The 126067-nt window shown below is 47.0% G+C and overlaps 1 protein-coding gene across 8 annotated transcripts; it reads right to left on the bottom strand.

Moving 5' to 3' along the window:
- Positions 1 to 8041: 8041 nt before the first annotated feature.
- On the bottom strand, positions 8042 to 93183 carry LOC135917723 (phagosome assembly factor 1). 8 transcript variants are annotated; one of them, XR_010569380.2, is made up of 15 exons: positions 91460 to 92215; positions 86827 to 86909; positions 78958 to 79041; positions 77865 to 77908; positions 75701 to 75780; positions 73877 to 73950; positions 70774 to 70886; positions 66301 to 66498; positions 58334 to 58446; positions 56434 to 56510; positions 42987 to 43127; positions 41241 to 41444; positions 28949 to 29080; positions 15723 to 17569; positions 8042 to 10761 (listed from the first exon to the last, which is right to left on the bottom strand). XR_010569380.2 is itself a non-coding variant. In XM_065451290.1 (14 exons), exons 1-14 carry the CDS (start codon positions 92912 to 92914, stop codon positions 17486 to 17488), a joined length of 1491 nt encoding a protein of 496 aa, XP_065307362.1. In that variant the 5' UTR covers positions 92915 to 93183; the 3' UTR covers positions 15348 to 17485. The 8 variants fall into 8 exon arrangements, 5 of the variants coding, with proteins under 5 accessions (XP_065307362.1, XP_065307364.1, XP_065307361.1 ...); XR_010569382.2 differs by having other exon boundaries at positions 17162 to 17569; XR_010569381.2 differs by lacking the exon at positions 8042 to 10761 and having other exon boundaries at positions 15348 to 15891; positions 17162 to 17569.
- Between the last annotated feature and the right edge of the window lie 32884 nt (positions 93184 to 126067).

Here is a 126067-nt window from a genome sequence, read left to right as displayed (position 1 = left end):
CTCATTGTCTGAACCTAAAACTTTCATTTAATCGTATCCGTTTGTTTCATCGTGTTCGACTCCCATTGTTGAGTGCCGTTTTCCTTTCGAACCAAACAAAGACTGAGCACGTTGCGCGCACATCTTGGTGCGTTTTGTCGCTGCTCATTACGGTAGCACACACACAGTGAAGAAATATACGTGCACACGCTTAGTACTCCGGCCTTTCGAAAGAACAAATGAACCATGCTGTCAAAAGAAGTTTGTGGAACTCCATTATCGCCAATGAAGGATCAGAGTTTGGCGACGCACAACCTTTAGTAAAAAATATCAGCTCAGTTCTCGCAGTACCGATGAAATCGGTGCACTGCCCCTGACAGTACCACGCTTCCCGAAAATGCGGCCAGCGGGCGCCGCCGTAGCAGACGACGCAGATCACGACACCGCCCCTCAAGCGTGTGCGCCTGCTCGAGCTGCTGCCGCCGCACGACTCCATTGCTTGCCGCATCGCGATGCAATACGTTCGGAGTTTTCCCCTTAGTGTGAAACAAACTGCACACGCTATATTTGCCTTTAAGAATTAAGGTCGGTACGCTTGACGATTATTTTTATGGCTGCAATGCGGCGAAAGGGCAGCGTCTGCTTAACCATGTAAGTGACGCTGAGCAGGTAATTGGAAACGACATCGTATGTGCCGCCGGAAAAATCGTCAGCACATACGATGCTGCACATGCATACGGCACCTACGAGCTAAAGTCATTTTTGCAGTTTCTCACATTATGTTTGCTACAAATCCGTCTTGTATCTGATGGCGACAACGGACTTCTATCGACACTGTGCGGAAATAAACAAGATATATCGCTGCATAGCACAAGTACGACATGCACACACAACTTTAACTAGTACATCTCCTACAATATGGAATAGAGGCAGCAATGTAGACAGCTTGGCCATTTTTTTAACAGTACTCAAGAGACGGAAGTTGACAGTATTATTAATCATTCCTGCTTCAGCAATGCCGGCGCGACCAAGACGCGGGTGTGTATCGTCCAGTAACCCGATCGTTCGGTTCAGTGGTGAAGCGGGAATGAACTCCGGTCATGTTCAATGCATCATGCACATAATCAATTTCTCGGCACGCGTGAACTTCGGCCACTGCTAGCGCATACAACAGACGTGGTTTCCATTCTTGGGCAGCGCACACACAAACGAAACACGAGAAAGAAGACAGGACAAGCGCTCGTTGAACTTAACGTTTTTATATGAATAAAAGGATTATGTACCGAGTAATTATTAAATTCACGTGGGTTACATATAGAAACCGTCATACACTCGGGAGTGATCAATGAACGAGCTCGCTTCGTTTGCCAGTTGTTTACTTCGCTCGGCGCACCGCAGTAATCCATGTCTGTCGTCTGCTTCTTTCGTACCATTTTCTTGTGAATCGGCAGAATTTCACTGGTGGCATCAACCGTATCATGTTTACATTGCTGTCGTGACAGTTAACAACACAATAATAATTTCCGGTTATTCGAAAGGCGCCGTCGCAAACAAGAGACGTTTCGCGCGCAGCGCGTACTGAGCGCGGGCGCGACCGCGAAGGGAAGCGGCGACGGAAACCTACACCCGTTGGAGATGAAATCGCTCCGCCAGGGGAGAAACGAGCGCTGGCGTCTAGGATGAAACTTAGCGTGCGGTCGTCTATACGCCCGCGGTAGGGATAAGTCAAAGCAGCCGATTCTTTCCCATCTTCCAGCATGAATCGTCGGCTGGCAGGTGCACGGTGCCGTGGGCAGTAACATGCACATATTTGGGGTAACGCTCTATCAGCACGTGTATTGAGGTACGCCTGTGCCGGTGTGCATGAACCTCGAACGCGCTCAGCTTTTTCGTGCTGTCGCGATTACTGCAAGGAACAAGCAACAGTTCAGCAACATGTGTTTTAATATGCACAAAAGCAAGTTGCTACTGAACACGAACTATGTATTCATAACGTACGTCTACGTGCAGGAATCACTGACGCAGCAGGAATCACTGACCTGCAAGGCGTTCATTGTACAGATTCTGAAACGCATCGGTTTCGGCGTGCTATGGCACGTTAGCATGATTCCTCCATAAGAGCAATATTTCCCGCAGATATTTTTTCGTCCGTTGCCCTTGTCGTCGCACGGTACATTGCGTATAGCTTTGCGTGCGCGTTCATTTCACAACCTTTGGTGCCTCCTGTCCCACCTGGCCATAGCAACATCCGGGAGAGCACGGTGCAGATAACGCAGTGCAACAAAACACGGAGACCAACGCAAACATGCCCGCACGGCGCCTTTGCCACGGTACGAAACCCACGGAGCAACACGTATGAGCGCACAGAACCAAAACAAAGCCGCCATTGTGGCCCGAATGGCGTGGCCGCTACGGCAAAGAAATAAAAAATGAACAAAAAAGAGCAGAACCTACTACGTCATTTCGTCCACACTTTTCTCCTAGCGCGCGGAGGGGGTAGGAACTCTCCACAGTTTCCTTCCTCCATGGGGTTTACCCATCAGCCGTGTCGGCTTATTCTGGTTGCCAATAGATGGCGCTACAAGTGCACAAGCTTTAAAACCTCTTGATAATTTGAAAGTAGCGACACTCTCCTCCTCGATTCTCCTCGGCCGCTGGCTGCGCACGGCGCGCTTTTCCTCCTGGGCTCCCGCGGACGGGCAGCAGTATTATATGGAGGCGCGTTATTTTGGGCCAGTTGCGCGCCCCACTGGAGTTGAAAATGTTGAGAAATGCTAGTAACAGCACCGATAATGCTGGAGGAAACGTGTATGAGGAGGTTGGTTTTTTCTTAGAGCCGTATGAACGGGGTATACCGATGTAAAGGGACCTTTGGGGCGAGTTCTATACTCCAGAGAATTTTTCTGCCACATGATCGGATGCTTTACTTCGTGCGTCGGATCTAGTATTGCTAGTAGTACTTTGTAGTACTACTAGTAGTATCTAGTACTTTGTAGGCAACAGACAGCAAGCTGATCGGTCTATAATTTTTGAAGTCTTTGGCGTCCCCTTTCGTATGGATTAGGATTATGTTAGCGTTTTTCCAAGATTCCGGTACGCTCGAAGTTATGAGGCATTGCGTATACAGGGTGGCCAGTTTCTCTAGAACAATCTGCCCACCATCCTTCAAGGAGGGTTAAGGTGGATTAAAGTTGATGAAAGTGAATTAAGGTGCATAAAGGAGGACAAGGTTGGATTAAGTTCGATGAAGGTGCGTTGAGATGCATTAAGGAAGATTATAGTGGATTAAGAAGGATTAAGGTGCTATAAGTAGGATTATGGTGGGCTAAAGTGAATGAAGGAGGATTAGGGTGGTCTAAGGTAGATGGATGTGGATTAAGGTGAATTAAGGACGATTGTAATGGATTAGGGTGGATTAAAGTGAATAAGGAAGCAGTAGGGTTGATTAAGGAGGGTTAGAGTAGAATAAGGTCGATGAAGGTTGATTAGGGTGCATTGAGAAGGACTCTCATGGATTATGGTGGATTAATGTCAATTAGGAGGATTAAGGTAAACTAATCGGTCTTAATACTCAATGAACCCTAATTCACCTTAGTCGACCCTAATCCACCTTATTCAAGCTTAATACTTAAATACTTATTAATACAACCTAATCAACCTACATCGCCCCTAACGCACCTTAGCCTACCATATATGGTCTTAATCCTCCTTTCACAACACTAATCCATCCTAATCCGCCGTTATCATCCACCTTAATCCTTATTCATGCGCCTTCATCATCATCATCATCAGCCTAGTTACGCCCACTGCAGGGCAAAGGCCTCTCCCATACCTCTCCAACTACCCCGGTCATGTACTAATTGTGGCCATGCTGTCCCTGCAAACGTCTTAATGTCATCCGCCCACCTAACTTTCTGCCGCCCCCTGCTACGCTTCCCTTCCCTTGGAATCCAGTCCGTAACTCCTTAGTGACCATCGGTTATCTTCCCTCCTCATTACATGTCCGGCCCATGCCCATTTCTTTTTCTTGATTTCAACTAAGATGTCGTTTACCCGCGTTTGTTGCCTCACCCAATCTGCTCTTTTCTTATCCCTTAACGTTACACCCATCATTCTTCTTTCCATAGCTCGTTGCGTCGTCCTCAATTTCAGCAGAACCGTTTTCGTAAGCCTCCAGGTTTCTGCCCCATATGTGAGTACTGGTAACACACAGCTGTTATACACTTTCCTTTTGAGGGATAGTGGCAACCTGCTGTTCATGATTTGAGAATGTATGCCAAACGCACCCCAACCCATTCTTATTCTTCTGGTTATTTCACTCTCATGATCCGGATCCGTGGTCACTACCTGCCCTAAGTAGATGTATTCCCTTACCACTTCCAGTGCTTCGCTACCTATCGTAAACTGCTGTTCTCTTCCGAGACGGTTGAACAATACTTAAGTTTTCTGCAGATTAATTTTCAGACCCACCCTTCTGCTTTGCCTATCCAGGTCAGTGAGCATGCATTGCAATTGGTCTCCTGAGTTACTAAGTAAGGCAATATCATCAGCGAATCGCAAGTTGCTAAGGTTTTCTCCATCAACTTTTATCCCCAATTCTTCCCACTCCAGGCCTCTGAATACCTCCTGTAAACATACTGTGAATAGCATTGGAGATATCGTATCTCCCTGTCTGACGCCTTTCTTTATAGGGATATTGTTGCTTTCTTTGTGGAGGACTACGGTGGCTGTGGAGCCGCTATAGATATCTTCCAGTATTTTTACATATGGCTCATCTACACCCTGATTCCGTAATGCCTCCATGACTGCTGAGGTTTCGACTGAATCAAACGCTTTCTCGTAATCAATAAGGGTTGGTTATATTCTGCACATTTCTCTATCACTTGATTGATAGTGTGAGTATGGTCTATTGTTGAGTAGCCTTTACGGAATCCTGCCTGGTCCTTTGGTTGACAGAAGTCTAAGGTGTTCTTGATTCTATTTGCGATTACCTTAGTAAATACTTTGTAGGCAACGGACAGTAAGCTGATCGGGTCTATAATTTTTCAAGTCTTTGGCGTCCCCTTTCTTATGCATCAGGATTATGTTAGCGTTCTTCCAAGATTCCGGTACGCTAGAGGTTATGAGGCATTGCGTATACAGGGTGGCCAGTTTCTCTAGAACAATCTGACCACCATCCTTCAACAAATCTGCTGTTACCTGATCCTCCCCAGCTGTCTTCCCCCTTTGCATAGCTCCTAAGGCTTTCTTTACTTCTTCCGGCGTTACCTGTGGGATTTCGAATTCCTCTAGGCTATTCTCTCTTCCACTATCGTCGTGGGTGCCACTGGTACTGTATAAATCTCTATAGAACTCCTCAGCCACTTGAACTATCTCATCCATATTAGTAACGATATTGCCGGCTTTGTCTCTTAACGCACACATCTGATTCTTGCCAATTCCTAGTTTCTTCTTCACTGTTTTTAGGCTTCCTCCGTTCCTGAGAGCCTGTTCAATTCTATCCATATTATAGTTCCTGATGTCCGCTGTCTTACGCTTGTTGATTAACTTAGAAAGTTCTGCCAGTTCTATTCTAGCTGTAGGGTTAGAGGCTTTCATACATTGGCGTTTCTTGATCAGATCTTTCGTCTCCTGCGATAGCTTACTGGTTTCCTGTCTAACGGCGTTACCACCGACTTCTATTGCGCACTCCTTAATGATGCACATGAGATTGTCGTTCATTGCTTCAACACTAAGGTCCTCTTCCTGAATTAAAGCCGAATACCTGTTCTGTAGATTGATCCGGAATTCCTCTAGTTTCCCTCTTACCGCTAACTCATTGTTTCGCTTCTTGCGTTCCAGTTTCTTCCGTTCCCTCCTCAAGTATAGGCTAATTCGAGTTCTTACCATCCTATGGTCACTGCAGCGTACCTTGCCGAGCACGTCTACATCTTGTATGATGCCAGGGTTCGCGCAGAGTATGAAGTCGATTTCATTTCTAGTCTCACCATTCGGGCTCCTCCACGCCCACTTTCGACTAACCCGCTTGCGGAAAAAGGTATTCATTATCCGCATATTATTCTGTTCTGCAAACTCTACTAATAATTCTCCTCTGCTATTCCTAGAGCCCATGCCATATTCCCCCACTGACTTGTCTCCAGCCTGCTTCTTGCCTACCCTGGCATTGAAGTCGCCCATCAGTATAGTGTATTTTGTTTTGACTTTACCCATCGCCGATTCCACGTCTTCATTAAAGCTTTCGACTTCCTGGTCATCATGACTGGATGTAGGGGCGTACACCTGTACAATCTTCATTTTGTACCTCTTATTAAGTTTCACAACAAGACCTGCCACCCTCTCGTTAATGCTATAGAATTCCTGTATGTTACCAGCTATTTCCATATTAATCAGGAATCCGACTCCTAGTTCTCGTCTCTCCGCTAAGCCCCGGTAACACAGTACATGCCCGCTTTTTAGCACTGTATATGCTTCTTTTGTCCTCCTAACCTCACTCACCTTAATCCATGCATCCTAATCGGTCTAATTCTCCTTTAGCAACCCTTATTCACCTTAAAAATCATGTCCTTAAAATCATGTAATGTTAAAATCATTAATCGACCTTAATATTACTTTATCCACCTTAATCCTCCCTAATCCTAGTTCATGCATGCTAATCGGTCTTAATACGCTTTCATCAACCCTTCACCTAAACCCACCATAATCCGCCTTAATCCTCCTCGACCCACCTTAATCTTTATTCATGCATCTTAATCCTTCTTAAGGCACTCTAATCCACGTTAAACTCCTTTAATACACTATAATCATCATTAATCCTCCCTAATCCACATTATGTCAATCACTAATGATTCATTAATTAACTTGGGTAATCATTCACTTATACAGGGGTGGACATGATTTGGGTCACCTCTGGCCTTCCTTGGGTCACGTGATACTTCCAGTTTACAACGCGACCTTGAAACATAGAGATCTAAAGGCTTTCGCCTTAAAACTAAAAAAAAAAACTCAATGTTGACTAGCTAACGCTCATCACCTGCAATACCACGGGTATACTTGCCACTAATTTTTTCAGGGCGCAAAGCACAATCTATAATGCTGCACTTCCGACTGAATAACAACGGTTAGCGACGTGCGAGGGGAATATTAAGCATACTGAGGACAACCGCAACAAAAACGCTGGTGAACAGGCCGGAAGAACGAAAAAAAAATACAGCATTACGGGATGCTTTGCTACGAGCTATAAGAAAGACACCGCAGCTCGCAAAACGTTCTTTGTCGGAACAAAGTTATTTCGGTCAATGTCATGCAGCCACTGCTTCCTGCGCAAGCCGCCACGCTTTCCTTGTGGCATCTTGAAAACGGCATAACCATCTTCTTGCTGCAGTTATATGCGCAACAGCCCGGCGTAGCGCTAGCCCATGGAGCAGGACACACGGCGTACAATGTTCGCTACGCCGAGCTAAAGCGCCGAGCCAGCCGTGTTCAGGAGGAAAATGGCGCGAACGAAAAAGAAAAGCACAAGCAAAACTCAATATCCGCGCGTTTCCAAGGGCAACGGCAAGGAGACCAATCGTAGCGCAGAAAAACGGGGGAAAAACTGGTTGCCGCGGGGGGAACGCGCAAGGGGCGAGGAGGTCGCGCGGCGGCGGCAAAGTTCAAAGAGTGTCGCTACTTCCAATTTATCAAGGGACTTTAACATGCTTCCCGTTGCTGCCTGCTGCTGGCACTCTAAGCAGCACGCGTAAAGCACAGGCCACGCGCTTGCATGTTCTCCTTCATAAAGGACTACCCTGCACCAAGACTATGTATGATACTCCTGTTTGCATGTGGCTGATACTAGACACTGTGCCATAGCAGCAAGTATGGTATGTACGTATGGAACCTGTCGCACAGGGCTACTTGGTTTAAATTCCAGTAAGCTGTACAGGAGACTCGTAGGTAAACCGGATGTAACCTTTGATTAGCAAGGGCCTTATTTGATTTCACATAAGATATGGTATTTCTGATCAGCTTTAAAAATAAGAACGTGTGCTTGCTGCATGAGAGACGCAGTAAATGAGCCCAATTATCCAATTGGTGTTTATTACAGACAATTTTCTTTTCTTCTTTTTTTTTCTTTTTACTCTCCAGTGCAACTGGTCACAGGCTATGCAGCAGAGTACATGATACGTACAAATACACAGCGCACGACCAGGAAACATCAGAAACACTGGCACACTTCCGGGAAATGTCGCCACTTAGTCTCTGACACGCACATGTGAATTTGTTCCTCACGTTCAGATGATGCACAGACTGAGCATGTAACTCGAGACATTAACAGCTCAGTAGCCTCAACACAGGGACATTAAAAGACGCTAAAAATATCATCTTTAATGTCTAAACAAAGGAAAAGTATCGACATGTTTCTAGCCAGGCACCACCAAAGTCACAAATAAAGTTACAGAAAAGTACACATACATCCCCAAATGGTACAATTCACTTGGTGCTCAGAGAGAGCTACCCTACTGACGCAAAGTTAGGTACTGCACCAAGCAGCTGTAGACAATGAGGGGCTCACTCTGTGCACTCAACACGCATAAGAAAGAAGCCACACATCGATGTGCCTGGCACAAGAAGAAAAATTACAGGCCAGTCACGCTAACACACTTGCACATACGTCATAGGGCTCCACACGAACAAGCAGAGAATAAAAGGTGGTGTGGTGAAGGGCTCAGAAAAGGCATGTCGCGTTCACGACACCAGCTGCGAACGTAACTAACGTAATCTGTGTTCTATCACGGCAATGCGCCTTCTCATTCACACAGGGCACATGGCAGCTTTGTCGACACATACATCCATGCAATGTTCTAAAACGATACATCAAACCAAAGAATAAAAATACAAAAAGCTGTCACTAGACAGCAGCCGGCCATATTAAAGCTCGACCAAACAAAAAGCACTTGCACAAATACATGCCTCACAACTGTTAAAACGCTCAGACACCAGAAAGTTGTGTTTTTGGTTAAAAAACAAGCACTCTTAAATACTACACACAGGTGTACATAGACCTCGCACACTAAACAAGTTATCATCATGCTTTTTTCTTCTTTTTTTCTTTTCTCATGCGACAAGAAGTAAAGCAAAGCTTCATTTTGCTGAGTGCAGTATCGGATGTCCTTTATCACAAAACGCAATGTTGGCACATGTCATTTTAAGCGTAGCATGCCATTTTCAATATGACCTAAGCACCATGAAGATACAATAGCATCTTATGTAAATCACCCCATACCGCTAGAATGGTATCAAAGAGAGCTTCAACAGTAAGCTGCACAGCAGACTTTGGAAGCAATGAAGAGCTGTGGGAAACCTAAAAATGCGACATCCGCAATGACACATTTCGAGGAGCTGTATGGCATTAAATGTGAAAGGTTACACGAGAGTGACAGTGCAAGAATCCAGCTGGTTCCACATGTCCGGGCAGACAATCTGGTCAAGCCATAAAAACACATTCGTCACTCCTTTCTGACAACACACCCTATCAGCACAACAATAAAAGAAAACCACGTTGCACAAAAGTGACAATTCTCCCCTCCCCCCCCCCCCACCCACACACACACACATATGCATGTCGAACGATACAAAAGTGCAAGTAAACGCCTTTTCAGCACTATCGGTAAACACTGGTGCACAGGTGAGAGTGATACAATTACAATAAAAAGCATGTGAACTACACTGCGCTCAATTTTTAAACAACAATAATAACAATGTGCTTTTCTTCAAGCCAAATCAATACCTGTGAGATCTGCACACTCGGATGGCAGAGGTGCTGAAAACTAGTGTACACACGTATACAAGACAAATACAAGGAAGCTTGCATTACCACATTTACTCAATTGTAGTGCTCACCTGCATCCCTGAAAAATGGGAAACAAAAAAACTTAAGCGTACGTGCACATGTAGTAGTTTGCGAGAATGAGGCTCCCCTACCCTAGCTGTGCCATAGTCAGACCTATCTCCTGGAGTAGTTGCTGTTGCAGCATGCAAAAGAGTGGCGTTCGCAAACACGATGATGTGTGTGGGAGCTGCGCCATGTGCGTGTAGCATTTTTACAGTGAACGGATGTCTTTCGCAACCTTGATGACAAACCTGCCCACTCTCTGCGGTGTAGCGTGGTACGAGCTGTAGGTGAAGCCCTTAGCCTACAGCCCTCATCACGGCGAACAGGGCAATTGCATATCAGCAACGTTCTGAAAGAAAGCACTGCTGGCACCTATTTGCTGTCTGCGATGAGCAACTGCAGAAAGTTGCAGCATGGCATGCCGAATTCTTTTTTCTTGTCGATATCCCGGCTAGGAGTTTCAGCCAGAGGGAAGACACGCAGGCCTGCTTGAATATAATCAGGCACTTCTCGTCGACACTTATTTGACTGACACCTAAGACAGTAAACAGGTATTATTGCAAAGAGGATCGCCAACAATGACTGCTGTGCCAGAAACCATGTAGCAAAGAACGTGTACATGGTACCTGAAGCACCTGAAGGATTTAGACATGCTTTGGTAAACTAGTGGGCTAAATGAATGTGCTAATAGTGTGTATGCTTGCTGTAGCAGGTTTCAACGAAGAAGTTGATGCAGTCGAATTGCTCTAGAGGTAATCGCTGAGCATTTGGAGGCACCGTCATAGTTGGCAGCACAGGTACCATGAGAGCGCAGATGGGGTGGACTTGGGGTGCCGTGGGCAGTAGGCTTGGGGGGAAGTTGGTCGCCAGTCAGGGCATCTTTTTTGTTCTTTTTTTTCACGACATAACTGCAAATAACGGCCATTGGCAAATTTCGGCAAGTGCTCGCAGACAAGTATTTACTGCGAAACTTCGATTAACTGACAGGTATTATTCATGCGCAAGTACATGGTGCCTTTGCACATAGCTCAGGCAGCTGGAAAGAATGGGAAATAAAATATTGCGCGTAACTATTAAAGAAGTTACATTTTCCTTTCTCCTAGCCATGTAAATTGGAGGCATGCATTACAAGGTACATTATGATTGAGTAAATGTGGTATTACATAAAGATGGGCAACACATGCTTTCAGCATTACCACTTCATTAACGATCACAAAAATATTCCTGTGCAGGGAATGAAGGACATCTTGAAGGGACAGCGCAATAAGATGAAGACAGAAGGCAAGAACACACAGGACAGCGCTGAACTCACAACTAACTTTATTCGAAGGCATACGCAAACTTGTGTACTACAACCCACAGCTACGTGCTTTCCTATCGATGGCATCATTATCAGTGCGCAGGCAAAACCGCAAAATCCTGTAATCTAATGCTACACTATGAGGCAGCTTAAAAAATTCAAATTCACTGTCATACAAATTTAATGATGGCATGCTTACACATCATTAAATTTGTATGACAGTGAATTTGAATTTTAAGCCGCCTCGTAGCATAGCATTGGATTACAGGATTTTGCGTTTTTGCCTGCGCACTGATAATGACGCCATCGATGGGAGAGCACGTGGCTGTGGGTTGTAGTACACAAGTTTGCGTATGCCTTCGAATAAAGTTAGTTGTGAGTTCAGCGCTGTCCTGTGTGTTCCTGCCTTCTGTCTTCGTCATCTTGCGCTGCCCCTTCAAGATGATCAACCAGTACCAACTTGCCCAAATGTCAGTCCTTCTATAGGGGATGAAGAAGTTGGCAAAGATTCCACACCAGCCTGCCTGCAGCTCTGCAATTTCGCACCCACGTTACCACTGCCTTCACAAGTGAAAGGTTGGGTGGGCAAGGAGATGTCCAGCAATGTGAAACCCACAACAAATGGCAACGTCAGCCCCACTGTACCCGGGACTTGCTCAGCACGAGTTGGTGCGCTCACTGGCTCGACACGTTGAACCCAGCACCGTAAAACGGAAAATGGATACCAGGAACATAAGACTGATGACAGGAGCAGTCGTGCAACAACTCCACGTCTTTGCATCCACTGTTCTTGATATGCTGATAAAACAAGATTTGCTCGTTAAGCTTTAATGCTGCACCTCGGCTTCACCATGGTCTTAAGTCACCTCCCTACAGGCACGAGAAATAGAAAGATGCCTTCGATCAACGAAGAACTAGAGGTGCAAACAAATTACCCTGCAGTGCGCGCTTTCTCTCGACACTTCTCGCAGAGATGCGACGGGTGCATGAAAAATGTGTGATACATGGGGTAGGTAAAAAGAAACCATGCTGAAATTGTGGTCCGTACACACAAAACGCTTTTTAACGCAGGAGCACTTCCTCGGTGGCCAGTGTTCGATCATCCTCGACGTGATAGCGATTGGCAGGATAGCAAGACAACTGTCGCGGCGACCAATCGTGGGTTTCGGTTGGGCAATACGTTTTTCGTAAATGCAGCAACAGACGAGGACAGAAGTTCTGGCACAAACGAGACGCAGACGAAATGCTGCAATTCCAATGAATTTGAGAGTACAGTGAAAGTACGCAACAACTGTTCCGTGATTTTCTAGTCATCCAATTTCTGTACTCTTTCCATCTGTGACAACCAACAAGCTAGCCCAACTTTTGCAACATTAATTGACTCATCGGTGTCAAGTGCATCGACAGAAAGGAAACCAACGCCTTGACGTGAATTAATATCTGTCGCTGCGCATGGGCAATGAAGTGACTGAATGAAAATACAGCTCATTGCTTCCATATTAATCTCTCAGTGGGGTGCTCAAAACCACTCAGCCTATGAAACAAGCCTAGGGACAAATGGTGTGCTCTAAGCTGGCATCTTCTGTGATGCTTTGAGCTATTCATGCCATTTTTTTTCATCTAGCGTGCAACTGCACTCATAAAACGTACCAACACAAACCAGCCTTTCAAACGTTTCAGTATGATCACAACGCAGACAAGGCGACATGAATGCTGAAGACAAAACACCTCCTCCTTGCCACCAACCTTTGCGCATCTGTATCACAGGCTGTACAATTGATGCCACTGCATTTTTTTACCGCCATGTTTTAACAGAATGATTCACTTCTACATCAGCCTCAAGAGAAATGAGAGGGAGAGATAGTAGGTCAATTCAGATCCGTAGGTTTGATAGGCCAGAAATGATGAATGATGAAAGGTGATGCCCCCCTTGCAGTTACTAAGACAGCTCTCCTAACGCCATCGACGTCGACAGGGTCTACTTGGGAGTGGCCGGTTCTATCAACTAAGAAAGATTATGTGCACTGTGCTCAAAAATTAGCAAAGATTCAACTTGGCAACCCTGGAAACATCTCCTGCACACAAATGGCCCAAATCCAGTAGCCCGTGTGCTACTATATCAACATCTGTGATGTCACTAATGAGCCCTTCAGTGTGGACATGGAATTAAGAAAGTTTGGCCGTACACTTTGTCTACTAGTAATCAAAATCTCTCCACCACAGAAATGCAAATGCTTTAGAAAGAATATGGTCTATTATCCCCCCCCCCCCAATTTGTGTCCCTTTTTAATGACTCCTTGAGCCCCAGCAAAGCAACGTAATCACTCTTGCAAATTAAGTCAACATAATGCTCTCATAGTAAAGTAATAATAGTACACACTTCTGCCAGGCATTTTCCATCTCTGCAAGATAAGATAAAAAATTAGATTTTAAGACAATCCCATAATATAAGCACGACAAGTCTAGAAAACACAGGTCACAGCCCACATTTGGTTATGAATCTGTTTAGGAAGAAATGCGAGGTAAGCCAGGTCAGAACACAACGACGTACATCGGAACATTGTCCTGCTACTTAAACTGGTGTGCGACCCAATGGTATGACTCAGTGCGCCCGTATGAAGCTGTGGTCCAAATGAAGCAGTACAAGTTTAACGATTCTCTTCATGGAAGATTTCTCCAATCAATTCAAAGCTGACTCAATGTGAAAGACAGACTGAAATATTAAGGTTTGCTTCAAGGAGGGCAAAGGAGGTTCTGCATTTGAAAAAGTCCCACACATGCGACTCCCCTTTCTTTAGGTGGTATTCATAAAACAAACGTTTTCCAAACTTGCATACAGGCGTTTGCTTTGCCTCTCAGTACGGCTATTGCTACGACTAGTTCAGAGTGCAAGTTCGTCATAACTGCGCCACTTCTGCGCAGACGTTTGGCCTAGTTGGTTACTGAACACAAACACAAAGGGCTACGTGGCACACAAGACAGACAGTATGACAAGAGCAAGACGGTTAGGCCCAAAATATCAGCAGGTGAAGGATCCTAGCTCTCTGTGTCCGTGCCCCGAAACCAGGTTCATGTGACCCAGCCACAACGAGGCAGCCTTGCGGCAACCCCTGGTCAAGCAGTGCACCAAGCAACTTTATTTTTTTCATCGCAGCTCAAACACAATACCAACATAATTCCTCAGCAAGCCCCCACCCCTATGACTACCTCTTGATATTGTGACCACAATCGGTTAACCCTAAACTTTCGTTCAACGTGCCCCTTGAACAACCCCTAACAATGTGCCAGTTCTACGCAATGCTTTCAATGCGCTCTCGTCCTTTCTCTCAAAGCAGCATGGCCATACTTGGCATGGGTATGCTAGTGCCGACGACCTGCCTTAGCTTTATCAGGCCCTAGCAACTTCCGCGCTTTAGTCAGAGATATCACTGACAGATGTGTGTGGTTTCTACGAGCTGAACATGGTTTAGATAATGCACCATTCAGCGTTGACGTCAATACTGCGCGATAGCTCTCCCTGCCACCTAGCTTACACGTTATGTCGACAATACTGCCAACACATGCAAACGAACACATCAATGTGTAACAGATTCACCAAAGCATCAATCAGCTTTGGTCTTTCCCAACTGCTTGGAACAGAAAACGTTCAAATTGCATGTTTCTTTTTACAATAAAGCTGTTAAGGGGGGTTCCACAACCGCTTCTGTTAGGGGGCCGCTGCGGCGGGCAACGATGCGTGACAGCGTGGTGAGCATGGAATGTCAGTCGGTGAACAGCTATCAATGTAGCCTCGGTCGAAGCCCCGAAATTGCCCCATTACTATAATGTCACTGAGAATGCACACCAAATGCCAGCTTCAGTGATGGGCTATCACTAAAGGCAGTGCAGTGCAGCCCTACCATGCTGTTGGTACATGCAGCTGGATGCCAGTGTGGGTACACAGCATACAGGAACATGCACCTGATGTAGTGGAAAGCATAGGAGTGCCAAGTTCAAATGTAGTAAAGTGTTTGCAAAGTCTTGGGTGGATTTCAGGCGGTGGCAAATGAGACTCCTAGGACTTTCATGAGGCAGCAGAACTCCCTTATACAGCTTCACTGTCTTCAATGTACGAGTTGCTCAGATATGCATACATTTGTGATGTACGCCAAGGTTTTGTTTACTGGCCATGCAATTAAAGTTTTTTTGTGTGTGTATCACACGACCCCAGCTGCGATACGGTGACATAGAGAGCTAGGATACACCCTTATCTAGGATACTGCCTGTCCTGTACCAAGCAGCACAAGATGTTCGCATACTAATCATGCCTGCAAAGCTAATTTCTTCCTTACATATCTTGACTGGGACCTGTTTGGCTTGCACAGAGACTGCTTGCTATGCCCCGCCATTTCCATTGCAACCTCTCACAGCATGCTTGCCCACCTTCTTCCTTACGAGGCCCGAGAATAGATTGTCTACAGACAATGCTGCATGCTAGGGAAAAAAACGCATGCGCCTAGCACTCCCTAGTGCTTTCAAACAACGGCTCGGATGCACTCACAAATGCACAGAGGTTCTCATAATGCTTACCAGGGAGCCTTTGTTACAAAGTTCCACAGGCCAGAGCCCACGATACAGTGTCCCAAGCCCTCTCAATCAAACCAACACTGTTCTGTATAGGGAAACCAGTGCTATCCAGGGGGCACTGCAATTGTTTCTGCATCCTGTCTCGTGCTGACGCAGCCGGTTGTTTAGCCCACTGTGGAAATGCAAGAATTTTAGAAAGATGAGAAGTAACGTGGGCCTATCTTCTCGAGGCATCGCATAGTGCGACAGATTCTATGCAAGGTATTTGTGAACTAGTATGGTTTTCCATTACTAATTATGAAGTCTTTTTCATAGTCTTTCAAGCTGTAATTCCGGGACGACCTGTGTTGGTTCATCGTCGTTTTCTTTCTGGAGGTTGGACTGAAATCTATTTCCTCGCATTTCCTTTTTTCTTTTAATTTAGATCATTTTAATTGCCCTATTTTTGGTACAGGCACTGGTCAACCACTTTGCACGCACACCCAAAGCACTTCATTCCTTAGGCAAGGCACATTACCTTGCACGTAAAATAATATGACAACAAAGGTTAGGTATTATCATTACCAAACTCGGCTGAGCTCAGTACACATAGTGTTTGTCTCAGTTGCAAAGTCACGTCTGAACACTAGAGTGCCATGCTTCCAGCATTCAGGACTCGCTATGAGCAGCAACACACACATGGGCACAGCTCGCGACTCTCGCAGAATTTCAAAACAATCGCCGCAACATGGGCACTTTTTCACATAGCGTCAGCACTGCAGACATAAAACCTTACAGTTTGCCTTTTCCTCTCACTAAGCTTGTCTTTAGGTCCTGCTGTGAACATTCAAGAGCTTCACTGACGGCGTCACATGCAAGTATGCACTTCCTGAAACCCTGAACTTTTTCTTTTTCTTCTTTTTAAAACTTCTCACACCTTCAGCACCTGTTCTTCACAGAGAAACATTATGCAACAAAGAAGCATCGCACAGCTGTCCTTGAACCTTGAGGCAAAAGACTTGGCAAAAAAAACAAAAAAATGCTTCACAAAAGTGGAGAGAGAGAGAGAGAAAGAGAAAGCCAATTCCAGCATATCTCACTGGTCATTTCCAATTGGCTCGCTGCACAGCAAATCGTTACATTTCTTGCAAGACTGTCGGAAAGGGGATTGAACCAAATGTTCCGCCTACCGCAATCTGTTGGCTGTGCATGGCAACTTCCGCTGCAATTCAATGAGGAGCGCAAAATTTGCCACTGGCAGATTTGGGCTCGTAAAATTTGGCAAAAATGCCAACGAAATCCGCAAGTGTATTTGAGAATTCGAGCAGCTCCTCCAAGACGACGAGCAGCATTCATTCATCACCTTGTGATATCTACAGCTGCCAAACTGCAACGCTCCCAACGTGCGGATAAAGAAAGAAAGGCAATTAAAATATTAAAAAGAAAATAGCAATACTACACACCACACATCTGTGCACCATCATGGTTCTTGCTCTCTTTCACTTTTCATGAAACGCTGGCCTGGGTTTCCGCGAGCTTTCATCTACCCTTAACCGAATGGCACTGTCATCCACACAAACATGCCACACACACGACCCTGCGGGAGCTCAGAGTCCCGGAGGTGAGCGACGGGGTGGGGGTTCACGCAACGACGACAACGGCGGTGGCGGCTGCTGCTGCTGTGGCAAGAGGCGGAAGAAGGGAGGCGGGCTGGGCGGCGGAGAAGGAGCGGCATTGTGGTGACTAGTGGAGATGTGCGCCAAGGACGATGTGCGAGGGAGGTGGTGTCATGAGGCCGTGCCCTTGGCCCTGTGTAGTCGGCCGTTGCGCTGGTAGAGCGTCACGGATGCTATGTGCTTGTTCCGCATCACCTGCAAACATACAAAAAAAAGGGGCGGTTGCTCCAGTAAACAGGAATCCCACGGTGCCGGACTGTCATGTAACGAAGGGCTAGTCACGCTTAACTGTTATGGCTTAGACAACTGTTCGTTTCACAGTGCTATGACAGTGCTTCGAACAATGGTATCAATGGGCTTTGTTACCTCTTCTGGACCCTAATTAATTCTCACCGTAAAGCTTAGTTGCCGTCTTTACTGAAGCTTTCAAGTGCTACCCCAATTTCCTGATAGAAGCAGTCATATACACTGCAAAAGCAGCCTTAGAAAACTGGGCAAAAGAGAAAAGTCATTTCAAGCAGGAAGCTTTCTTCTCTAACCTTGCCAACCACACCAGCAAGTCACAATTTCTTTAAGCATCAAGGTAGTTTTTAATGCTATAGATAATATTTATTGCAAAAAGGCTCTGTGAGGCTAGGCCTCATGCCAGCACTTTGGCCAAGAAAAGCATTCTCAAGCTGTTTCCCACATTCTAAATGCCAATTGTGCTCATCATTGCTCTTACTCAATTTTGCAGCCATACTATTAAGTGCCTTATCTCAGCCGATGTTGGGACCTTTCAAAGCACATCATTACCCTTGTTGTTTTCCTCCCCTTCCCTTATCATCATGCAACAATTTTGGCAAACCAGCAGAAACCACACACTTGATAGTCAAACACGCACAGTGTGGAAATGGAGCCAAACGAACATTGAAATTTAGCAGTGGCTGCCTGCCTAAGTACTGCACGCATACAGACCTGTCAGCCTACACAAGATTTGTTACAGGGTTGCTTGAAGCCTTTCACACAAACACTAATGTTGCTTCCTGGAAACGTGCATGAAATAGAGGATAAGTCGAAACTACTTATAACGATTCCAGATACAGCGATCCATCCGTTATAATGACCATATTTCACGGCATTTACATTTTCCTACCATGCCTATGAAACTGCTTCCATATGTAACGAACATTTTCAAAAGTGCCGTACTGTTACAACTAACCCTTCAAATCCACTATGTGTAAATGAAGGCCGCACGCAAAGTTTGGAAGCGTGATCTAACTGGACACGTGGCTTCAGTTACATTGTTGCTGGTAATGGTCCACGATGCCGTTGCACCTTTCGAACTTCGCACTTTTCTGGCTGAAGCAAGATGAACTCTCGGCGTGCGTGTGGCCGATGCCGCACCCGCAACGGCAAGGTTTTTGCAAAATGCTGACACGACGCATTACTTTCCGCTCCCAGGCAACTACAACGCTTTGCTCTTGTATGCAGAATCCACTCATGTCCCGCTGACAGTAAGATATACCACATGCTCTCAAAGAAAAAAAATGGCAGTGATGATGGTTATGGGGGCAGTCGTAGTTTCGAAATGACAGGCGATCAGAACCGGCCAGGCACAGTTTCTGAGGGACTACCATGCCACATTTTGTCCTTTAGATTACATTTTTAACGCAAACTTGCAGTTAGATTTGGAAGAGTGCCAAGAGCAAAGATGAATGCACTAAAAATCCTATTTTCATACCAAAATGGTGTCCGATCGTAAGTGCCAATGCCAGCTAGAGTGCTGTTAATTTTTTTACGTATTGAAAGGCGAGTCTGCATATACAGTCGCTGACCGATAAATCGGAGACCGATAATCTGGACATGCTCGGTAAGTCGGACATCTTCACGGCCGCGTCATGGCCCCACAGCCTTAATGTGTAATGACGACTGATATTTCAGACAGCCACCAGCTCTACATTCAACTATCTGGACTCCGTCCGTGGCTGTGGCGTGCGCCAACTCTGCCACCATTATCTGCTCTGGCAACCTCGACAAGACATAAAGTATGGCCTCAGAGATGCGAGACATAAAGTATAGCCTCAGAGATTACACGCGATATGGTAATCTCTGAGGCCTTGCCGTGGTAGCAGCACTACGCCTCAGAGATTTAACTGCAAATGCCAGTCTTGGAGGCTTTGCCTGAATCATAGGTCCCATCAACATCGCGAATATCGCATCCTATTCCAGCGTACTACGGCAACCCTGCGCATGGCCTGCTCTCGCCATTCTATTTGTCAAGTTCGCCTTTCGGACAGCATCCCACCATTCTGTGCGTCTTTGTTCAGTTTGCATTCCTGACAGTGCTCTGCTGGTTCCAAGAAATCTTTCTAGTGAACTTATTGGCAAGCCATGTCAAATGGCACCAACAGTCCAAATGAGCCTGACTCCGCAAATGAAGAGCCTGAACTGCTGCCTAACCCAACGAGCTCAAATGCGGACATCACTGATGACTTGCTTGGCTGTGGCGTGCCAATTTCTGCCGCCGTTACAACTGAAGACTTTGCAGACGTAGACAGCGCGGTGTTGTCGTGTGCTGAACTGACTACTGGCGAAATAATTGAGCAAGTTCTCCCACCGTCAAACAGTGACTCTGATGATGATGTGCAGTGCGCTCTGCAGCGTTTATATGCGAATCTGATGCGAGCCTTTCCAGTCCTTACATTGGCATACAGCGACAGCACAAAAGTGGCAGAAATACAGGCGTACTTGATTGCACATAAGTAGAAGTGCATGCAGCAACGAATTGACCACTTATTCCTTGCACAGAGGCCTTAAGACGTAAATAAAATTGTATTTTCTTGATACATTCGTTTCTTTCGGACATTCGTTAGTTCGGATTTATTTACATTCCCCCTGGTATCCAAATTATCGGTCGTCGACTGTAACAAGCTACTGATACAGCAGCCACTTTTCGCACAACTCTTCAGTTTATTATAAGAAGGTTTGGCTGTATTCAAAATTTACAGCCTTCCAGCCACAGTGGCCCCATCTGCATTGCGGTTAACCCTTTTAGCGTAGAATTCTTTCTGTAATAACAATGCCTCTGTGGTCAATCTTTATTGCCATTTTCAGTGTATAGTAGAAAATAATCGAATACCCATGAATGCACAAGTTTACTGCGAACAATATTCTGTATCAAGAACTCTTTGCTTGCACTAACTGTATGAGTAAGAGATCAGATGCAGTAAGAGACGCAGTAAGGGATTAAGAAAAATGCCTAGTTAATTTGTCTATCAATTTGTTGTCCTAAACATAAGTTTAATCAGAATAAGAAACGCGCCAAAGGAAAGTCGGAAGAAACGTTTCAGCAGTCGCCACGAGAAGAGGCCCTGTGTGCGGCAGTACTGAAATCACGCTGCTCGCACCCTAGTGTATGGGAATATGCAAACTGCAACCGAAGGCAAGGAAACGGAAAACTTATTACTACTATCTCTGAACTCTTGCCATGCATGGCTGTTTCTAAGCTACTAACACAGCGCGGCAAGTACAGTAAAACCTCGTTCATTTGGTCCCCATTAATTTGGAAATTCGGTCAATTCGGACGTTCCGTCTGGTCCCGTCAAACATGTACATAACCCTATGGCACAAATCTCCCGTTAATTCGGACATATTTGGTCGTACTCAGGTTCATTCAGACAGTTCGCGGAGCTCAGAGGCACATGAGGCATATAGGATCGGGTGGCACTAGGGGGTGTTCAAATCGGACCGCCAGCGATGGCGTCTCCGATTAGCGTGCGCCAATCTCAAAGGCCATGCTTGCATGTGCTGGAAGTGCCGAAAGGCCAGAAATACGTAAAGGCCGCCGTGTTTATTTTATTGCTACATAACAGACAAACCTACATCTCAAAAAACATGGCGACAATGACGTACTTCTGGCTTCGTAGTCGCTTTTGGCACTTGGCATTACCTCTGCATCGCTATGGTTATCGGCACGGTAGTTATCGGTCAATGCTAGCAACCCTAATTTATACATACATGTTTTTTTCTTTGTACACACGTATTGCTGTCCATCATTTCCGACGTTGTCATTTGCTTGTGCAGTTGTGTGGTTGTGCAGTTGTGCAGTTTTTTTTCGTTGTCATTTTATCATGTTTATCGGTTTGCGTCAGGCGCGTGTGCGAGGACGGTGGAACTTTTTTCTGTGTGTGTGTGTTAAATTTTGTTTGCGCTTTTCTTTTTTCCGTTTATACTTTGTTTTTTCTTGACATTGTGCGTGTACTCGTCGCTTCGTTGCCGCGCAAAGCCACGCCACCATGTGCTCTCATGCCCCACCGAAGCGGGCGAAGTATGAGGCCAAGGATGTGGCAGTGAAAGTAGAAATATTGAAAGCCTTGAAGGCAGGGGTGCCTCGGCAGGTCCTAATGAATAAATTCAAAGTGAAGAGAAAGAAGCAGGCTCAGCTCGTACATGAAAAATGACGCGTAGATTCTTCAAGCACACGACAGTGACAAGTTCGCTGACAACAGGAAGACACTGCGAATGGCAGCACACCCGAAACATGAAGAAGCGTTGTTAAGATGGATTGCCGATTTGCGCGATACACAGCTGCCTTTGAGTGGCCCCCTTATCTGTGCGCAGGCCGAAAAGTATGCGCTGAAGCTCAGCATCGAAGACTTCAAGGCATCACAAGGCTGGATCGACCGATTTAAGAAAAGGCATGGCCTGGTCTTTCGAAGCGTGTGCGGTGAGAAAGGGGCTTTGAATGAAGGCGTTGTCGAAGATTGGAGGGTCAGATTAACCACACGCCTAGCAGATTATGATACCTGCGACATTTTTAATGCAGACGGGACGGCCCTCTTCTACAAAGCCCTGCTGGATAAAACCATCACATTTAAGGGGGACCATTGCGTTGGCGGTAAACGAAGCAAGGACAGAATAATAGTTTTGCTGGCGGCCAACATGACTGGCACGGAGCAGCTACCACTGTTGATAATCAACAAAGCAGAAAAGCCGAGATGCTTGAAAAGCATAAAAAAACTTCCTGTAGACTATCGCTCAAATCGAAAGGCGTGGGTGACCTCAACGATATTTGAGGCATGGCTGCATGAACTGGATCACCACTTTTGTGCAAAATCGCGCAAAGCGCTGTAGTGCACTCAATAACTGATGTGCGCACAATAAGGTGTCAGTGCTGACACACATAGAGCTGCTTTTTTGGCCACCTAACACAGCGGCTTCCCTGTAACTTCTGGATCAGGGGATTATTTGGTATGTGAAAGGCCGATACAGAAGACAAGTGCTTGAGCACACGTTGCTCAGTATGGAGGCAAAGAAAAAATATGATGTAACTCTGCTTAGTGCAGTGCACATGGTGGCTAATTTCTTGCGCGTAATGAGCAACAATAACCAGTTATTTCATGAATTAGAGGTATGTTGATGTTTTAGGCATTTTTTTAGTTACCGTAAAAACCGGACTATAGGTCGGACCGGAATATAGGTCGATCCCCCAACTAACGAATTCTAAAAATGAAAAAAAAAAAAATTTTTTCAGTGGCAAAAGTACCAAAAGACATGACACCCTTACCTATAAACAAATGCGACTCAGCGGGTTGCACAATGGTGACAGTATTTATTTAAATGCTGCTCGCATGTGCACCTGGCCAAGTTTTTAGCGGTATCGCGCGACCATCGACCCGCGTGCTTGTCAACACCGTATTAACGGTGCTGAACAGTGAAACAAACGAGATACGCGCATGTGTACACATGCCCTTACTTTCGCTATTTCGCCGCTCCGTGCTGTGATGATAAAAGGTGCCGACAAACACGCGGGTCGACGATCGCGCGATACTGTTAAAAATTCGTCGGGTGTACAGTACACAGAAGAGCACGAAGTCTGCAAGCGCTACTCCGAATCAGAGCAACACGTTTGAACAGAGTCGGATGACATTGCTTCTCGATGTCCAGTCCATAAGCGCGTGCGATCTCTACCGCTTTCAAACAAATGCATTCGACAACAGGCAGCGATCTTACACGCAGCTCTCGGACGGACTCCGCAACCTTGCCTTCCATTTCTGCAGTCCGCTGCGATCCGGCCACGAAATTACGTTTTCTTTTAGTTGCTGCAAGTTGTAATACGTTGCTTTTGCCTCCGCCACTACCGAATGCTATTTTCGGATACTCCAAGCTCGCGCTGTGCCGCCAGGTTGCCGTGGGCTTCCGCGTACTGTTAGATATGGCGCCGTTTCCTGAGGCTACTTCGAGTTCCCCAGACCACATCGAATCGCAGCACAGCTAATTGAGGAATGCAGAAGCAGGAAAGCACATTCCAGAGGAGCGCCCGAGCAAACAAGTTAACAAGTTGAAGGCCACAAGACACGTGCAAACAAGTTTGCGGCCCCCAGGTCGTGTGCCGCCGAGGAACTATTCAATGCTTGACTTTTCCAGAAAGCGAGGGGATAGCACGGCATTGTTGGAAGTAAAGTGGGTGCCAAACCAAGACGGCGGTAATGCGGCGTGACAGCCGGACGTGCCGGGAAGGCCCAAGCGTACCTCTTCATCGCCTTTGAAGAAGACATTTGCTACCGCTGCGCGGCCATAGCACCGGGAGCAGGTGGGGCCTCGGACAATGGAGCATGAGCACCCTCCTCTTCTCCACCTTAGAAGAAGCGTATTGCCAGTCTGCGAGGCAAGACCGCAGAGAGCCGCCGGGTGTGACAACGCGATACGGGCGCCAACCATTGGCTGAAAATGGCATCATCTGAGCGGACTCTCCCATTGGCCAAACATGACGTGACTTCCAGTCCTCGAAGGGTTTAAAAGAAGCATTCCAGAGAGACCAGAGCATTCCCTGATTCCCTGATTCACCTCTCTCGAACTTCTTGCCGCGGGCCGCAGCGTCCGAGTTGCTGCCGGCCCGTAATGACTGTACAACTGTTACTTGACTCTCACCTCTCTGTATATAATGTAAAATAAATACTCCCAAGTTTGGTTTTCATCCCGAAGTCCGTCCTCAACCCCTACAGTACTCAATCGCCTTCTTCTTGAAGGTGACGGTGAATTGACGTCGGCTTCCGCTCATTTTGAAACAAAATGAAAATGCAGCCTTTAATTAATATAACTTTGCGACAGTGGAAACGCAAAATGCCGGTGCCACAATGTCGCCACGCCATAGAACAAAGAACCAACGCGAACAAGAACCATCAGCAGCGCAGCTGCTGATGATGGCGATGGCGAAGGGGGCTGTTTACTTCATCCGCCCATTGTTGCAAGACTTCCGTAGTTTTTCCGCCAATGTCCGGTATATAAGTCGAGGGTTGACTTTTCGCAATGGCTTTTTGAAAAAAAGTTCGACCTATATTCCGGTTTTTACGGTATTACTGTCGAAACCTCGTTAATTCGACATTCGGCTAATTAGGACATTTTCTCCGGTCCTGTGAAATCCGAATTAACAGGGTTTTACTGTACAAGAAAACTGCATCTCCTCCACACACACCTTGGGGGTAGCGGATGACGTGCACGCACCCCCATGAGCACAAATGCAATCTCAACCTCTCAAAACAACCAGTGGTGTCAAATACACACGAAATATCAAACATAAGATCGGTGCTGCACAAGTATGTAAAGATGTATGCAGAACTGATCAGCGACGTTGTTTGTGTACTATGGCAAAAACCCTCAAAGACTAGAGCGGAGTTGCGAGGCCAGTTGCATATTACTCCATGTTATTTCTATTTGCCAGGATCGGAGAGAATCTATGTTTTTTTGTCTGCACTATAGAACCAGGTGAACGTTCGATTTTGGAGCAGGTAACCGAAGGTATGTTAGAATCGACTAAATGCTGCCAAATGAAGCAGCTAACTGTTTGAACAGTTTTTTCTGCTGTTCTTATAATATTACCTGAGGTATAATTCAACTGATTCCATTGGCCCCATCAAAGTCTAAATAATGGAAGCCGACTGTTGCATAACTTCAGAACACACTGTGGCCCTAATTTTGGATAGAACAGACTTCACAAATAGTGCAGTTGACTCATAACGATATCAAAAAGAACGAGGAATCTGACTGTTACAATCGATCATGGCTATACGTAGACTGCAGTAAAATAACAACTGCCGAACATACCTTTGTGGCTCCAAACCCAAATTTGCCACTTGTGCTAAAGAATAGACGTAGAAAGTGCGCTGTGAAAACTAAAATGTCTATTTATACTTCTCAAAAGTGTATCAAGCGTTAGACATGCTGAATTAGTCAGAAATCTGCACTTGCTTTCGCGGCAGTTTTAGGTTTACAACCACGGCGTGCACTGCGTCCAGCTGCTGCGCGGGCACTCGCAGCAATCCTTTAGCGGGCATGAAATCAGTGAGCGGCTGGACTGACGACAGTGCACTTTGCGTGAACATCAGGGTAAGGGTCACAGACAGGCCACTGTCAATGTCGTCATAACTGCTGCTGCTGCTGCTATTCTCTCTATGCCACAATGCTGCCATCCATCACCACAACGATTGCCTTTTAGGAGATCTCTTTACAGAATGAGACAACACTATCTCAACCAGAAACGCTTCCATTGGAGCACCATCTGTTTCATCGTTAGCATCAATGCACTCCCAGAGCCCGTTAATGAAAGCGGCTTCCACTGTGTTGGTTTCACTATCATGGGGGGTTTCGCCCTGGTGCACAAAGCCTGTCTATCTGAAACAGTTGTTTACGGTGCAAAAGCGTCCCTGACCCTTTTTGCATCGATCGGCCTTGCCACATGTTCCAGGCTTCGTGATTGCAGCGATCCTGGTTTCACAATCACCGACATCGTCAATATTGTTGACTGCACGAGCTCCTACTTCTTAGAGCCTTGCGAGCAACAAAGCTTTGCGCCTTGTTGGTACTATCTCTTACAAACTAGGCAGACCACTGCTTCAGAGCGGTGGGAATTTCTGTGCTTGCCGAGAGAGATTGGGAATAAGTGGAAAAGACTACAGTAACACCTCGCTTCTAACTTATTGCTTCTCTTTTTCTCTCTTCTCTGGATGCTTATGGAGCACGATCGTGGGCGAAGCGAGGTGCGGACAGGAAGCAGCTCGTGCCATCATGTGGGACGTTCTGCCAACTCACAATGCTTTCTGTGGCTTTTGCAATTGGCATGTGGGCAGGACACGCTGTGCGGTAACGGCAGCAGATACAAACTCGCATAGAGTCACGGACACAGCATCGGACTTGCACAACTTTGCCAATGCATCATTGAGGTGACTCTGAAAAAAGCCGTTTATAAAAACAAAAAAATAAAAATACGACAGTGGGTGCTGTCAATGTAGTCGGCACTATTTTGAGCTGGGTCGGCGTTGCCTGTTACTGCCTTAGCGTTGCGAAAATATTGTTGATCCTCTTTTGCATGGTGTTCTGCTTGCACGCAATTATGTTTACTTCAATTTCAGCTGGGGTCATATCATTGCTGCACACTGATGACAACATCATAAGTGCTCGCGTCAACTTGGAGCTCGTCGGCTATGTAGATGCTGGCTCTTCATTCTCGGTGTTAGAGCCGCCCAATCCACTGTCCCTCGACAGATGATTTCATCATCGGTTAACTCCACACAGCGTTTGAGATCTTTGTCGGCGAATCCTTCAAACATGATCCCGGTTGTAATCGAAACACCAGTGACTCGCAGGTCGTCGAAAACAAAGTCCATGGAAGGAGACTGATCACACACGCCGTCTTTCTCTCTGGGGGAGTTGGCCATCTCGGTGCCAAGTGTGAGGCCAGCTTGGCGAAAGCAGTTGCAAAGCGCCTCTTGTGTAACTGTCTTCCACGAGTCTGCAAGCATGCCAACAGCAGACCTAGGGTCAACAGTGTAACTTTTACCACTGTCTGAGCACAGCACCATGTGGTTGAGCAGGCGCGACTCGTACAGAAGCTTCAGGTTGTGGACCACGGTTTGGTCCATTGGCTGCAGGACTGATGTGGCATTTGGCGGCAGAAATTCCACCTGTATAGCCTTTAGGTCTTTGATGTGGCCATGTGCAGCACAGTTGTCTACAAATAGCAGAGGTTTTCGATGCTGCTGTTAGAACCTTCAGTCCAAATTGGGAATGTACACTTCAAATAACTGCTGTGTTATCCAGGCCTTCTTGTGGGCATCGTACTGAACAGGTAGAGCTGCTTCCTTAAAACACCTTGGATTCTTCGATTTCCCTATGACGAGCATCGGAAGTTTTTCGCTGCCAGATATGTTACTGCTGACGAGATATGTTACTGCTGTTACTGCTGACGGCCACTCTTTGCTGTGTTTGCCGCCATGGCAGGGGTCACCAGCAAATGCATTTTCCCTGGGAACATTTTGCAGAACAATCAAGTTCTATCGTGGCTGAAAATGTTCTCAGGCACAAACTTCTGCAACAAAGGCTGCAGATTTCCATTCCAATACTGGGCGACAACTGAACTGCCAATAGCACCGCTGTTCCCGCACATCTTGAACTTCAGGTCATTGCAATTCTTGAAATTTCTGAGTCACCCGTCGCAGAACTTGAAATCCTCGACGTTCATTTGAAGCGCAAAAGCCTCCACCTTTTGCTTGAGGACATAACCCGACACAGGGATTCGCTTTATGGTCACGGTATTTAGCCACATAGGGAGCGCTCCCTCAAACTTTAGGTAAACAGCCTGACTTGCATACTGTTCTTGAGCCCCGGTTGACTTTCTCGCTGCTTCCAAGATCTTCAACTTGTTTTTTATGAAATCTGAAACCGTTCGCTTTGAAATTCCGAACTCCTTGCCACCGTCGTCTTGTGACCGGCCACTTTCAACTTGCTTGATGATGGCGGCTTTCTTTTCCACCATCAACCTACAGTAGGGGTTGTGCGCTTCAAAGCCACGGGCGAAGATGACGAAAGCGTAGTCAGAGCCATCACTGTCAGCAGCTAATATGCTCGATGCAAAGCACAGCCCGAAACAGCACGAAGCTTCAAAGTGAACGTCAAAAAGAGCGCACAGCAGCACAACACGATCACACGACCTATCACAAAGCTAATAAAAAAAAATGTGTGGATAAGTACAAAAAGCTATGGCCATCGCTACGGATGGCTACTGCTGCCAACGGACTGGCGTGTGACAGCACTGGTTTGAGGTTTGAATACAATAGGTGGCTGCAGTGCTGTGGCTGGTTATGGCTAACAGATTGGTGTGCGCGAGTGGGAATTTGAGGCTTCGAGATAATCAAAATGGCAGCGATGAATGCCACTTTGGACCTGTGGTTAGGGGTACAAAGTCCGGAAGGAAAAGGGTTTAACAGGCCGAAATTTCAGGCTTTTTATACACTGGCTTTAAGGGGCACTGTCCAATAGGACGTCCGAAAAATCGAACGACTGCATGGTTTTTTTTTTTTGCGCAGTCGATACTCTTAAGTTGACTCATTGTTATAACTGATATATCATTACAAGTGGACTGCACTATATAACAGACACTAATAAGTGCCTGTTGTAATGAGCATCGACTTTGCTGAGCACAGCGACACATAAACAAGGCCCAACCTCATTACCTCAATAACACACAATCAAATGCTGAAGCATGGACATCTACCATACAAGTGGTCATAAAGTATGCTGAAGGCGGACTCCTCTCACCTCGAAGATGATGTCCTGGTATCCATAGCAGTAGGTAGATCCGAATGGATTGGTGGTGTTTGTCGAGGAGGTTCTGTTCAGGACAACTGGGCGCTCGGATGCTTTGACCAGGCGCTCTTGGAGCTCGTCCCACTGCAAGGACAGAGGATGCAGGTGAGTGCAGCTCACAAGTTTGGGCTAAAAGGCAACAGGCCTTAAACCTGCTGGAAATGTCCATTTGTCGCATGCGTATTTGCAGCGAGTATAATGTAGGTACTGAGTATGACAAGACGGCCTGTGAATTCGCAGCAGCAGTCATCATAATGATGCCATGTGAAGTGCAGGAGTGTGCTGAATTGGGCTGGTTGGTGCACGATGAAATGAAGACAGGGCAAAGGACATCATCTCAGCTTTGGTCCTGTCCTACATGCTGTTTTTATTCCCTTCGCAATGCGAAATGAACAGGGCTGGCATACTGTGTATGCTGAGGAACATATACAGTCAAACCTCATTATAATGAACCCATATCTAACACAAAAATACAGTTAAACCTTGATATGACAAACTTCAATATAACGAAATTCTTGATCTAACAAAGTATTGAACTTTTTATAACCTCTTGTCTATAGAACACCGTGTAATTAGAACCTCAATATGACGAAGTGTGTTTGTAAGCGATTTCAATACAGTCGACAATCATTACAACGGACCCTGATAATCTGACAAAAATGTCTGTTTTATCCGAAGTCCGTAATATCCAAGACTCCTCACTTCCAAAATTTTCGTCGCAATGTCTAACAACTTTATTGCAAAGTGTGAGTGACGAACTTCCAAAGTAAAAAACGAACAAAAAAAGTTGCAGTTTCACCTGAAAGGTAAAACATCGATTGATAGCAAATTATACAAAATAAGCATGGCAGCACAATCGACCTTCGTGCTGTCTCTCGCTTCAACGCGAACTAAACGTCGAAGGCACAGCACATACAAAGCTACCAGCACTGGGCGCATGTTGTCCACATTGCAGATCACTTTCAAGATACGGCACCCGCACCGCCGTGCCGGTAACAGCGGCCACTGGAGTAGAACCCCCCCTTTTTCCTCTCGCCTCCCCCCATGCCTCGCACGTGAAAGATGGCGCACTTCTGCCTCACTTTCGTCCCTCCCTCGGACGTAAGATAGTGAGCTTCAATCTTCGGCTGACCCTTGCAAGTCAGTTGCCAGCCCGTGTCAGGCGCCCGCACCGCCGTGCCAGTAACAGCAGCCACTGGAGTAGAATCCCCCCTTTTTTCCCTCGCCTCCCCCCGTGCCTCGCACGTGAAAGATGGCGCACTTCTGCCTCACTTTCGTCCCTCCCTCGGATGTAAGATAGCGAGCTTCAATCTTCGGCTGACCCTTGCAAGTCAGTTTCCAGCCCGCGTCAAAGTGGCAAAAGTCCGTTTTATATGCCCGATTTTGACAAAAATTGCCGCTAATTTCGTCCTCTGTAGCCGATAGTCCGTTGTAGCGTGGTCCATTAAAAGCAGACTTCGTTGCATTATTAAAATAGTAGAACAAACTACTGCTGAAATATGGTCCATTATATCCAAAAGTCCATTGTAACAAGCATAAACTGTATAACGAAATTTCACTTCAGCAGCAAAGGAATGCCAAGAGAATAGACAGCTTTAGTTTACTGTACGCTATATGCTATAATATAGCGTACGCTAAGCAGCGCACGTTTTCTACGATTTTAGTTGGCCAGCGATATCTTCGGATCTCAGAGGCCATATGCCGTCGTTGCGGCGCTATTTCACGCCTGTAGCGATAGGTGGCGCTGACATCGCGAACATTTCTTTCGTTAGGCTTCGACTACTTCGAAATGAGAAACAATCTCGAAAACACCACGATGTTATCCATAATACTCTGTCGTCGAAGTGGCCTCAGACTAAGCGAAAGCCGTTTACACAGTCATTTCCTACGAACGAAGTGCATTTTACAAAAGCAACGCCAAATTCAATTCGAAGCGGGCAGCCGGGACCGCCGCCATGTTTCCCGCAAGCTCCGCAAGCTCCGCAAACCTTGCAAAAACACTAACGCCAACTCATTTGCGTTGTGTTCGCCCTCTATACCCGCTATTTCGTTTAGCGTTCAGCGCATGCACAGTGACGACCCGCTATTTTTTAGCGTACGCAATGGTATAGCGTACGCTATACTAAAACTGTCTAATGAATGGAAACTTCCGTGGATGCAGATGGTCAAATGACTGGATTAAAAGCAGTCGCTTGCAAACGCACCTCAAATGGCACACGCGCAACAAGAGCAACCACCGAAGTTAAGCCGCATCATGTTCCGTATAAAGTCCAAGTGTGATAAAATCCTATCGCGCCACACACTTTGCGCTTTATGTTGAGTGAAAGTGTGCAAGTGTGAGAAAGAAAGATGGTGGTTTTATGCATGAGTGTTGCCTCCCCGCGCGAGCAAAGGGAAGGCGGGGCACGAGAGCAAGCTCAGAGTAACACGGTCAGGCGTGCGTGAGGGACAGGGTAAGTTGGTGCCCGTCCCAATTTCTGCGGCGCGTCTCAGCCATGGCTGCGCATGGCTTAAGGGGGGACGCGGGTCTTGAAATCGCGAAAAATGGTCAAAAATGGCAATTTTCAAAAATTGCGTTTTTGAAGTCTTTAATGTCCCAACTATGCCTCTACAAAATATTATGGCGCAATTCCTACTCGAAGTATAAAATAAACGGTAATTTATAAACGTCGGTGAGCCGAAATTGAATGCCAAGCGCGAAGATTTGCCTCATTTTCAAGCTGCCGTAGCTCCGCGCGACGCGAACCGATCGGCGCCATCTTGGTCTCGTTTGAAAGCTGGTTTCCCGCTCTCCATTCTGGCGCCCCTCGGCACGCTGTAGACCCTCGTGCAGCGGAGGGATTGGCACCCGTTCTCAAGCGGGAAATCGTCGCGAGACAGCCGCTGATTGGGTGAACCGGGCGCCTCCTCGAGGCGCAGCCCTCTGATTGGCCGTGACGTATGCTTCGCCTTCCGCGGCCGCGTTGTTCGACTCCTTCACGTCGTCTGCTTTCGCCTGCACGCACGTCATTTTTCGAGCTCCTCTTTGTTTCCTAGTATTTTTCGTTCTGCCTTTTTCTTTATCGTTCTTCTAGATATTTTGGCTATTGGGTCGCTTCTTTTAACCACGAATTTCTTGCTTTTGCGTGCCTGGTGGCTTTGTTCCGCGTGTCACGATGGCGCGAGACGCGCGCTTGAAAGCAAGCACGCGAAAAGCAGTCGGCAAAAAGAGACGCGCATGGAATAAGAACAGCGCTACATCGTCGAGAACTACAGCTTCGGTGATGCCGCAAGCTGCTGTGCCCTTGGTGGATGCGGCAGGACTGAGCTCGGCAACAACAGCTTCGCCGGTGGACGCGGCTGAACAAACCCCGTCGACGCTAGCTTCGCCTGTGGACGCGGCTGGACAGTGCCGATCAGTGTCAACTTCGTTACCGCAAGTCTGTGCAGTGCCGGTGGATGCGCCTGGACTAAGCCCGTCGAAAATGCCAACTTTTGAGACGCTGCAAGTCGCTTCGGATTCCGTGTCGTCGGAAGCGGCCGAGCCGGCTGACCTAAGCCTAACGTTGACTTCGGCGTTTCCGCACGCCGCTTCGGTGCCGGCGGACGCGGCTGAACCGAGCTCGCGTGCTCAACGCTTCGACACGGTGTTTTTCACGGAGGCGGAGTGCGCGGGGCGCGAAAATTACGCAGACAACATTAAAACTTCATTGGCGAAGCAGTCCGCGACTTCCCGCAAGTTCGAGCTAATGAACGTCGGCACAGCAAGTGAAGATGACGATCGCGGCACAGAGTACATCATCGTTGATCTCTCAGTGCTAAAGAAGATGTTTGTGTCCACAAGCTGCAGCAAGTGTGGGATGACCACTCTCCAACTCGCAAAGTGCAGTGAGAGAGAATACGGCCTAGCAGTGAAGTTGGAGCTCACATGCTCAAATTGCGATTTCGCCGAGCGGCACTTCTCGTCGCCACGAGTGCCCGGGAAATCCAACATCACGCCCTTTGAAGTCAATTTGCGGGCAATGAAGGGAATTCAAAGTATAGGCAAGGGAGCGACTGCCCTAGCAGATTTTTGTGCCACCATGAACCTCTCTCACCGAGGACTTCACCACAAGACTTTCAGGGGGCATATGGACACCATGGTGAAAGCTTGCCAGGCAGTAGCTACTGCTACAGAAGCAGCAAGCGTCAAAGTGGTGAAGGACATGTACAAGAACTTCCTGAATCCACCAGGAAATGTAGATGTCATATTTGATGGCACATGGAAAACACGTGGTCACAATTCAAATATTGCAGTAGGCTGCATCATAGAGCTATACACTGGCCTAGTACTGGACCATGTTGTGCTCTCGAGGTACTGTCGTGGGTGCCAAGGGGCACCTGATCCCAGTGATGATGGGTACGGTGACTGGGCTGTGAACCACAAGTGCATGAAAAACATCGACTGCAATGCCGGCCGGATGGAGACTGAAGCAGCTATCATTTTGTTCAACAGGTCTCTGGAAAAAAATGGGTTGCGGTACACAACTATACTTTCTGATGGTGATAGCCGCACCTTTCATGCATTGACCTCAGGAGAAGTGTATGGATATATATCCATTGAAAAGAAAGACTGCTTGAACCATGTCCACAAGCGGATGGGGACGGCTCTTCGCAACTTGGTGGAGAAGAAGAAGGCACAAGGAGAATCTCTTGGCGGAAAGGGCAACCTCACCCAAGATAAGATAAAGAAAATTACAAACTACTATGGGTATGCCTTGCGGAGCCACAGCCACGACGTTGCAGGCATGAAAAAGGCAGTGCATGCCACGCTGTTGCACATGACCTCGACAGATGAAGCCCCAGACCACAGTTGCTGTCCTCAAGGGGTTGATTCGTGGTGTGCCTTCAATCGTGCTTTGGCGAACCAAGTGGAGCCGTCACCACACAAAAACCCTCTGCCAGGCCACGTTCGCACTGCTCTTGAGCCAATCTTTGCAAGGCTGGGCGACGAGGCCCTCTTGGAGCGCTGCAAAGATGGCATGACAAAGAACGCCATTGAGTGCCTACACTCTGTCATTTGGAGCCAAAGCTCCAAGAACACGCATGACTCTTTGCTGGCTGTTGAAAGAGCTGTTGCAGAAGCAGTTTCTCGCTTCAACCAAGGAATGGCAGCAACCAGCAGAGCTGTTGCAGCACAGCTTGGTTACAGTCCTGGGAGCTGCCTCATTCGTAGGAGCCTTGAGAAAGATAAGCAGAGGCTGTGCAGGTCTGATAAAAGTCACACCAACGCTGAAAAGGTGAAGAAGAGGATGGCCAAGAAACACAAGCCTGACAGAACCCAGGACTACTGCCCAGGACTTTTGTGAATGTGTGGCAGATTCATAGAAAATAGCAGGTGACTTTTTGAGCTTTTTTTTTTGTCAAAGGCCAACGCAATACAGAAGTTTTCACAATCTTTACATGAACAGATTTCTGTGAGTTTGGTGTTATTGTGTTCAGTAATGACTGGGCTGCATGCTAAAGCATTAAATTTTTCCATGTGATAGGTAAACAAAAGTGGCAGAGTAAGCAAAACTTTGAATGCAATTTTCTCAGCTTTGCTTTTTCGATCAAATGCCTTTGCCTTACGGAACTTTTCATAATGTTTGCATCAACTGATTTTATTGAATTAGGTATCATTTTTTTCAGTGAAACCTCAGCTGCATCCTAAAGCTTTCCATTTTTCATTAAACCAAATAGACTAGCAATTAGGTCAGGTGTAAGCTAATTACTCCTGCATTGTTTTTTTCTTCCTACTTTGATATTCATTCATGACCTATATGATGACTTTTAAAAAATTTCTTTAGCTTTAGGATGTGCAGTAGGTCCTTGGAAATGACAGCTATTCTTTAAAACTAGTTTTTTTAATTAAGAAATTACCATAATGGCCCGTAACAAAAGACCTATGTGGGATAAGTTATTTTGCGATATCTTCATTTCTAAATGAGATATATCAAATCTGAATATATATTTGGAATCAGCATTGAAAGATATATCTGCATGCGAATTTTCAGGAAGATACGTTAAGAAATAAAAAAAAAGTTTTCAAGACCCTCATCCCCCCTTAAGGGGGGATGAGGGTCTTGAAAACTTTTTTTTATTTCTCAAGATATCTTCCTGAAATTTAGCATGCAGATATATCTTTGAATGCTGATCCCAAATATATATTCAGATTTTATATATATCATCTAGAAATGAAGATATTGCAAAATAATTTATCCCACATAGGTATTTTCTTACGGGCCATTATGATAATTTTTTAATTTAAAAACTAGTTTTAAAGAATAGCTGTCATTTCCAAGGGCCCACTGCACATCCTAAAGCTAAAGAAATTTTTAAAAAGTCATCACATAGGTCATGAATGAATAACAAAGTAGGAAGAAAAAAACAATGCAGGAGTAATTAGCTTACATCTGACCAAATTGCTCGTATATTGGGTTTAATGAAAAATGGAAAGCTTTAGGATGTAGCTGAGGTTTTACTGAAAAAAATGATACCTAATTCAATAAAATCAGTTGATGCAAACATTATGAAAAGTTCTGTAAGGCAAAGGAATTTGATCAAAAAAGCAAAGCTGAGAAAATTGCATTCAAAGTTTTGCTTACTCTGCCACTTTTGTTTACCTATCACATGGAAAAATTTAATGCTTTAGCATGCAGCCCAGTCATTACTGAACACAATAACACGAAACTCGCAGAAATCTGTTCATGTAAAGATTGTGAAAACCTCTGTATTGCATTGGCACTTGACAAAAAAGAAGCTCAGAAAGTCACTTGCTATTTTCTATGACTCCGCCAAACATTCACAAAAGTCCTGGGCAGTAGTCCTGGGTTCTGTCAGGCTTGTGCTTCTTGGTCATCCTCTTCATCACCTTTTCAGCATTGGTGTGACTCTTATCAGGCCTGCACAGCCTCTGTTTATCTTTTTCAAGGCTCCTACGAATGAGGCAGCTCCCAGGACTGTAACCAAGCTGTGCTGCAACAGCTCTGCTGGTTGCTGCCATTCCTTGGTTGAAGCGAGAAACTGCTTCTGCAACAGCTCTTTCAACAGCCAGCAAAGAAACATGCGTGTTCAACAGTTTCTTTAGCACAGAGAGATCAACGATGATGTACTCTGTGCCGCGATCGTCGTCTTCACTTGCTGTGCCGACGTTCATTAGCTCGAAGTTGCGGGAAGTCGCGGACTTCTTCGCCAATGAAGTTTTAATGTTGTCTGCGTATTTTTCGCGCCCCGCGCACTCCGCCTCCGTGAGAAACAGTGTCGAAGCTTTGAGCACGCGAGCTCGGTCCAGCCGCGTCCGTCGGCACCAAAGCGGCGTGCGGAAACGCCGAAGTCGACGTTAGGCTTAGGTCAGCCGGCTCGGCCGCTTCCGACGACATGGAATCCGAAGCGACTTGCAGCGTCTCAAAAGTTGGCATTTTCGATGGGCTTAGTCCAGGCGCATCCACCGGCACTGCAGAGACTTGCGGTAACACCGAAGTTGACACCGATCGGCACTGTCCTGCCGCGTCCACCGGCGAAGCTAGCGTCGACGGGGTTTGTTCAGCCGCGTCCACCGGCGAAGCTGCTGTTGGTGAGCTCAGTCCAGCCGCATCCACCAAGGGCACAGCAGCTTGCGGCATCACCGAAGCTGTAGTTCCCGACGATGTAGCGCTCTTATTCCATGCGCGTCTATTTTTGCTGACTGCTTTTCGCGTGCTTCCTTTCAAGCGCGCGTCTCGCGCCATCGTGACACGCGGAACAAAGACACCAGGCACGCAAAAGCAAGAAATTCGTGGTTCAAAAAGCGACTCAATAGCCAAAATATCTACAAGAACGATAAAGAAAAAGACAGAACGAAAAATACTAGGAAACAGAGAGCAGCGCGAAAATGACGTGCGGCGAAAGCAGACGACGTGAAGGAGTCGAACAACGCGGCCGCGGGGCCGCGGCAGGCGAAGCATGCGTCACGGCCAATCAGAGGGCTGCGTCTCGAGGAGGCGCCCGTTTCACCCAATCAGCGGCTGTCTCGCGACGATTTCCCGCTTGAGAACGGGTGCCGATCGCTGCGCTGCACGGGGGTCTACAGCGTGCCGAGGGGCGCCAGAATGGAGAGCGGGAAACCAGCTTTCAAACGAGACCAAGATGGCGCCGATCGGTTCGCGTCGTGCGGAGCTACGGCTGCTTGAAACTGAGGCAAACCTTCGCGCTTGGCGTTCAATTTCGGCTCACCGACGTTTCTGAATTGCCGTTTTTGTTATACTTCGAGTAGGAATTGAGCCATAATATTTTGTAGAGGCATAGTTGGGACATTAAAGACTTCAAAAACGCAATTTTTGAAAATTGCCATTTTTGACCATTTTTCGCGATTTCAAGACCCGCGTCCCCCCTTAAGTGCAGCTGAGCGCATACACAGCCACGCACTCTGCTTTAGAGGTGATCTGCCACGTGTGCAAAGAGTAGGCTTATCAAGATGGCGCGGCACCATGTAACTCTCTTCCCATGCATTTGGCATTTGCGTAACCTCAAGTTTCGGTGACCCATTAGGCGAGAGGCAGACGAAGCATTTGCTCCCTGCTGCAGGCACTTTTCACGATAGCGTCGTCCCAGTGCGGGCGACGCTATCAGGGTGGAGTGCAAGCGAAAGCATGGCTGGCTTCGCCTAATTGGTACCGCCCATGTGAATATGTTGTGAACGTGGCATGAAACAGTACCATTCATCACCGACTCCCAAATTCATCAACATGAATTGTTTTCTCACTCAAACTTGCTTTTTTCGATTACCCGATAATCTGGAAAACTGCGGGCCCTTTCCGTGTAAGAAAAATCGATTGGTGACTGTACTTATTTGCATAAAAGGTCGAATTCCGATACAACAAAATTTAGATATAACGAAGGAAATTTCTGATTTGACCTACTTTGACCTACAGTGGAACCCCGTTCATACGTTTTTCAACCCGGACTAGGGAAAAAAAAAACGTAACAGCCGGGAAAACGCAACAGTGAGGAAAGCTCTGAAACTGAATGAAAAAATACAGCTTCAACTATAGACAATTTATTTCCACAGAGTGCGCTTAGGACTTAAAAAAAGCCTATAATGGCGGCTTGCTGTTTCTTTCGCTCGCTAGAAATCGCCACACGTTTCTCAATAGCCTGGAAGGCCGCATTGCTGTCAGCGTCGCTGTGAGGTGCGACATACCTGTGGAAGAGGTCCAGAGCCGCGACGGCTTCTCCAAAGCTACGATTTGGCAACTCCTCGGAATCATGCGGCTCGTGCTCCTCGTCGTCACCGCGCCACGGCAATGGCAATGAACGAAGGAATATCCATGGGAAATTTTGCCATTTTTGGCGTAATCATGCTAACGTGCTAACAATTGTTCAGTATTGCTGCGGAGCGCGCATGTCCGAGCAGCCCAGTTGCGCGCAGCGTGGCGTGGGAGAAATGTAAACAGGAGAGGAGAGCTGGCCCGATAGGCACACCAACGCCACCAGCAACACCAACTTCCGGTTTAACTTTAGCTTCACAAAGAGTGACGTCAGGGCCTCTCCTGAGTTTCCTTCCTCCGTGAGTCGACACATCCAACAATGATGCGGTGACCGTAATCACAGTGATGACAGTGAGAGCATTTTTCACGAATGGTCACTTAGTGGCGGCCTCTCGAACTGGCGTGCGGCTTCCTGCAGCCAGTTCCATAGCCAAGCCCAGCCAAAACTCGTCAAAAGCCAAAATGGCGGTTGGAACGCGTTGCCTATTTTAGCCCAGGCGGGTGCGGGGTGCTAAGTTGCGACATATCATGTAGGAACGTTTTCACAGCTACTTCGTAACAGCGGGGTTCCTTATACATTGTATCCTATGGAAGCTATGCCGGGACCGGATGAAAATGACGTAGCAACCGGGAAAACGCAGCAGTGAGGAACGTAACAACGGGGTTCTACTGTACCTTCGTTACATCCAATACTTGTGATAAGCATATAACTGCTTTATGCTTATCTCAGGGAGAACCATTTATATTTAGTTTATATATCTTCTAATATGTTATAACCATGTTCATTGTTCAGACATTTGTACTCACTGCTGTTATTTTGTTGTGTTTGTATGGTTCTTTTGTTTGTATAGTGAAATGAGATACTCCAGATGCTCTGCCGTAAGAACGGAACGGCGCTTCCCTCCGCCGACAGCCTACCCGTACCCCGTGACTCTCCTCAAATTTACGACTTTGGTTGGGCTTGCCGTGGGGGGACGTCTTGGTGAGGGAGGCGGGGCTGTGGGAAGCTGGGAGAGCAGACGGAGGCAGAACGACTCGGAGGAGCTGGCGTGCAAGCACCTTGTCATGGCCGCTCTGACAAGATCTTAAGATGCTAAAGGAAGTGCTTTTATTTGTATAACTGTAACTTGAAGAATAAACGCCAGTACAGTCACCGACTGATTTTCCGGACTCCAAAAATTCGGACATGCTCAATTATTCGGTCTGCTTCGTGGCACTGCCATTCTCCCCATAGACCATAATGTATAACAACTGCCGAAAGTTCGAACACCTTGCAACCTCTCATCTGATTTTTCAGACACTCATTGAGCCAACTCGATCGAGAGCATCATGCACCGACTCTGACTGGTGCATAGTTCGACTTGCTGAACGCCATTTTTGTTTTGAACGGAGCCTCCTTGCTGCCCCACGAAGTGGCGCTACTGTAAATCTCCACTCATCATCATCGTTTCTGCCTGGTTTGATAGAGTGGCTCTACAGCAGTTTCGGTTTCAGCTTAGTAGCCATGTCAAGACAATCCAGCAGCTGATTTGTTTCTTCGTGCACGACGCTGCGAGTAGGCCATGTTTTTTGTTTGAGCGACTGGTGTCGGCGTGGTGGTGTTTGCTTCGCATTCTGTGTCGAGGTTCCGGTGATCCAACGCGGCATACAGAAATATCGCATCAAGTGTCTAATGGTGCCGACAGTGCCCGCGCAGACTGCGCTGGAGAATGCCGGCGATGCCGGCAAGCGGTTGCCGGGAGGCCTAAGATTTGTCACCTTCCGATGTGCTCCCTACTGACGCGGAAAATGTTCTGAAAACCTGCGCAGTGGTTGCTTTGCAATTCCGGACACTGTCTCATTTGACACTTTCACAGGTGCTGACACTGCTGTACTGACATGCGCAGAACTCGACGACGGCGAGATCATTCGTCAGGTTTCTGCTGCACCGCCGGACGATGACTCCCGAGTCGGAAGATGAGGCACCATGTGGTACGCTGCCGTCGCATGCGGAGCGTGTACAAGCAGTGACTGTGCTTTCAGCCGCCTATAGTGACCGTACGACCCTCCCCGATATTCAGGCTTATCTGATTGCACGTAAACGGAACAGCGTGCAATGGCGCATTCACGATTTCTTCAAGCCTACTGCCGAGCCCGAATAAGTGCGTGCAAATAAAGGAGTTCATTTTTTTTCCCTTAATCTGCCTTTTCGGACACCTGTTTATTCGGACATTTCCGCAGTCCCCGTGAGGTCCAAATAAACGGTCAGCGACTGTATTTGCATCAAACGGCAATGCCTTCCTGAATGATCATCAACAACAACAATTAAGTATTATAACAACAAACTATAAATAGAGGTTAGAGCATTGTTTTGTGTTCAACAGCTAAAACTGGCCTTACTTTCGTTTTTACCAGTACTAGGAACATCTTTTAAAAAACGAATTAAATTATTCTTAACTAAGGTCACCCAGGATGGCATCCTTCGTCCCGTGTGCCCTTCCTGCTATAGCTAAAGTTATGCAGTACCAAGTAGCCCACCAGCCACTTCTTTTAAGCGATTTTTTTTACTCTAGAAATCATTAAAGATGACCGGTATTGGCCGGTCTTTAGTGATGACCAGTCAAGGTGTGATGGTACTGTGTGAACAACAGCGCAACATTTCACAGCACTCTTTCAAGTTTTGCATATTTCAGCAGTTCACCCATACCACACTGTCCTCGCTATATCAGTCGGTGAAGCTGCACAATTACAATTCAAAGTTAAATTACCCGCTCCTTATATGCACATACTATGTGGCGTGGGTGTAATGTAAGTCACTGGTGGTGCAAAATGCACACGCCACAAGTGATACCACACCGCAACAAACACATCTTTCCAAAAGTATACACACACGAAAAACAAAGTCCGAGTACTCAAGAAAGGGAATGAGCACACAAGATTGACGACAACTACTGATGCGTGACAAAATGATGGCCTGAAGAGGAGATGACGAGTTCACAACGTTCAGGCTCCTCCCTTACCTTGGTGAAGGCAGTGACCGCGTGTCCCTCGTCCTCGTCGGCCACATCAACCAGGGTGGCCCGGCGCTGCTCGGGTGTAGGAGGGAGGCGCAACTTCAGCCGAAATGGGCACCGGTAGTATTGCTGAAAGTTGTAGTGGCCTGGGTAGTTGCTCTGCAAGACTATCTTTTTCACCACGTGCCGCTGGGCATCAAACAGCACGTCCTGCGCACAGAGGGAGACAGCGAGATGTAAAAGGTCTCAGCCACTGGACAGCTGCAGCAGTTGTATGCCTGCTTGATCCGAATCTCAAAGGACTGGGACAATGTTACCGAGTCCTTGGTGAGTGAATAGTATAATCCAATGATTCCTTTCACTCTTGTCCTTTGTTACCATCGACTTGTTATCACCAGTCGATCGTAATGATAATGTAGGCAGTAGGCCGAGCATCACTCGGGTGAGTGATACAGCAGAAAAAGAAATGGTCCTGTTTCGTATGACTTCCCAGCCCCAACACTCGTGATTGAGAGCACCGCAACTGGCTCACCACGGCTACGCATCCTTTTTGCCAGTTGAAACATTACAGGCAAACACGATCTTTCAGCCCCAACGTTCACTACATCGGCAAGCTGCAATCCTATGATACATTTTCTGGTCACTAGATCCCGTGTAAACAAGAAAAGGTGCGAGGCACATGCAACCGAGAACAGCAGCCTCTCCTCGCAGCAGCTTCCCCGCAGTACTTGCCGCCCGTGTAACGTGAAAACGCCGGCACTATCATCTTGGCATGCGTCAAATTTTTCTTGAACAACGAAGCTTTGATTCTGAGAAACTCATGGGGGTTTCCTTTGTAAAAGAAACCTTGTGGAAGTCTGCAGAATTCATTTGCCGCAGATGTCAACTACAGTTGGGTCTACCAAATTTTTCAGTGACTTCGGATCATACGTTATCCCAGCTGATACATTATTCCTGACCCTTCTTTTTTTTTTTCAAAATGTACAAACCAGGTTCAACTGTAGCATTTGAATAGAATCACCACATTACCTCGGCACCTACAAGTCCTGAACCAATCTGACAATGACAAAGACAACGGCGTTCAGGTTACGTACAAGTGGGATCTAGGAATGATGAAGGCTGAGCTTGCCCATTGAGAATGCATCAGTTATCGTAATTAAAGAGATAGAGGTGCACCTCTTGCAGTTCCCACTTTCAGTGCATTGGGACAGTGTGTCCCATTAGTTTGGAATTTGCTGGGAAAATTCTTCAACAGGTATGCCTAATTAAACGACACAAAATGTCAAGAAGCATTAAGAAATAGCTCTGCACAAGATAGGATACCATTGGACATCGCTTGTCCTGCGTGGTTATTGATGCCCACCAAGTAGTTTAACTGCACTAACAACATGCCAAAATATATGCTTTATGAAATAAGCAGTTTTCTTTTAAGCTTTAATTTTAAGTATTAATAAATTTGTTCATTTGTAAGCACAATGGGAAAGGCTGCATTCCAATAGCATTCTTATGAGCAGCTTGAAACTTTCATGCCTTTTCCAGTGTACTTCTATATCTCTAGCAGTTAATACCTAGGCAGTTTGCTTGCTCGAATCTGAGCACTTCAACAAAACAAGAGAACACTGTGCCACATTGCGTGTAGTCGAGCATACCAAAAGTGGAAGAAATGAATGTTACTAAGAACAGCTTCTGCACAGAATTTGAAAACAAAAAGAAACACGCATAGACACACACACACACACTTGGCCCACCCACCATGCCGAGGGTGAAGTAGTTGTAGAAGTAGTCAGAGGCCCTGGCGGCCAGCAGCCTGTGGGAGTCCTGGGCATGGATCTTCATCTTGTCCTCCTCCTTGTAGAACACCTTGTTTGGGGAGCCCAGGGCCCACACCACGTCCTGGGAGGGAAAAGGGTATGCCCACTGCTTGTTTGCCTCCTTATTTTTACTGCAATGGCAATTATAAAGACACTCCAAGCAGATTTCCACGGCCGTCGTCGCCGTGAGGTTCCGCATGAAGTGCGATAAGGTTGGGGGCAGGGGGAGGAGGACGAGGGTGGAGGGAGGGCTGAGCTATCTCTCTCTCTCTCTCTTTTAGTCCAACCACGGCTGCGCATGGCGTGCCTGAGCATGGCCAATTGCACCCCATCTACGGGGTAATCTGCAATGGGCACAAAGCCTGTGTCGAGCCGAGATAGCTGATGGCTTCATGTGTGCTTTTCTAGTGCGCCTAGTTAGTTTTGAAGCGAGAGGCAGTACGAAGTGAAATTCGTTCGCTGCTGCTGCCGCTCTTCATCATCACGTCAGCATTGTGGCGGCGAGTCTTTAGGGTCATCGAGTGAGATCTGTTCATGTTTGCCCATGCGTGCGTGACACCATGCTTGTTAATTTAATTAGGTGAATGTTTACTGCAATTTATATGGCCAACAAAAACTACGGGCCTTGCTTTGTGTAGTTGTATAGTACTTAGCTACTGCTATAAATACTTTACTCTTTGGGTGAAACTGAAAATTTTCTGATTTAGCTTAATTACTGTCTTTCATAATATGTTTCTACTTTTGTGCATTTTATACAGCTTTAATTGTGCATTTTACACTCTTTCTTCTGCATAGCTATTGCTGCAGTAGTCTGTATGATCAAAAAGAATAATTAACAAAGGGTCTTTAATTTAGAAGCGTGCAAATACCAATAGTAAATATGGAATTCAATATCGAATAGAATATCTGAAAACTTATCATAAATTTAATGCGTACAAATATTGGTCAAGTAAACATGATGTTGCATGTGGACAGGAGTCTTATAGCATTGCATGACTTAGGTACGTAGAAATCAAGATGTAGGGTATGATCTACTCCTAATAAAGAGAATTCCAAATTAGTATGCCAGCAATGATTACAGCTCAGTTCTAGCATATGAAGGTCTGGAAAATATGTTTTAATCAGTAGAAGGTCTATGGAATAGAATCAAGTGCTTTTTTTCCCTCTGAAGCTAAAGAATTGGTGCCAGTATCTTGTACCGAATACTACCAATGAGGTTCTCAGTTTAATAGTGGACCTGTGTTCTATGGCAATCTGTTACTGCATAGAAAGTTTTACTCTCCAGTTTTCCTCTAAAATACACAAGGGCTTTCCATCTTTATGGCAGATGGGTTATCGTAAGGTCAATCTGCACAACAGACCAAAGTGCAGGCCGCAGATCACGTGAATTGATCATCACTCCATATGTAATTATTGTAGGGGCTCTGCGGGTTGACCATGGTTGGCACCGATAGTAAAGAGTGGCCACTTTTTCATTGTCAGGTTTTGCATGATTTGCCACCTGTCAGATGTTCTTAAACTCGGAGGGTCAGGGCAAGTTTCCGCGACGCTCCCGACTCTTTCGCGTTTATCTGCCATCTGTGCAAATGTATGCAGCCCGGTAGACAGCACACTAGCCACATGACACATTCATGCGTGCAATGCAAATCCAAAGCTAGTCTTGGGAGAGGTTGCGCGAAGCTACAGAAAGAGACCGACATGTGTCTACCAACGGCAACAGAAATGAGGCCGCCGTAAGGGGTGTCGAGAAGATGGCAGCCATCCGTGAACAACTTTGTTGCCATCCCACACGCTAGCTTTCACTTGCGAAGCTGTTTGTTGGCTTTCCAAGTACTGTACAACTGCTGCAAATAGACCTGCATTTATTTAGCATCTAACCATACAAGTCGCCGACATCCAATGAAGCAGTGCCAAGTAGGCCTAATGGCCTACGCATTGTGGCTGTGACAAAAGTTTGCCGCTGGCCAATGTGATAACGGGTCGCAAATTGTTATGGACTGCTTGCCGCTAATACGTTCGCACTGGTGGCTTACCAGTGATCGGTCCCAACATCGCACGTATGGGTTCGACTGACTGCTGTTGAAGTGGCGTTAATTCTGTCCCCGTGAATGCGACATGATTTGATTGCCATCTGGTGGCTAGTCGACCCGATCTTCAGACATGCTTTCGCAGTTTCTGGAATATGGGCTGCTTTTGTTGCGATTCGCTCTATCTGCATTGGGCTATTGTGTCGATCAATCCCGTCGACCTAGATGAATCTTGGACCAACGGAGACAACCTTGGCCGACGTGGCGTTGTTCTGCGGACTGCAGTGTTCGGGCACTATGTGTGCGATCCCCGCATCGGGTTGTTGTTGGGGAGCACCTACGGCAGAAGCGCTCGCCGAGTCAAAGTTCGGGAATGCATCAGCCAGAGTGGGGTGGCCCATCCGTGGCGCTGTGGCGTGGCAGAGCTCCTTTTGTGCCGAAAACAACGAAGTGAGGCTTGCGTGGCATCAAGCACGAAAAGCTCCATTGCGCATGCGACCTGTGCCACTGTGCAGCAAATATTAAAAAAATCAAATAGCAGATATTCAATTCGTGACTCAAATTATTTAAATGTCCACTATTAGATTCAATTCACCGATATTCGATTCCCCCACTCCTAGTAGTTTGTTGGCATGTTGGCAAACAAACCACTGGCGATCCTGACGGATTCCCAGCAGGCCTGCCACAACTTCCAACAAGGATGAATCGCAAGACCTGTGGTGCAAGTCCTAGCCCAAATACCCAAGGAGGACAATGAGAACCTCCCCATCCAAACCAGTCTCTAGATACCGGGCCACGCTGGCATCATGGGTAACCTGCACGTCGACAGAGCAGCTCGAGGCTTCGTACATAACTGCGCACTCATTGGTGGTGACTCATCAAATGAGTCACTGCCAATGGTGACTCATTTGTGAATTCACGACTCAATGGTGAATGGTGGCTCATTTGATGAGTCATCATTCCGTAATGGTCCCACATGTTACATATGAATGCGGCTGTCATGTAAATCTATGGAGAGGTAAATTCACTCATGCGCGTTACTGTAGAGACAATAAATGTACACCCATGATTAAGCCTGCCAAGCCCTGAAATGCAGGAAGCATGCAATGGTCAGTCTGGATAAGCACATCTTGACGCGATTGCGGTTATTACAGGTTCTCTCAAATCAGCTTTGCTGCAGAACAGTTCTGCAATGAGGTGAAGCATATATCTGCTTCGCCGCAATACATTCTACGCGGTGAAGCATAAAATTGACAGTCACTTAAGTGTCCGAATTTGAATGTGAAAGCACTCAAATCCACCTTATTCCACACCTTAATCCACTTTAATTCACTTTTATTCCCTTCCCGTTAATTCACTTTACTCCACTTTAAGTCATATTAATGCACCTTGGTATAATTTGTCCACCCTAATCCACCTTAAGTAATCTTACCCTAACTTCTTCAAACTTGAATTCAATTTACTTCACTGTAATTCACATTAATTATCCATAATGACAACTAATTAATGCTATAACACTTACCATCTTTTGTATTACTACTCAAGTCGTACAATACTCTGATGATGCTACCTCCTCCCCACTGGCTGCACTGTCACGTGCCCAACGAGCGCATGCATTAGGCCACACGTTTACTCAGCCAGATGGCTGCAACATGGTGATGCATGCAGTAAGCCCTATCAGAACCGTGGAGCTGCTGTGGCGTAGGGGAAGCATGCTCGTCTCGCACCCTGGAGGTCCGGGTTTGGGTCCCACAGAGGATGAAACTTATCAAATTTTCTTTTCAAAGGAATTAATTCACTTTGTTTACAGGAACCTCCCTGAGAAACGTGACATCAATTCGAACATTTTTCGACGTGTTTTTACTCTTCGCACCGTCGGCCATTTTTGGCACCATCACTTGATCACACCTCAAGGGACGTATGATGCTATTGTATAAATAAATTAATTAAAAAGGGGCCACTGTCACAGAATGCAGTAAGTGTCCCTTAATTATACACGCACGCACACGTATCTGGTTGCAGTACGAGCGCCAAGACAACTTATAACTGTACTGGCTGCCATTCAGAGTTCTTTCCAATACTGTGGCGATTTGGGGCCTTCCTCAATGTTATTTTCCTGACTGTTATGTTTTTTAGAGTGCAGCTCTTAGGTGCCTGTTCCTTCGGCGAGCATCGGCATCATACCTCATAACCGAGCGAATGACCACAGCGAAAGATGAGAGCAAAAATGAAGCGCGGCGGGCAATGAAAGACAACGAGAGCGAAGACAGTGTGAGAAGGAAAGCGGAGGAGGAGGGCATGGCAAAAGCCTAAGAGGAAAAGAGCAGTGCTGCATAAGACGGATGATGGCAACGATGGCTACGAGATGGCGCCAGAGTAGTGCGCGATCTAAGGGTGCCTCTATGTGCTCACTCACCTCCGCTCTATTCGTGAGGCTGCGTGTGGCACTTTAAGTGTAGTCCATTTACCAAAGCAGTGCTTCAGCAGAGGTCCATCTGTGACGTCTGCTGTAAATTGTGCCCACGCGCTACCTCTCGTGATCTCCCAATTAGCGAGGCAGTCGCACCACACTTCACTCGGTTTCGAATTTGCCGCATAAGACTGATTGTCCGCACCAGCTAATACCATATTTACTCGATTCTAATGTGCCCTCGATCGTAACGTGCCCATTTTACATAACCAAAAGAAATGGAAAAAAACTGCCCTCGATTGTAACATGCATCCATTTGCCGTGACCAAAGAAAAGAAAAGTCCTTTACAGTACCATGAACCTCATTCTTTCATACAGAAATACAACAAGTTGCGATAAATTAAAGAAGCTGCAGTTTCGCCTGAAAGGCGAATCGATTTCGATAGTAGACAGCTGTACGAAAAGTAAGGATAGTAGTTTTATTGGCCATATAAACTTTTGAACATTCACTTACTAACTACCATATTTACTTGCATAATGATAGCACTCACGTAATGATCGCACCCCTGAATTTTGTCATCAAAATTCGATTTTTAAAAAATTTCCCTGTAATGATCGCACCCCAAACTTGCCGCAGCGATATGTCGTGTGCCAAGTCTAGCTAATATTGATTGCGCTTACCATCTGTCAAATGTTACACGAACGACTCAAGACAAACCAAGCGGTCTGCACACACCAAACATTCTTAAGTAGATGCCTTATTTCATTACTTTCATCACTTTCCGCACTTTCACGACTAAAAAAAAAGCTGCAACCAAACTTGCCTTTATTATGTGTAGGCTGTATAATGGTTGTGGTCAACAACAAAGAAAGGCCCCTTTCGATTCTTCTCATCTGCACTCGTGGGCATGCAACAAATCGCGAGTGGCAATGATAGTAGCCACGTTTACATTGATACGTTAAAAGTGTACCCTATTCATACTGACACGTATACTTATCTTTATTGGGCGAATACGTTTCGCCGCCTAACAAATGTTATCGCACAGCGCAGGACGCGCCGGCATGTATCCGAAGTTTCTGGAAAGTTATCGATGCTTTTATCCGCTGTCTGTTGTCGCCGAACCTTGTGTTATCTGATTTCATCGCCTGACGCGAATGGTGTACAACTTTGTGGAAGGCACGCAGAGCCCAACAATTAGTCTGGAACATTCGACGACTGCTGTATAAACGGTGACGCGCTTGACCCACAGATCAGATTTTCGACTATCACCGAGTGTGTCGCCGCTACCGTTGTTCTTTGAGTGTAGCCTGTTTTTGAGGGCACAAGTTCGCCCAATAAAACACTCGTTTCATTAATCACAGTTTTGTTGCCTTCTTAACCGTCACTACCACGTGACAATACGCCGACGCTTGTAACACAGCTAAGATATTCACCCACCCTTAGCGGAAACATGCCGTATTAGGATAGTAGTGAAGACAGATGCCACAGTTTCCGCAGCATGCCGGCCATGTGTTTCTATGTCACTGGCCATCTGTTTCTGTCCCCTCAAAGTGGACATAGCTATGTTATTGCCGCAAATTTGCCCATATTAACGATATTGCTACGGCACAATATGTGCGATCACGAAAGGCCAGCAGTGTGAAGACGACGACGACGATTAGATGCTAGCGCGGGCTGTTGCCTCTTGGCCTAGCGCAGCGTATTTTCCTTGTAAATATATTTGTACATAGCTTTTCGTCTGCGTCATCCTACGTAACATATCTGGTGGAGGTGGACGTTCCCTGTACCTCGTCACGGAGCTTCGCAGTGGCCGGTACGTCGAGCCTTCCTTCATGGCTCCCGGTGACGACAACCCGACTCCGCCGGCTCCGACACCTGCTGCCCCTTCGACGACCTACATCACTCTCCCCGCTACCCGTGATCCTGGCGTATTCTCGGGCCACGATGGGGAAGACGTCGATGACTGGATCAGCCTCTATGAACACGTCAGCCGCAATAACCGGTGGGACCCTACTATTATGCTCGCCAACGTAGTCTTTTACCTCGGTGGCACACCTCGAGTTTGGTATCGCACGCACGAAGATGAGCTCAGCAGTTGGGATTCACTTAAGACACAGCTTCGAGACTTGTTCGGCAACCCCTACGGTCAAAAACTTGCCGCGCAGAAGGCGCTTTCCGGCCGTGTGCAGACGTCAACAGAGCCCTATGTCACGTACATTCAGGACGTCTTGGCTCTGTGCCGCAAAGTTGACACCCACATGACTGAGTCAGACAAGGTTTCCCACATCCTCAAAGGCATTGCCGATGACGCCTTCAACTTGCTCGTTTGCAACAACGTAGCCACGGTGGATGCTGTTATAAAAGAGTGCCGCTGCCTGGAACTCGCCAAAAGCCGACGTATTGACCAGCAGTTTGCCCGTCTGCCCAACACCCCAGCGACATCTTCCTGTGCCGACGCTCCTCGTCCCAACAACACTGCCGATGTTACCAGGATCGTCCGGCGTGAGATCGAGGCCGCCTATCCGGCTGCCTTCGACTCCAGTCCCACCAACACATCTGCAGTCACGGTCTCACTGATCCAGGCAGTTGTCCGCCAGGAGTTTGAAAACATGGGTCTTCACACCCTCTGCTCGGCCCATCGCCCTGCTACCCGCCCGGCCCATCGCCCTGATACCCGCCCGGCTTCTTCGATTTCGCCCCGTCCCGCATCTTCTTACCCACCACGTTTCCGCAACCCATCTGAGTGGCGCACTGCTGACGACAAGCCTATTTGTTTCCACTGCCATCGAATCGGGCACATTTCTCGGCACTGTCGTAGTCGCTGGAGTTCCCCGATCCGGTCTACTTATACTGCCTACTCTCACCCCTCAGGTGGCCCTTCTGTCCCTATGCCGCACGCTCCGATAATGCCGCCACTGATTCTCCTGCAACGAACCGCCCCTATTCTCGTTCGCCTTCGCCCCAACGACGTCAATCTCGCTCTCCCCAGCCCCGTCGCTCCTATTCGCCGACTCCCTTCGGGCGCCGCTCCCAGCCGGAAAACTAGACGATGCAGCGCCTCGAGGTGACGCTGCATTGCTCCCTACGCCGCCAAATCCTCTACTGACTTTGCCCACTCATCTGAACCTTCTTGACGTGCACGTCGACGGTGTTTCCGTGTCTGCTCTCATAGACACTGGGGCGCATTTGTCCGTAATGAGCGCTGGCCTTCGTAACCGGCTCAAGAAAATTATCACGCCCGCCACGACGCCTGTTGTCCGTGTCGCCGATGGCGGAACAGCCGCCGTAATTGGTATGTGTACCGCCCGCGTCTCCTTCGCCGATCGCTCAACAATCGTGCTATTCACAGTCATCGCCCACTGTCTCCACGACATCATCCTCGGCTTAGACATCCTCTCCGCACATTCTGCTCTCATCGATTGTTCCGCCAGTACTCTCCGCCTTGACCTGCCTGTTCTGGATCCTACTGAACCACACCCCAGTCACCTCAGTTCCGCCGACTTCGTTCGCTTGCCACCTTCGGCACTGACCTACGTTGACCTAGTGTCATCCCCACCAGTCCCCGAAGGTCACTACATCGCGGCTCCTATGCAAGACGTCCTCCTTACACACGGGATCACAGTACCCCATACAGTTTTATCTATTACGGCGAATTGCGTCTGCCTGCCAGTGGTCAACTTTGGCTTGACGACACAAGTGCTGCCACGTGGGATGTCTTTGGCCCAGCTTTGTTCGTTCGAGGATCACTCAGTAGCATCCATTGCAGTAGACGACACTTCATCCGATACTTCTCTACCATCGCAGTCGACAAATTGTTCCATCGCTGACTTACGGAAAATGATTGCGCCCGACCTGCCCTCCGAGCACGCTCGTGAACTCTACCGCGTTCTGTTTTCCTACCACGATATTTTTGACTTTGACGATCGTCCTCTAGCCCAAACTACAGCTGTCAAACATCGCATTAATACCGGCGATGCCCCTCCTATTCATCGCCGCCCATATCGAGTGTCACCAGCTGAGCGTCAAGTTATTCACGCAGAAGTTCGCAAAATGCTTGCCAAGAACATTATTGAACCGTCATGTAGTCCTTGGGCGTCACCGGTTGTGCTGGTAAAAAAGAAGGATGGCTCATGGCGCTTTTGCGTGGATTATCGGCACCTTAACCGGGTTACCAAAAAGGACGTGTACCCCCTACCTCGGATTGATGACGCCCTTGACTGCCTCTACGGTGCTCGCTATTTCTCCTCTATTGACCTTCGCTCCGGCTATTGGCAGATTGCCGTGGACGATCTCGACCGCGAGAAGACTGCCTTTGTGACACCCGACGGTCTTTATCAATTCAAGGTGATGCCGTTCGGCCTATGTAACGCTCCTGCCACTTTTGAACGCATGATGGACTCCCTTCTTCACGGTTTCAAATGGTCCACGTGCTTGTGCTACTTGGACGACGTTATCGTATTCTCCCCAACGTTCGCTACGCACCTCGAGCGCCTCTCAGCAGTCCTGGACGTTTTTCGGCGAGCCGGTCTGCAACTCAACGCATCGAAGTGCCAATTCGGCCGTCGCCAGATTACCGTCCTTGGACATCTCGTTGACGCGAACGGAGTGCAACCGGACCCAGGCAAGATCCATGCTGTTACGCACTTCCCTGTTCCGACGTGTGTCAAGGATGTGCGCAGCTTCATCGGCCTTTGTTCGTACTTCCGCCGTTTCGTGAGGAATTTCGCCGCCATAGCACGACCACTAACCGACCTTTTGAACAAAGACTCTCCTTTCCAGTGGGGCGATAACGAGGCCTCTGCATTCTCTCATCTAATCGACATTCTCACAACGCCTCCCGTTCTGGCCCATTTCGATCCTTCTGCGCCTACCGAAGTCCGTACTGATGCCAGCGGTCACGGAATTGGAGCAGTACTAGCACAACGCCAGCGTGGCCACGACCGTGTTATAGCTTACGCCAGCAGGCTCCTCTCACCCGCGGAGCGCAACTATTCCATCACTGAGCGTGAATGTCTGGCCCTAGTTTGGGCGGTTGCGAAATTCCGCCCATACTTATATGGCCGATCCTTTTCCGTTGTCACAGACCATCATGCGCTTTGTTGGTTATGCTCATTGAAAGACCCTTCAGGAAGACTTGGTCGCTGGGCCTTACGCCTCCAAGAATATTCGTTCTCTGTCACCTACAAATCTGGCCGACTACACAAGGACGCTGACTGCCTGTCTCGCTACCCGGTAGACGAGCCTGACGACGCCGATAGTAGTACCGCTGACGGCATTTTCTCTGTGTCTGCCTTCGCTAACATCGCCGATGAGCAGTACCGAGACCTATCGCTGCGAGTACTCATCGAGCGTCTGCGCTCTACACCTACCGACGCATCCGTTCGCCGATATGTCCTCCAGGGCGGCAATCTGTACCGAAGGAGCTTTCTCCCTGATGGCCCTGATCTTCTTCTTGTCGTGCCAAAACATCTACGACAGGCTGTGCTCTTTGAGATGCATGACGCACCCACTGCAGGACATCTTGGGGTAACCCGCACGTACGACCGCGTCCGCCGCCGCTTCTATTGGCCTGGTCTCGCTCGCTCCGTTCGACGCTATGTTGCTGCCTGTGATCCCTGCCAGCGTCGGAAGACACCTCAGGTGCTACCTGCCGGTCATCTCCAGCCGATCACCGTCCCTGTGGAACCGTTCTTTCGTGTTGGATTAGACCTGCTCGGTCCCTTTCCCACGTCATCCTCTGGGAACAAATGGGTAGCCGTCGCGACTGATTACGCCACCCGATACGCTATCACTCGGGCTCTCCCTACCAGCTGCGTCACTGACGTCGCGGACTTTCTCTTGCGTGACATTATCTTGCTTCATGGCGCCCCGCGACAGCTGCTTACTGACCGTGGTCGAAACTTCCTCTCGAAAGTTATCGCTGACATTGTGCGTTCCTGCTCCATTCAACACAAACTGACTACTTCATACCATCCTCAAACCAATGGCCTGACAGAGCGGTTAAACCGTACTCTTACCGATATGCTGGCCAAGTACGTTTCCAAGGACCACCACGACTGGGACATTGCCCTTCCTTACGTAACATTTGCGTACAATTCTTCCCGGCACGACACCGCCGGATTTTCTCCCTTTTATCTCCTGTACGGTCGCGAACCTACCTTGCCTATAGACACGGCACTTCCTCCTGCTGCGCTCTCAACAAGCGAGTATGCGCGCGACGCCATCGCCCTCGCCGACCATGCACGCCAGCTTGCCCGTGCTCGACTTACGGCCTCACAGACCACTCAGCAGTGTCAGTACAACGCCCGCCATCGTGACGTACAGTTTTCACCTGGTGCGCTCGTGCTCCTGTGGTCGCCCTCTCGTCACATCGGACTTTCAGAGAAACTTCTTTCGCGATACACAGGGCCCTACCGCGTGCTGCGCCAGGTGACGCCTGTGACTTACGAAATTGCTCCTGTGGGCTCAAGCTCGTCCTCTCCTGTGGCATCTAGTGATGTCGTACACGTCAGTAGGCTCAAGGCCTACTACACTGCTTCCGAGTCCGATCTTTAGTCGCTCCGGGACGGCGCTTTTGCAGCCGGGGGTAGTGCTACGGCACAATATGTGCGATCACGAAAGGCCAGCAGTGTGAAGACGACGACGACGATTAGATGCTAGCGCGGGCTGTTGCCTCTTGGCCTAGCGCAGCGTATTTTCCTTGTAAATATATTTGTACATAGCTTTTCGTCTGCGTCATCCTACGTAACAATATTATTTATTACTGATACAGAAGAAACTATTTCAATGCACGTAATGTACTCATGAGAAGAAAAAAAAATCTTGTTTGGCTTCCACTGCCGGCCACCATTTTTGTTTTGGTGTCCCACAGCAAACGCTGGACGAAAAATGTTTTTTTTTTCGCGGGAAGTTTAACCCACATAATGATCACACCCCTGATTTTGCATCAATTTTTCTGACAAAAGGGTGTGATCATTATGCGACTAAATACAGTAAATTAAATAGCATGGTGTCACGGGCGCATGAGCAAACATGAACACGTCTCACTCAATGAACACAAAACTCTTTTATCAAAACGCTGGAGTGATAAAGTGCGGTAGCAGGAGCGAGTGAATTCATCTTTGTGCGGCCTCTCGTTTCAATGCAAATTAAGCAACGAGAAAACAGTGCGGTACGCCTAGATGCATAGACTCTTTCTCCATCGCAGATTGCTTTAAAGATGGGGGCCGCGCGGCCACGCCTTACGCAGCAGCCACCGGAGTAGAACGCCTCTCCTGTTTGCGTCAGTCCCACATGCAAGTTTCGGGACTCCGAACACCCACGATACGGCCCGATTTCCATCCATCTCCACACAGGTTATCACATTCCTTTTAATTGTGGCATTGTGATGAACTTGGCGTGTCTTCACAGTCGGCAGTGCCATGCTGATAGAGCAAACACAGAAAACAGGAAGCCGGATGGTGGACTAACCTATGCACACACATACTAGAGCATATGGAGGAAGCTACGGCAGCTAGGCTCAAAGCATGTACGAAGCAGCCATTTTGAAATGCCGATGGCGATATGCTAAAGCAGATTTAGGGTCGTACTCGGTTCTAATGCATGCGCAATTTTTTTATCTGTTTTTATCAGACAAGAAGTGCGTGTTAGATTTGAGTGAATATGGTATATCATGAAATAAAAACACGTATAGAGCTGTGCTCAAATTTCGCATTAAGGAGTATCGTAATTGTCGGTGAATTTTGTTTCCACAGTCCTTTGAAAAGCATAAAGTAAAAGTGCATAAAAGCAAAAGTGGGTGGGGTTCCACTGTATATCCCACCAGGTGCACAAGAGTTCAAGGTTGATAGATAATATGGGCTATGTTTCTTTGCCATTATACTTATGAGTCAACAGACAAGGAGAATTGGACTTCCCGAAAGATTTACTTGCTGTTAACTTCAATCTAAGTAGGTATACACAAAAAGATACCATACTGCAGTCACTCTTTGATTTTCTTCATTCATTCACTGCAAACAGCAGTGCGAATTCCGGTTAAGTATGCTGACAATGTGAGCCTAGACATACATTGCAGTTGAAAGCCCCCTTCCTCAAGCTGCAAAAAGCTCCCGCAATCTTTATATACTCTTCTACATGGACCCATTCAGCCCATTTCTTACTTTCCTATCTTATGTGTTTTGTTCTATTGACCACTGCTTATGTACAACTTTTGCACCTAATCTACCATGCCCAATGTTCAGCCTCACACTTTGGCAAATGGTGATGCATTTCCTCTCTCATTCCCTGGCTAATCCTCGCCACTTCACACCCCTCCATGCCACAGCCCTCTCTCTCGTTCGGCTACTGCAAATCACTTTGCACAGCCTGAGTTTGAGTGCCTTGCCTCTTATACCATGAGCCTGAACTCGGCAGCACATGTGCTAATTGTTGCAAACATGTATCCAATTTCTTGGTGCACACCTACTGTACACCGTAATATTAAATCTGAGGCCTTGCCTTGCTTTACTTTGCTCCTTCACTGCATATCACGCTGTGCGGTGAAGTTGCAGTACAAAAGCTACATTGGCGAGACAAAGCGATTACGCAAACTTCACAAATGTCACAAGTTTTGGAATGGCAGCCGTGCACTTAACCTCCTCTGTTGATCAGGATGAATCAAAATCATCAGCACATTTGCTATCTTTTAACTTCTGTTCATGGTAATTAACAGGTACTATCAGCATAAATTCAGCGCCAAAACATCACAAAATTCAGTCGTCAGTGTACTCTGGCTCTACAGAGCACCAGCAGTGCCATAAGTGAGTCTAAATAGTTCAGTGCGCTTGCAGGTTGGCATCTAACATTTGCCAAAACCTTCGCATTCGTTGAAGCAGGTGCTCTGAGTGAACTAATGATTGCAGTATTAATTTGAAACCGCCCAGGGTTTAAATCGAGGCATGCTACACCTTACCTGAACGGAGTCACCGAAGTACACACATCGTGTCAACTTCTTCTGGATTGGCCCAGAGAGCCGAGACGTCTCGTACGCTGCGCAAGAGTGTAGGGAGTATCAGCTGTTTATCAGCAACAACCATGACTAATTTGCCCTTCCGCTTGCAAACAAAGATGTTCTTAAACATGACAAAACACTCTTTAGTACAAGTGACCACACTGGGTGCGAGGATATACTGTGGCACTGTCTCTCGTCAGTGACCGAGTGCTCTGCGGAAAGTTAGATCGCATGCGGGGCATCTGCTTCGGTGGTGCTGGGCGCAATGTTTTACATTGTATCACAACAGAATTTTGCCCGATTTAATGATAGGGGACTATTGATTAAACACCCTGTAATGACAAAGACCCTATTACGCCCTGTAGCACCCTGTAAAACAGAAAAAAAAAATGCAGTGAATAGCTTCTATGCCTGCCACCCTTTCTTGCTGTTTATCCCTCTCATGAAAATTATGGTAGTTGCAGAACACGTCCTAAGGCACTCGTGCATTGTACTTCCTCTGTTCTATGGTTACAATACTCTGGTGACTACAGGTACAGTAGAACCCCGCTGTTACGTTCCTCATTGCTGCGTTTTCCCGGCTGCTACGTCGTTTTCATCCGGTCCCGGCATAGCTTCCATAGGATCCAATGTATAGGGAACCCCGCTGTTACGTAGTAGCTGTGAAAACGTTCCCGCATGATACGTCGCAACTTAGCACCACGAACCCGCCTGGGCTAAAGTAGGCAATGCGCTCCAACCGCCATTCTGGCTTTTGACTAGTTTTGGCTGGGCTTGGCCGGGCTTGGCTATGGAACTGGCTGCAAGAAGCTGCACGCCAGTTTGAGAGGCCGCCACTAATGGCCATTCGTAAAAATGCTCTCACTATCATCACTGTGATTACGGTTACCGCATGGTTGTTGGACGGGTCGACTCACGGAGGAAAGAAACTCGGGAGAGGCCCTGACATCACTCTTTGTGAAGCTAAAGTGAAACCGGAAGTTGGCGTTTGCTCGTGGCGCTGCTCCGCCTATCGGGCCAGCTCTCCTCTCTTGTTTACATTTCTCCCATGCCGCGCTGCGCACAACCGGGCTGCTTGGACGTGCGCGCTCCGCAGCAATACTAAACAATCGTTAGCACGTTAGCATGATTACGCCAAAGAGGGCAAAATTTCCCCCCGATATTCCTTCGTCCGTTGCCATTGCCGTGGCGCGGTGACGACGAGGAGCACAAGCCGTATGATGCCGGGGAGTTGCCAAATCCTAGCTTTGGAGAAGCCGTCGCGGCTCTAGACCTCCTCCGCAGGTACGTCGCACCTCACAGCGATGCTGACAGCAATGCGGCCTTCCAGGCTATTGAGAAACGTGTGGCGATTTCTAGCGAGCGAAAGAAACGGCAAGCCACCATTCTAGACTTTTTTAAGTCATAAGCGCACTCTGTGGAAATAAATTGTGTATAATTGAAGCTGCACTTTTTTCATTCATTTTCGGAGCTTTCCTCACTGTTGAGTTTTCCCGGCTGTTACGTTTTTTTTCCCCGGTTCGGTGAAAAATGTACGAACGGGGTTCCACTGTATCTCTATAAACCAAACGTCCTTTATTTTGCAACATATTTAGGCCATATAGAGGAAAGGGAATGCAGCCAAGGATGGCAAACAATCATACGGATTAGGCAAACTGCACACGGAGGATATAGCCAGCTGTCACAGGAGTGGCTGTATATTGACAGTAAAAGCTTTGCCATGATGTGATAATAATGAGGAGGGGGACGAGAAAAAAGTAGGTAATACTGAGAGGTTTCCTAATCGGTGAATGAGCGAAGGAGTCTGCGATGGCTAAGTGTCTGACATTGGCTAAGAGGCGATGTACAGGGCATCAATTACCTTCGGTGAGCAGGGTGAGCCGGACCCCCAGGGTCGTGTCCCCTTCCCGAAGCACCTCCAGTGCCTCGAGGAAGCTCTGGTTGCCGAAACAGCACAGAGGCAAGGGGGGAGGCCTGCAGAATAGCACAGTGTTTGCTTGGGAAACTATTTTACCGACGCCACAGGCAATATGACCACTTTCTTGGGTTTACAGTCACCCAGGGAACTACACTTGCAAACACCACCCAAAAACAACATAAAACTAGGGGTGCGTGAACATTCAAAGTTTCAAATACAAATTGAATACCACAGACTAACTGCAATCAATGTCTGATTTTTCAGCCTCCCAGGGCCCGCGAGAACATCTGAAAAAAGGAATTCATGCCTTTTATTGTCCCCAAGGGCTCAAGTCGCCACAGACACGTCTGAAATAGGTCTGAAGGCCTGCCAGTACACTTATTAAGCACATCAGTGCTCATACTGCGACAAGAGATGGCTGGTGCACGCATGTGTTATTGAGGTATACATGTCAGGTCCCGTAACAGTGGCGCCTTTTCATTCTCGATATGCTTCACCACTCAATAGTGCTGTAAAGCGGCGAAACTGACTTTTGGAAACCGGCGTTATGCAACGTTTCACTCTTGCCGAGTTTTCCGCACTTTGATAGCATCGGTGAGGATGACAAAGGCGGTGTCAGCGTCATTGCTGACAACAATGAATACTTTCATTGAAAAACACCGCACCGAATGCATACCTTCATAGCAAACATCAAAGCAGCTAGGCCTAGCATTTGTTGCCGCCGTGGTGGATAAAGCTGTCACTAAATCAGAGTGCGAGAGCATTGCTCCAAGACTGCGAGACAATCAAAATAACGGCAGTGGTGGCTTCAATGATTGCTGTTTCGGGCCTGCGATCAAGGCAAAAAGTCCGCAAGATCAGACAGCAAAGGGTTTCAGCAGCTGAAATTTCAGACGTTCTTATACATTGATTTTATGGGGTATGTGGCAGTGCGGCGAAGGAATCTGAATCATCGGACATGTCCGAAAAATCTGGCGCCCAAATAATTGGTCCTTAAGCATATTTGCTTTTTGGAAAGGAACTTATTCAGCACATTCAAACACTCAAAACTAACCAAATGTTTCGCAGCAACCAAATGATAAATCCAGTTTCCAGTTTTTGCAAATTATTAGAAGGGAACAGCAACAACCGTTTTCGAGGCAATGAAAGAAAATAATGAAAAATGAACTTTTTTTTTGCGGCGTCGAAGTGGAAGCCTACAAAACAACCTGTCATTTTGTTTGCAGTCGGTCACTTTGTGTTTTTTGGCAGTCCAGCCATGTAGCAGTTTTATATTTTACATGACAACTAACAATGCCTTCCCTCCAACAGGCCCTCTTACATGTGTCTAAAGAACACAATTTCTTTAACAAAGTATCTTTCTTGTCTTTTCTCACAACTTCTGATCTTTTTGTAGAAACCATTTATTTAATGTTTTCGAAAGGTTAACTATAAAGCAGCCATTCTTTCATGGAAAGCTAGTTTGCAAACAAGCTCTGAAGTTGTTGAGCAGCTATTCATGCAGTCTTCTTATTATTGACAATAAAAGATGTGTTAAAAACTAATCCTCTGACAGATGATGTTTTTGCCCGTCAGTACAGGAATGGCACCTAATTACGTCAAAATAAATATTCTTGCTGCATATATACGAGTCTGCATTTGGCTATCCAATTTTCTATGTTTATTATTTGTATTCAATTCGTATTCGAATAAGTCGATGTTCGCCTAACTCTGCACAATATAAAAGCCAGTCACAACAAAACGCACATCTCGTTTGACTGTTCAAATAAGTTTTCAGAAATGTGCAAGTACGGGAAGTATCATGCATGAAAAAAACTGCCATTTATTTGACAATAGCTGTTTGTTACAAAGGGACGCTTAATTTACAGGCAAGGTGCATGACATTTTGTGCACGATTAGTGATGTGAGAGCTTACAGCTTTGCCTCATCAAGTTTTGGTTTTGCCCCCGGCTTCTGGCAACCACGAGGGGCCTGGTATGTCGCTGGAGGGCATAGGCAAAATAAACACAGTTTTACATAATGCGTGGATGCGGAGAGCAAACGAGACGCTTGAGAGGAGAGCAGAGATGCTCGTAGGGGCTTTTGACATGCAGTCACGTATTTCTACTATAACAAATAGTTAAACAGTTTAATGCAATCACATAGTTGCCCTCTACATGTTCATATGATGTGTGCTGCGAATGTACTATTGTGGACAAATGAAATGCAACAAGTCAGGGCTCACATTTAAAATGCTTTCTTTTGTTTCCGCAGTTTCCACAAAACTTGATGTTGGTATGGTTTCGGATCGTATGCTTACTTTGAGGCCTCCACTACCTCTGGCGGCGAGGTATACATGGGCACTTGAGTTATTGCTAGGCATGGGCAAATACTCGATATGTTTGAATATTCAGATCCTTATGCTATTCAGTATTCACTTCACATTAAATTTCGCTATAGTAAAACTTTATTATTTTGTATTTCATTGGACTGACAAAAATAGCCAGAATAAACAGAGCGCCAAATTCTCGAGGGTATCAATAAAAGAACAAATAAACGCTTGCTACACCAATCCGCCTTTATTTACTAGATAAATCCTCAACACTTGCTTCTATTTTGCACAACAGTGCAGAGGCTGCAATTCTCGTCTCATGACTGATTAGCGCTCGTAGCAGCAAGGGCCTTGCGACTTCATCTGAGTAGACAGGCTTTTCACCACCGCACGCACATCCCGACGAGCTGGTGGCCGGGCAGTCAACAGCGATGAGCAAGCGCTCCACAATGCAGCGCCTATATGATGCCTTAAATGCATGCATTATGCCCAAATCAAACGGCTGCACTTTCAGAGTGGTATTGGGTGGCAGGAAGAAGTAGAGCAACTGCGGTCAGAGAAGTTCGCACGTTGAGCTCCGAGCAGTTGTCGAGCACGAGCAGTATGCAACTTCCTTTTGTATGTCGCGGTCAAACTTGCCCAGCCACTCTGCGAATAAATTTTGCATCATCCACGCCTTGGTACGCAGCTCCGAAAGCAATGCAGCTTCTTTGATTTTCCAATTACAAAGGGCACGTGCTGATCACACTGAAGTACTGTAATGCGCACTTTACTGTGCTTGCTGCCAACACATGAGTCGCCTTGCATGGCGTGTGTCTTGTCCGGCAACATCTGATAAAATGACGCAGGTTCGTCTGTGGTAACGTCCTGCTCCTTGTAGCTTGCAGCGATGGCTCAGTTTCTTACAAGTCAAGTGCCAACGTCTTGGTCACTTACCGTAGCCACCTCGCCTACAATCGATTTAAAAACAATCCCATGCCACACTTTCAATCGATCTAGCCAGGTATTGCCTGGACAACCTGGACAGAAGTCGGGAAAATCTAGCAGGAACGCAATGTTTTTAGGTTTGCCCAGCATCATTGGCCCATTTATCGGAATGTTGTGAGCCTGTGCGTCTTAGCCACTTAAGCAGTGCATCCTCTAAGTCCACATAGGTGGCTTTCCGCAGGCGATTTCTGTTCGACGAGTTGGTGGCAGAGGTGGTGATCTTTTCCTTGTTCTTTAGAATCGTCGGGATGGTTGATTTAGATATGTACTTCTTCACCAACTCTCAGTTTTTAACACCTTAAAACACTTCCTTCAAAATTGCTCACTTCGTTGCAATGTTCAGCGCCTTTTGTTTCGTGACCGCTGCAGGCACAGCATTCCCGTCCGCCATCCTGAATTATTACTCGGGCCCGACTAGAATGAAGAGCGGAAGCGAGGAAGTGTGGGGACTAGTGTGGTGAGGCCTGCTTTGCCGGTAACGACCAGAAAACAAAACTGCTGAACTTTAGCCGGAGCCATAGCACGCACCAAGACAGCAAAGGTAGAGGGAGTTGCAAGAAAGAGCGGGGAGAGGGGAGCGGAGTTGCGAGGACAGGCGGGTGGGCAATCTTGGGCGCCACACACCGACACTTGTGGGCAGTGCGTGATGGTGGGGAGAGGGGCACGAAACGGATAGTTTGCCTCCGAGGAGGCTAGGGAAAACAGACCGTGCACGTAAAGGGGTTGGAGGTCGTCATTATTTCGCATCGCCTCAGCGGGTTTACGCCGTCCGTTCGCTGTAACCAATCGGCAGGGCTCAAAGATGATCGTTATATGTGCGATTTTACGCCATTAAAATAATGTATATTCTGACAGTCACATGGCCCTCGTTTGTTTTAAGCAAAAGTTTGTCTGAAGTGGGGCTGTTATATGTGGGCTCGACTGTATATGCTAACAACACAGTGATAACACTGTGGTTTACCTTTACCTGCTACAGTCGCCAACTGCTCCATATTACAACTTTCTTGCAGAATCTGTACACCGCAAGCTTTTGAAGTGGATTGTACAACTAGGAGCATTTAGTTTCTGTATGGCAACACTGCAGCCTTAGAACTCTTGAGTGCGGCTGAGAGTAACACATGGTACATTCTTCAACAGCCACCTAGACCAGCCAGTGCGGGTGTGCCTGTCACAATCATTTGTGGCTCTTACTTCCTTAGGATCACAGACCCTGGCAATTTGAGATGTTGAAATGGTTATACCATACGAAAATTTCAAATTTGAGCCAAGTCTGTTCAACATTTTATCCATTATACTGGCAATTCTGGCCTAGTGGTGGCAGACAGGGGTCTTCATGGTAGCTGACGAGTACGAGTTTGCAAGAAATTTCTGCTGCAGTGCTGTGCTTGACGTAGCAACAAGTAGTGTAGGCGATAATGTGCAAGTCAGAGTATACGCGATTGGGAACTGAGGCTCATATTTCAAGAAAGAAAAAAGCATGAAATCAATACGATGGCGTCAAAGATGAACGAGTGGATGCTTTCTTGTCTTTAGCTTTACTTGATGCTTGTTTTCTTAAACATAACCATGTAAACTCACACAATGGTTCACTCTACTAGGAACAGTAGCTGTTGATGCAGAAGTAGACACAAAGCTGGAACAATGTGAGTACAACCTCCTGCACACACTCCTGCAGTGCCAGCCATTGGGAGAATTAGCATGAAAAAAAAAAACTCTGATGAGATGTAAGGTAAAAAAAAAATTAAATTCTGGGTTTTTGCAATGCAAAACCATGAGCTGATTATGAGGCACGCCACAGTGGGGTGCTCCAGATTGATTTTGACCCCCGGGGGTTCTTCAACGTGCACCTAAAATGAAGTACAGAGACGTTTTTTGCATTTAGCTCCATCCAAATTTGGCTGCCGCAGCTGGGATCAAACCTACAACCTCGAGATAAGCAACACAATGCTACTATAGCCACTGTGCTACCACAGAGGGTCTGGTTTTTACCAGCCAAAGCAATGGTTTGCCTATGAGGCATGCTGTACTCGATTTTTGGTTGAGGTTACTTACTTTCAGACATCTGCCATTTAACATGCGCCAAAATCTCAGTGGACAGGAAGGTTTGCATTCTACCCTTCGAAATGCAGCACCAGTGGCCAGGAATGAAACCTGTCGAGTTGGGCTCAGCAGCAGCAGCATGTCATAGCCACAAAGCAGATCACAATTTGCACAGCAGAATTGTAGTCAGGGTGTCTACCAAGTTGACATTTCCAAATTCCCTGAGTTTTCCAGGTTTTCCCTGAGCACCTTTGCAAAATTCCCTGAATGAGTCAGATCTTTGTTTTATGTCAAGACAGGCTGACACCACGTTGCCCGATGCTGTCACTCTCTAGTAAGCATGCTGAAACAAAAAAATGACTTAATCCAGTTTGAATAGTAAGGAGTAATATATATTTTATTTAAAAAGAAAACAGAAGGAAGGTGTTAGTAAAATGCACAGCGAAAGAAACGGTAAAGCTCATTCCAAATTGAGTCGAACATTTTCAAATACGAATGAAAAGGAGATGCATACATAAGTAAATATAATTTTAATATCAGCTATTTCTATCAACTGATAGCAAGCTCATCTGTATGAGGTCCTGAACTTTGTCACAACTAAGGCTCTCTCTCAGCAGCTGGGAAGTCAACCTCAACTGTCCTGACATACTCTCAGCCCGTACACAACATCTCAGTGTTGGGTTTTACTGCGTAAACAATTTATTTTGGTTTGGATGAGGGACACCTGTGTCTCAGCACCAGCCATCACTTAGTTTTTTTAGCTGTAGCTCCTTCAAAAAGGTGGCGGCACCCTTCCTTTCCCGTTAATTCCTCAGTGCGTCGGTCCTTTCTGTTCTCATCCTCCTTCTACCACGCTTCCACCACATGGATAATCTGAAGCATCCTCTTGGTCAGTTGTACAGTCAACATTTGATTTCTTGGACTTCCGAGGGGCCGCAAAAAAAAAATTGAAAAAAAAACGGGCAGTCTGAAAAAAATTAATGCATGTCTTTAACTGCCTTAAAGGCCTAAAATTACCACAGGCACGTCTCAAAAAGCTCTGAAGGCCTGCCAGCACGCTTTTTAGGCATATCAGGGCTTGTACTGTGACAGAAGACGACGTGCACGCATGTGTAATTAAGTAATGTATACTGTGTCCCGCGACAATTGCCCCCTTCGCACGCTTGTTATGCTTCACCGCCTAACACTAGTGTACCGAGGCGAAGCTAACTTTCGCAGACTGGCATTACGCAACGCGCTGTGCTCTGCGAGCTTCAAAGCCAATCGCTAGGATTACAAAGGCGGAGTCGGTGCCATTGGTGATAGCGGCGAATTCTTTCAATGAAAAACACGGCACCGCACGGCAAGAAGCTTAATAGCGAACATAGAAGCAGCTAGGCCTGACGTTGCCGCGGTGGTGGTTACGGATTTGCGGATTTGCCTGCGAGAGTGCCGGTTCGAGGCGGCGAGATAATCAAAATAGCGGCGGTGGCGGCTTTGATTAATGCCATTTCAGACCTGCAGTCGGAGCAATATACATTGACTATATGGAGTACGTGGTGGTGCCGCAAAACCATGCAAATTATCGGGCATGTCCGAAAAATCGGGCGTCTAGAAAATCGGTCGTTAACTACTCTGGCAATACATCGTGCCGATGACACAGCGTCAATAATGATTCGTTGCGATTCCTCTGTTACTGGAGCCAGCATTAACACGACTTTCGTTCCCTTTCAATAAAGTTACAGCTAATTTTCCCTGATGGAAGCACAAATTCCCTGAGTTTTCCCTGTGTTTTTCCAGACTGTTCAAATTCCCTGAGAATTCCCGGTTTTCCCGGTTGGTAGACACCCTGGTAGTGCATTAAACAGGCTTTCACAATTTTTATTCGGAATGCAGCAGAGCAAACGTGACTTTATGGTCTTACCCCCCGTATTCAGTAATGCACCTTAACTTGAAGCTCATGCTTGATTTGATCTAGACGATGCCTGGCATAAGCATGCCCATTTCATATTTTATTAGGTGTTATATTACGACAAAGTCGAACACTGGCTACACATTAAGGCCCATTTCCGAATATGGGGGTTAGTGATGAAATAAACCCTTTTCATAATTTGCAAGTGTACTTCTCTGCACTACACATTTTTATGACATTTACCCAAATATGGGCGACACCGGTCAAATGAAGACGAATTGTTAGCTACACATGCCAAGGCTTCGTCTTTAGCACATGGTTTCATCACGACAGCCCCATCAACATTTTCCTTGACATAATATAAGCAAGGTGTGCTTGTACACAATGTTTGCAAAGATGAGTACACCACCATTAGTTTGGCGAACAGCCTTGCAGGAAAGCTAGCTTCGCACTTATGAAAAGGGTCTACTGAGAGGAAGAACTGAACAGAACCGGTTATGACACACAAAGGGCCATGATGATGTAATGATTCCCTTCCAATTTTTTTTTTTTTATTCATCAGTACCTGTGTTATTGATAGAATGAGCTGGTCATGTCTGGCTGAGGAGAAGAAAGGAACAGAATTGAGTGAAAGGAATCCTTACATTATAGCCAGCCCAGATTAAATGATAGAAAAGATACCGAGGGCAAGGAAACAACAGCCGGCAGCTGGCGGTATGAAGCAGATGAGGTGATGATAAGTCTAGGAAATTTGCAGCTGCAAAGCAAGTGTTCTTTCTGCAGGGCAGGGAGAGCATGGGGCAGCAGAGGCCTTTGTCATGCAATGCAATATTCCGTGGATGGTGGTGGTGGTGATGATGACGATGATGGTGAAAACAGCTGCAGGCAGAAAGACAAAAAGAAGGGAAAAGCAGGAACGTTAACCAGAACAAAGCAGCTGGCTTCCAATATTTGCTGGGGGAAAGGTAAACGAAGTGATAAGAAAGCCAAGAAATAAAAATAAAGAATGAAATGGGGAGGAAGGGAAAGATCACTAGATGCACAAAGCAACTGCAAACATCAGTGACACAAGAAAAAAGCAGGCACAAGTCAACTGTAGTCATAAAACCGGTCAGTAATGAAGTATATTAAATGTCCATCAAAGGGAATGAGGTGAGCCTCAGTTTGGAATTAATAGGAAGGTTTAGGTATTTTACAACAAAAGTTAGGGGAAGCAAACTGGTCGGCATACAAAAGAATGCAAAAAGGTATACAAAAAGAAAGCAAGCAGGGCGTGAGGTTTTGGGCAAGCAATGAAGCTTGGGTACACTATTTCTAAAACTACCCAACATTTTGACATGGGGAATTCCTCTTGTCAAAACGCTGGCTCTCCAGGCTGAAGCTACCCTTTTTCAGTACCTGTCCATCTTCCTGTGGACCTCTGTCTTGCCTGGATCAAAGGGATCATGTATTTCTGCACCAACAAATCACCTCGCATGAGTCGTCCGCTTCTCGCTTCTTCTGCTAATCCTGTCCCTACCTTCACCTTTCTCAGGTGCTGCCAATTTTTAACCCTGAAAATGGAATTTATAAACAGTATGCTCGCCTGTAAAAGGACCATCTTTTGCGGTGCACCTTTTAATGAGTATGCATGGTGGGTTTTTAGATGACAGGCAAGGTCAGATATCTCCCTCCCAATTCCCACTTTGGAGCTCCCTCTACAACTGTGTGTGTGTCTTTGTTATAAGCTGCCTCATTCATCTGTGCCCTTGCCAATATCGGCTGTCTTATGAGTATGGCATGCTTGTTGATGGACCAAGGGGATGCCTCCTCTTCGTGCCCCTGTGAACTGAAACTATTTTCTTGGAGTGCGAAGGCATGGAAAAGAAAGTGCAGCATGCTTCTTTGGGAACTGCTCTACCTGCATCCAGGATGTGTCAGTGATTACAGTACACTTCCACACTGACTGACTAAGGATAATTCAATCCTAACTGAAGGTGATGGCAGGGTCCCATGCATTTCTATGGGACCAAACTTTCATTTTTTTCAATGCTAAAATTGGCCTTCAGTGGATAATTAGAACTTGAAGAGTCAGCATGCATACACCAGAGCCCTATGAGAGATAGTATGCACACTTCGTGTTGGTGGTGGCAATTTTACTGCCTAGGTTTTGTGCATCCAGGTGGCGCATGTATATAAAGGCTCTCTGTCGTTTCATGAAATAAAGTTGGTAGTCTGCTCTCTGTCCTGTCCTCTATTCTTTTACTGTGCATCTTGCACAGCCCATTTAGAAATCTGATTAAGGAATTTTACACGATTTTAGTGCACACACTTTTTGTTTTTCAATAAAATTGAACCTAATATTTGCACAGTGCAGTCGGATACAAAACCAAGCCTGCCTTTGCAGCATCTGTATGTTTTACCAAATAACACAAGTGTACTGTGGCCAAGACATAAATAAAATGTACAGCCAAGCTGACTTTAGGAAACAGACCGCCACTGTGCAACACATTTTTTTTTTTTTTGCTAAAAAAAATTAGGTGTACGTTACATTTCTACTTTGTTCAGGGACCTTAATGTAATTTCGATGTTAGTTTTCCGCTTTAGACACCTAGAAAGTGGTCGTGCATTTGATTTGGGGGCGTGTTATATTAGCCAAATGAATCGGTGTTGCATTTTGACATCTTTTCTCATCTTGTTTAATTCAACCCACGGGATAATTTGGTCAATTCTGTCAGTCCCGTAAGGGTCAAATTAGCAGGAGTCGACTGTATGCGTAAAAACTGACCTCACAATTTCAGATTAGAGTCGGGCGTGGTTGGGGGCAAGCTGACCACATCCTATGTGCTTCAACATATAGGCTTTGGAGTTTGCAGGAAATGGGCAAACAGCATGGACTGTTTAATATTAGGGGTGTGGCAACAGTACCGAATAATAGATTTGAAATCGAATTGAGAAAAAAGAAAAGAAAGCCAAATATCAAATCGAATACCTGAAAAGTTTTCACAAAATTGAATGTTTACAAATTTTGGGCAAAGAAAACATAGTGTTGCACATGCTTGGGAGTCTCCTAGCATTGCGTAACAAGAATGCAGCCAGCTATCAGTAACTTAAGCAAAGAGGAATCATGATATACAGTACAGTCTACTCTAATAAAAGGGAATGCCAAATTAGTGTGCCAGCACTGAATTCAGCTCAGTTCTAGAGTATGAAGGTCTAGAAGATATTTTTTTTTTATCAATAGAATTTCTGTTGGATAGAATCAAGTGCTCTTTTTTTTCTCTGGAAAATAATTAGTGATCTTCTGTTGTACTGAATATCAATGATGTTCTCAGTTTAATAGTGGACCTGTGTTTTGTGGCAATCTTTTATTTATCGCAAAGTAAGTTTTGCATTCCAGCTTTGTTTGAAAATACAGAAGGGCTAGCCGAACTTTACAGCAGGCAGCATCGTAAGGCCAATCTGTGCGACAGACGAAAGGACTGTACATGATGCGATACGACCACAGTTCCGTGCATAGCTGGCACTGACCGTGCCATTTCATTGTCAGTTTCGGCGTGATTTGCCCCCCGTCAAAGATTCTGAAATCTGGAGGATCACGGCAAGCTTGTGCGATGCTCCCAGCCTCTCCCCATCTGTGCATCCGCCATCCATGCAAATGCATGAAACTGGGTCATGAAACTTTCGCACGCACATTGTAAATCCAAAGCCAGTCTTGTGGCAGGGTGCTCGAAGCTACAAAAAAAAAAGAGAGCAACGTGTGTCTATGAATGGCATCAGGAACGAGAGGCCATGGTTCTGTGTGTCACCAAAATGATGGCCCCAAACAACTTTGTTGCCATCCCGTGTGCTCGCTTTTGTTTGCAAGGCAGTTTTTCGGCTTTCCAAGTGTCGAAGGAGTAATGGGTCTCAAGCTGCCGCGGAATGCTTGCCACTAATACAGTGGAAGCTCATTAAACCATACCCAACAGGGACGCGAAGAAATGGCATGCTAAGTTGCACTACGGCTTACCAGAAAGTAAGAAATGTGCATGCGGAATGTGAAAGTATGCAATGGCAAACAGCAGTTTCGTTTTGACTCATTGCAGCCGCTGTGCGCGCAATGTCACAAACACGGTGGAAGCTGTTGGGGATGGACAGCGCCGGCTACATCGCGACGTGCGGGTGATCTGTTGGCGAAACAGCTCACTGGAGAAAAAATGTAATAGGGACGTGCGCACAAGTGAAAAGTGCGCCTTGAATGAAATGCACACTGTGGCCGCGCTGTGAAGGAAATTGCGGGGCCTTCACAGCTCTGAGTGCTAATCGGTCAGGAGCAGAGAATGGAAGCTTTCGTACTGCTTTTGTGCAAAACAGGAACGGGATTCGCCGATACATTTAGTAAATAACAGCATGTGCTTATTGTTTTCTTGATACTCTCTATAATTTAACATACGGTTAATTTGGACATTTCTTTAACTCTTAAATTATGGGGTTTTACGTGCCAAAACCACTTTCTGATTATGAGGCACGCCGCAGTGGAGGACTCCGGAAATTTCGACCACCTGCGGTTCTTTAACGTGCGCTTAAATCGAAGTACTTGGGTGTTTTTGCATTTCGCCCCCATCGAAATGCAGCCGCCGTGGCCGGGATTCGATCCCGCGACCTCGTGCTCAGCAGCCCAACACCATAGTTTCTTTAACTCTTGTAAAATCCGAATTAACAAGGTTTCACTGTACTGGCTATTTGCATGCTGTAGGCACTACGCTGTTCACATGAAAACGTCATGCCTGCGACATTATTCTTGCCGGCATAAAGAAAGGTGTATGGGGTGTTGCTCGATTTTTCAGCCGTTTTCATGGTGCACATTGGTGTAATATTTTGAAACAATGCATTGTCTCCCAATTATCTAAGGATCGCGCTTGTTTGTTCACAATGCTGAAATCAGGCGATGGGCCCTTTGAGCCCTTCAAAATGCATTAAGAGCACAACAAGTCAACCCACACTTTCACATTTACCTTAATCAGCCAGAATGTAGATGATGCTAGCTTCAATTACGCATGGGAGTATACTGTGCTCAAATGCCCTAAGACAGCTTCAAAACCACTATGGGGCATCGTCATGGTAATATGCACAGTGTACACAGTGTGGGCACAACTGAGAACGCTACTAGCTTCAATTGTGTGTGAAACTAACCTGGTGTCGGTGAGGCTGTTTCCGTAGTAGATGGCCATGCGGGAGACCAGTGGCGAGCTGCCATTGGGCAGCTGCCCCGTGGGGGAAGAGCCAAGGGCTGCGTCCAACTTGCACTGGCCACAGCAAAACAAGCAAGAGAATGTTTCTAAACATGTTGAACAGTTGCCGAGGCCAGAGGAAATGCTCCGGTGCAAGGCAACATTCCTGAATTTGAGTTCGTGCCAAACAAAGTGTACAAAGCTTTTCCAAGATGTTAGGAAGAACAGGCGGATACGTGACTAACAATACGCAGAACCCTCTCGTCGTAATTGCCTGCGCCATTGGCAACTTCTCACGGAGCTGAGGCGCTGTAAGGGACCTTCATGAAATTATAGCACAAGGCAGCACAACTTTGGGCAGCAGTGGTTGCAGTGGTGTGCAGGTACTGATCCTTGTGTTCGCTCCCTTCAGCTGGTGGGTCTAATCTGCACTGTCTGCTGGTTGGCTTCCCCCTGGTGCTGTACCCAGCACGTGCACGTCTTTCAAGAACACTGTCAAACCTCGTATGCTGTGTTCACCCTCTACTCGGCAAGAAATCCTATAAGAAGACCGCCGACTGTCACTGCTCGTCATTTGGGCAGCAGTCATTGCAGCTGCGTGCAAGCACTCATGCTTGCGCTCCCTCCGTTCTGGTTTGTTACATTTCTGTTAACACAATTCTGTATTGCGTTTTTGCCTCTTCCACTGCTGCCTCTACTTTGCGTTTACTTTGTTGCATTGCTAATCTTGACTGTGCAGTCTTGTGCTGAACTGGCTAAGGAAATGATGCAGGCTCTCCAAGCGGAGGTAGCCGAACTGAACGGAAACTGAAAACTAGTCTAGTCACATTCAATGGCCTCTATGAATGTGGGAAAAAAAACAATGAGATGCTGACCAAAGAAAGCACGGTCTTGAGAGGCAAAACTAAGAAACTTAATGATTAACGAGTGAGCAATACTGAACAATACTCGCAAGTCCATATTGTTGAGCTGAAAGGCTCAACAATATGGAGCATATGGAACCAGCACAGTGTTACGTGTACACAAGTAAACATAAACACATCTCACTCCATGACCATGGAAAGATTTGCTCTAAAAGCATTGCAGTGAGGAAGCACGGTAACAGTAGCGAGCTAATTGACCTTTGTGCTGTCTCTCGCTTCAATGCAAACTAAACGTTGAAAGCACAGTGCATACCACGGTCATGGAGCAAGAGGTGTTTATGTTTACTTGTGCGGACGTGACACCATGCTTGTTAATTTAGTTAGTAAACAAACGTTTACAACTTTATATGGACAATAAAACTGCTATTCTTACTTCGTATAGCTGTCTACTAATTTGCTCTCACAATCGATGCTTCACCTTTCAAGCAAAACTGCGACTCTTTTTGTTTGTTTTTTACTTCGGACATTTGCGACTCACTCTTTGCATTAACATTGTTACACATCGCGACCAAAGTTTCGGAAGTGAGGTGTTAGGATATTACGGACTTCGAATACAGTCGAAACCCGTGATAACGAAATCCCGCAACAACAAAATTCTCGCGACAACCAAACATTTTCATATCTCCGGCGAATGCCCATAGGATCCAGTGCATTTCGAATCTCTCGACAACAAAATGCCACTGCACTGCAATCCCGCATCAACTAAATTTGGTGGAACTTATCTCCGCATGTTACCTACTTGCGTAAGGCTAGCAGGCTCCAAAATGTGCTGAAATGCGATTGTTTTGCACTCAAATTGCATAAAATACCACTACATTACACTTGTGTGGGTGCCGCCATTTTCGTTCACAAAAACAACCAAGCGCCGGAAGCGATCAGTGCACTGGAAAAACGTCACGGCCGCCATCTTGTTTGTTGATCGCCAGTTTCAAGCAGCATTCATGTTGCTAATGACATGTGACGACAAACTGAATGCTCATTTCATACAACAGTCACTGATCGCGGCAGTGCATTGCATAATGGAACCTCAGTGAGAAAAGCGCAGCAAAAACAAGAAAATCAACGACCCACTGACATGGAACTGTATATGGCGCTTGAGATGGGGGTCGCAGCATATGGAGTGTCACGTATCGGGCCATTATTGAGAAATTGTCTGGGAATACACATCCCTTGCTTAAAGAGCGCTGGTTTTGGTGCCACCTGACAGGCATCGCGTGCGGATTCAGTGCCCGACGTAGATTTGCGCTGAAGGGCCGTTATCTCGATTAATTGCCTTCGGGTACACGAGATACGATCACTTTTGTGCTCAGCACCGGACGCGTCGGCGCCTACTGGCAACAGCGTGCGCTCTTGCTCTGCGTCCAGTGCCGAGTTACACAAAACCTCGCAAAAGTGATCACATCTCCGAAAGCAATTGACGCAGAATACTGCACTACAGCAGTACTGCCACTGCTGGTCGACGCATGCGGCGCACTTTGAACTGTCAGCAATGCAGTTCTATATCCTTGCGCAAAGCTTGCAAACTGGGCTAACGGAATTTTCACAGTAAGGTTTTGTCTTGCAATGCATAACCTATCTGTGCTGTATCTTTTCGCAACAATGAAATTCTTGCGAAAGCTAATCTTTTCACGTTCCCTGCCTTTTCGTTATTGCTAGGTTCAACTGTAAAACAGACACATTTTGTCAGATTATCAGGGTGTAACGAGAGTTGATCATATAAGAGAACTGGAGGAGCGATAACCAGGGCATTGCTACTGGCACGGTTCGAGCTGAGAGGAAACATTCAGGTGAGAGGGAACTGGAAAAGTTAATATTTCAGCCATTATATCTCCACTTATGCTGCATCCATCTCAGAAAATTCATCGGAAATAGAACACTTCAAAGGCATTGCAATCGTTTCAGCGTGTCACTTAGGACAATTAAAGAGATGTTTCAGGGCCCTTTCAAGATCTGAAGACTCCATACTTTCGAACTTTCCACTAGCAGCACACTGTGCATGTAGTTGCGGTGTCACAGCAAAATACTAAATAAAGCAGTGCCTTCTGGACCTCTGCAGCAAGCTATGAGGAAGGAAACAATAAAGAAAGAAAAATTAAGCTTTTCACAAGTTACTTTCATGAGCACGTGACTGCTCTTTCTCACCTTGGGGTCAGCCAAGAACGAGAAGGACAAACCCCGGAAGTGCAGCACAAACATCTGCTGGCTGGCATCATACTCTGAAATACAGAACATGGAGCACTGCATCGTAAAAAGATTGCACTGATATGCTTATATTACTTTGGGAAGGTCCCTGTTTAAAGCGTTACAGGACGAAAATCTGAAATGAGGGAAGCACCGAAATTCGACTCGGAAGACGCTACTGTTCTGATACACAGCGCTTATTACACATATTTTTCAATGGGTAGCCGTATTTTTGGAGGATTGTGAGTGCCCGGCAGCAGCAAGCCGGCACATGCGAGGTTACGCGTCACCCACCGTGACGTCACGTGTGACAGCTTGCAGCAGCAGCAGGCGTTGTTGTAACAAAGCGTTCAATTCGTTTAGAAATTGTTCACGCTTATGTTTCTGAACACTGTACAGATAGAGGGCGGCAATTTGCACATTGTATCGACAATATTCACACGACGATACTGGCAGCAAGCCTAAGCACAGAACGCCTGCGGCGCCCATTAGTCATCTGCTCCAGTCCACCTTCTATTTGCGCTAGCGCGGTGGCGCGTCCACGGCGGACGCTATACGAAGCTCTGCCATAGCATTACGCAGAAGTTTCATGACCAGATGGCCGTGCTCCCTCAGGGGCTGCAAAATCAAGGGTCTTTTCCTTCTTTAGATCCCTCTATCTGACCAGATGAAAAGTATTGAAGGAACCTGCTACTACGAAGGCACAGCGTTCTTTAGCTGACAAGCCGCAGCTCTGCAGCAAAGCAGGGGTCGCTGATGGTCACTGTCCTCAAAGTGTTTGCTTTGACGGGCGCGCAGTGTGAATTCATATTTGCGTGCAGCAGCATAGAGGCATTCTCCTGCGTTGTGCCAGGCACTTCACTGATTGCATTGCAGAGCAGCACACAACAAAAACAGCGATATTGAAGACTTAGGCACAAGTTTGGCTTGCGGAAACAAGTATGCGGCCGCAAGCAACTGCGCGGTTGCTTCGCTGCCACTGCTGCCAACAGGCATCGTCCTTGTGGGTGGACAGACGTGGGTGACGGCTGGCATGCCAGTATCCGGCACAGACATGTCACCTCATCTGGTGCATGGCGCACCTGTTAGACGCAGTAATTTGCAAAAACATGAATTAAATTCATTATTTTCTGCTAGTTTCGGCCTGAAGACACGGTTGCGGCAATCACTTTCAGCATCCAAGCCTTCATTTGGGCTAAAAATCTCAGCGGCAAAAGAGTTGTTCAGCATCCCTTTATTCCTTAAGTCCACAGATACAGTAAGGAGTCGCTAGCTCAAACTCTTCTATCCCAAAATTTCAGCCATAAACCTTTCCTTCAGGCTCTGTTGACACATAAGTGCATCGTATATTTTCACGCAAGTCTTTGACTTGACAGCATTTCCTGAAGGCTCCACATATCTTGAAAACAATTGATGGCTTTGAAAAGGCTATTATTGATGCTGAACTCTACGCCCAATGGCAAATGTAGCCACCACGCATGACAAAAGAAAGTCACTGCCACCAAGATGTTTCAATGACATAAACTGAATAACTTGTGTTCTTATTTTAACGAAAGATTTTTAGTTTGTCTGCAAGCTTCCTAATGTTTCCAGAATACTGGGTTCAGGGGGCAGGTGTAGAACAGCAACAGTGCTGGCAGCAACATCTGGTGATGCGGTGTCTAACCAGAGAGCAGCCAAAACTACACACAGCACACACAGCATTTTGCAGCTCGTGAACACATTTGTGAAGACACTTGCAAATGCTACACAGGCAGCCAAGTGAATGGTGGGAAACTACTGTACCTCCGGGGTGGGTGGCGCCGAAGCAGTCGTCAATTTGCTGTCTGGTGGGCAACACCTCGGGTGAGCAGAAAGTGCTCCTGCTGCACCAACAAGCAGTTGTAAACACCATGACAACCACAAGTGCAACTGCAGCCACAACCACAGCTGCAAGTGCCACAGCTAGTGCACAAAGAGAAACTAAAGGCTCATTTATCTCCTCATATTGCTCAATACATAAAAGAAAGCTGCAGTTTACTAAAAAGAGGCTGTCAATACCTAACTAATACTAGTGTTCAAACTGTTCAAGTCGCTTGTTATAAAACATTTCAGCACAGGATCATTGCCTATCAAGGTTATTATTATTATTATTATTATTATTATTATTATTATTATTATTATTATTATTATTATTATTATCGCTATAAATAGAATGGCATCAAGCACCTGTCCCCTCAGTAGGCCTGCAAGGCTGCAGCCGCCTTCCCAGAAAATATTTAGGCTCAATTTTGCCTGCTTACATATGGCATATGCAGCTAAGAGAGCAATCTCACCATGACTTTCATTATGGCACTGCTGCTGCAAAGGATTCTCGTAGTGGCAGTCCTTAGCCAACTGAAGTGCTACCATGGTTTGAACCAGAAATTTCGGTTTTACTTTAGAGACTTTAGAGTAAAGTAGTTTTGAAGAGGTGCTAGCTAAACGCCCTTCCCTAAAAAAAGTAATAGGGCTGGATTAAAAAATTTTAAGACTTGGAATTTCATTAGCCTCTGCATTTGAACATAGCAGAGAAACAGCAACTGCCAACATTGCTAAGCCAAAAGGGAAGGAATGCACGTGCTCTGAACGTGGCAAAATTAGATCAAATCCTGGGGCTTTAGTAGGTGCCAAAACCACAATCTGATTATGAGGCACAGCATAGCGGGGGCACTCCGCATTAATTATGACCACCTGGGGTTCTTTAAGAAGCACCAAAAGCATGGCACACGAGCATTTTTTGCATTCTGCCTCTATTGAATTGCGGTCACAGAGACCAGGATCGAACTAATGTCCTCGTGTTCAGCTGCTCAACGCCATCACCACTGCACTAAACCCGCAGATTGTGGCAAGATCAGTCTATTTCAAACGAGTTTTCACGCATCCTCATCGAGCTTTCTTTCCTGGGTTTGGCTAAAAGCAATGTGAAGGCGCGCAAGGCTTTAAAAAACATCTTCAAGAGTGGTGCCAACGTCAATATCACCTGCGCACAAATATCTGCCACGTGCAGATGAATCATGATGAAGGGCAGCATGAACAACGATGACAGACATGGGATCACACTGGGGCAAGCACTAATCAATGCGGCTGAAGTTTCTCTCTTCAATTTCCTAGCTCTGTGATTTGCCTGTCGTATTTGGCTTTTGGATTACATGTGGGTTTTTGCAGCAAATTAACCCTTTTAGAGCAAGACATATAAATGCAAGGAAAGCTTTAGTTCTCATCGAAATGTGCAAGATACATCAAGAATAAGCATGTTCATTAAAAGGAAAACTATACTGTGGGAACTCTTTGAGCAATAAGGGAGGAAACACCAGGCAGAACACTGGAAGCACTGTTTACCTCGAGCCACCTGTGGTTTCATTTGTAACTTGTACAGACAGTTGTCGTCAGATGCAAAACATTGGTGTACATTGCATTTGCTTTACATTATCTGTATGATACCACTGCAGCCGGATATCTTGCATCACTATGTCTCACATGACACTGCTTTTCAGAAGAAAGTGAGCTGTGTGCCAAAGTAATTCCTGAAATTGTGTGTCTCCTCTAATCCATTATATATGACGTTTGCCGACTGTCATTCAATGTTGCCCGAAGGTATTTATCCAGAAACTCCATACTCGGTACGATAAGTTGGCAACAAAAAGAATATTCTGCTGATCTGTCGCCTGTAGGCAACACCAGTTCATAAAAAGTTAATGTTGCCCAATTAGCTCAAAATTGGGCTTCTGAAGCCAAACTTCAATTTCAAGTAAATTTCGTAACTGAAAAATAAACTGCCAGCTTGATGGCAATCTACTATTCCAACAAAAACAATATCAACTTCAGGTTATTGTGTTCTAAAAGTATATACTTACCTATACTGTTCACAATGTCTAAGCACAATTACTGAATCATAACATGTAGGAGAGGTGACAGACCGAGAGCTCACCAATATGTCAACTTAACCTTCGACATGTCGGTGACTTCTATCACCTGCAGAAGAAAAAAAGGCTATGTTCACGGTACAGCCTTACAACACCACACTTCTGATATTGAGCTTTTCACAAGCCAAGCGTTCTACAGGCTTCTTTCCTGGGTTATTAAATCTACCAAATTTATGTCTTAGCTTGTCATATAACAGTTGAAAAAAGAAAGCATGCCCTCCTTTGTTGGGCATGGTAGTGGAAACTATACTCTTTTTTCATACATGACAGAAAATGGCGTGGAAGCTATTCAAGTAGGAGTGCGGTCCTAGAAGTCCCCCTCTCCTTATTTCGCCCAGTCCAGTTGCTCCGGTCTGCGACAATTTCTAAAGAACTACTTCAAGTGCTACAACTTGTGGACATCATGTTACATCAAACAGAGCACTATTTGTACACCTTCGTGCTTCCAGCATGTGACATACTACGTTTTGGTCACAAGTGCCCGCAGTGCACTGTGGCCACTTGTTTTAAAAAATACGCCACGCCCTTCATAAGGCGGCAAATACCTTCAGGCTTTAAAGGCGATGTCATATTTTACAACACAATTGTTCCTTTGATTTGCACAAACCTTATTTATATCTTTCTTTTTTAACATATGACACACTACTCTTTTGGTCACGAATGTATGCAGTAGGAGGACTCTCTTTTCTAGCCTTCCGAGTGTGCATTTGTTGAGAATGAAACGGGAGCATATGTCCGTTGAATTTTGCTTCCCGAACTGCTCAGGACTGTCCCAGGCAATGCCTTGTGCCAGTGAGTGTCAACATACGCAGCATACTGGGCAGTCTCAATGACAAATCAGAGACCTTACATCTTTAATGAAGCCAGTGCTATAGCAAATAATTATTGAGGTGCCTCATTTTCATTAAAGGTGTCTGACTTCGTTTAGCCCCAGCATGTGATGGTTGGGGGAATGGAGACATGAGCAGAGGGCTTCTTGATGCAGGTCTCTCCACGTTCACAGAGTGCCACTGAAACCCTCAACTTTAACTGAAGAAGCACGAGTAGCAATGGATGAGTGCAGCAATCAATTTCAGACTGTCCAGACGGCCGTCTCACCTTTAGCCTCTGCGAGCTTGAGTCGAAGCTGAGCTGGATCCCATCCTCTGACAGGAGGATCACGAGATCACTGTCCAGTGGGCACTGCACAAAACAATGCATTAAGGGCTAGCCATGCTGTTTCCTATATGCTCACAGTGAATTGCAAAGCTGTTTGTAAAAATACATTATATATGTAAGCAAATTTAGTCCATGTGTATTACTGGTGACTACTGGCGAGAAAAATAAGTTTAATCAAGATGCTTGACTGTTAGGAACAACTAATTATAAATTAACTATAAAGAATTATAAGTTAATTAAAGGATTATGATGCAATTTACAGTAACCTTGTAGTACAGTTAAACAATAAAAATGAAAACAAGAACACTATGGCCAACGGGAGCCCCACCCACAACCTTCTTACAATTCCTGCAAGTTCTACTAATACATATACAGTCGAATCTCATTAATTCGAACATGCTTAATTCGAACTTTCGATTTACTTGAAGTGATGCTGTGGTCCCATCAAAGTTATGTGCATTCCAGTGGGCGAAAACACCCGCTAATGCAAACCCGCAAGCATTTGCGACAGTTAATTCGAACACACTGCGCTCTGACAATGCCCTCAGCAGCGCGCTGAATCACACGGCGGCACCTCTGACCAGCAGATCCGTTGGCAGCTGCAGCCACACCACGGTAACACTAGACCTAGCTACTTCGGCATTTATTACGAAGCTTCTTGCTGTTCGGTGCCGTGTTTTTCACTGAAACAATTCGCTTGTAACCCTCGCCAATAGCTTCGGAGCGCAGAAAGTATGGCGCGTTGCATAATGCCGGTTATCGAGAGTCAGCTTCGCTCCAATATAGCAGTGTAATGCATTGAAGCATAGCAAAAGTTAGAAGGAGCAATTGTCATGGGACATGGTATGTTTCCTTCAACTATACAGGCGTGCACCCGCGATCTATCACAGTACAAGCACCGATACGCCTAAAAAGTGTACTGGCAGGTCTTTAGAGGTATGTCGGACGTGCTTGTGGCGACTTCAGCCCTTGGGGGTAGTAAAAGGCATTCATTCATTTTTTTGGACTGTCCAATTTTTCTGACGTTTTCGCAGTCCCTATGGAGTCCGAAAAAGAGGACATTCACTGCAATTTGTAAATGCGTGTGAATAAATATCCTGGAGCTTCCCACCCATGTGTTAACTCAGTGCACATGTGGCGCTGCAGGTAAGCCCTCCCTTAATTTGCGTCCTTTAATTCGAACTTCTTTTAATTCGAACAAATTTTCAGGCCCCTTCAAGTTTGAATTATTGAGATTCAACTGTATGTACACGTAATATACCTTGTGGGGTTCTCACACCCGTACTCTTGGGACAAAGGAACGACAACACAGTAGTGCAAACAATCACAAGGGCATTTATTGCACCTTTCATAGATCAATGCCTGCTAGCCGAGTTACTATCCACAAAACATACCGATGGGCGCGCGACAAATCTAGAAGTCCGACTCGCCACGACCGCATAGCGAGCGAATATGTTCGCCCCATGCTGGATCCCAACGCCTGGTCGTTCGCACGTACTGTCAAGCGAACAGCGGCGCATTCCAAGGCGGCCATGCGAGACGGTCTCACAGAAGCATGGGTCGGTGCACACGCGACACGGCACGTCTGTCCCGCTTGCTGTCCCGTCCCAAAGAGGAAGCGCCTTGTCTCTCGACGCCCGAGTAACCCCGCCTGTCGGCGGCGTTAGCAGCGCAACACTCGCGCCATCTCTTGTGCTGCGCTTCAACCACATCGACCGCCGCGGGCGTCATGCAGGCCACGCGGCGAAGCGGGATTGCAGGAGATGGGGGAAAATAAGATATCTGGGGACGCGCGAGAGTCGCGCATCCCCACATTCCCCCAACCTTAAATCACTACATATTCCAGCGAAACATGTCACTCGGTCTAACATCAATGCGTGCCTCGCGAACAAGGTAGCACACGCGACAGAGGCCGCGCCGAAGAAATGTCCACATGCTGTCCATAGCATGCGAGCCGACATTGTCCCTGGGTACACCGCTGGCGTCCGCCTGTCACAGCAGCAGCTTTGTGGACTCGACGGCCCGATTCCAGGCCAGGACTCCGAAAACGACGACGCAGTAGTCGGTACGAGCAAGCGTCACTCGCGCCGACACGCCCTGCTGGCAAGAGCCACCGTAGCTGTCGGTGATCGCCGGCTCTTTTGTCCACCGCCGAGGGTTGTGAGCTGGATACAGGAAGCCGCTGAAGTCGCTGCGCCGAACTGGCCACAGCATCACCATCGCCCGGGGTGGCTCGATCGTAGTCCGGAGCAGCAGCGCAGACGATGTGCAGGTGACAGCAAGCCAGGGGTGACTCCAATCATGCTGTGTACACTCAACACACTCGGCAAACACTAAGGTAGTGCAAGGGAGATGAATTCTGCATGCGCATCGCCCACGTGGTACGATGTTCAACTCGGCTAGCAAAGATCGGGCAGCTACTCAGATGCTAAGTTCACGTGAACGAAATCGCTTCCTTGAGTCGAACGAGCAATTTCAATTCGTGCGAGGCTAAATAGAATGAATGAAGCAAAGTGCAACACCTCAACGCCACGGTCCACCAGGTTGTGTTTCTCCACGTGCGACAGGCAGCTTCGTAAAGCCTTAGGCCTAAAGCTTTGCTACCCTGACAACCGGCATCCAAAAACAACACCCAAAATGAACGCAAAACAGGCAGCCGCGAGGAGACGTCAGCTCTGTGAGTTGGTCTTACTCCGCTCGGTGCACACAGCATCCAAGTTGACGGCGCCCACCGTCCCAGACGGTGTCGGAGCGCTCGGTGCCAGGCCGCAATACCAGTCAGCCCGTAGTGGCACCCGTGGCCCGCGGCCACCCGGCTCCCAGAGCCACGACTTCATCAGAGTCAAAGAGATAGAAGAAGCTATTTACATAAGAAATTCGGACCACCCACGAGACTTCCGTACTCACTCGCTTCAGGCCTGGCAATGCTCCGCGGGCGCTGAGCCTCGCTCTCCCAGGATGCATACCACGTGGCTCTCGTACCAACGAATGCCATTAAAAAAAACTTGCGAAAAGGCTTAGCACGTTGACATGTTCAAACACACTACAGCCACCGTCGCCTCGCTCAAGAAAGCACGCCGCCGACGCTAGCGATCAAAATCCACGCTAGGCCTACGCTTTGGTTCAAACAAAGGTCTCGAACGAAGCAAAACTGTTAAAACTATCGTCCGATGCCTCAAGAGTCCCACGTTGGGCAGCCAGATGTGGGGTTCTCACACCCGTACTCTTGGGACAAAGGAACGACAACACAGTAGTGCAAACAATCACAAGGGCATTTATTGCACCTTTCATAGATCAATGCCTGCTAGCTGAGTTACTATCCACAAAACATGCCGATGGGCGCGCGACAAATCTAGAAGTCCGACTCACCGCTACCGCATAGCGAGCGAATATGTTCGCCCCATGCTGGATCCCAACGCGCGAACGGTAGCGCATTCCAAGGCGGCCACGTGAGACAGTCTCGCAAAAGCATGAGTCGGTGCACGCACGGCGCACGCGCAGCACGGCACGTCCGTCCCGCTTGCTGTCCCGTCCCAAAGAGGAAGCGCCTTGTCTCTTGGCGCCCGAGTAACCCCGCCTGTCGGCGGCATTAGCAGCACAACACTCGCGCCATCTCTCGCGCTGCGCTTCAACCACATCGACCGCCGCGGGCGTCACGCAGGCCACGCGGCGAAGCGGGATTGCAGAAGATGGGGGAAAACAAGATATCTGGGGACACGCGAGAGTCGCGCATCCCCACAACCTAAGAATAGAGATAAAGCTGTCCCTCTACCCACTTTCTTAGGTATGTTAAGCATATGTATCTGTAATTTAGACGTTGGACTGTTTGTTAGCTGGCGTCACTCAGTGCCACGGCAGCAAATGCAGAATGTTAATTAACGCGCAAGCATCCCACAGTATGCGATTTTAGGAGCAGGTGAGCAGCCACTAAAGCTTCGTATACCAAGTATTTCCATAAGTAGAACCAAGGTTTTTAATAGGTAGTAAAGGTAGTACATTTTATGCAACTGAGACTATCTGCATATTGTTCATAGTCATCCCTAGTTACTCGGAGTACTTTTTTGAAGTGCAATTAGTTGGCTAATTATAAGAGTTAAATTATTCAATATTTTAGGTATTCGGTTTAGATTGCAAGTGTGAATCAAAAGCTACAGAGCATGCTAAATAACACCCAATGAAGTTGTTGCCATGATGTCGTCTTTCTTGCACTTCTGTTTCACAGGCTGTCAAGAAAGCCTGTGAAATACGACGCAAAAAAAAATTGACATCATTGTGCGCTTGCACACTCAGCTTCCAGCTTTGAACCGTGTTTTCAAAGAATGAAGCCCACATATCCATCGTAAGAGAAGGTGACACATGTGTTTCGGTGCTCCTTCAGCACTGGCCCATCTGGTTATCATTTTGGACTATGCTGAGGTGATTGACTGGATGCTGGGGCCAATGGCCTCTTTTTGCAAAAGAACATGGAACCTTTGTTTTTTGTAAATGTGATTGAAAGCACTGCAAATGAAAGGCACAGACATGCAGCGACATCACTTTTCTTTTTCATATTTCACTGGCTTTCTTTGGAGCCAGAGATGGAGAACCTCGTATAACTTCATGGAAACAACTTCATGGGGTACTAAGAGCACGCTCAATATTTGCAGTCGCACTAATGCCCTGAAAGGAATATTTGAACACTTGCAGAATTAAACAGCTGATTACCCAACGAATCACATATTAAAGATACTTTGAGCCACTAGAGGCGACTAGAAGCACTATGCTGTCGGTCACAATTGCCTAAGATGAACCACTTTTTTTTCAAGCATGGTTCAGTTAATGTGAAATACCCAGTTTAAAAAAAAGAATTCATTTATATCATCTGTTGGCTTAAGACTAGTAGAATGATTAAGGCTAGTAGCATGTGCAAAACAATGGGAAACCTTGACTGGTCTGCATGCTTTTTTGGGATACTGTGGCTCCCTGAATAACAAAATGGTGATCATTGGATAAACTAAAGTAGTGGATAAAGCCAGCGCCAGAAACTTGTGCCTTACTCTACAGCCCATGGCCAACAAGAATCTAGATAGTGGCAAACATTCAATGAAACCTGAAGTGGTTAAGTAAGAACACATAATTTACATTCAGACTTGTGTAGTCAAGGAGAGTGCGGCAAAATAATTCCGTTAGACAATGAGTATGGCGCTTTAACTGGAACACTTTAGAGTAATACACATGTATACACATGTGCCTTTTCTGTGAAACTCCTTCTGGTGTCCCCTTCCTTTTATCTTCACTGTGACCAAAGAGAAAACCTGAATAACTGAAGGCACCTCAGCTGGTTTCAAACATGGTACCTTCCGACTCTCAAAAGTGATATACCAACTACCAACTGTACAATCAACAGGCCCCCACAAAGACCATGAACAAAAATGCACTCAAAAGGCATACTTAAAGTCATGCAAGACGTCAAATTGCACAGTGACAAGTCAATGTGGCAGGATGGGTTTACAGTAGCCTAAATTTTTGGCAAGCTACATTGTAAAATAAAAAAAAACGTTTATACCCTTTGGGCCGTATCATGTCCCCAACCAATTATCGTGAACTGTCTTTTTTACATTTCTTTTCTTTTTTTTTTTGAAAACTCACAGCTTGCTACTTTCCTGCCAAGAATGCTTTGTCACGCTGATAAGGCGCATGTCATTAGTGACCTGAAAGAACTGGGTGCGTAGTAAGGTGACAGACTGGGCAAGTTGGTTTTGCATCAAGGTCAGAGCAGCCCAAACTAAAACACATATACAAAGAAAGAAAATGCGTAGGAATGTGTAAGAGAGATTGTGTTGGGTTATGAAAGGGGAGGGCATGCAAGAGATGTGACAATTATTATTTAGGGCCATGATAAGCCCCCGAGGGTTCAAACTTTCTTTAGAGTGCAGCTGGCATGATGGTAAAAACCTCTGAGAGGAGCCCGAGCCATGCTTAAAGGGACTGACAACCGATATTTAAGGACCTAGTTTTTTATGGTGCAACACAAAGCTCACCCTTGGTAGTGTTTACATCTGCAGAGGTTACTTCCGAAAGCGCGTGGATATTTTGTAAGGAGAATTTTTCTATTTGAGCAGCCTCTAAAAAAGGAAGGGTCCCTCCTGCAGCAATGCTGAGAAGTGAAAGTGATGCCGATAGCTCGCCTCGCAAATTGTGAAAGCCACCAGGAGTGAGTGCAACTCGGGTTAACCAACTACAATTTGACCTTTTTCAACCATTTTTGAAAACAAAAAGATGGCACAGTAAGATTACATTGTTCTACAGACCTCTCTTATACTTGTACTGCGTTTTTCCCGAAGTACACACCTACAACATGGCGGGTTGGCCCCACGCCGTCATTATTCTGTCAATAGACGGGCCACGCCAACTCGTCGTAAGAAAGGCGGTGCCACTTTCCTATTCGCTACAAACGAAGGCTTATCTGCACACTGTAAGTTGGAAAAAAATTACCATAGAAAAAAAGTGTACTGTATTGAAATACTAATAAAGAAACCAGGAACCACGTACACTAACAGAAGGTCGCGTGATAGGCCTCTTAAGCATCTTCGTGCTTTTGCAGCGTGGGGCACCAAAAGTAATCTTTCACAACTTTTAGTGAAGAATAAAAATATAAGTCCACTTTTAATGAAAAAAGCGTGGCTCATTTTAACCAATACGAAAGGCAATCTTCCCATCAACAGGTTTATCTCGATTTACGTTCGGAGAGGTCGTCTATTTCTTTAATAGGCGCCAGGTAAAACTCATGCAATCTGTGAGCCACATGTTTGGGCAGCCGGCTCTAGAGTACCAAGCTCAGGAATATTACCGCATAATGATCGCACTTTTTTGTCAAAAAAAGTTGACGCAAATTCAGAGGTGCGTCATTACGCAGATTGAATTTCCCGCAAAAAAAAAAAATTTCTTTTTCATCGTGCATTTGCTGCGGGATGGCAACAGGTCAACAAATAGGTGGCTGCTGTTGTATGTAGTGTGGGACACCAAAACAAAGATAGCGGCCGGCGGAGCAAGTCGAACGCCATGCAGAACGCACTGAACGCGATTTTTTTTCTTCTCGTGAGTACATTACGTGTATTGAAACAGTTTATTCCGTATCAGTAATGAATAATATTGTTAATATTGGCACGTTTGAGGCAATAACGCAGCCATGTCCACTTTGAGGGGACAGAAACAGATGGGTGCGCTTAGCTGCCAGTGACATAGAAACACATGGCGGGCATGCTGCGGAAACTGCGGCATCTGTCTTCACTACTATCCTAATACAGCACGTTTATGCTAAGGGTGGGCGAATATCTTAGCTGTGTTACAAGCGTCGGCGTATGAATAGGGTACACTTCTAACGTATCAGTGCAAACGTGGCTACTATCATTGCCGTTCGCGATTTGTTGCGTGGCTACGAGTGCAGATGAGAAGAATCGAAAGGCGCCTTTTTTGTTGTTGTTGACCACAACCATTATAAAGCCTACACATAATAAGGCAAGTTTGGTTGTAGCTTTCTTTTTTTTTGTCATGGAAGTGCAGAAAGTGACGAAAGGAGTGAAATCGGGCATCTACTTAAGAATGTTTGGTGCGTGCAGACCGTCTGGTTTGTCTTGAAGAGTCGTTCCTGTAGCATTCGACAGATGGCAAGCGCGATCATTATTAGATAGACTTGGCACACGATGTATCGCTGCAGCAAGTTCGGGGTGCTATCATTATACGGGAAATTTAAAAAATTGAGTTTTGACGACAAAATTCAGGGGTGCGATAATTACGCAAGTAAATATGGTAAAAACAACCTGAGCCTACCTGCTCATTGTAGATAATCTGGACACCCTTGATGATGCGGAATTGCTGTTGCAATATGTGGACCACCTGGCTAAATGCCATGCCTGCAAAAGAAAGCCCACAAACACACTTAGTCAGTCAGACAGTTTGAAAGAGACCCTAATGTAGGGTAAACTGGTGCTTTTTAATAAACTCACCAAATGGCACAAAATATGTAATTCAAATGAAGGCACTCGTGTTTTAACACATAATGAAGCCCTTGACAGTGTACAGCATGTTCAGCTTCAGAAATATGCGACTTGTTGGCCGTCCCATGCTCCAGTGAAGGCGATGAGATAAGGTATGCAAACATGACAAACACGCCATATCTCTTCAACCATAGTGAGCTATGTTCACTATGTTAAATGAAAACAAGATAGCCCAGCGTCACAGTCTCCTGCTATCACAAGCGTCCATATCAGCAGCATCCATACCCACTTATATAACCTGTCAGAAGTTTTTGAGCCCATTAAAAACTCCACCAGCAAGGTTTATTACTGTAACTTTCCCTTCCAACTGCTTTTTGGGCAATTTGGTACTACTGAAACAGCTTTTCCACCACTGCCACATCCCATATAAAGCCTCGATATAACAAACTTCTATATAACGAAATTCATGATATAACGAAGTATTCAACTTTTCATTACCTCTTGTCCATAGAACACCATGTATTTAGAACCTCAGTATAACGAAGTGTGTTTATAGGCGATTCCAATATAACTAAATTTCACTGCCGCCGCAATTGAATGCCAAGACAATAAACGGAAACTTCCGCGAACGCAGATGGTGAAATATTTGAATTACAAGCGGCTGTTTGCAAACGCACCTTTCAAATCGCGCGCCGCGCGACAAGAACTACTGCCGAAGTGGAGCCGCATCATGTACCGTACAAAGTCCAAGTGCGATAAGATCCTACCTACGCTCCGCGAACTGTGTGCTCCATTGGCGAGTGAAAGCGTGCGACGGCGAGACAAGAAAGATGGCGGCTTCACGAGTGCCGCCTTCCCGCGTGGGCAAAGGGAAAGAGGGGGAGGGGAGCAAGCTCGCCGTCACGCGATCACGCGTGCGCGAGGGGGCGGAGTGGGGGGTGTGTTGGCGCGGGTCTCGGCCCTGGCTGCGCATGGCTGTAAGTGCGGCTGAGCGCATATGCATCCGCGCTCCCTGCATTAGAGGTCATCTGCCGTGCGTGCAAAGAGTATCGAGACGGCGTGGCACCATGTAAGCTGCTTAAACGCGCTGTTTAGTATTGGAGGTCGTGTAATCTCGAGTTTCGGTGGCCCGTTGGAGCGAGAGGCAGACGATGCATTCGCCCCCTGCTGCCGGCGCTTTTCCTGATAGCGTCGTCCCAGTGCGGACGGCGCTATCTGCCGCGGGGGCGGAGTGCGCGCGAAAGCGTGGCTGGATTCGCTTAATTCGTACTGCCGAGAAGATATCGTCGACGTAAGTGGCATTAAACCGTATCATTCGTCGCAGACTTCCAAATTTATCAATATGAATTGCTAATTCGAATTTGCTTTTTCCAACTGACCAATAATTCGGAAAATTCTTCGGCCCTACTCCGTGTAAGAAAAATCGATCGGCGACTGTATATATTTGCATTACCGGTCGAATTTCAATAGAACGAAATTTCAATATAACGAGGCAAATTGCCGATTTTGTCGACTTCTTTATATCGAGGTTTAACTGCATAACGAAATGCTCCACTGTATATCCCCTTGACAATTAACTGACAAGAGTAAGATTAATCCTGAAAACTATACTGCATTGTATACAAGAATGAAAGAAAATTGTGCACCTGAGCTAAAAATCATGGGTTCAATTCCCAGCCAGGGCAGTTGCATTTCGATGGAGGCAGAATGGAAAAAAAAGATGTGTGCTTTGAAATAGGCGCACATTAAAAAACCCCAGGTGATCAGAATTGATCCTGAGCCCTTCACTACAGTGCTTCTCATGATGAAGTGCAGTTTCGGGACACTAGACCACATAATTTATTATTTTGATTTATACAGTAAACCTCATGAAAATGAAGGCTTATCTGAGATGAAAATACCTTTTAAATCCAATATTTGTTGTAAGCTTATAATCGTTACATGACAATATCAGCTAAAGATTTCAGGTTTACTTTTGATATAACCCAACAATTTTTTACCTTCGTGTTTTCATATCGGGGTTCAGTCGTAAGGGCCAAAGAAGCTGAGCAGACAAGGATTTCATTTCTTCAAGGGCTTTGGAAGTGTGATAAGATCTAATGACCTATGGAACACTAGCCTGCGTGCGAAAGCCAATGGTCTGAGCCCTGGGGCTAATTTCACGCTACAATTAGCTCAAATTACTTAACCAGGTCCCCGGCCAGGGCTTCACTGTCGAAGGCAACGATTCCGGTTACGAGAAACATTACTACAGTTACTGTTTCACCAGCTGCACAAGCCGGAATGCCATTCTTAAGCTTTGCCTTGGGTTTTCCAGTGCTTTGTTGGCACTGCTGCTTACGGATGCTTGACGCTGTCGGCGTGACCCATTTTAAATCAAGCAAAGCAATGGCCTCCGAAATATTCGGTGAAGTCAGGAACCCTTAGCCATAGACTCCCATGCTAAATTTACTAGTGTGAATACAGGCACTAATGGGGGATATGCAAAACACCAGAAGCAGGCCTTTTCACATCATTAGGCTGCCCTACACAAGATGGCCAACCTCCTGCTCACAGCACCTTTGAGCCAATGATAGATTTGCAAACAGTTAGGATGTAGCAAAGGAAGAGATGATGGCAAGGACAGCAGTGCCACGTCATGCAAACCTGCTTTGTTTCCACATCTACGGTGACGTTTACATCGTTGTGCTGGTCAAACGAGATGTGTGGGGAAGCCCACTTGTAGAATTATGCATATCCCTCATTAAACTCCCATGGGAACAGCAGGTAGCATGTGGATTGTTCTACGATTTGGCATGGATTCATTAAGACAGTACAATGCAGCTGCCTTCATTGTTATTTTGTGGTTTATCTGTGTAGTGTACTGCCTACCATTCATTTTAGCAGTCAAATGTTTAGCACTCAAAACAAACAGCACTACACAACCTCCAACACATTAGTCCCTACATTTTCAAGATTACATGCCGCTAAATCTAGATTATGTTTCCAAAGGCAATGCTCACCAAGTATAATTACTCTTTTTTTTTATCTAAGCAATTGCTTTTGTAATGTTCTGAAAACCCTCGAATGGTGAAACAGGGAGGCTGACCTAGACGATATTGCCATACAAAGCTTTTACGATAACATGTACACATAAAAAACATTAAGATATTATGTTAATGATAACCAGGTCTTCTGAAGCCACAAGCAGTTCAGGCAAATCCATGTACCAGCGAAAGCCATACTGGCGGCACATGTAGATGCTAGAGTCGGCACATGTAGATGCTAGAGTCACATTTACCTCTAATATTCTTTGTATGAAGCTCCATGCCTTTGGCCATGCCAAAAATCTCCAAGGCCATAGTCAGGCAGCAAAGAATAGAGCATCAAAGGGATCAACCCCTCTATTTAGAAACAATTTATTAAATTGAAGAAATGCATTGCTGCATGCAATTACAATTTTTTCCCTACATTAAAATTTTTCTTAGCACTCAACAGCCTTATCAGTTTAGCTTAGGGTTATGTTTCTTTTGCCTCCCTTGGCTCCCTGATAAAGCAAAAAAGATAACACGCCTAGCTTCCGTTATCCCGCATTCAAGCAACAGTCAGGGGTGCACATTTTTACGATGCATGCCTTGTAACAAGAATTCAAACACAGCAGAAAAGCAGGTGCCCAAGGCAAGATTACTCCATCATCAGGCAATCTTTATAAAGACATTTCAAATCAATAAAGAAGTACCTGACCAAGGAATCTGAATAAGAAAATGATAGAACCAAGCAGCAGACCAATTGTTTGAGCACTGTGCTATCAGAAAGGAGCAGAAGGAAGGTGAAATGACACGACTTTGCTCCTGTAAAGCAACTGCAAGCAAGCGATCTTGCTTGTATTCTTTGTTTCTTTTCTCTAGATCATTCCAAAATATGACAGGGGCACTTTTAACTGTCATGTTTCAGACTTCATTATTTCGACTCTGCCCCACTTTTGGTACAGCCATCTGAACTTGTAAGCAGCAGCCTTGAAGATTCTCTCACTGTATTCCTTGTGCATGTTGCAACAATATGTCAAATGAAAACAGACAGAAACAATATGACTGCACGCTCTCTTCTCGTTTAAGCATTTCGCAACAAGTATGGACTCAAGTCCGTTTTTTTAACATAGCAGCTTGACACTCTAGCGTAGCAAGTGCAAGGACAATTTTTCATGCACAGGACACTGCAGAAACACTATGTCAACGTGAGCCACTACTGAAACAACATCTTCTCGCAATTATGAAGCGTCAAGAGACAAAGGCAAGAACAACAACACAATTCATGCACAACTGTCAACACGCGATACAAGGGAGTTGCACACACAGACATGCACCACGCCGTGAACACGGGAAACACAAAACAGCGATAAGGACTGGGCACGCACGTGACGGCGTAGATAAGCAGGAAGGGGGGAGGGGGAGAAAAAAAAAACACGACTTAGAGAATGACGACAGCACCCATATGCAGTGTTCCGCTCGGCACTCCGACTGCCTTGGCAAGGACGGGCTCTGTGGGCGACAGCATCGCTTCGACGACGCTCCTGCTGCGGGAAGCGGCGAAACAGGCACTGGCTGGCGACTGCGTGCGCTGGCATAGGCAGACGGAAACAGAGGTGTCGTCTGCTGATACTGCCGCTGCTGCGCGGACGTCGTCTTCCGAGTCATCGATGGGCTCCACAGTTACTGCTCGCCCGCGGGTCAACGGCAGGCAGCTGTTTCGCTCGCCTCCCCTTCTTTCTTTCCCCTCTCCGCGCGTAAGGTGACGTGTTCCGCGGCGAACAGCTGTTTTTCCGCGACTCCCTCGCGCGTTTCCAATGTCGAACGACGGCTGAGCTGTAGACCAGCAGCAACAGCTCGCTATCGGCCTCGTGACGTAATCCCGCGTACTACGCGGACTTGTTGCTGCACCATCCTACGGACCCTACCACGAACGGTGGACCACCCGCAGGGTTTCGTCTCGGGCAGGTCTCGACAGCGACGCGACATCTCAAACGTTCGCCTCCGTACTGACCTATCGCGCTTCACGAAGCAAAAGTTGCCGAGGTTATCGCAGTCAGCTGACTCTCTTTTAAAGCCGCGCCCAGGCATGTTGCTTGCGAGGGAAAAAGAAATTGAAAAGGAGAAAGAAGCCAGCTGGCTCACAACGCTAGGCGAAAAAGCACGCAAGGTCGACCACTCGCTCACCGACGGCCGATTTCTCCGGTGAAAAAAGGAGGCCCCCTTCGGCTAGATGAAGGGCAAGCATTGAAACACACACACACACACACACACACACACACACACACACACACACACACACACACACACACACACACACACACACACACACACACACACACACACACACACACACACCACGCAACACGTTTTCTCGCTCGCACGGTCGACCGCAAGCGATTCATCTGGGCGGGAACGTCGCGATGCCAGCGAGCTTGCAGCGATCAGCTGGGATTTGCAGACGAGAACCGCAAAGACGACTCGCGAGCACAGCGCGTGAGCCCTACGACGCACTGAAATTTGCTCAGATCTAGGCCGCTCGATTCTATTTTCAAATAGTTCCCGTTGATCACTCGTCCAGCATCGTCAACCGGAAACGAAATACAAGGTGACCACGCTTACCACATACTCACTACGCCGTAGACTGTTGCGCGAAGAAGGGGGTTGCACTTGCACACACATGCAAAATCGCACGGAGAAACAGCAGACGACGGAGGGAACGGTGCACTTTGAATCGATTGTCGTACACATCACACACTAGCACACACGGACCAGCCAAAACGCAGCAAGAAAGGGATGGAGACGAAAGCACGGAGTCGATCTCACGACGAACGTATTTGGTAGATACTCACCGAGAACCAGCTCCCAGCCTTCATTGCTTAGCGACTTCTCGGGAACGACGTCGAGCTCGAGCATGATGAAGGCGCCTTGAAGGCCTTTTCACGCGTGCTGCTGCTGCTGCGAGGTGCACGCACGACTCCTCTAGTACCGCATCAGCTGCGGTAACGCGACGACGAGTTCAGAAGTGAAGGGGTGAGAGAACTGAAAACAAAGCAGCGATTCCGTAGCCGTTCACTCTTTGTCCGTGCTATGGGTCGCCATGTTGGCTCGCCTTTTGTTGTTGTCTTTTGGAAAAGCTTGTCAGCTGGCTGGACCTGGCTCGCTCAGCTGCTGCGACAAGCGTCGTCGCTGGATAGCTGGTTTATTTCCGCTCCTTTGATAGCGCGTCACCAGGGGGCAACAGCGTTGCAACTCTACATCGGGTTACTTTATATGGTGGCCTCTGAGACTACCGGCTCGACGCAGTTGCTGGACTTCGCAACTCGGCGGACAGCGCAGGCAAAGGCAGGATTTTTCGAAATGCAATCTCAAACGCTAGAGTGTCCCGGTCTTTCCATCTGCATCAAAACGAGGCGCGAATCGACATGCGATTCAAACAGCTGAATTTGAAGCGTGGTTACATTGGCAAGGCCCTGTAGCGCGGTTTGAGCACCAGGGAACACACGCACGAAAATCATTCAAAACCTATACCGACATGTGCAAGCAAACTAGAAGAATGTTTTTTCAAGACATTTCTCAGAGGGCACTTGCACATTTTGAAAATGAAATATTTTTGACAAAGTGGAACGACAAATTTTTGTGCATATCAGCTAATGAAGCATATCAGCGTTTTATAGTGAAACTGCTGCTCCGTATACAAATAACTGTCCATATAATGTCGTTAAAAAGCCAAAACGCGGGTGTAAGCCATGAATGACATCGCATCTGCTAAAGATCATGGAGCAAAGAAAAAATACTTTTTCTTGCTCCATATATATGCCAAAGATGGTACGGGTTAAAGAAACACCATACGAAGCGTTTTTAAGCAAAAGTACCACCAACGCTCAGAAAGAGCTCATGCGATACAGAAGCAAACTCCTTAAAATCCTGAAGCATGCTAAACCTAAATATTACGTGATTCTCCTTGACGGAATTATGGATCCGAAGCATATGTAGCAAAAACGAAATTCTTTTGGCAACTCCAGAATCCATTATTGTGGTGGCAACACAGTCCAAATATTCACGACCTGCAAATCATAGGGCATGCCAGAGTCCTTCCATGGAAGGACTCTGGTCATTCTGAGCGATACCCCCATGGATGCCCCCTTGAGTCGGTTACCCAGGCTGATGCATTGGCGGCCTTTGCTTGGAAAGCGTGTGGGTGGTTTGACCGCCTCCGGTCGGAGCTCGCACGAGGAGCCGGTGACGGAGGAGTGGCAGCTTGCCGTTGCTAATTTGAGCACCCTTTTGGACGCGGGGATATCTGCAAGAGAAGCGATTGAAAAGACGCTACGAGAGGAACGCAGCCTCCGAGAGGCCCTCCAGAAAAAGGTAACGGAGCTGAGGACGGCCTGTCTAAACATATGACACTAGACGTACAATGTGAGAGGACGCCGGCCAGAAATACTGGTCATACGCTGGTTGAGGAGCAACGGGTTGACACCGCGGGTGACTAAGTCAGGCCTTTTTTGGGTGGAGCATGCGCTTCGACAGAATCTGCGGCCGATGACGGCGGGTATGTACACACAAGCCCAATCTCGACCGAAACTTTCGTTGCGGGCTCAGACGGCGAAGCGCAGCACTCCCAGAAAAACAGCACATGGTCGGAAGGTAAAGAAGAAGGTGACAGCAGGGCATAATGCTCTCGTACAGTGATAGTGACAGGAGATGCAAATTCCTTCCGACTCAAGCCCACAGTACGCCAGATAACGAATGAGGACAACCGTGTCGGTTTTCATACAAAGAAGAGTTCGACGTTCAGGAAGGCAGCCGAGAAGCTGCAGCAAGAGATACGCGTACAGCAGGAAAAATAAAGTTTGGTGGTTCACGCTGGACTCATGGAGCTCCTGGATGGGGTGGAACCGAAGGCTGAGGTCCACTACATCAGAGAGCAGCTGCAGCAGTGAGTCGAGGAATTCCCATAGCACTTTTACCTGGTGTTTGGCATATCGGAAGCTCCACAATCAGACCAAATGGTACAGGGGAATTGTTAGTGGTGGAATGAGCTCGTGCGCGGAGTATGTCAGACCTGGGGAGTATGTAATGACCTGGGATAACAACGACAGGGTTCGTCACTCGACATGGCCAGAAAGGCAACGGGTATTCAGCAGTGGTGGCTCGAGTCGCTGGTTCCCAGTTGGGAAGGCAAGAATGAGTTTTTTTAGGCATGTCCCCACGTGGCTCTTATGGCGACAGGCGGCAGGGAAGGCCGAGGCTGGTTCAGCGGTTTCGCGGCACCGCAACGTCAGGAAGAACGGGGAACTTGGAAGGCGCGCGATGGGGACAACCCCGGCGCGGACCTACGGATGTTCTATGCACACAGCAAGACCTTGGTACAACTGGGGCAAAAACATTGAGCCTCGTGAGGGATGCAGTGGTAACCGATCGGAATGGGCACAGTACGGATGTGAGTTTCTCTGCCCTCCAACCAGCTGCAACATGGAAGCTCAAGAGGAAACACCGACGACATAAGCGACACCACCATCGGTCGACACAGCCAGGTGTGACGGTCGGTTTCCTCAACTTCCAAGGTGCAAGGAGGGAGCAGAAGTGGGGTGAACTAGTGAAGGAGATGCAGGATCGCCAGGTCACCATTTTTGCAGTTAGCATAGACTGGCCCTGATAGTTAGCCCGCCGTTGTTCGCTGGCGTTCATAGAACCCCCAAATGATCTAAGAGTAACGACATCTCTCTTCTCCTCCTCCTATGTCTGCACTCCTTATCTCAGCTCCTTCCTGGCGTAAAGCCCCTCAATTTTCAAAAGTAGCGCCATTCTTAGATCTTCCCGCCACCCCTAATTCTAGTTCACTGTAGCCACCCCGCTCACCCTGGCGCGTCCTCCACCACGCCTCCTGTCGTCCAAGCCTCCTCCGCTCCCCCATTGGCCAATCTGTGTAACGTGGAAGCAGGCGCAGCGCTTTTGTATATTTTTTTTCTTTCCAGCGCGGAGTAGTTGCCGCGCTTTTGTATATTTTTTCTTTCCAGCGCGCGCCGACCTCCTTTGTTGGGCCTGCGCGACGAAAGGACGGCAGGCGGACTGACGGAATGCGTTAGCGTAATAGAATGTGCAGGGCCGAGAACTTAATTGCGATGCCATGATGCTGCGCCTTCGGTTGCCGCAACAGACACAGCGAAGGCAAAAAGCTTTTTGCTTTGCCGTCCGGCGGGCGCAACGCGAAAAGAAGTGTGGATTCGCAGGATTGGGCAGGCTGACTTCGAGGAAGTGGCAAAGAACGCACGCCTTGGTGAAGTAAGGGCCACGGCTACTCACAACCTCTTATTTTAAACTTATTTCACGCCATCCGCATCGAAAAAGTGTGTGTTCATGCTCTGCATGGTTTTCAGCGCGTTGTATGACTTTTTTTCGAATGTGCTCTCTTTCTTTCATGTAGTTTCGTGACCCGCCGTGGTTGCTCAGCGGCTATGGTGTTGGGCTGCTGAGCGCGAGGTCGCGGGATCGAATCCCGGCCACGGCGGCCGCGTTTCGATGGGGGCTAAATGCGAAAACACCCGTGTACTTAGATTTAGGTGCACGTTAAAGAACCCCAGGTTGTCGAAATTTCCGGAGTCCCCCACTACGGCGTGCCTCATAATCAGAAAGTGGTTTTGGCACGTAAAACCCCATAATTTAATTTTTTAATGTTTCGTCTTGCGGTGAAATGCACGCATTTGCAGCTGGCCTGTGACATAAAAGCGACCTTATTCAGGGTGTGTTTTGAGCTCCACTAGAAGTTAGCACATTCTCGAAGATTTTGCAAGGCTCACTATGACTTACGATGACGTCTTTTAGCTTCGAATGTACGCCCGCATGTATTGATTTGGTTTGTGGTGATTAACGTTTTTAACGTTCCGTAGCGACTAAAGCTAGGATGGAGGTCGTAGTGGATGGCTCCGGATAACTTTATCTAGCTCGCCTGGGGATGTTTACCGAGCACTTTGATCGTTGAGTCCTACGTGGGCCGGTAAATTCCTCGTTGGCATTTCATAATACTCCCGTGCTAGCGCTGCTTTAGAAGTTGGCGCCTCGGCGCGATTGTATTTCTTCAATAAATTTTATTTACTAGTAGTAACAACTTGTCATTATTTCGTATTATTGACGGCGCCTCCAGGGCACCAAAGCGGCAACGGGAACACCAAAGCTAGAACCAGGGCTGGATGGGGCTCGCCGAAGCCTGTGAATGCCGATGGGGTATAAGATCGCGGACAGCCAATTTTGTATGCGAACACTCCCTGCGACGCCTCAATTAGTGTAATGTTACATGCTCTTCAGAGGCCTCCGTTAGCCATTACATGTGCCTTCCTGGAGCGGTACTTGTAAAAAAAAAAACAATATATCGTCACGATTACCAAAGCACCCTGCAATGAAAAAAACGGCTCTGTTGCCAGGCATTGCTGACCGCATACAGCCGGAATCTCTCACGCGCCGACAGAACAAAAGTGTTCTGCAGGTACGTGAATGAACCTACGAAACCACGTACACATACTTTCACGCTGTCAACACCTGAAACTTTGGGGTAATTACGCGCGTGTTTGAGTACACCGCGTGCTTGCTTCGTGTTTCAGCAACACGAACTCTCAACGTCGCACGCTTTACGCCTTAAATACGCCTTGAATAATGGTCATTTTCTCTATTTCTTCCGCAATTCCAACACGGAATTCTAAAGGCCAGTTACCGACTGACGAAGAAAGACCTCGATTGAAAAAACTGCTCCGCAGGGCTCGAACGAATTTTTCTGCGGATTTCCTCGCGTAGCGTGTTATGCCTGTTTCACATGCTGCGACTGGAACGACGAAAATCGGTGCTGTCGCACGCGTCGCAGAGCGATTTTTAGAGGGCCCATTTCACATGATTGCGATTTTAACAATGCGACTGGTGCGATTCCCAGGGTTGCTTACTGCCAGGTTTCATGGCACACGTTGCACAATTATTTTATTGTAATGAATAAAACGTTTAACTTATAATATTGTTGACTTTTCTTTATTAGGAGCAAATAATATGCTTGTTTTGTAATTTAAAAACGTGTTGAAGTTAACATTTGTTTCGGAGTGCGCGACGGCGGTTTCTGTAGTTCAGTGCGACATCGCGCACGTAAACAATGGTAAACAGCTGTTCGCAGGTGGTTCAGCGATTCTTTATTCTATGGTTCAGCGCTGTGTGTTATTTTATCTACCTTCTATGACCGTTTCGTTCTGCCTGCGCTACAACAATATACAAGATGACCTATCGACAAGTTCATATAGCTACCCTCACCGTATATGCAGTATTCGGAATTCGGCTGCCACGAAGTTGTCGTGTCAGCCCAACAAGATCCTCGCGCTACCCGTGCTCGGCGTCAGCTTCTGGAGAAACGATGCGTGTATATTGCCCGTCATTGCGCATATGTGGTGCCTGCTCCTAGCCAAACGCAACAAGAAGCACCAACCCGAACGCCCGCGTGTGCCCCTGAACGAAGCCTCAAACGATCTGTGTGATTACGACGTGGAATGAAAATTGTGTTGTGAAATTCAACCTTAGCGCTAGCCTGGTTCGTCCATCGCCGTGCTTGCGCTGCGAATATATATATGGGAGCCCCCTCTTAATATTTCTAAAGCCGCAAGAGCCCACGCATCAAATGTTTCGAGCAGTTACCGTCACTTTTGTAGAAACCTGTACGTTGTAACGTAGCAATCTAAAAGACACGCTTCTCGTCCACTTTGTTGTCCCGTGTCTCGCGCTGGTAGTATACACGGAACTTCTAACAAGAAGACCATATCAATACGCGCTATTCATAACGCAGGATCGTAGGCCCACGGCAGGCGGACTTGCCGTAGAATTTTTCAGCTTTCTGCTCAGCCTCGCACGCCTCTCAAGGTTAGCCTGTTTTGTGGAAATAAATATTATTATTATATTATTAATGTTATTAGATATTATAGCTTCTTCACTGTAATTTATAGCAATCATCCGGATTTCTTAAGCTAGTCATGCATTTAACCTGTATTAGATCAACATTGTTACGACGTGTTTACGGGAGTCATTTAAAACTAGATTGCTCAGCCAGAGAAAGAACAAATGCAAGCCTCAGTATTTATTCCAATTTGGTATTCCTAAACAGATTGTATTGGCAGAATTTTATGCCTGCTTGCATTTCCTGCAATTCAATGTTCAGAGCTGGAGAAACTTATTCCTTTTCTTGCTGTCGAAAGGCTGCTTCAATGTCGATAGCAAGCTATAATTATTCATTTCGAAAGTGTTAAGCAATGACTATATGTCTAAGCTTATCAATGCATTTTTGTTCTACGAACACAATTAAGTTTTCTCTCTCCCTCTCATTGACAGCCATGGAGTGAAACTGTTCACTTTCATAAGTATCCGGATGCAAACATTCTGGAGTTTGTCCTGAGCATTTATCTGCATCCTATAGTGTGCATGTATGTATCAAGTTTTTGTGTTACAATCGCAGTGATCTACACATATTGTTATATTGCAACAAACAAATTTATTTCACTTTGTTTTCAAATCTACAATGTGGCCATGCAGTAACGACTGCATTAATAAGCAAAGAAGAAAACTGCAGATTCAGTGTACGTGTTGGAATCTATGCGAAGTGAAGTTTTTGTCAAGTGGTCAATTAAATACTGTTAAAGTAACTGCGATATATACAATTTGTCTTATTTTCAACAATCCAACATGTCATCTTTTGCAAGGTTTGCTTATGCACCGCATAGGTCACAACCTTAATGTAATGTAATTTTTATGCATTACACTGTTCACAAACCATACCGAAACGCAAATGGCAGTTAATGTAGATGCACGCTGCGAGACATCAATGCAGTGACGTTTGTTGAGCAAGAAATGATGCGAGGTATATGCAGATAAATGAATGACATGTGCTTATATACATATTTATTTATATACCTCGCAGGCTGCAAGGTTGGAGTATTATGCGAGGGGGAATAGAAAAGTAGCTACAGAAGGAAGAAGGGCACAACATAAAAAAAAACATCAAAAAAAGCAGTGCCAATACATTGCACCAACTAGTCCGTGTTTTACTGGCACAACATTATACAATACTTAACAAACAATAACAGAAAAAGTTACTGCCCGTGCACCCTGTACAGACAGTAAACCAGCAAAGCTGAAATGTGCAGCCCCGGTGTTTATCACTGGGTTAATTGCAATGGTTTATTCAAGTCTTTCTATATTATTGGTTATGTCTGTGTTTCTTAATGAGGTTATGCACATGTTTGGCTTGGGTTTATCACATTGTTTATTTGGAATGCCACACATTGCACTTTGCAAGATCACTATCATGGAAAGTGCAATGAGTGGTTCATTGTGGTATTCCAGCGGGTCCATCAAAGTCTTTCTGAATTATGTTACACACTTGTGTTTTTTAATGCATTAATCATAATGTTTATGACTCAGTTATGCACTGCAGTTACGAAGTGACACACCGGGGCTGCACATTTCATTTAATTAAATACAGGGACACATTTTCGAACCTATTGGGAAGTCGGAGAGAGACTGCTGCACGCGTGCTCTGCTGCTAGAGAGAAACGACGTCACTATCGGTCTAGCCAATGGCCCACCACACCTTTGCTGTGAGATAATAATGACATCATGATCTTGTCTTAACCCCGTCCCCCTCTGTGTCCCTTCCCTGCAATAATACGCAGATAAATGTATGTTTGAAATGCATAAGCATTTCTGTCTACCCAAAAAGAAATGTCGCCGTCCATCATGCAAGACGAATGCAATGGCTCACACCCCCTTAAACAATGGCTCATACCCCTACACTAGGGTTTTTGGGATCGGACCATGAGTGTTTCGCCTAGGCATATACAGCTTCACTGTAAAAATAATGAACACCTTTCTGCTAGAAACCAAGGCAATCATGAGGTGTATTAATATATGAAAGTTTATTGAACATGCCGAGTAAATGCTGTTCGACAAGCAATAAACCGAATTTACACAAGAAGCAGAAGCAAGATCTGATGTGTGTCCATACAGATTCCAACAGGAAACGCATCCATCTCTGAAAGTGTAACAGTGGCCATGCTGACACAAGATTCTCCCAGTGTGTTTGCATCTACAACATCCATAATTTCTCTAGGCAGCCGATCTCCACAGAATGCTAGCTTCTTCCTCTACAATGCACTCTCCACATCTGAGCGTGCATTGTAGAGGAAGAAGCTAGCATTCTGTGCAGATCAGCTGCCTAGAGAAATTACGCAAGCTGTAGATCTAAAAATGCTGGGTTAATCCTGTCAGCACGGCCTCCGTTAGAAATGGATGCATTTCCTCTCGGGAAACACACATGAATTTTTGATTCTCCTTTTTGTGCATGTTCAGTCTATTGCTTGTCAGCGAGCATTTACTCGGTGTGTACATTAAACTTTTGGTTGTTAGATCATCTCGGTTTTCTTGTTTGTCCTATGTGTTCTCTGGTGCCATCTGCAGCCAGGCTATTCGTTTTTTTTTTTTTTTAGACTGCAACAAGTCACTTTAATGGCCCTCATGATACCTTATAAAATCTTTTATTTGGCCAATGTAGCAAGAATGTACAGTGTGAAGCAGTAAGAACAGGGTATGCTAACTTCTGATTAAAAGGTTTATTGTGAAAATGCAGTGATCTATAAAGGTTACCACAAAGTAGTACAGCAATAAAACCTGATAAAGACTAGTGCTTGATGAAACCAAACATAAAAGCAGGAAAGGGAGAAAATACATATAGATATACAAGTCCAGGGAAAAAAAAACATTGTGATCATCAAGTGTGCATGTGGCTACCTTCCAGGAAACTCATTTTTTTCCCAGTGGCATGGAACTGGAAGTATGTGCTTGCATAAACAAGCTGTCAGTCCGTCTATTGGAATAACAACAAAGTTTCTTGAAAGGTGCTGGCATGCAGGATTGGCAATTGTAATGATTTTTTTTCTTCTTGCACTTGGAATTTTTCTATAGTTTCTTTCTGTAGCATCTTTATTTATGTTTGCCTGTATCAAGCACCAATTTTTATCTATCCTTCAAAGATGTCTTTCTTTTTCTGGGGAAAACTCGGGGAAGGCAGGAGATGGAAATTCAAGACGATGAGCAACATGAGAACAAGGTGAAAGTAGGAGCCAACGTTTTCACACGTGGACCTTGAAGAAGACAAGTCCACTTGTCGAAACGTTGGCTCCTGCTTTCACCTTGTTCTCGTTTTGCTCATCGTCCTTTTTTTTTGTGCTAATTTATATAACTCGCCACATTTTTACAAATGAACCTCAGTTGAAAGTTCGTCCTCATCCATATCTAGTGTCATCCTGTTGATACTGCTTCATGCTATCCACTCTTGCAACATTTGTGTGTGTGTGTGCACACGCGTGGATTTGGATGTGAGATCGGGCCCTTGGGCAGAGGTATCATTCTTCTCCTGTGCAGCCTTATGAATTCATTAACTATACTGCAACAGAAATTCGATGGACAGGAACGAAGTGAACACACCGAGTACTTCTTTCTTGTCTGTTGTCTATCTGTAGCATTTTAGTTAATAATGAATATACACAAACTCATCTAGTTCTCAGTTATTATGTCAGGCTTATAAGCCCGCTTGTTTCCTGAAATATCTGCATGGCTATGTATTCTGTAATTTAATTTCTGGCTATGTGCTTGCAAGTCGCGTGTCAATCTCCTGATTTTCCCGACAATCTTGTGTGATGTGCAGGCCCAGACAGTTTCTGGTGAATCCATGCAGGGTGTAATCTGCACTACAAGTGCTGCTTTGATTGCCTTCAGTTCAGCTTTTCTAGGTGTAGGATGGCCTGGAATGGTACTCACTTATATGGCGTTTAGTTTTATGTAGTGTCATACTACTGTTACACTGGTATTGCCAGATGAGTCTACTATATGTGCCTTATGTTTGCTTGCATTTTCATGATTAGCAACCTCCTCTGTGTGTTTGGCAGTTGCATATAGTCTCCTGCCCTAATTGTTTGCCCCCATATTCCACGGTATGGGCCTGTTGTGTTTCAAGTTCAGGTACTCCCGAGGTTGTGTTTCTGAAGGGAGGGGTAGTCATCTTTGCATCTCGTATGCTAGCTGGCATAGTATCTTGGGACGAGGTTCTGAGCTCTTGAGACAAAGAATTTGTGCTGCAGGCTGCAACTCTACTCCGTCTAGGAGCTTGTTCGTCAGCTCTTTTTCATAGAGGTCATCAAGCATGGTACAGTTGGAAAGACCTGTTATTACTACCCGATGCCTGTATTCGATGAGTTGTCTTTTTTGTGTGCTGCTGGTAATTCATACCGTGCCATACCTTGGACACAAGCACAGCATCTGCGATTTTCTATAGTATGCACTAGTCCACCCCCATTATTTCGAGATTATTCTGTTCACCAGGTGTGGAAGTTGCGTCCAGGCATTGCATAATTGTTTCACCCACGTGCTGGCTCTGCCGTCACGGGCTTACACTAGCTGAGGATTTGTGGATGTTGACTTGCGGGCATATTTGTCCAGCTATGTGGATCACAATGTGCAATCTTGGGTAGTTCTTGATTCTAGTCTTTCTTTTTTTTTCCGACGTCCATATGAGCTGACTTATCAGAAAGCGAGAGGCCAGACTGGCCAAGAAAGTCTGCAGTGTTGTCGAGGGCTTGTTGCATCATTCTTGATTTCTGTATAAGATAGCTTTCCCATGGACTGTAATACACCATAGGCTGTAGTGTTTCTTGTAGTATGCCCGTGTTGTTGGTGTGTGTGCGCCAAATGTACCTCCAACTCTCACCTGAAATTTTCTGTCTTTCAGAAAGTTGCTGTTTAAGTGCTCTACCAGAAATGTTTTTGCTTATCGTTCCTCTTATTAGAGCAGCATGAGGTACTGCTGTTAAAAGCCTTTTCACTCTCTTCACTCTTTCATAAGCAGTATTACACAATGTCCTGCCATAAAGTTTCTGCTGCTTATGTCCCACTCATATCTGCCAGAAGGGACAACTCTCGAAAAAGGTTTTCTTTGTGCTATGTGTGCGACGTAGTATGAGCATTCATGCCTTTTATACATCTGTAGAACCAGCTTCCTGACAGAGTACTTGCTACACCTGCTCATGCTTATTTGTGAAGTGCTGTTGAACAATACATATCGATGCAATGAATATTTACACACTCGAATTATCACGAAAGATGGTTGGTTTACAATTCTGCCCTTTGCTTTCTATTGGTGTTAGATTTTGCATAAGCATGCCCCCCTATGCAATAGTATTTTGAAGTGTAAGGGTTCAATAAAAGGTGATGAACTAAATCTAAGTGCAAGAGCTTTTTTTCTCACCTACAACTCCCATCGAAATGCGACTTCCATGGCTGGCAAATCAACCCCTCGCCTTGTGTTGGCAGCAGAATGCTATAGCCACAGTGGCAGGTGAACAAATTGAAGAACAATATTTCTGTCTATAATTTTTTTTCTTGCCTGTATGTAAGTAAAGTTTGGAATAAATTTGTCATGGCAAAAAAGCCCAGTTTATGGTCTTTTATTGAATAAGCCACAAATTGTGTATAGTTAAAATGCAGAAATTTGTTCTGAAATCCTTGGGTGATATATGTTCTTGCAAGTAGCATGGTATTTCATTACTTATAAAAATAATAATCGCAGCGGATATCGTTATATGGATTTACACACTAATATATGTGATCACAAACTTATTAGAAACTTACTAGAAACATGGAAGGCATGTTTCTGCACACTTGATCCGCTGTGAATGTGCAAGAACTGCTTGTACTGGCTGACTTCACTGCACAGTTTTGATTTACTTTTCTTCAGCGTGTCGTTTTATACTGTTTTATCCCCACAAGAACAGGCCGTTTGCCTGCTTTTCGCATTGTTGCACGAGTTCTACATAATTGTGCTGGAGGGTACGTTGTCACTTTGCCTCTATAGCAAGCAATTTAATTAATCTGCTAGCTGTACAGTTGATTACCTTGCAGAGCAAGTGTTCATACAGATGCAGTAAGGATACAAAGTCCGCAACATAGCCTATGTTTATTGGTTTCTGTGCAAGAAAAAAAAAAAAATCTCCAGAGAAGAGGTGCAACTTAGCGTGCATGTAATATTTTATTCAAGCCACGGATTTAATACTACCGTAGCAAATTCATTACGATAGCCTACACTTTTGCTCTGTCAAATTTAATAAGAGGCAAGATAAGCTTTCAAGATGAATCGGGAAATTCATGCTTGAAAACCGACAAGAAAATGCAACTGAACGGTACCGCGTTCAGCGCAACGTAGAAACTTCGGGTACTTTGCTGTCTTGTCATTTGCCCTTGCCGAGGTTGAAATAATTCAAGCTGCTCCGTAAGCGCGATTTTTGCATGCTACTCAACAAAAGAAAATTGTGACGACCTCGTCGTCTGCTGGGGATCGAACACCTCCTAGGACTGACAACTCGCAAAGGCGCACGAAGCAAAGGTGAAAATGCACTTCATTTGCTGTGTAGCGTGTCAACAAACGCATAGCAATAGGAGAATGCAATCTGTACAAGTTTTTTATTCTCCCTTAATTCGCGCACGTACCTAATTCGACGATCCACGTCTCCGCGATTGCACTGCTCGTGCGAGACGCCATCAAAACAAACCGGCGAAATAGCTCCGTTGACAGCTCTCCGCGCAATTTCGACGGAAAATCGCAGCGATCGGTGCGACGGTGCGACTGTGCGACCAACCGGTTGGTCGCAGCCGAAAATCGGGGGGTCGGCACTGCGACTGCGATTTTCATCGCAAACGACGGAAATCGCACTTCCGGTGCGACGAAAATCGCATCATGTGAAACAGGCTTTAGCCGTCGTCTGCTACGGCAGGCCCACCACCGGCGGCGCCACCATTGAGGCCGCGCCGAGCGGAGGAGGAGGGAAGCGAATGGCGCTACTTTGGAAGATTGAGGGGTTTTATCCGGGCGCCGACAGTGACGCCACCTGGCCTTGTACAGCTAGCAGACGCTCCCAGCGTTCGCTCCTCTGGCGCGCAGTGCACTACGCGCCTGGAGAGAAGGAGATTCTTGATGATGGGAAGGAAAGGTTGGGGTAAAGTGCAGCGCAGTAATTGTCTCTCAGCAGAGGACACCTCAACCTGCCTGGAGGATTGGTTGTTACGTTTGTGACAGGAGAGGCTCATAAATGAGCTACTCCAATAACTGCCGGGGTCCACGTTGCACTGCTTTATCGAAGCTCCTTCCAATGCGATCACTTTGATTGCGGTGTGTACGGCGGAGGTAGTGTGCGCAAGCGAGCTAACGGAGGGCTTTTTTCTCGAACGGTGCCTTTTGATGAGCTTCATTTGAACTTCAACGCCACCAAGAGAAATTGGAACAACATGCGCTTTGTATATGGATATTTACTTTTTAAGACACAGATCGTTTTGGTGTCTAGGCTTGATATGAACCGATGGTGGTGGTGTACTACTTCTATAATATACTCTGTCAAAGGCGCGTTTGCTCGTACTACGAAAAGGCTTGATAATGCATCGGAGCTTAATTTCTTGATGCCGTAATTCCTAAGGATTTGGCTTTCAAATCCGTCTTCCGTGAAGTGATCCTAACATAAAAAAATAAGATTTGGTATGGCACAACTTTTTGAGAAATGATACAAGGCACGGAAGAAAAATATGCACCGTGACATTTCACAAATAATTTCGAAGATAAGATATGTCAGCCCGCCGTGTGTGTCGCCATAACAATTTTATAAACGTGGAACGTTGAAAACGGTCTTGGTCAAGGCGCGCCCCTTCGTTAGAGCTTTCTTTTACCCGACCCATCCGCGTTAAAAGTGTTTCAACCAGCTTAGATGTGCACGACATCTTTGAATCCAATATAATTACGGCTATGTTTAGCAGATGCCTGCATTCAGGTTTATTATGCGTGCAGATATGGCGTACTCAAGATGTAACTGCCGTTGTTGTGCCTAGGCACAGTAACTGCCGACTTTGGTAACAACCCCGCAAAACAAATACGTGCACCAATGCGCGTTACATAAAAGCTAGACCAGCACCGCGAGTAGCATGGACAGCGGGAACTCAAACGAACGATAAGAACTGCCGTTTTAGTCTCGAGTTCGTCAGTGGAGTCCAATTAAAAAAAAAAAGAATACGTCTAGGAATGCGCGTCACTTCAGTATGCAATACGCGTCCCTGAACGGCGGGTCGAACTAACACGTGAAGCGTAACTTTCGGGTCTGAGTCCAGCAACGGTTTCAACTGCAACGAAACGAGTGCGCCATGCGATGTGCGCAACATCATAATGAAGCCTGCCGAAACAGAAGCGTGAACGGCGAGGCTCAGACAACATGAAACACGGCTTTCGTGCAGTGAGTGAACGTTTCCAACTACAACCATGCTGAACGTTATTTAGTGCGAAGAAAGGCTGCAAACGCTCGCGCTTCTCACCAAATCGTCCGAAAAAATACGAGTGATCACCTTCTGATGAACGGCCACTTTCATAACACAAAGGCACGGGTCCCGCGCATTTTCAAAGTTTGTCCGTCCAATCCTGTGCAGCGCAATCTTTCGGCGAGCCGCGCTGCTTCTTCCGGATGGAATAACGAAAAGCCTCCTCGGTTGTCGCACCCATAAACACAACATAGGCTAGGCAACGCCGCAATACGTAAACAGCGCCAGTGCTAACAAAACGCATCCCGAAAAAAAAAAGAAAAAAACTCCGCCGCCAGAATTCAACCGAAGCGCGATTTCGATACCCGGCAATGGCGCCGGCGTCTGCTACGGACCAAAAAAGCACGCGTTAGCGTATGAGGACGGCGCTTCGACCAATAGGAGGGTCGACTCCGAGAGAGATAGTGGCAAAGTTCAGAGGAAGTCGTTACTTTCTAATTTAGGGGTTTTAGGCGTGCGTTGCTTGCGGTGCGGCGTCGGCGAGTGTGAAACACTCATTTGACTCACTGGCTGTACGAGGCACCACTTCTGGTTATCCTTTTTGGCGATGCGGATTTCGTTTCGCATCTAAAGCGTGGTAACGCAGGGCTGACAGAACGCGCTTCACAAGCTGGCCATAGCGCTCGTGCCTCCCACAGTGACGTGACAGCAGCTGATGCGCCGACTCCTCGGGAGAAATGAAGATAAACAAAGTCGTTGACCGCCTGCTCAAAACGAAGTTAACAAAGGGAAACTATAGTCGTGTACAAGTTTAGAAGGCCGCGTCATTTGCCCCTCAAAGGCCGACGCACATGAGCCTCCACCAATGGGCGCGCAGTATAGACTGACGCCATGAGCCAGACGTCGAGTGACCCCGCCGACGGAGAATATGGCGGCCCGCACTTTGAACTGCGCCGAGGCCACGGTGGCCGATATGCGTCAGCGGGGCTATTTCTTTAGTCACTGAGGCAATCGGCTGCCGCGCTTCGGTCATTTGGGCGGGACCTCTCCTGTCCTAATAAGCTGTACCCGACTACAATAAACTGTCGAGGGGAAGTTTCGGCTTTAAACTCGCTGTTCTTGGGAATAGTTAACCAAGAAAGGTGGTCTGTAGTGATCCAGAGCAAACAAACAATGTGAAAGTGCTTTGAAGTTTTTTTGACAGATTCTTGCAAACTTCACAAAGATTTGCTAATGACTGCATGTAGGTTATTTATTAATGACACACTCGGGGAAGTGCCCTAAATTTTTCTACGTGACAAGATTGCAGCAGTGCACATGTTTCACAAAAAAATGTAACTGGGGCTGTCTAAGGTTGCCGGCCCGGACAGCCTTAAAGAGCCCCAATTTTTCCTACTAAGGCCACGTGGCCAGATTTTTGAATACATGAACATCGCTTCTAATGCAACAAACCAATTGTATATTTCTATTTCATGCTATCACTACCCGTCCGTAGGTAAGCAACTCCAAGCCATATCGTTTTGCCGTCCCACGTGCCTCTAATCCATAAAAGTTCCTTACCTATTTCTTGTAACCTTTCCACTTCATACCTCGCCTAATTAACATGGCTACGCCTTTCCTTGACGCAGTCATTCTGTTGCACCTATCCCATACATAATTGGTAATAGCAAACGGCTGCTCAGAATCTCGTAGACGCATTTCAGTCAAGCCGTACACGTTAATAGTTTGCCATTCAGCTGTGTTTCAATTTCCAATCGCTTTTTACGCTTGCGGTCACCCTTCATGCTTATGTAAAATTTACCGTCTCTATTTTTGTCCTTTGTACGTCTTAACTCTTTGTGATCTAATTCTGCTCCTTGCTGCTGGGTTGCTGCATTCAATACTCAATTAATCTTCCTTCCCTAGAACCTGGGGCCCCCCTAAAAAGCTATAGTGCCCATGCCGCGAATCCAGCTAGACGTCCAAATCGACGTCCAGTTGGTGTTGCTACACCATCGCTAAAGCGTATCCCACCACGCACAAAAGCGCCTTAGCGGCCTGCTCGGCGCACTTCTCAGTTGATGCCAATGACCGCAAGATTTATTGCCTTAGCTAGCGCCCAAATTTCCCTGTTTATTGCAAGCACTGCCCTTTCAATTGCATAATCCTGCCATTCAACCCCTGCCATCATGTACACTGAGATTTACACTTCCTTGAAACATTCCGCAAATCGGTAGCCCCTTCGGCTATTTGATTCGCGATCCCTGTTCCCCATCCTTGCAGTACGTCAATCATTCCGCCTATTATCACCACTAGGTGCCTCTCCTCCATTGTGCCCCACATGTGTTCCTTGGCTTTTGCTAACATTTTCCTAATCGGCTTTTGCGGAAGCGGGCTAATCTGGACTTGCTCGCCTTTAGCGACCCTCTTTATTATCATTGGTTCTGCTTTACGTATGTTTGAATCTTTGAATCTCCAACAAAGACAACTCAACGCCTATCGTCCTTCTCGCCGCTGAAAGCTGCACCTGAGGGCGCGATGCCTTCCCCTCCTGTCTTATCGTCACCCTTCGCATTGTTGCCTTCTTCCGTGGCCGGCACGTCAGAGGTGACCCCTTCGCGACCATCACTGTCGTGCTCACCACTGCCTTCCAACGTGGTGGTTTGGGCTTCCTTACCTTTGTCGCTTCGGAGTCATCCCCGTTCGCGGTGCTCGCATCGAAATATTCACCATTGCTTTGCCACAGTGGTGGCCCCCAACTTCATTTCGACATTGTCTAGCTTGTATTCTACCACTTGCCTCTGCTTCTGCTCGCTCTTGAGCTCTTGTTCAAGCTTCCCAACCTGCTTAGCCAGCTTATCCTTCAGCTCTAAACGGTGTAGTCGCGACTATAACGCACGCATCCTACAGATAAAAATTGCCCCGTTTGCTTCGTGTAGTGACTCAAAGCGCGTTTCCTGCAACGCGTATTGTAACGCATGCGCTAAGAACAGCGCATGCCTGAGTTCCTACTTGTACCGACCATCATTTTGTACCAACAGGGCCTAGTATAAAAGTATAACCGCACTTGTAGAAAAAATGTGCAAAAACAATTATATGTTACACACTGATATCGAACCAAAAATGCCAAGAAACTGGAAAGCACCAAAAAATAATATCTGTACATTGCTTGATTAACGTAACACTTCTAACAATCAAATGGGCGAATGCTCAAATAAGAAAAGGTCATCGCTTTGGCGCGCTGCTCCTGCTGCGCTGAGAAAGCAATTCCAGTCGGCACATCTGTTCCGTTCGGCATCATCGGCATCACTCGAGAGAGTGACGCAGATAGATGGATGGATGCTATGAGCGCACCGGGGCGGTTGGTTGCGACACCAAGCTCTCCTCATAACGCCTAATGTCTTACCTATGTTAAACAGAAAAAAAAGAAAAGGAATAAAAAACACTCAATTTTCATAACCAAAGTTTGTGAACTACTTTTGGGAACTTTGTTTTTGTAGGCTTCCGTTGTTCGTCGCTTCCCTAATTTTGTTTCATTCATCTTGAAATCGCCTCTTAGTAATCTTTATTGCGGAAATATTTCCTTTCCCCTTGCTCTCGCTGAACCAAAGGGTTCCAAGTATACCAGAGGCGCCTAAATCGGCTGCTAGGCAGATATCTTTATATTGTAATAAAGCATGCTCCATCGTTTCCCTAGCTTTATCGCGGCAAGCCCGTGCTTCTGCGTTCTTATATCTCGCCTTATAGGGGCGCGTTCTTAAGGCATCCTGATCTCGCTTTCAAAAGTAATGAACTTGCCTTTGAGTTATCATGAGTTGTTTGTTCCCTGTTTTCATTTGTTCCTCTTAAATAGTTGCTCATGGCAGGTACCTTTCCTTTGCAGCCACCCATAAAATTGTCTCGGCCTCTCTGACTTTCAACTTGACGTTCTTTGTTGCCATATTGCTCACCATGCAGGCTGCCCCTATTGGAAAATCCTATTTAATTTCAAACTGGGCTATGCAGGTTTAAACGGGGTCTTACAGGGACCTGTTTAGAAGCAAATATGTTTAAACAGCGCCAGTTTACACACGAACAGGACTGAACAGGGTCCCGTTTGGCATGCAAACAGGTGTAGGCACGACCCGTTTACACAGAAATATGTCTTAACAGGGGCCATGTTTGCAACTAAACTGGCTTTTACTGGACGCAATGGCACCAAACAGGAGCGCCTGTTTGGCACAAAAGCTGATTTAATCTGGAGCTTTGTGGTATCCATACTGGATGGCATCATGATTACCAGTTCAATGCTTGAACAGAACTGGGGAGGAACCTTTTTTTTCTCTATCTATAAAATTTAGCACCTAGTGCTAATTTGGGGCCATTCTAAAGCTTTATAGAAATTGCATCACCAATGGCTGGCATTGTAGCTTTTAATAAAGCTGCATGCACGCACACATACGCACAAACAAAACGATTTCGCAAGCCATGTCCTTTATTAACACGTAGATTTTTGAAAAGCGCTGACACGTGCATACTTGCTGGTAAGCTTCCTAGTTCTCTTCCTCCACTGTGAATCAGTGTTCTTCCTGCACAAATACCTGAAAACTCACCCGGCACATTTATTTCCTTCCATATTCCTCAGTCATTATTCATAAACGATTTACTGTGAGCTTCCCTCACTTCAGAACTTGTCCAGCCCATATCACCCTTCACAGATTTTGCAGTGTTCCCGTGAGGACCCAATGCGAGGCGTCCCACTGACCTTTGGGTGCCACTGAGTACTAATTGTATCCGTGATATCAAGCTAACAACCGCATTTCCAAATTAAAAGTGGATGGATGGATAGATGAATGGATGCAATTAGCGTCCCCCTTGGAAAGAGGTGGTGGGTTGCGCCACCAAGCTCTTGTTATTACATGCCTAACGTCCTACCTATGTTAAAAAAGGAAAAGAAAACCCACGTTGAATTCCCATAAGCAAATGTCTGATCACCCATTGTGAACTGTCTTTTTGTGCGCCTCCGTTTCTTGTCTTTTTCCTACTTTTGTTCCACCAATCCAATCTCATCTTACTAATCTCTATTGCGGACATGTTTACTTTCGCCCTGCTCTCGCTGAACCCAAGGGCTCCAAGGAGGCCAGTGGTGCCTTAATCGACCGCTGGGCAGATATCATCACATTCTAATAAAACATGCTCCTTCGTTTCCCCAGCTTTACCGCGGCAAGCACACGCTTCTTGTTGTATTATTTCGCCCAATTTTAGAATATGCTTCCTCCGTATGTATCCCATATAAATGATGTGAAATAATTGAATCGAATCGGTCCAGAGAAATGCTATTCGTTTTGTTTACCGTCGCTTCGACCGAGACTTTTCACCGTCAGCTGCTCTTGCGGAATTAAACCTCCGGTTTCCTTGCAGACGGCGGCACATAGAATCTCTGAAGATTTTCTTTTCCTATAAGAACTCTCTTTGTCACCTATCAGATCCCTCCTTGCTAACGCCTGCTTGCCCCACTTCAACTAGAGCTTATCATGCCTCTAATATCAGACCCCTCCATCCACGCACTAACAGTTTCAAATACAGTTTTTCCCCCCGCATGGTCAAACAATGGAATTCGTTACTTTCCGAAGTTCGTTTGTTACCAATTTCTCAATTTTTAAATTGTATTGTTGATATATAGTTCCTTTACATTTTTCTACTTCTATGTTCCTGTTTCTGCATATCATAATTAGTTTTACTCGCATGTACACCCACTCCTGCCATAGCCCTAACGGGCTGCAGTATGTATAAATAAATAAATAAATATAAATAAATAAATAAATAAATAAATAAATAAATAAATAAATAAATAAATGCGTGTTATAAAGCATCCTGATCTCGCCTCGAAAATTAAAGAGTTTACCTTTGAGTTATCATAAATTGTTTCTTTCCTGATTTCGCTTTTCTCCCTAAAGAGTCATAGTGTTCCTGTATATGCTCCCGCAGGGAGCAGAGTTGCCCATAGGTCCGGTTTATGAACCCGCTCTGCAGTGGAGCCACTCCTCGCGTGCGCAGGAGGCAAATACCGCGCGGTGTTCCATTTGCGTTTTTGTCTGCTGGTCGCGAGCTACATGCGGCAACTGTACGCAAGCGCTGAGCAAGATGGCACTTTTTAATGCAGGCTAAACTAGAACGATTGGGGTAGCCCGAAGGGTGCCAACCCCCTGAAATTTTAGTTTGTGTGTACATATATACACGAACATATACAAACACATGCACGATTGTACATATAAAGAATAGGACCCCCTCGATCCCTCGAAATAAAATCCTGACTACGCCATGGCTCGAACAGCTCAAACGTTCTCATTCAAACGCGCATTACCTTGCAACAAAAAGCGGCGCAATGTTTTTCTACATTCATATGAAGTTTTCTCGCGGAGGCGGAAAGCAAGAAATGTTTTAAAGGGTGTTTGAAAAAAACTTGACATGCGTGGTAGACAATTAAGTGAGCACTTTTTGGCTGCCGAAACAAGACGAATAATGAACGTCACCAACAGAAGTATCGTGCCTGCAGTTATGTCAGTGACCGTTGGACGTCATTCATCATAAACATCGTTCGCAGCAGCTGCACGTTTCCGATATATGCGGTGCAGACACGTAAATTTAAACGCACTTAAAATGTTCACACGAACACATCTTATGCAAAGTTTATTTTTACGATTCATACCGCAAACTTAACAGCTGCCTCGTAGCAGCAAATCTGCAGCGGAAAAAGATTCAAGATGCACTAGCTTCTAGATCAAGTTTATTTCGTACAAGGGAATGGATGAGCAATGGCTGGCGGCAGCAGGGGATGAGTGCTGGTTCTTGGACCCTTGGGGGGGGGGGGGGGGGGCAGAATTCAAGGCCACTGGAAAGGCAACAAGTTATTAAGAGTAACAAAAGGTTATTTTTATTTGACTAATCACATAAGATGACAAACTGGCAAAGTAATTATTCACACATTGCAGACTGTAATATGACAGCACAGTATTTCTTTATCTCTTCATACTACTCATGCAGGTACAGCGCTTATTAAACGTACAAAAATAATTTCACATTCCTCACGTCGACTAAGGCTGATCGAACAAGCAACATTGCGGGCGGTAAATGCTGAAGCTATCTCAGCTGTCTCATAAGCGGAAGCACACGGTGTTTTCGCTTACTACAAAACAATGAACACCAGCCCATCAGTGAAGTACTATAGCGCCAAACAGACGACACAGGAAGAAGAGACACGGACGAGCGCTTACTAACAACTGATGCTTTAATGACGGAAACACACAATATATATACACAAATTTGGCGGCGCAACTCGCGCATTGTCAAAACATCACATGGTAAAAGGGCAAAAGGTGATAGAACGATTGTGAATGTGACGTTCGTGAAGATGACACGTGGTGTACAGGGCCAAATGACTATAAATGACACGTGGCCCTGTACACCACGTGTCATCTTCACGAACGTCACATTCACAAAATTTGTGCATATATATTGTGTGTTTCCGTCATTAAAGCATCAGTTGTTAGTAAGCGCTCGTCCGTGTCTCTTCTTCCTGTGTCGTCTGTTTGGCGCTATAGTACTTCAGTAATGCACCAACTAGCCCAACAAAAAGTTTCACCAGCCCATCAATCGACTTTACATGAAAGATGAGAAAGCCGACAAAAATTTTTAAAAATCGGAGCAGAGAAAACCTAGCCAGGGTGCAGCGGGTAAATTTTACCTGCTAGTATTCTGTTCTGAACACACTTTTCCGGAGCCGCATAGTCAGAACAATCGCACAAGCAACAAAGCGAATTGAGCGAGTTGGTAAGTTAACATTCTTGGCGTATATGTGCAGCGCGACACAGACTTGTCGTCCTTTCTTTGTGCCACGTCTGTGTCGCACTGGACATATACACAAAAAATTGCACTAGTGAACAACCTCTCATGCCAGGCGTACGCATTTCAGCGTGTACAGGAGTGTTACTCGAGATAAATGTCGCTTTAGTGTAAACAAGCTGAACTCATCTCTGTAAACAAGGCGAACGGACCTCGCATATCCTGGTCCCTTTCGGACCAGGCGGGTCTCGTCCGTCCGCACGGCACCGCATAAAAAGCTTTGCCACCTTCCGTGCGATTTGCGCAGTTTGGTGCGCTGCAACCTGTCATACTGGAATACAAGTGTCAAATTGATCTGCTTCGTAGTACTTCACCAAAGTCAGTAACTTAATATCATCGAATACCATACCTGCAACCCAGATCATTGCTACGCCCGCTCGATGGTCCGCTGATTGCAATTTCGACGACACTGACAGAAACGAGTCGGCGCCGTTTCCGTAAAGTTGGCTTCGGAGCGCGCAGTTGATCATTTGACGTCATTTTGCACCACGTGATCGCGCTCGGCGAATAGCGGTGCGAGCGGCGTCGGAAAAGTTATGGGCAACTCTGTTCCCTGCGGAAGCATATACAGGAACACTAAAGAGTCACGGAGCCTCGCGCCATCCAGTGGTTGTGCAAGGAACCCAGCAGCGCTGACGTCGGGTGCGCGCGTCTTCTGCTCTGATTGGTTGGCCTATCCGGCCAGAGAACACCCCCGTCGCAGCACTCACGGCCACGAAAGCCTGAAGAGGCTCGCAGACAAAAGTTTCGCTTTTGAAAGGGAGGTTGTTAGATAAATAAATTACCTGGCCTTATCACCTTTTCTCCGCCAATGCATCTGCATATCACAATGAACTTTATAGGGGTATTACTCAGGCTCGCGCGTGCGCACCTGACCCTTCTCTGGATCGCACAGCGCCGGCGGAGCGGCAGTCGCTCCCTAGCACTTTCGCAGCAGCCCTAGCAGTCAGAGCTGTGACCCCTAACCCGCGGTTCACAGTGAGTTGCGACCACGGCGGATTCAGGCCAGTGGGGACAGGGTGAGTCTCGACCTAAGGTGTTTATTCACCTTGGTGTACAATGATTCCAACAGACAACAACAGCCACAACACATACAAATACAGCACAAAACACAACCGCAGCGGCGGAGAATTCCGCACGTCTGGGGTGAAACAAACCGCACAATGTGGGAGCCACAAAAGAGGCTGATAAGAGTTCAGCTCACCCAAAGTGGTTCCGCGCTCGGGCCCTGGGGCGGTGAGTCGCACACAACGGCCGGGCGCAACAGGGGACGGCGTGCGGCGGTCTCAGCGGCTGATTTGAGATGCGGCCGTTCGCAAGCTCTTCTACCGTGAGACAAAGATGCGTCCGGGGGAATAGCGCTTCTCCCGAGCGGCGGAGAGGAGGCTCCCCGGTTCCAAGAAAGGGAAAGGAGGGAACGGGGTGCCTTGGCTGCAGCGTCGCGGCCAGGCGCGAAGAGCAGCGGGAGTGGCGAAGGTGCCCTCTCCACGCTACCCTCCGCGAGCGAGCACGTGATTATCGCGTGATAACCGCGTGGCCGCTCCGGAGATATCGGGATGCGCGTGCGATCCCCACATCCCCCCTCCTTAAAATAACCCTTCAGCCGCTAAGAGGCCGCCGTCACCTGCGGCTTTCCTGCGAGAGGGACATGCTACTCCGACAGCAACACGGTTTGAGTCCGTGTTGGTGAGGGAGCAGCTCTAGCTGCAGACCGTCGTTGTCGCCGTGTAGGTGGTCGCGAGCCAGGCCGGAACATGAAGGATGTTACGGAGCCGCTTGACAGCAGCGGGATGCAGTGGGAGGCAAGAAGGTCGTTGGGTCCGGGTCACCTTGCGTCTCGGCGGCGTCACCTGCCCAGTCGGACGTGCCGGGTCCGTGGTGGCGAAAGGGTCCCTGGATGTTTCTTGGCTGCCTCGATTACGCTGACGCGATCCCCGAACTAGCCTCGATATGGCGCAGGACAGCTCTTTTGATGTTCTCGGAGGTCGATGCCCTCTGGTATGGTCGAACGCTTTTCTTCCGGTTCGTTCCGACACAGCTCGCCCCCTCGCGGGTGTCGGCACGCAAGATCGGCAAAGGCGCGCCGACCCGCCTCGACGATGGCTTGCACCTCGCTGCGCAGCAGGGGTCCACTCTGTCCTTGCGGGAGAAGTGTACGCTCGGCCTTGAGGCTGGATGCTTGGTTGCGGGGCTTGCAACTCGGTCGCGGAGCTGTGCGGTGCGGTTCGGCGAATTCTGCGCCGCTGCGACCATTCCGGACCGGAAGTCGCCCGCTGCACCTCTCACCTCGCTGTTAGCCGCCGGAGGATGTTTTCTCGCCGCCCGTTGCCTGCACTGCGCTGCTGACTGCTTGCGGCCTGCTCGTCCCCACCGGCAGTGGAGATGGTCTTTTCCTTTTTGCTTGATGGTTGTTGCACGGCTCCCGACGGGCGGTCTGCTGCTGCGACAATTCTGTTAGCCCCTCTCGCTTCTTCCAAAGAGAAAGCGCGTGCTCGCTCTGGAAGCCTGCATGCTAGACATCTGAGGAGCATTCCGTCCGATATCGTGCACAATAAAATAGCCTCCGCGAACCGGTCAGAGTTAGTTCTGCCGAGATCGCAAGTTATGATGCCGCACCGGGCTCGAACGTCGAGCCGTGCCACCCGATGCCGCTGCCTGCGGGCGCGGGAGAGCATTCTCCTCGGGCCACTCGTTCCCTCTGTCATAGTAGGGTTTAAGATCGCAGACATGCACCGGTCGGCTGATCGGTCTTAGCTTCAAGTCCGCCAGCCTGTACACGAGCGAAGAGACAGTCTCTCGCACCCGGTACGGTCCTGTCCATTTCGGCGCCAGAGAAGCTGAGAATTTCTTACTGGCGTCGCTCAGGACGTGATTCCGTCTCAACACCAGGTCACCCTCTTTGTAGTGAACTTCCCGATGAGAGCGGTCGTACTGCGCTTTCTGCTCGGCACGTGCAGTGCTCAGGTTCCGTCGCGCTTTTCGTAAAGCCTCCGTTACCTTCGCGCGCAGCCCAGTCGCATAATCGGCGCGTGCCGACGAAACAACCAGTTCCGTGCTGCTTCGTTCCTGTAGAGTAAGTTCTACCGGATTCAACAGCTCCCTCCCAAGGTTGAGGGTGGCGGGTGTATACCCAGTCGATCGATTCACTGTCGACCTGATCGCAAATCCAATTTCAGGAAGACAAGCGTCCCACTCATTGTGCGTCCCCGCAAATGCAACTAGCATGTGCTTGATGTTGCGGTTCACACGCTCAGTGGGATTCGCCTGGGCATGGTACGTGGTTGTTCTCCTGTGCTTAATGCCGAGAGCTGCACAAGAGTCCACAAAGAGTTTGGCAGTGAAGTAGGACGCATTGTCCGTTATCAGCTGCTCAGGATAGCCGAATCGTGTAAACACCTCGATCAGCTTTCCCATGATTACGCGTGCCGTCAGCTTCCGTAGGGGGAACAGTTCCACCCACTTGCTGAAATGGTCTGTGACTACGAGAAGGAATCGGTTCCCGCTTGGTGTCCTGGGGTAAGGCCCCATGACGTCACATGCCGCAATTTGCCACGGTGTTCGGCTATTGATCGGCTGCATGAGTCCGGGTGGGCGTCCACCACGCGGCTTCACGCATTGGCACACGTTGCACGAGCGGGCGTAGCGCATCACCTCCCGCTTCATTCCAGGCCAGGTAGCAAAGCGGCACAACTTTAGATAAGTCTTAGGGCCACTTGCATGCCCGGCCAGGCACGTATCGTGAAAGTAGCGTAAAAGTGCTCCTCTCAGCGTGCGTGGAATCACCGCTTTGAAGGACTCGTGTGTATCCTTCTCCGCGGGAATGTATCTCAGCAGGACGCCGTCAGAGTCTAGCAGGTAGGAATCCAACGCGCTCACAGCATTACCAGCTGTTTCGGAGCGCCGCGCACCCACAGCAATACCAGCTGCGTCCATGTGCGCCGCGGCCGCGCCGCCGGGCTCCCGGAGCCCCTCAAACACTTTCTTACAAAATGGATCCTCCCGCTGTGCCTCTAACAGCTCCTTTCTGCCGAACACGCTCCCCACTGAACTGACGCAGTCCAAGTGGTTCACGCTTTCGTCCTGAGAAGGGGGTTCATCCGCCCTTCCTTCAGGACCAGCGCCGTCGAGCATTGTAGCAGTTACTCTGCTCTTCGGCTGAGTCACTGAGGGGTCACGATGGGTATTAATATTACCCCTCCTGACAACCTCAATCGTCGCAGCGGTTAGTCCGCTCTCAAGCTCAGTTTCGGGCGAGGTGAGTTGAGTAGTAATATCACTCTTCTCACAGTCAACGGGCGCGCGCGAAAGTGCGTCCGCCACAACGTTGTTCTTTCCTCTCCTGTAGCGAACGGTAAAATCGTATCGCTGCAGGAGAAGTGCCCATCGCGCGAGCCGGCCGCTCGGCTCTCCTAAGCGCCTAAGCCAAGTTAGTGCCATATGATCGGTCTCAATTATGAATGGGACTCCATCAATATAGTAGTCAAACTTTTTGAGAGCGAAAATGATCGCCAGACATTCCTTTTCTGTCACGGAGTAATTTTTCTCTGCGGGAGTCAAAGAGCGGCTGGCAAAAGCTACCGGGCGCAAACTACCTTCGTGCTGTTGGAGCAAAACCGCTCCTAGGCCAAGGTCGCTGGCGTCCGTATGAATGACAAATTCTTTGTTCAAATCAGGTAGCCTTAACTCGGTGGTTTCCACGAGCGCGTTTACGAGGTTGCGCAGTGCCTCCTCTTGCTCGGGACCCCACCTCCACTGCTCACCTTTCCTCAACAGCATTGTCAAGGGGGCTTGCAGTGCAGCGCAGTTTGGGATGAACTGTCGATAGAAATTCGCCAGCCCCAAAAAGCGTCTCAGTCCGCCTATGTCTTCCGGTGATGGGTAGTTCAATAATGCCTGAACCTTGTCATCACACGGTAGAAGGCGTCCGTTATCCAGTTTAAACCCCAGTAGCGTTACTCGGGTTGCTGCGATCTGGGTCTTGGTCGGGTTTAGCGTTATCCCCGCAGACCTCAGACGCTCCAACACGTCCCTGAGATGGCGTAAGTGCCCATCAAAGGTACGCGAGTATACCACAACATCGTCCAGGTAAGCAAGAGCGTGGTGCCACCTTGCGTCACCCAAGACACGGTCCATCAGGCGCTGGTAAGTCGCAGGCGCACCGACAAGTCCGAATGGCATACGGGTAAACTGGAAAAGTCCCCTGTGACACGTGAAGGCAGTCTTCTCTCGGTCACAGGGATCTACCTCCACCTGAAAGTATCCTCTGCTTGCATCGAGCGTAGTGAAGTACTTCGCTCCGCCAACGTTGGATACGATCGAGGGAATGCTAGGAAGCGGATATGCGTCCTTGCGTGTCACCTCGTTCAGGCGGCGATAGTCAACACAAAGGCGGGGCGTCCCATCCTTTTTAGGAACCAACACCACAGGAAAACCCCATGGGCTGTCCGATCTTTCAACAACGCCTGTATCGAGCAGTTCGTCCAGAGCACTGTCTAGTGCTTTCCTCTTAGCCAAACTCACCGGCCGAGGATTACACTTCCACGGAGAGGCGTCGCCAGTCTCAATTTTGTGCCTGTATAGCGTAGTGCAACCAGGCCGCTCTGTGAATACGGCATCATATTCAGTCAGAAGCGCTGAGAGGCGAGCCTTTTCTTCCCCCGACAAACTGCTTGAGTCGTCCAGCAGCGGGTGGTATCGTTCGCCCCTCACTGCGGCACAGTCTGCCACCGCAGCGGGGGTTACGGGCTGTGCGGGAGGGGAGCAGTTCCCCTCCGCGCCTCTTTTCTCAGCGCGGTTGGCCGGACGGCATTTCGACCCGGCCGCAACCGTTCTGAGGGACCTTTTCGGGCAATCGTTTGGTCGGTCTGCGCGCGAAGCATCATCGAACGAAGTTGTCTCTGACGCTTTTTGAAATGAAACGAAAGGTTTCAGGGTGCCACATGCTCGCTCCCTATATCCTCCGTTGCAGACGTCAATAACAATGCCCGTCTTGGCGAGGAAGTCTCTACCAAGAATTATAGGAACCGACAGGCCGGGAAGGTGAGCTAGGCGCTGTCGCCTCACCCGCTTCTCCCACCGCACCACAAGCCTAGCAGCACAGCTCGCGTGTGCCGTGCCGCTGGCCAGTCGGAAGGTCACATTACTCTCTCTCAGTCGGATAGCGTTCCGACGGAGATGTTCACACACCTCGTCGCCAAATAGTGAAGCGCTTGCTCCTGTGTCTAACAGCGCAAAAAACCTGCGCCGGGCGACTGTAACCTCTATGAGCGGGACTGGCGTGTCGCTGGGCAATCCAAAACGACAAGCCAGCGGGGCAAGGAGTTCGTGTGTCTCACTTCGCACCGCTGTAACCGCCGCCGGCCATGCAGCATTGCTCACCGGCGGCCCCGCTCGTTTCCCGAAAGCGCGTGCTCTCGGTTCGCAGGCTGTCTGCAATCCCGGGCGTAGTGCCCCGGCTGGTTGCACCGATAACAGAGGAGAGCCGGCCTTTGACGGGCTTGGCGTCCAGTGCCTCGCGCCGTTTGACCGTTATTCCTCTGTATCGACTGCTCCCTTGCAGGCACGCTCTGCTCTCGCATCATCGAGCCGGCATATCGACCACGATTCTGCATACCTCGGCCATCGGCAGCGCATGCTGCACGCATGGCATAAGTGTACGGATCGAGAGCCCGGTCAGATAAGCCCCAACCGTTTCTCAGTTGTCCGTCACTGAAAGCAACCACACCATCTCCATCGGAACGAGTGCGAAAAGTGTCCCCGTTCCACGCGCATCGCGGCTCAAGTGCCCTCGTCGCTGGGGGTGGAGGTCGGTATGAGCGCAAGGCGAGTATGTCCGCCTGTATGCGCTTTGCCTCCGAGGCCAGCTCATCCAAATCCCTGAACTTGCTGCCTCTTAGGTACGCTGCGAAGGTGGGATGAGCTTGTCGTGTGACTCTCTCCACCTTATCGCAGTTCGGAGCGGTAGGGTCAGCGGTACGATAAAGTTCGTCCATCGCCCTGACGTACTCGAGCAAGGATTCGTCCGGATGCTGAGTACGTAGCTCCAACTCGCGCCGCAGACGACGCTCGTAATCTGCGGGCAGGAATTCCTCGCGTAATCCCGCTCGGAACTCAGCCAGCGTGCTAGACCGGTAGCCAGTAAGCCGGAACCAGCGGGCAGCGTGATCAGTCAACGACACTGGTACGACGCGTTCCAGCATCTCGTCATCGGACAGCCCCGTTGCGCGCTGGTAAGTCAGCACGCGATCGAGGTATTCGTTGACGCTAACTGAATCATGATACCCGCTGTAGGTGGGTAAGTCCACCCTCACTCTCGGTCTAGCAGCGGCGGCAGATGTCAGCAGAGTGTTCTGCACGGCACCTGTCAACCTCTCAATCAAGCGCATCGCATCCTGCAACAGCGCCTGTTGAGGCTCACTCTGGCCAGTAATGCCTGGCACAGGAGCAGAACGCGTCGAGCAAGTATGCCGCAGTGGCTCCATGCTCTCCGCAAACACTGGCGAAGGGTTCGGCGTAATGTGCCTCACGCCTTCAAGGGTACGAGGCTCGCTCTGGCCAGTAATGCCTGGCACAGGAGCAGAACGCGTCGAGCAAGTATGCCGCAGTGGCTCCATGCTCTCCGCAAACACTGGCGAAGGGTTCGGCGTAATGTGCCTCACGCCTTCAAGGGTACATCCTGCCGGAGAGAGCGCCTCGTGTGTAGCGCTACCCTCTTCGAAGCTTATCAAATTCCCAGGGCTAATGTTCGCCGCAGGGCATGACTGAGCGGTAGCAGTTACCGCCGCTTCGAATTGTTGCCTGTTGGTAGCAACCTGCGACAGCGTATACAACGGCTGTAAATCAGCCCCGTATGCTGCCATGGTTCGTTCGTGTCGTGGCAATCACTTACACAAACAGACTCAACCTGTCACACCTCTGGCCCCACGTTGGGCGCCAAATATAGGGGTATTACTCAGGCTCGCGCGTGCGCACCTGACCCTTCTCTGGATCGCACAGCGCCGGCGGAGCGGCAGTCGCTCCCTAGCACTTTCGCAGCAGCCCTAGCAGTCAGAGCTGTGACCCCTAACCCGCGGTTCGCAGTGAGTTGCGACCACGGCGGGTTCAGGCCAGTGGGGACAGGGTGAGTCTCGACCTAAGGTGTTTATTCACCTTAGAGTACAAGGGTACCAACAGACCACAACAGCCACAACACATACAAATACAGCACAAAACACAACCGCAGCGGCGGAGAATTCCGCACGTCTGGGGTGAAACAAACCGCACAATGTGGGAGCCACAAAAGAGGCTGATAAGAGTTCAGCTCACCCAAAGTGGTTCCGCGCTCGGGCCCTGCGGCGGTGAGTCGCACACAAAGGCCGGGCGCAACAGGGGGGACGGCGTGCGGCGGTCTCAGCGGCGGATTTGAGATGCGGCCGTTCGCTAGCTCTTCCACCGTGAGACAAAGATGCGTCCGGGGGAATAGCGCTTCTCCCGAGCGGCGGAGAGGAGGCTCCCCGGTTCCAAGAAAGGGAAAGGAGGGAACGGGGTGCCTTGGCTGCAGCGTCGCGGCCAGGCGCGAAGAGCAGCGGGAGTGGCGAAGGTGCCCTCTCCACGCTACCCTCCGCGAGCGAGCACGTGATTATCGCGTGATAACCGCGTGGCCGCTCCGGAGATATCGGGATGCGCGTGCGATCCCCACAACTTCAGTTGCAAGATGACACTCGTGGTTCTCCGCTGTCGTCTCGGTTATTGTTCCGAACTCTTGCAATGACCACAATGGTGGAAATCATTGCAACATGGTACATCACAGCGTGCTGCATGAACAAGCGACTCCATGAGTGTTTCTAACTTACGGTGTCAATGAATGTTCAATTGTTGTTGGCAGTTGAAATATTCGCAGTCATTATGGTGTAATGCAAAATAAATAAATAAATAAATAAATAAATAAGGTCGCGTAACTCCTCATCTGTTCACAAGCGTGTATTTTCCATTAGTTTGAGCGCATGCATCAGCTTCTGCCGCATTTGCTCTTATTGAGAGGTCAGCACAAGCCTCAAACAACAATACCCGTACAACTGATATTTCCACTCCGGAAACTGTGTGATTTAGACGCGCAAGCGGCATAAGGAAATTAGTCACTTGTTCTTTGCCCTGGATTTACAGTTGAATATAATTGATGTGCTGAGCTATATAGAAACGGGCTGGCGAGGTCATGCGGTGCAAATTTTCTAAAGGGGGAGCGTTAGAAGCCAGTTTTGATGAGATCGGACAGTACATGACTGGTATGATGTACTCCAGGCCGGGCAACTTCTTTTGGAAGGAGTGAAGAAAACAGGAATAGAAAGTTTACTGTGCTGCTTCAGAAGCATAAAAGATCTATGCCATAAGCTCATCAGTCAAGGTCATTAGAAATACGCATTAATTTTTGCGCAAGATTAGCACTAACCGCAAGGAATCTTATTTCAATGTTTACAAGGACACACTGCCGTGTACGTCACTGCCATGAAGTTTATGGCATTTTAGAAGTGCCTAATGGTCCAAACGAAAAAGAAACTTTCCAGCTGTTGCATGTACAACTACGCTAAGGTCCGGAAAGCTTACCAAGATTGCACACAGAGCAGCGACTATCCCGAAATCCTTATCTTGTTTTCGCTCTTTACTTCCCTGAAATGGAAGTTTGTTGCTCAGAAAACTGCTCAATATAGCAAGAGCAAAAACAGCTCGAGAAGTGCATCGCAGCACTTTGTGGAGTTGATAGCTGATACATGGCCACTTGTGACGAATAACTGTCGGTGCGAACTGACTTTATCATCTCGAGACGCAATTTCGCTCTGCGAGATAGCGCAGATGGGGCTACGTCGCCTGCGGACTTCATGTAAAACCTCAATATTGGTCACGCACTTGCAAAACATCTATAGCTTTGTAGGTATTTAGCCATTCGGAGAAAGAAAAAACGAACTGGTTTTCTCGTCAAAATTAGATTCTTGGATGGGGTGCGGTGCACAATCATATGTATAACTTGTGGAAATGAATGTGGCAACTGCGCATTCGAATTTAGCTCTATCAAAAAACTAAAAAGAGGAGAAAGTTATCGCAGTATTTATGGTAATATCCATAGCCAGGGTTTGCAAGATAACAGATGACACTGTCAATAGCGAGCTATCATAACACTTTTGTTAGTATTACTAGAGGGTTCTGCGAACACTATCGGTAGTTTCACTACAAGACATATCATTACGCCATCGAAAGTCTTTTTTTACTGTTAATGCTAAAAAAAGCTATCGATACCATGGGTAGTCAGATTAGCGATAGCTCTGCATTACTATACGGCAACCACTCAGCATGCCAACGTGCAGGCGTCGGCTTCTTGGTTGTTCATGTGTAGGCGGGGAGAGCGCTAAGAACACACACGAAGGTGAAGGCACAGCGCAACGTGTTGTTTTCTATGTGCCTTCACTTTGGTCTGTGCTCTGTGTGCTGTTTCCGCCTAAATATAAACCATCCGCATGCATTTCAACAATTCCTTTAGCAGGACGGCTTTGACATTCGTAAAATATACCAGTGTCTTCACCTACCGAGAAGAAAGGCAAGGAGCACAGTAAAACTGTTAGGGGGCTACTCATACAGATGGCGACACTGCTTCACTTTATAGCTGAACGGTTGAACTTTTGAACTGTTGAACGGTTGAATGTTTTGGTTCCGGCTTCGGCGGTGACGGTGACATTTCATTAGTGCACCACGAATGAAGTGGGATTTTTATCGCTTCAAAGTTACTGCAAAATGCTATCACCGTGCTTGATTCGAGCTTCAACGACTCAACCGAAAACGTATACACTCTAGAAGAAAAGTTCATACCCTTTGGGTTGT

The sequence above is a fragment of the Dermacentor albipictus genome, chromosome 3 (assembly GCF_038994185.2).
Source record: "Dermacentor albipictus isolate Rhodes 1998 colony chromosome 3, USDA_Dalb.pri_finalv2, whole genome shotgun sequence".
NCBI classification, from domain to species: Eukaryota; Metazoa; Arthropoda; class Arachnida; order Ixodida; family Ixodidae; genus Dermacentor; species Dermacentor albipictus.
Note: the sequence above shows the minus strand (reverse complement) of the source record. Positions and strands in the feature narration are given on the sequence as shown.

What these genes read in the sequence shown, in the direction of transcription:
- LOC135917723 (XM_065451289.2), bottom strand. Translation starts at nt 91,526, where the DNA reads ATGCTGTCGCCCACAGAGCCCGTCCTTGCCAAGGCAGTCGGAGTGCCG. An exon ending in CTGTTGTTTCCTTGCCCTCG is followed by an intron (nt 58,447 to 66,300) that starts GTATCTTTTCTA and finishes GCTATTCTGCAG; the next exon opens with GCCTCCCCCCTTGCCTCTGT. An exon ending in ACTTCGGTGACTCCGTTCAG is followed by an intron (nt 43,128 to 56,433) that starts GTAAGGTGTAGC and finishes TTTCCCTCCCAG; the next exon opens with GACGTGGTGTGGGCCCTGGG.